The 144,179-nt window shown below is 44.7% G+C and overlaps 2 protein-coding genes across 6 annotated transcripts; one reads left to right on the top strand and one right to left on the bottom strand.

The window, feature by feature from the left end:
• The first annotated feature begins 1,165 nt into the window (after positions 1-1,165).
• AAGAB (alpha and gamma adaptin binding protein) lies at positions 1,166-23,769 on the top strand. The gene is made up of 10 exons (XM_026074820.1): positions 1,166-1,253; positions 8,778-8,968; positions 9,749-9,845; positions 10,574-10,663; positions 13,056-13,139; positions 17,849-17,931; positions 18,666-18,759; positions 20,075-20,179; positions 20,686-20,735; positions 21,276-23,769. The coding sequence occupies exons 1-10, from the start codon at positions 1,181-1,183 to the stop codon at positions 21,351-21,353; spliced, it is 945 nt and encodes a 314-aa protein (XP_025930605.1). The 5' UTR covers positions 1,166-1,180; the 3' UTR covers positions 21,354-23,769.
• A 7,895-nt stretch (positions 23,770-31,664) lies between these two features.
• SMAD3 (SMAD family member 3) lies at positions 31,665-107,158 on the bottom strand. Of its 5 annotated transcripts, none has more exons than XM_026074766.1 (9): positions 106,912-107,158; positions 51,662-51,855; positions 50,647-50,781; positions 49,879-49,953; positions 47,974-48,024; positions 40,677-40,889; positions 39,183-39,320; positions 36,644-36,788; positions 31,665-33,229 (listed from the first exon to the last, which is right to left on the bottom strand). In XM_026074766.1, exons 1-9 carry the CDS (start codon positions 107,115-107,117, stop codon positions 33,106-33,108), a joined length of 1,281 nt encoding a protein of 426 aa, XP_025930551.1. In that variant the 5' UTR covers positions 107,118-107,158; the 3' UTR covers positions 31,665-33,105. The 5 variants fall into 5 exon arrangements, with proteins under 5 accessions (XP_025930551.1, XP_025930559.1, XP_025930590.1 ...); XM_026074774.1 differs by having other exon boundaries at positions 50,677-50,781; XM_026074805.1 differs by lacking the exon at positions 106,912-107,158 and adding an exon at positions 99,757-99,800.
• Positions 107,159-144,179: the final 37,021 nt, after the last annotated feature.

Below are 144,179 nucleotides of genomic sequence, written 5' to 3'. Positions count from 1 at the left end.
TTTGAAAAGTTATTTGAAAACCACAGAGGAAACATGCTATGCAAAAATGTAATAAGCTCAACTGCAACACAACAATTACCACTCAACTATTTTAGGCATTTATACATTTTTTCTGTGATAGTATTTGAGCATAGGATGTTGTAGACAATTTAGAGAGTATTTACTTACTGTGATGAATTACTTTCCTTCAGAAACAAGTTTGCTACTTAGGATACATAAATTAGACATGAAAGAGTAAGAACTACGGATGCTAAAAGAAAACAACCTCCTAGCTTAGCTATACTTAGGAAGATAACACGGTTATGGCAAGAGCAGCATTTAAAAGGCATTCCAGTAAAGTTTTCAACCTGAAAAGTAATACTACTACTGAATTACTCAGGTTTATGTTTTCGAAGCCCCATCCAGACCCAATGACCGAGGAGGCCCCCAGCGCTACCAGGAGCTCAAGAGGGGCCTTCGCCAACACCCGCMGGAGCCTAAGCTCCCTTAGATCAACGGCTAGAGGCTGCCGCGGAAGAAACCCACGGGAAGGATACAAGGAAGCCAAGGCGGGAGCGCAGAAAGCGTTTATTTCGTATTTAGAGGGAAGTACAGCGCCGCGGAAGGCATCCCGCGAGGAGAGCGGCCGCCGGAGCCCCTGCGCAGCGGGGCAGCGCGGGCCGCCTCAGGGCGCCGGGCCGCGACGCCTCGCCTCAGCGCGGGCACGAGGCGGCCCCGAGGCGGCCCCCGCGCCTCCTCCCGCCGCAGCGGCTCCGGGGAAGGGGCAGTGGCCCCCGCTCGGGGCTCTGCCCTCGACCCACCTGCACCAGCGCGGCGGCGGCGGCGGCTGCCGCCGCCTCCTCCCGCGGCGCCGCCGCTGCCCCCGCACCGGCCATGGCGGCTGCCGCCTCGCCGCGCCCCTAGCAACGGGACGCGCCGGCCGGGCCGCACCACCTTCCGCGCGGGGGGGGGGAAGGAAGCAAGGGGTTTAAAGGCGCTTTAAACCAGGGGCCGAGCCCGCTCTTTTCCGCTTCCCTCCCTGCGCCAGAGGCTGCTTCTCTTCGCGATACCCCCGCTCCGCTGCGCCATCACTTGGCCGGCTGTCCCGCCGCCTGATCTCCGTCCCTCCGCCCTCTCCCCCCCCCCCGGAGCCGCGTGGTACAGGCCGGCGGCCGGAAGGGGCGAGGTGGCGGCGGGCGCGATGGCGGCGGCGGGGCCCTACGCGCTGGTGACCAGCTGCGCCGCCGGCTTCGCGGGCGAGGAGCTCGTCAAACGTGAGTGCCCGGGGCTCCGCGCCGCGCCCAGCCCCTGGGCTCGGGGGAGAGGAGAGGAGAGGAGAGGAGGGAGGGGGGGTCCTGCCTCAGGCGCCGCCCTCCAACGCCTCCCCTCGAGGAGGGAGTCCGGGGCCTCCTCGTTTCTTTAAAAGAGACGCTAAAAACCGCTCGGGTTTTGAGGATCTGTAACGGCCCGAGGCCCAGGGGCGGCTGCAGCCGGCGGGGAGAGGGCGGAAGGGGAAGCCCGGAGCGTGGCGGTACCTGCGGGCCGCTCGACACGTCCTGCGCGAGGGAACGAACTGTCCTCGCTTGCAGCCACGCCGGGTGCTTTGAGTTGCCTTGAGACTGAACACAAGTAATAGCTGCAAAACAAAAATCGCCGTGCATTAATGATTTGGTTAGACCTTGGGCTCCGCTGCTGGGGGTTCCGGTCATTGCAGAAATGAAGCTGGTATTTCGCTGGGACAAGCGAGTGGCTCAAACTACCGAGCGGCCACTGAAGGTGGCTCTCTGGATCAGATCCAGGGGCACAGGAATAGAGGCAAGGGAAGGACAGGGAAGCAGACTAAATATCTATCCCTGTGATTTCTTTTTTTTCCCATTTATGAAGTGAACAAAGTCATGGACCTTCAGGGCTGGGATGTTTCTAAAAATCTTTAGTCTGAGCTCATGCTTTACTATGGCATGTTTTGACAYATTTGACTGCTGTCACAATTCAGAAGCACAAGAATGGGAAAGTTAAAAAAAAAACCCTCCCCCTTCTGAACTTGTCGACAAAGCTTTAAATTGCACTTACTCCATTACTGAAGATAAAGCATTCTGTCAGAAGTTTTCTTGGGACCCAGCACCTCTTTTTCTGGCTTGAAAAAGGCAGTGCATAAGATCTGATAATAGGGAAAGCTTTAGTGACACTTCAGTATTTCTGGAGTCAGGGGGATTCCAGGAAGAAGCTGTTGTTTAAATCTTAGTGTTTCTGCTGCTGTGGCTTTTTAGTGCAGCCTTGCTTCTTGAGGAGCTGTCATGAACAGTTTGATATGCGTACTAACATGTGTAACTTAACATTAATAAATGTTAATAATCCCAAATGTCAATGCTTTAATGATGCTACAGTTTGTTGGGCATCTGAGTCAATCTGATGGTTTTGTGGATGATGGAAGTGGGAGGTCTGATCCCCTTCCCATCTGCACAGTTCCAACCATTTTCACCATCTCTGGTGAAAAGCTTCTGGATGCTTCTAGAAAAGGGTCTAATTCACTAATCCAGCAGATATAATTATCTGTGGTTTTCATTTTTCTGGATTTGTGTTTTGCTGTTTCAGTGAGTTAGATCTTATGGAAGAGCCTGATAAAGTATGGAGCTGACCTAAGGGTTTGACTCAGTCAATCTTATAAAACCATGTTTTGTAGCAAGAATGACAGTACAGGTCTACTGTCAAAGGTTGGTCTGTCAAAGCAAGTAGGTTAACCCTGAAGTTATTTAAGGAGATCATAAAGAATAGTAAATTTCTGTAAGAACTTATTCTTGGTTGTTGCTTGCTGGTAAGAAAGGTATAGGAAATGGGAAGGAATTGTACAAGGCTCCAATAGATTATTTTTCTTGGAGAAATACAAGTGAGCAAAAAGCTTGATAGAAATGCTACTTAAAAATCTCAGCTTTAGTAGTACTCACTTGGAAATGGCTAGGCTTCCTCTGTTTTCCAGTACCAAAGTGGAATCTTGCAGGTATCTTTGCATCCTCAGGTTGGGTTGCTTCACAAAAGGTGGCATTTTTCTTGGAAAGATTTTAACATCACATACTGAAAATAAAAGCAATAAGAATTTTAAATTTCTGCTTTGTGTAGCAAGTGAAATTGCATCTGATCTAGGAGTGTAAGCGGAACAAGCAGTTGAAAACCTGTATGGAAGGACAAGGTTGTTGTGGCTGGCTGCAGTTGACCATACTGAAGGATGTTAGTGGGTTGAGGCAAAACACTGGTGGAATATTTGAAACTTGTGCTTTAACAGCCTGAAAATGTTGCACCAGTTTGAAGGCACTATTTGAATATTTTTAGCTAAATGAAATTTCCTTCTGCCAACAAGACCCTTGTGTTAGCACCTCTGAGGCAGTGCAACATTTTATATGCAACATTTATGGTTGAAATATGCTATAAAATGCTGTATTGCTTGAGATCTATATAGCAGTTGTGGGCTTTGAGTCTAACAGAAACATGAAACAAAGACCTCATCTCTCTTACCACTGCTTTTGTCASTGTACTACTCGCTTTCACTACTGATATGTGCTTTTTTTTTTTTCCCCCCCAGCAAACCTGTTCTATATAAGTAGAAGGAAGCTGCCAAGAGTGTTTACTGTTAGGAGATGTATGAGAACTTCTGTGACCTCCCAGAAGTTTCCAGGGTCATTAGAAGGCTTTTTCCACAATGTTTTCATCCTATAGAGTAGTAAATGGATTGAGGATGGGAAGAATACTATGGTACATTTGCTAGATATTTTTATTCTTTCAAGTTGCTGTGGGCTACCCTGACTGCTTTACTGCATTAGATGTTGTAGCAAAATGAATCTAGTATAAAATGCACAGGACAGAACTGACCTTTTCTCTTAGATATGTTTATCACAAATCAAGATCCAAATAAGATACTTTAGTTTTTACAAATGCTGGCTGATAAATAAACAAATTCATAATTGATGTGATCTTTCACTTCTTTGGCATTTTTGATTGTTCACTGCTCCCCTCCTCCTTCCCAGCAAAACATGTAAGTTGAATCTATTTCTGAAATGTTCATTACTCTTCGTGTAATTTGCAGGAGTATTTCTTACCTTGTATTCCACCAGGTGGCTCTCAAGGCACAGAATGCAAGAACTACTCCGCATACCTACCAACTTGGAGGACATGTGATCTCTTAGGGCATAGTAAAGAACTGCATTATGCTCTTAGTATTAAATCTGAAAAACAATAAAAAAAGTGTTCAATACTTTAATCTCTTTGGAAAAAAATATCTGCAACAAAGAGGTGTTCTAATGATTCTAAAAAAACCCATTACTAGTCCAGTGGCAGTAAACATGTAGCAGAAGCACTTAAATATCAGTTGGGTTTTTGAGAAAAGGGAACATTGCAGCAAGAAGAGATGAGAAATCAACATCTGGTTCTTTGATTATTTTTCAGCTCTTTTCAGAAAAGTTATGTTTTTGGCCTCTAGTTCTCCTTTTGAAAGAACACTTGTTGCCTTGCACTTACAAAGTACTAAGCCTCTGTACTACAAAAAGTAAAATCAGTAAAACTGAATAAGTAGATATGTTTATATGAATAAACAGGTAGCTGAAATTCACTTCCCAAAGTGAATGAATTCCAAATTGGTCAGAATTGTGTGATTTATTAAAACAAGGTGCTTGTAAACAAACAAAACCCCACATGATTAATCAGTTTGCTGAGAAACAGGCTTGTGAATGACTGCCTGGAATAAAGTTGGCTTTGGAGGTGGCACAGGTGAACAGTGCCAACATATGCGGGTGGTAACAGTGGGAGGACAGCACTGGCGCAAGCTTGGGCAGTGGGTCTGTTTGGTCCCCAGGCTACAATAAATCACTGTAGCTGAGGAAGCTTCTATTTCTCTGCAAAAGAGCTTTCATGTACAAATGTAGGACACTGAAATGTGCCATGCCTTGACTAGTCTTCAGCCATTCTAAATAAGATTATAAAAGTTCAAATAAAAGTTGTTTCAGCATAATAAAAGCCCAGTATTATTAGTTGCAGTATTTCTTAGAGGAACTTGAACTCTAAGTCAATATTTTTGAATGACACTTGGCAATATTCTTCTGTGGCATGATCTTTTCCATGTATGTTTTTAGTACTCTAATACTGATGATTTGGAGTCTGCTTGCATTCCTGTTGTCCAAACACGCCACTTCTGCTCTCTGAAAAGGCAAGCTAATGAAGTCAGCCCAGTAGGGCTGCCTACTGTTGTGGTCGAAGAATGACTCAGTTGGTTTTCCAAGCTCTTTGGATGGCAAACCACTGACACTTTCAATGGCTGGGAAGCTTAAAATTAAAAATGAGTAACTCACTAGAGATAAGTTTAACAAGCCATCTTTTTGCCGTATCAGTTTTCTGGAAGTTTATTCTGTATCCAACAAAAACTTATTTTGATGAATATTCTCTAAAATGATGCAAGAAACTATTCTGACTGAATTTGTTGCATTAGAATATAAGCCCTCTTGGAAAGAAGCTCCTGGAGTCCCAAGGTGGCATACGTAATCCTTAAAACTAATGCTACTGAGGAATATATCCTGGACAACTCAGTTTACCTGATTGCAGTGTATAGTGTTTCGTAGCCTCTGCTTGTTTACTAAAAAAGACCAAAAACCAATCAGTCTAGTGACTTCTGTGGAAGAGAAGCAGAGTGTTCAAAAGATAGCCAAGTTGCATTTAGTTTTCCTGCCATGAGTAATAAGGCTGTTTTGCAGTAATTTGTTACAAGCACATATGCAGTCTAAGGCATAGCAAGTTTGAATCCTTTCAAAGAGTTCCTGCAGTCCTTTGAGTTTTGCATGCAACAGCCATTTTTCCTGGAAGAGAAATTTCACAGGGAATTGGCAAAATCCCCTGAAGTGAAAAGTAATCAGAAGCAGAGCAAGATGAGAGCGCTTAGAACATAGGAATTGTAGCGTTTAATCAGGAATGGAACATGCACTAATGCTTCTAGCAGTGCAGTACTTTGAGGCCTAAATTTGTCCATGAACTCTTTCAAAGAAAAAAAAAGTCACTTGTGAAGCAGATGTGGTCTCATATCAGCTTTCGAAAGCCTTTTGTAGCAGTTCTTTCCTTTTGTATTCTTGCTATAGTGGCTAGCTTTACTGAAGTGACTTTTAAACAGTTCCTTTCCTCGTCCTTTTTCCTCCCCTTGGTTTTCTTCCTACATCCTTTTGCTGATTTTGTGACTTCAAGTGACTTCTGTGGCAGACTGTCAGGGACACGGTTATACCTCTGAAGTGTCAAACAGAGGGAGAAGCTGACAGAAGTGAGAATTGAGAAATTATTTGCTACTTAAGTAGCAAAATGGAAACAAAAATAAGTCACTTCTAATAAGTTACACTTCAGTTGGCATAAATATAAAGGGGCTCCRGTGAAGTTGCAACTTCTTCTGGCATTGGCTTGCAATTCTGTAACTCAGAACTGATTTAATTTGTTTTTAACTGTCACAACACTTGTTAAGGGGGATTTATGGCATATTCTATGTAGCATTTAAAACCTCCAAACAGAACATCGGGTTTCTAGGCCGGAAAGCTAACACTATGCTTACATTTGATGCTCTAGGCTCTCCATCCTTCACAGAATAGTTCACAGAGTAGCTGGGGTTGGAAGGGACCTCTGGAGGTCACCTGGTCCAACCCCCAATTTCTGGAAAGAAATGGTATCTTTGCGTTTTAAACACACACGGTGAAATTGTCCATTTGTCTATAACCAGTTACCTCTCAGAGTTGCTGGAATTTTGTCAATTATATTACATTTAAGCAGAATAAAAGCTACCTCCATTGGCCATATTATCAATTTAAAATAAACTCCTAGTCTAGTAGCAATTGATGCCTATTAAATATGATCCTAATTGTTTACCAAAGATATCAGACTAATTTAAAACAGTTAATTGCTGTGCTTAGAATGATCATTCTTAAAACTCCTGTTTTACAGCAGGAAAAAAGTAATTTGTCATCTGCCAAAATGCCTTTGTTAGAATTATAGTAGACTATTTGCATTAAAGCTATAGGTTTTGAAAGGAGACATGTTATCCTAAGCTTGGGTTTAAAACTAACTGGAAAGCAAGCCAGGCAGATGGGTGCAGTAGCATTGCTTCATTTCAAGCATCATGTCAGCTTCTGCAAACAAGACAGAGGTATCTGCTGCAAAGTGACCACAGTATCACTATCAAGTGCTGCAGGACAAGCAAAGATCCTTATGTAGAAGTTCTTACAAGATAAGCATGGGAAAACAGCTTTCATGGGCTGCTAAGAACCATGTGTGTTGCTTAAGTATAATTTAAAAAGCAGCATAAGAATGAAAAAGCTTTCAAGGCTACTGATTTTGGTTAGGTGTCTTGGTAGTCTCTTGCGTATTTATATGAACATAAGTTTGTGAGCTAGTGCTCTAAGAGTAGAAAGTTCAGAGTCTAGGTCTGTTTGGTGTTACCTCAAACTCAGCTTTTTTCCCCACCACCATCCCCCTCCATGTGACATGGATGGTTTTATCGCAGAATGGCTTCTGAGTGAAGACCCCAGTTACTCTAAACAGAAGACGAATGCCATCCAAACTTAGAAGAAAACCACATTTGTCAAAGCTTTCTTAAACTGGAAAAAATATACGTAGATTTGTCTGCCTTTAGAGGAAAAAAGCAGATAGAAGATTCCTTTCCAAGTTAGTTTTGTGTTACCAGGGTCAAATTYGGCCTCAGATCCCTGCACCTTCCTCCTCGCTGCTGCATGTAATTATTCCTATTTAGAGCTTTCCTTCTGCTGCCTTGTGTGCTTTAGCTCATTCACCAGTTACATTTTTCAGACTTTGCAGTTAGTTGCAAAAATCATTGAACCTTTTTATGGCAATCTTGGCAAATAAATATTCCTGCCTTTTTTATATGTATAAGATACAGAGCATTTCAAATTCAAGTTCAGATTATTTGGGGAACAGCCTGTTCTGATGTCTCCAGGAGTTGTGTCCAAAAACCTTTAAAGCCTGATCCTTAAAATCTTTGACAAGCCACATTTTATTTCCTTTTTTTTTAAACTCTTCTGATGCAGAAGGAAATTCTAGGGGACTCAGTCAATTTTATATTAAATTTACCTACTATGTTGAAAAATGCCCATGAGTTTGCCCAGCTGGAAGATGGTCTGCCTGTATCAGTGAGGTATATATGGGATGCTTTGCTATTAACTATAATTCAACTCCAGCAGGTGGCTGTCATGCTATGAGAGTGTTCTGCCAAGGTTGTTACAGGCACATGAAGGGTAATGTTTAGAGTTATAATACTAAAGTGCTGTTTTGGATTTTAATTGTTAACACCTACATGGAATTTAATGAGAATTACACCTAAGTTTCAGTACTTGCTCTATTCTCTCATTAGTTATCTTATGGTGTTTTGGTCACAGTTTTTTACATCTGAATAAACATGCAAGTTCTGCTTCTGCTGTAATGAAGTCTCGATATTCTGTCTATACATCCTACTTACAGGTACTGAGTTTGAAGCTAACAYTCTAAAGGCATTTCCAAGAAAAGGCTTGCTTTTTAAAAAGCTTTTGCAAGATATTTTATTTTGAAACCTAGAAATCATCTAAGATAGAATAATAAACTCTAGGAGCAAGCAACAAATCAGTTAAAAAATATCTAGGATAAGGAAACAAATTAGCTTTGAGTTTTTAAAGATCTTAAATACTAATTTTATTATACTAAATAAAGATGGCTCTGCACTGGCAATATACCAAGCTTTTCTAAATGAATTATTTTTCTTGATGCTGGTTTTATCTCATTTATCTTCTTTTATATAGGTATCACTGGAAAAGATGACCTTACTGGGGATGCATCTACAAGTGATGGAGTGAATTTTTACCCCTGGACAATAGATAATAAATATTATTCTGCAGATATTCACCTCTGTGTGGTACCAAGCACATTTCTTGTTACAGGAGAGATTGCTGAATCTGTGCAAGCATTTGTGGTTTACTTTGACAGCACAATAGTAAGACTCTTCTGCTTCCTTATATTGCTTTTTCTGTACCATATAGTTGTCTTATCACAGTGATAACCACAACTTATATTCTCACCACCCTGTGACCCTCATTCCTTTTAGGCTGATCTATTAATTGGTGTTAGATGAATGTTAAATTATGCCTGCTGACAGTGGCAGCAGAGAAGCTTCCTTCCTTCTTGCTATCTTACTCCAGCTAAAAGAGAGGCTTTTCAGGATGCAAATACCCCATTAAGTTTGGCAAATCCTTCCCCAGCCCACCACCTCCAGCTTTACTTCTAGTTGATGCTAGCTCAGAAAAGCTGGTTTAGAATAGCCAAGAGTCAGAGAGAAATGCAAGATTCAGTGCTATCCTTTTACCTGAGATTGTTTTCACTGCTGCCAGCTTAGCAGAATTAATAAATGCTTTAGCAAAAGCCAGAAAGACTTTGAGACAACAAATTTAAAAACTATTCTAAATGATAGGGAACCGTTTTGCACCTCAGGTGAGAAGGGGTATATGCCGCACATTCTGCAAAGGTACCTTTAACCAGGCATCTCAGAATAAACCAGAGCAGAGTGGTTCACCAACCCCCATAACATTCACTTTAGCATGGAAGACGATTGCTGAACACTAAACCTAAAAATGGCTTAAAATGAAATACTAGTGCTTAAGTCTTTCCTAATCTAGGAATTTGCATAATTAATAAACAGGAAGGGAGGGTCCAAGGGAGTAGGATTTGTAAAGTATTTGAGGATGTATTCTAAAGAACTTTCTTCCTCCCCCTTTAGAAATCTGGACTTGATAGTGTCTCTGAATGGCTTCCCCTAACAGAGGAGTGGTTACCAGAAGTCATGATCCTGGTCTGTGACAGAGTATCTGAAAATGGTATGATACCCAAGGGAGTCCCAAGCTGACTTAAAGTTATTCATCTTGTATAATAATTCATTTTTAAATTAGCACAATCATTTCTTAAAGTATCTAGGTGAGAAATGGCTCGAGGTTGAATAGAGAAAAGCCAAGTTACTCAGATGACCAGGAACAGGAATCTTAAGCTAGTTGTTAAAACTGAACCAGGATTTTACATGCTTACTTAAAATGAATTGTGTATCCCATTCTTGGTATATCAATATGCACTGCAAGGTAACTATCAATGCAGTCATATTACTGAATGTGCATGAACTTCTCCAGCAAAGAGGATGACTATTGTTTGTTTAAATACAGTGGAAAGTATGTTTAACTTTTTCAATCATTTGGGCATAAATCTACATGCTTGCTTTGATTCTAGATTGGCATCATACAACACTCTAACATATTTCAGATTCAAGCCCAAAGTAATAGAAATCTTAACTGTGGCACTTCACTTATTTCCCTCCGAGCATCCACTGCAAAGTCAGTCTATTTAGAAACACTGAGGCAAAGGATGAGATTAATTCGGGGCTTTCGGAATCAATTTCAGAGTGAATAGAGGACCCAAGTCAACCAGTCTATGCTCCCCCCCCCCCCACAATCCAGAACAAAAGCAACTTGGAATAAAATTAGCTAAAGATTCAACTGCTGGTATTAGTTTCAAATGTGTATGTTTAGAAGGTATTTTTTTTGTTTCCCAACTGTAGGTGTTAATAGACAGCAAGCTCAAGAATGGTGCATCAAACATGGCTTTGAACTGGTAGAACTTAGCCCTGAGGAACTGCCTGATGAAGATGGTAAGATCAGTACTTCTGTTTTAGTTTTTAGAATGAAAAAGCACACCAAAATATCTTCAACAATTGCAAGGGGCATAACTTTATTTCTGTGCTGTACGATTACTGCATGGAATGCTCCCAGTTGGTGAGGCTTAGGCTAAGCTGTAAAAGGTCAGGAGGAGGAAGTTATTTCCTCCAAGACATTCCATTTGTCTCCTCCCAAATACAGCTGCTGTTTATGTAGTACCTACATAAAAATATCTGCTCCCTCTTCTGGCATTAATCCTAGGACTGTATTGATATATAAAAAGCATTTTTAGGTTGATTTCAAAATTGAATATAAACAGGAACCAAATAAATGCACAAGGGTGGGAAAATTCTTTCTGGCTTTTTTAAATAAAACTTTGAAGACTGTTGTACATACCAAAAGAAGATATACATTAAGTCAAAAGGTTACTGGATAGGCTGAAAAGGGGAGATGGTTAAAAACATTTTAGAAGTGCATGCACTGTTACACAGGAAATAAACCAGTTTCAAAATCACTTGCCTGACCATATGTTTATAACTTGAAAAAACCCATAAAGCAAAGTCAGTAGTGTGATGTTCCACTCTTAAAAAGTGACTATGCACTTCCTGACAGCCTTATCAGCATCAGTCTTATCTCCTTATTTCAAGGATACAAACAAAGTCTTTACATCTTACCCCTACAGGGCCAAAAGTAGATAAGCAGCTCCATTTCCAAGCTTGAGTGGAATTATTCACTAAGTACCTAGCTGTCACTAAAAATAATTTAGTCTAAAGGCCTTCTAAGCTATGACTGAGTCCCCCCCTCTTTAAAGACCTTGATTAAAATTGCATCTTGAGCAGGTAAGAACCCCTCCATGTCTTTTGGATGCATTTCATTTTGGCACATTGTTAGGTGCACAGGAAGACATACATGTACTTATTTATAGAAACTAGAAAAATAGGAAATTAATACCATTTAGACTGAAGTTTTAATTCTGAAGTGGTTTTAAAGGAAACATTAGTAAGGTTAAAGTCAACTTATCTTTCTATTGAATAGTTCTAAAGGAAAAGCTGTTTACCATGCAAATAATGTATAGGAAGTATGGGAAGTAATGGGAATATTAATAATCACTCAGGATGCTGCCCTTTGGAGCAGTAACGTACATTTTCTCCTGGACTTTTAACATAATTGATTCACTGTGACTCATGCATCAGAGGATACACATTCCAGTGAGTAACGTGTTTACCCTGTAAATGTGTTCTATGATTTGCTTACAAAAGATAAAACAGATGCAGTAAATACATTGGGCCAAAATGCGTTTAAAAATGATGACATTTCTGGCAGCTCATCACAAATGGACGAGAGCTCTTCCTATGACTACACTATCAGTCAGTAGTTTTGTATACTACAAGTGAGTTCCTAACTGAACACCCTTGACAATGGCTCTGATGCTTCGTCCTCCATGCTGCTGCTGCTTGGTTTTGTATTTGATCTAAGAGGTCACAGGTAGCTTTAAATTTGTTTTTTAAAGTCAGTTTCAGTTACTACACCTGTCCCTGAGTCATCCTACAAGTGTGTGATTTTTAAGCAATCACATTTTCCTATCCAAAGGGTTTTTTTCCCCTATTGCTTTGGGAGACCTGCACAAACATGGGAAGCTGACTAAGCTGAGGAAATGGGAAAACTGACTTTCTATCTACAAAGGGTTGTCAGGTTCATTCAGTAATTAAGTTGAACTCAGAATAATGCTTTCCCTAGTCTTTCGAATTATTTCAATTTATAGGATTGCTGGAACATCTGAAGTTAGATTTTGTGGAAATAGCTTTAGAGTGATCATTTTCAAGTGTTACTCCTTTTTTAACACATCTGAAATGTTTTAGTAGTACAATAGGAATAAGAAATGGTCAACAAGCCATGCATCTATGCCCTGTTCTTTACTTACGAAAGTAAGGAAAAGTAATATTAGCATCTATTTTTATGATGTTTTATGATATACAGAGTTCTGAAAGATTTTGAGATTGAAAGGTAGCTTGCTTGTAACAGTGACTTAAAACTTGTTTGTTACTCTTTAAATTACTTGCATGTTATTTATCAATATAGCAATTCTAAACACTTCTAATGATAAATATAGAACAAAACCTTACTCAGAATTTAGATCTCTCTACAGTCAAGACTGAGCACTCATAGTTCATAATACCTGGAAGCCTAGACCTAAGTAGTAATGTGTTAATATAGATTTGTTTGGCCTATTGTAAAGCAAAGGCAAGAAGTCACTCTTCCCTTATAGGAAAAGTCTTTTATAGCCACTGCTATAAAATAGGACAGCAATTCAGACACACACCTTACTTTCAAATATGTAATGGTTTTGTTTGTTAGGAGTGAAAYGGTCTTTATCTTTTGGTTTAGATGACTTTCCAGAATCCACAGGAGTGAAACGAATTGTACAAGCCTTGAAYGCCAATGTGTGGTCCAACGTAGTCATGAAGAGCGGTATGTAATGTAGGTTTCTTTTGAGAGAAACTTGAATTCTGGAGAATGCTTACAGAATGCTTAGTAGTTTTAGCAAAAGTTTAAATTGAGCAAGTACAGTCCTACTGCCAGTGCATCAACATACAGATAATTAGAGCACCCTTCACGTGAGAACAACCTTTTGCATGGAACAGYTGGCTTCCCAGGCATTGCTTTTATTGTCCCTTGATGCACGGAGAAACTTAGAGGCAGTGGGTGAAGTTTAATCCCACTTCAGTATCTGTTCATGTGCCCTGTGTACTTTTGACTTGCCCCCTACAAATGACCCAAATTAAGTATTCCTCTAACTCTTCAAATTTCAAYGAGAAATGAAAGCTTGTTCAACCAAGACTCTAACAGCAAATAGCCTGTCATTATCAGCCTGGTCTACAAGCTGTAACAAACCTACCTCTTCTACAATGTACTTTACTAAATTGTGCATAATTCCAAATTTGTTAGAGATTTTGAAAGTCTTTTGAAACAGTGATGAGAATTGCAAATGCAGGGACAAGACTCACCAAAGAAATGATCTCAAATTTCTGTTGAAGGACTTAATATTAAACTGCATTGCAAGGACTATCTTCCTACAGAAAATCCCACGTGAGTGGAGACCACATAGTTTTTTAAAATAATACAGAAAAATAGGCAACCCAGTTTCCTGCAAGTACTTGATTATCAGGTAGAGTTAGAATTTTGGAAAAAATCAGTTTAGGATTAGACTCATTAGAAAAGGAAGTGTTGTGGCTAGCTCAGAGTTCTTGTACATGTAGGTTACTGTTTGCTTTCAAACCTTTAATTGCTTTTCTAATTACACAGGCTGTTGCAGGAAATGTAGGAAAATGAAACTCTTGTGAAATGTTTGGCCTTCCATTCCTTATTGCACAAAGTCTTATCCCACTAGCAACCTCYTAATGTCCATCTGCTCCCTGATGTACTTTTTTACTGTGGTGGCTTTTTCCTTCCTGCATCCTTTAACTGCGCAATGTTTTCAAGTGTTGCAAGGTTTTTGCTAGTTCCTTTAACTGCAAGATGGTTCTTGGGATCCAGCAGAACTAAGATGAGAACTACTAAACTGGTAATCTATTTTTTTTTTAATTAGCCTTTTGAGTATTCCTCATCAGAATGAGAGTAAGGAAGGTTCTAATTTAGTATAACCATTGTAGGGAAATAGGTAGCCATTTGAGGTGGTGTCAAGTTATCTCACTAGCGCAAGAACAGTTTTCTTGAGAGCCTATTTCCTGCATTTGACAGATGCCACATTACAGAAGAACAGAACTTAGTCACATGTTCAGTTCTTCATGGGGGGAAATTCCTGTGCATCATTAATGTATTCTGTAAAGGTCAGACTCCCTGAGAATCCAGATTTTGCATCTCCACAGCACAGAAACCACATAGCACTGGTGTATGTTACTACAAACCCCTCAGGAAGTGAACTATATTTGGATGTTGTTGCAATTTGACTCTACTTTCAAAGGGAAATAGTTGAGCTCATTTTAACTAAAATAAAACCTATTACAACCCGAAACACATCTTTTGTTTTTAACTTCCTCCTGATCCTGAAAACTGGCTGCCATGTCAATAAAACTTTAGCTTTTCTACTGAGTTACCTATAATCACTGGCCATTTAGAAACCATGCAGTCATGCTTTCTGTGAAGATCTTTATACAAAGTACAAGTTATTGCCTAATACTAAGGGCTTGTAACACTTAAGCATAGCCATCCAGAAAGCCAGTCTTACAGTACATCTGTTTGTGTGAGAACTTAAGTTATGGACAGAGTGGGAATGATTTTTTTCAAGTATGGGCATTAAATCCATATTATTATAAAGTGCACCACCTTAAAAAAAAAAAACAATTTTTCTGAAGTTGTAACACAGTTTTCCCACACACCTATTAAGAAAATTCCTGACCTTTTAGTTCTTTTAACAGTTAAATATGTTTATTCTTATGCTAAGGCATAAAAAATAGCTATTAAATATAACATGGCTGAATTGTAACCATTTTTACATCATGTAATACCACATGCTTTGTGAACGAGTAAATAAAGCAGTATTGTCTGCTTGATGTATTTTTTTGAGGGGGGGGGRRAAAAAAGYCTGTAACAAAAGAAAAATAAGCAGTCTTACCCGAGAGCCTCCAGAGAGCAATTCCTTCTTGTAGTTGGGATAAAGCTGTGGGTTCTCCAGGTCTCGGAGCTCTCTCTGCTCTGAGAATTAGGTGGTTTCTTCTCCTTGAGCAGAGGAGCACAAGYAGTTCTTCACTTAACCACCCCCCCCACGCACACACACATTCAAAAGCCGGTGCAGTGCTGTTATCCCTAGCTGTCCTGCCGAGATCAAAGCTAGCTGACCTAGGTGGCAAGAGGAGAAACAAGTTACTGTTCTCTGAAAGAGGCTACTTGGCTACTTTCCTGCTTAAATACTTGCTTCAGTGATCCCAGCTGAAGCTGGTTGTCGTGGGTGGGGGCAGTCATTAGCCTGACTCCCTTTCCAAAGAATTAGCCTGATTCGGAGAGACAATTTAAACCTCATTGTTTAAACAAACCACGAGTTTCAACTTTTTAATTCCAATTTTGTTTGAAAGTCAGGATCAGCCCATGTCAGCTGCAGACAGAATATGGAAGAATAATACATAAAGACAGTGTAAAGCATTTTGCTATGAAATGAGCATATATGAATACGTATCTCTAAGCCGTGCTCTGAGCACAGTTTAGTAGAGCTCTGCAACTGTTGTTAAGTGGCACTTGTGAAAATAGATCGACTCCATCATAATGGAGCCACCAACTATTACAATAATTTGAGTGAGCTAATTTTTGGCTTTGATTCTGTAAGAACACTGTGTAAGGCATCACCCACTTCCTGAATTGCACCCAGAAGTTGAAATAACCTTTACATCTAATAAAATGAGTTTATAGGAAGACCTTTTTCAAGGGTGTGACTGCAACCAAGTGCTGTGCCTGCCACCTCCCTAACCACAGATCCAGAAACAAATAGCTGCTTTTCAGAGATCTCGGCTGCAGATTCCAGTGCTTTCGAACTAGGACAACGTTTTCTGCTTGCCTTGGCTGGGGCGATGTGCGTGGGGTGGGGGTGGGGGAATGGAGCCACTGTCGTCGTGCTGTACAGCCCAAACCCTAAGCGCAGATATGAAAGCGGTGCACGATTAGGTCACTTCATCCACCCCTCTGCCAATGTAGGAATGTTCTCTCGCAAGTACGTTCTGCACYGCAATGTCCAGTCGAGCTTCAGATGACTCAGAAATTGGCTAAATGTTGGTCTTCRCTGTTTCTCTAAAGCCAGCTCTTTGCTCAGCCTGCTGAAACTTGTGGAAGCCGCTTTGGGKCTGTGGGTCCCGATGCTTTATGCCTCAATTGCCTGGCAATTTAGATGGCAAACTGCACAGGCTTTCGCATTTCTTGCAACCAAACGTTTTTGAGGAGCTTCGGTTGGCCGGGCTGATTCACTTCTTCCCAAGCCTTTGGCTGGTGAGCTGTTAAAGCAGTAAAACGCTGCAGAACAGAGCCAACCGCAGCAAAAACCCGATAAAACCCAGAGGTTGCTGGGGTGGGGTGGGGGGGCGAGGAGGGGAAGGAGAGGACCGGGCAGGACGCGCACGTTGCCTACATTCGCAGGGCAGGTTCTGGGCAGGAAATGAGTCTCTGTAAGTCTCTAATTGGGCCATGTTTACATGTTTTCTACTAGCTGATGGTTTTAGTTACATGTTCAACTCTCCAAAATGAAATTTTGAAAAACTGCAAGTAAATTTGGACAGTGTATAAAAATTACATCATCTCAACATTTGAGTCTAGAGTTTAGTCATTACTGTAATATTAATTTAGAACAGATTCTTTTTTTTTTTTTTTTTTTTAAGTAAAATTAATCTTTTCTCTGGCACAAGTCATTGTTTCCTGGCTATTTGTAGTTTAACAACATCATTACTTCTTTTTAGTTGACTACAATATTAATATTTTGGGGAAAAATCTTGTGAGTCCCCTGTGTAACTGTGAGCATTTACTGTTCAATGCAAGGCCAGCAGAAAATATGGCTTAGCAAAAAAAAGCTCTTAATATAGCTTGCTACACATATTTTTATTTTAAAGTAAAGTTTTAAAAATACAGTTAATAATAATTTTAAAATACTGTGCAACATCTGTCGTCATAAATAAAAATGATTTTTTTTTTAAATTTTTAATTTTGCATTCACATTTTTTTAGATTGGATTTTAAAATACTGTTAAAATGCACGGTAGGTTAAGGAGTGTGGAAAGCCCAAAGCACCTTGTAGTCTGAAGAGACATTGAATTTGATGGCTGGATACTGTGTTAGACATTTAAAATTTGCTTTTGATATTACTATATTGCTTACCTATTTAGAAGATATGTGTATGAGCAAAGGCACTTGTTGCATTTCCTGTATTTAACCACAGGCAAACTCACACATCTCTTGTGACTCACATCATATCTGTTCCCTGTTGGTTGAGGAATTCAGCAGTAAATATTGTTAATATGCCTTTAAGAGGATTAGAGAATGTGAAAAGTTTCTGCTTACAATGTATTTTCAAGTGCACAGATACAGTTTTATAGGGTGGAATTTGTATCTGTCTTCCCTAAAATATTCTCTGTCGCATCCGGTCAGTTGTAACCCTTTCGGATAATATTGCATCTTCTGTCAAACTAACGGCTGCTTTGTCTTCAGACAGGACCCAGGGCTTYGGCCTCCTCAGTACGTTAGCAGGTGCGAACTGTGGCGTCAGGGCAGAAGAGAGCCCAAATGCAGAAGTAAACAGTAATTCCTATTTCTTGTTCTTTGCTGATGCACCGGTTCTCACGTTGCTCTTTGCTGCTGTCGCACCTGGTGTGGTGGTGTGTTTGGGGGGGGGGGTCCTTCTTTTTTTTGCTCCTTTCTCAGGGGACACTTCACAACCCAGCAGGWTGTGTTTTGAAGGAAATGTTTGTGAAGCCTGAAAAAATTAGTCTGCTTTTTTTCTTGAAAGCCCTGCTGAGACAGTCGTTCACCGGGGCTGTCACCTCGGGGCTGGGAGCTCTCTCCCTCTCAGGTCATTGCCTCAGCGCTCCATCGCTTTACCTGCTGATGTTTGGTGGTGTCCTCAGCGGGGCAAGCTGCTGGGTGCTGCCTGCACCCCCTCCGGCACCGTGTGAAGGCTTTTCCTCAGAAAACCCACTGGCGCCAAGGAGCGATTATAAGAAGCTCCATTCAAGATATTGTTTCTCATTAATATCCAAAAGCTGTATTTTGTGCAAAACAAAAACTATACTTTAAAAGGTTTATTTAAAAAATAACTACAAGCAACCTCTCAGAGAAAAACCCTTCACATGGTAGCTCTGCAGTGTTGCAGAAGCGCATGGGTTTTCAGTGATACACGTGGTACAGGTTTTGCAGTAAGTAACTTTCAATTTAAGATAAAGAGTAGGATTTTAATGTTAAAACAGGAATCACCTGATTTGCTGATGAGGCTTTTTAGATACAGTAATATCTATTTGCTTCCTGACAGTCCAATCCACCGTCAGCAGACACAGAAGCAGCCCATTTAGACAACAGAGAAGATGCAGCTAGCACGAACAACCTGCAGATTGACAACATTGTAGGTAAGCTCGTTCTCCGCTTGGCAGGCATGTTGGGGAGTGTTGTGAGGAAGGAAAGAATTCCCCAAGATGGTACTTGTGGAAAGAGAGCTATTAGCCATATGACTCTCTCCATACCTTTCAATCCTCGGGCTGCAAAGTGAGAAATACCAGAAAGCCTCTATTTATAACAGTACTTCTCTAAAGATAACTGCAGTGATTGATTCCTGCTTTTGGGATGGATAAGTCCCAAGGATAATATCCAGAGTAGGAGTCCAAGTCAAAAAATATCTCTTTGAGGAATTTGAATAACAGATAAGTCATTTCCTCTTTTATTAATAGCCTGTTTGGAACAGAATCTTGATTGGGAAGGTTAATGTACTTCAGTCCTTGATACATCTTCAGTATAGGGCCTTAGATTTCATTTGCAAATTTATGCTTTCCACCAAGAAAAAAATTATTTTATATATTCAGGATAATGCAAATAGAGTTGCACTGTGTTGAGGATGTATGTTGGAGCAGGCACCCCTTGCTGGGATGGTCACAGAAAGCTGCTGGCTTTCGCTGTCTCTCTCTCTCTGTGAAATGTATAGCATAAAGGTGCAGGTGTTGCCACTTCCAGTAGAGGCTAATGCTTTAGTCAGAGGTGTTCCCCTTCTTGGAAAGGGCCCAACTTTGGAAAGGACAGAGCCCCTGGAGTTAAGGTAGAGGTTTGGTCTTGCAGTACTGCCAACAGGAAGCACGCTGATCTGATTTTGTGGAATCATGGATTGTTTMTACCGAGAAACATCAATATAAGAATATAAGTTTTATGATTGCGGATAAAGTTCATTACAACATGATGCCTACAAGCTTATTCAGCAGGAGGCAAATGAAGCACATTCTGCATGGGTCAGTCCTAGGAGGTCCAGGGCTTTTAAGCTAGAGGTCCTTAAATAATTGCACAATTCCAGGAGATGGGGCTTTCTTATAAGTTGTATGTGGAGATCTTCTTAAAGGTTAGGGGTTGTTAGCTGTGGTCTAAGCATAGTCTCATTACTCTTTAATTCTTAGTCTGTGGCTGTTCCTAGACAGATCATTTTATGATGAACAAGAAACCTCTTAAATATTGGATGAATCCAAAAACAGTTTTGCAATGTAATGTATCAAAATTAGGTAACATTATAATGCTGCACTGAGTTGTCTGTCTGAACAAGCGGTAAATTAAAGGTTTCTTTCCCTCATATTATATGTGGGATCTTGTTAAAATACTACCTGTTTTTATCAGAAGATTGGTTTTCAAACCTGCTGACAATCCAGAACAGTCTGCCTTAAATCAATCTAAATGCATTTATTTCAGATCCCATGTTAGATATGGATATTCAAGAGTTAGCCAGCCTAACCACGGGAGAAGGTGACCTGGAGAACTTTGAAAGGCTGTTTTCAAAGCTGAAGGAAATGAAAGGTACCGTACCTGGGAGAGAGGTACTAAACATATCCCCTATTCTAATCGTTCAAAGTCATGACAGCCAGCGTGTCGGTGGGGAAGGCTCTACAAATTCCTGTTTTGCTGTCTGAGCTTTTGTAGAGTAGCTGATCTTTTCATTAGCTTGTTCTTCATCTTGAAAAAGCTCTTGAAAGAAGTAGATATTGCTCTGCTGACTGCTGTCACACTGTGTTAGCCTACCATGTTCTATAAACAAACCTATAACAAGACTTTTTTTTAGCCCTGCAACTGCTTGCCGATCTTGGAGTTTAATGGGCAGTTACAAATGTGTGAGATGAAATCCAGAGTGCTCAGAAGCATTGACTCTGGTTTTCGGGAATTGCAACAGTCCTTGCTAAATAAGTTTCCTTTTTTTACGATCTTACACTAGTTTCTTGGTGGTCCCCAGAACACAGCTGCAATATGCATTTCTCTCTCCGCCCACTTTTGAGGGTGACAACCTGAAGTCATGTTCTTTTCCACAGATAAAGCAGCAACATTGCCTCACGAGCAGAGAAAACTACATGCAGAAAAGGTGAGGTTAGAAATTGGCATTGAAATTATTAAAAAATGGACTCCAGTTTTATGGGGTTTTCCTTTCTGAGAGCAGTTACCTCTCTTTATAGTAGAGCTCATATACTAAGAGTAGTAAGAACAAATCACACAGTCCTAGGAAGACTGTATTGTATCTCCCAAGARCTGATTAACCAAACTGGAACTCTGAAAAACTGGAGAGGGCTTTCCCTTTTCAGTAYTTCAGAAATGAAGGCTCTGCGATCACTGCGGGTGTAAGCCAACTCCCACCTAAGTCAACAGAAAACCTTGATTTTGGCAGAAATTCAGTCAGGCCTTAATTAGCCTAAGTTTTGTATCACATATGCCTCCCATGGTTTCTGAAGCCTTCTAAATTATTGCCTCTCTGTTGTTAAAATTTCTTAGCCTTGGAGAGAGATTAGTGCTTTAGCTACAAACATGGTTACTAGATTTAGCTGCTGCTCGGTTTCTGTTTTTCAGATGGTAAATGCACAGTCTTCTGTCATTTGAGGGGATTTTTTTTCTTTTACCTGGTCTTTAGGTGGCCAAAGCGTTCTGGATGGCAATTGGAGGAGACAGAGACGAAATTGAAGGTCTCTCTTCCGATGAAGAAAACTAAGTTCTTCTGTAGCTGTAAGCAACAGAGCAATCCTAAAAGAGTGATCTTTTCCTGCAGTGAGCGTTTATTGCTAAAAGCCCCATTTAGCTTTAGTTGCTTTCTTTGGTTAAAGGATTCTCTCTATTATTGTATTAAGTAACACATTCCACAACACCTAACGGTTAGAGGTTTTGTTTGCCTGTTCGTTCATTCTGTCTCAGAGAATTTTGGAAGGCAGTGTAGGCAGTTAGAGGAAACAAGAAGTTAGTTTACATTTTTCAAATTAACACTTTTATTGCTTCCTGATTTGAGTTAAAAAAAAGCAAATTTACCACCAGTTATCTTTCTACATATGGCTGGTGGTTGTTAAATGACTACTTAATTCTAAACTCAAGATTTTACATGTAGTCCTGTTTGATGTTTTTATGCAGCTTTATAGCTGACTTACTAGTTAAAACAAACCAGATTTATATGAGCCATGAAGAGAAAGCTGCTGAATTGTACCGTATTGTGAGATGCTATGCCAAGGCTGCAAGGTTCATCCTGCTGAGTGCCAAAGCTATTAAAAATGGCCCATAGGCTTTGAATTCTCTTTGCATGTGTAAGTGTGTGGTCCTTCTCTGAAAAGTCAGGTGTTATGCCACACTCACTGGGTTTCCATTAGAAACTAAACTTGGGATTAAACACAAGACAGATTTTTGCTGCTTTTTCCAGGGGTGAAGTTCCCTGCACAAACCTTCTGTGGTACTTGGCCTTCAAGGCCTAGGAGAACGCACAGACCTTATGCTGATGAATTCTGTCCTAAATACCTAAAGAGAAAAGCTATGATTTCAAACACCCCACACTGTCACCTGGTGCATTTATTACAGACTTATGCTCTTGTTTCCTAATTAGAAGGTACCACAGTACAAGCCTCAAATTGCTGCTTCATGGCATCAAGGGCTAGAAAAAAATGCCTTCATCCTCAGAGTCAGTGTCTTGTCCTCTTACACAGAAACGTTGTCATAGACTCACTAGAGATGTCTACTGCAGTCAGCTGTGASAGAGCAGATACAGTCAGGGGATCAATGGAAAGAGGTGGCCTGCCCCAAATAGCCATCGCTCATTGATATCCTCAGCGGAAGCTACTGTCAGTGGTACAGCCGACAGCATCAGGCCTTCTCGAGTGCTTGTCTGTCTGACTTACCATATGAAACAGTGCATATTTTTCCCAAGAACATTTCCTTATTAATCTGAAAATAGCCAGTGTTAAGCAATCTTATTTTGAAATTAACTTTTCCAGGGTCTGTTTTCTCATGTTGATAAATATAGTGAGTCTTGAGACAGTGGCTTTCCATAAATGAATTAACAGCTTTAAGTTTTGAAAGCTCTTTTCACAGTGGTTTTCACACACGTTCAAGGAACCACCTATCARGGCCACCTCTTCCAAACTGAATGATATAAAACAACTGCCAGACCTTGCCACAACTCTTTCCTTCTGTTCTTCGCTATCTCTTCTCATTGGCTACTTTTTTTTCCCCCAGCACAGAGAGCTGTAACAAAGAACTGAAGGTGGTTTCTTCCAAGTAGGGAACAGTTTTCCATGTTTGCTTCTTGGTAGCTGAATATTTTTTTCCTCTCTAAATATTTGTTGTGCAATACGGACAAATGGCAAAAGTGCAGAGTAAATTAATTGAACACACTGAAAAACATAATGTATTTGAATACTTTATAAAACCAATTCTTTATACATGTGATTTCTTTATACATGTGATATTTTATTTAAATTTAATAAAATTATACAAATTAATTAAATTTAAGCGCTTTGCTGCCTTTCTATAAGGTACCAGCAGCTAAATTTCCATAAATGATGCCTTATCCCAGGAGTCAGGGTTACCAGTATGGGCACATTCACCTTTTTATCCTGCTACAATCACAGCTGTTGGTATAGACAGTGATGAGAACCACAAGTCTTTAAAAGCACAGTGCAAATGTTGCCAGCGCAAGCAAGTATGACTTGATCAGAAGAATAAGGACTCTGGTACAGCAGCAGGTAGGCCAGACAGGCACCATCCTGCGGCAAAGGCATCCATATCGCTTCCATCTCAGACGGGCCAAACATTTGTACAAATATTCTGGGGCAGATCTCACTACCACACTAAGAACTCCTTGAAACATGTTGTTGTAAATTTGTATCTTGTTAGTAGATGCATTGTAGGCTTTAAAAAAAGCATTATTCATCAAAGTAGGAGCTGTGGCTAAAATACAATGGGAAATAGTTTTAATGATCCTTAAAGATTATCATACTGTATTTTTAAATCAAACAGTTTGCTTTGCTGGTGGCTTATTTTTTTTCTGAAGAGAGGCTTTGCTTTTGGCTATAGAATTTCTTAACAAAACAGATGTTACAGAAATGAATAAAGGGGCATTAGTGGAAAAGTGCATCTTTGACTTAGTTTCTCTTGGTATGCCACAGTATTGTTTAATAGCAACAACAAAATCCTGTCTTGGTTTAACACATTATAACAGTTTTGAAACTGTTAGCTTTGCCTGATACTAGGACTCCAATGCTGAACTGGAGGTCTGAACAGCTCTGCAGCCTTGATGTGTGCCACAATTAAGTTACGGCATTCAGGCTAGATGTAGCAGCTTTTCCAAAGTAAAGATGGCCACAAGAATGCCTGTACATACAGTGAATTAATATTAAGACACAATTCTGAAGGAAAACAATACAATGCTTCAGTGAAAATGGGAAATATTAGTTTCTGGCTATAGTTTTTGCAAGAATGCTCAGAGAAGTGATTGCACCTGTGTTGGTAAAGAGCATCTTAAAGGGTTACAACAAACACACCAAAGTCTGCAGAAGCCTTCTAAACTAACAAAACTGATTATAACGCAATGCCAACGTTAGCTGTGGCGCAGCTCCTACCCCTGAGCCTCATGAAAACACACTGCAATGAGTTAACCTTTGGAGGCTCCATCAGTCCACACGTTTCCTGTTTGCCTGCATCTAGTTAGTTTTCCCTCGAGGTCCACGGCTGGTCACGTGGATGGCTGGTAGCAAGAGAGTAACCGAGAGGGGGACGTAATAAAGAACAGAAACAGAGCGTGTGAAAGGCAGCGAAGAAAGCAAACAGTACCGAGACGGCGTCTTCCTATTGCTTCACTCTGGAGGCAGCTGCTGGCCTCCCGAACGCACATGCACCACCCTCAGCAGCGAGCAGAGGAGCGATGCGGTGGCTGGCAGCCAGCTCTTACAGGGGAGCGGGCTGCGCTCCGAAAAGGTTTGCAGGATGCTGTGTCTCCCTGCAACGTCATCTGCAGCCCACTGCGGCTGGTTTAACCCAGTGGCCTTAGATTTGGTTTACCTCTATACTCTAAAAGTTACCCCCTTCCCCCCCACCCCACCCCCAAAATTTGCAGACTAGCTGCTCCGTTGGAAAGTCTGTTCTCCGTATGAACAGAGGGGAAGTTGAATCCCTTTCATCTCTCCACCAGCATTTGCTCGGACAGTTGTACTTTTAATCCGAGGGAGCATTTGTAGAAGTGATTTAAGAGCTTGAGTGCCTTAGAGCAGCATAGTCAGTAGTCAGCTATAAACATGCCTCCATCGTCTTTTGCTTTGGCAGTTTTACTAATCCAGCTTAAAATAAAGGCAAAACATGCTAAAGTTTCCCTGTGCTTCGAAGCCTTTTCACTGCAGTACCTCTGCTTCGCTGACTTGCGGAGAGATGCTTCTGTTACACTGTCTGGTCTCGACTTTGTCACTTACCTGAAACAATCTGCTCTGCTCCTTAAGCCATTGGAGTCCTGTGCTGCTTGTTAGCCAGTTCAGCTTGTAATTCTGAGCAAGCACAGAGGTTTGTGAGCAAACCAACTGTTAGCTCACTATAAATGTAAGAAATTAAGAGTACAATTAAACTGACAAACTCCAAATATGCCATTGTTTATTACTGAATTTCCAGCTCAGACTAAAGTCTACAGAAACATTGTGTCCGATTAATTATTAAAAGGAGAAAAAGCTACTTGTGTGGAGTAACAGTAATGCGTATCTCAGACAAAAGCGATTACTCCCATGGTATCTTGGGCTCATGAACAGTTCGTCCTAGATCTCAGCCATTAGCAGACGACAGCCCAAACCACGAGGGTTACACCCTTCACTTTCCAAGGCAGGTGCCGTGGTGTTAGACTCTGACTGGTTCCCAGTCTTCATCGCTGCCACCACCCGTGAGGCCGTGGCRTTGCCCCTTGCAAAATAAAAAAGAGATGCAGCTCAGCCTGCACCAGAGCGGTTACCTTCGCGAACAGCTGACCCTCCAGTCTGATCTGGGCCCCGGGCCAGGCAGGGGGAGTCTGTGTGACAGCTTTCTACCAGCACCGAGTGCTGCTGTTGGTACCTTCACTCATTCACTCCATCCTGCTTGCTGCCCTGGAGAGCTCGCTTCCTTTCCGAGGCGTCACAGCCTTCCTGTGGATGTAGTTATCCACTGCAGGCAGAAGGGATCTGTGTTAATAAGGCAGCTGTGGACATGAGTGCTGGGGGGGGCTGGCTCCCCAACCCACGAGCCAGCAGGCAGCCAGAGACCCCCCAGCTCGTTCTGTAGTGTCCCAGTTGAACGTGTGACACTGGAGGTGCAACATCAAACGTGAAAAGCCAGCTCAAGACTAGCCTTGGAGCATCTTGGTGCTGGCTTTTAAATGCTTCGTGTTAGCAAGAGAGCCAGCGAGGACTCAGCTGCCTGCGGCAAACACTGCCCAACGCAACGGAGCTTCCTGCAGAGAGAGAAGCCTTGTCCTTTAGCCAGGAGGAAGCGTAGAGAAGGGGCTCAAACCTCAGCACAGAATCAAGCATCTCGCAAGTCTAAAGTCAGAGACCTCCAGCCCCTGCTTCCCTAATTTCAGAATAATTGATCTGCTAGCAGGGCATTCCCAATTATGGTCTGGTATTTAGGCGTTACTGTACAAGCCAGGCTKCAGTTCTGATGACGTTCTCCAGTTACACTTGCAAGAGGACTCTCCTGCCAGGACAGATCAACCGTTCGTTACCCAACGTTTGCCTAAACTGAAGCCTTCATGGAATGTTGATTCATGTTTTTTTGGACAAGGCATTCACATTTTTCTTTTATTATCAAATTTGTATTTCGCTTCAGCTTCTCATTTTCAGTGAAAATGAGAAGTCTGTGATACTGAAATCCATGAAATTAGAAATGATATATTTGGGTGACAGCTAGCAGAACTCGCAGTGCAGGGCTTAAAAGCTCGGAGCTGATTTACTACATCACACTTGCATTTTGGCAACCCCAGTATAAAACCTGGACAAAGCCCTTTTATTACCACATTGTTGGAAAACAAAGTGGAAAAAGTTTTCTCGTAAATCCTCTGTCAGAAACAACAACAACAAAAAACCATTTTACCCCTGAATTTCAGTGAAGCCTTAGGAGGAGCATTAGGAGGTCAGAGAAYTAGATCGAAGCGTGCCTTGGCTTGGTTAGCGCTGCTCGTTGGAGAATGCCCTCTCCCTGACCAGCCGAATGCCAGCATGTAAGCATTTTTTTGTTTCCAAGTATGGCACATGACCTTACTACCTGCCTTCTCTTGAAATAGCTGCTACGCTAAACATTTCTTGGCCCAGGCTCACCCCTAGGTGAGGGTAAGTCCACGGCATCCAGGTTTCTACAGCGTTTTACTGCTGCCTGGGGGGTGCAAAGGATGCCGCTACCGTGTAGCCGCCACCGTTCAAGCTTGGCTGTTGTTAATTCCTGACTACGGCGATTGCTAACGACGCTGTCCTTGAGCGGCAGGGAGGAGCAGCGTCCCTGCTGCATCGACTTGAGAAACCTCCTACACCCAGGGGCAGCAGCCACATATACGGCTTGGGAGATTTGGATGGGAAAACTTTTTCCACTAGGAAGGTCACACAGCCCTGGAACAGGTTCTCTGGGGAGGAAACGGGTGGAATCTCTCTCATTTTTCAAGATGTGGCTGGWCAAAAATCAGGGCTGACCTGGTCCTGTATCAAGCAAGAGGCTGGACTGGAGACCTGCAGTAGTGTCTTCCAAGATTTTTTTTATTTTGTGAAACAGTGGGGCACTTTTAGTTATAATCAACTCTGAGAGAAGTCACTTTTCTCAGTAAGGTAACGCATGGATTAGACGGGTGCCACTGAGCTGGAACAAAACATGCACACTCCCAAGGGAATTTCAGTTCAAAACCATGCTAACTCTAGTATCTTTGGATAGTTACAACACTGGTACTACTTGCATGTCCATGTCAATATGAACTGCTGCTAAAGAACATCTCTCAGCCAAAGCACTATGGCTTGGAGACCACATTTATGCCCGGCCACCTGTGTGCCTGTTTTGGAGAAGTGGACAACTGAGTTGCCAAAACCATGACTTCAGCCCGGGTCTAAAAAGATACAGATCCTCAACATACAGACATCAGTGGTATTTTAGGGTCTGCCTCGTGACAAGACGCTAACTGATGATAAAGCACTGAATATTTCACTGCGGTTCCTAGGCTTCTGATAACGGAGTTTTCCTAATTCACAGCCCTAAGGTGAAAGTACAGCTACGGATCAGTATGGCAAGCAAAGAGCAAACATTTGGCTATGTCTGACTTTTCCAGCAATTTGACAGTAAATCCTTTAAGCCACAATGCTCCTCTTCTACTTACCTTTGAATCCCTTTAGTTAAAAGAACCTGTAAAATTTTTGTTTTCTTTTTTTTTTTTTTAAGGTACCATTTCTGGCCTTAAATTCATGATCAAAACCACAAAAAGAACGATGGTCTTACCTGTAACCGAGCTCTTATGTACATTAGTAGGAACATCCTTAGTTACCTAAAGATACAGCTGGCTCTGCCTTCCCTCTGGTTTCCAAAACTCCAAATGCTTTGAGTTTGTATCTTTAAGTATATTTTTACAATATCCTTATTTGCTCATGAGCCTCAGTTTTCAAATCAAAGTTTATTAAAATGTCAAAAATAGAACTTACAGTTTCACATATATAAGAGGGCATACATAATACAGGCCTTTAGTAACAAAATAGGTGAATAATGCTTAACAAGCTAAAGCATGTAGGTGACATCACCAGTCATTAACATACAATCTCAGGTTAAGAAAATCTAAACGCTAATGTGAACATGCTCATACATATCTAGCAAAGGGGGGATAGTTCAGTCGAGAGGGAAGGAAGGAGGCTGCCTCCCTTGGGACAGGGAACTAGATGCATCTCGGCAGCAAAAACTGGTGCAGATTTCTCTAGCATCCACATACTGGAGGAAACAGAAGATGAACCAAAACTTTTATAGAGAAATATCTTCTTTTCCTTTTAAAGCCTCATTCGGTTGTTCATAAATCTGAAAAAACCTGACGAGCACAATTCAAGGGCCCATCTGGGAACCTGACTTGTTGCTAAAACATAAAACAGCGACTCAGGCAAAGACTGCTGCAGAAGTCCTTATTTTGTTTCATTTGCCAGAGTTGGTTGCTCAGTCCTGAGGTGAGTCTCTTGCTCTCACATCAGTAACTTCCTAATTTCTAGCAATCACCAGAAAGGAACATATGAAAGATTTAAGACTCTGAATCCTTAATTGCCCTTCCTGTTAAAAATTAAATATTTGATTCATCTGAGTATTCAGAAAGACAACATAAATACAAAAGCATGTACATAATAAAAAAAACATATATTGAATTTCTTAACCATACCGCTCAATCAACTACTATATAGTGACTAATTATTTCTCATTCTAGCTTACCAGCTTATTTRTGATACTCCGGTTCCTCCTACCTATCCAGTACCTTAGAGAACTAGGAGAGCTCACAGATGTTTTGTGGTACGGCTGAAGTCCTTCACTGAGCTGCGTTCTTCTTGTTCCTTCCTTGTGCTTTTTCCATTAGTAAGYGGCACAAGGCATGGATGGCAACACTTGCTGCTTGAGATGGAGATCTGAATGTTCTTCTCCCTGTAAAGCAGTCCTCCGCACGCTTCCCAGTGCGTTGGTCCTTAAGGGAAGGGGAAACTAAATTGCTCAGCTCCTTCTCAAAGGTCACCCCTCCCTCACCTTTCCGTGGCAAAGAGGAGCAGCCGGAGCTTTGAGGAAATTTGATACGATCAGGTTTCTCCATCTTTGAACATATGCATGCTGATTCCTGGTAATTAAATCAGAGCGGATAGCACTGGATTACTTCTAAGACAAGCTTAACACAGAATACACACTGCAATTCAGTTCAATACATTAATAATAACAATAATAAAAAAATCACCACAGTCATTTAAAACCACAAGGCCATCAGTATCATCTGCCAGCAGCCAGGCCCTTGTGTACGGCTACACCGACTAAAAAGAGTCAAAGTTCCTGCTAGTGACTCTCTACTTGTAACAAAAATGTATGAAATCCTGACAAAACTAGCTAAGACTACCACTAAATGAGAAGATATTCCAGTACAGACACGTAATCTAAGCCAGGGTGTGGTTGATTGCATACATTTGTGCTACATATCGAAGCTACTTTAATAAAGTTTTAGAAAAAAAGGTAAAAACAAGAAGCAGCCACGTGCAGCTTTGGGGCACTGCTGCCTGCAATAACCCGCAGCCAAACGCCACCTCTTCCCCGCGTCGGCGTCCGCACGAGGAGCTCGACTGCGCACGCTGCGGCTCCGCCGGGGAACGGGCTTTGCTCCGCACAGTCCGCTCAGCTGGAACGGGCCTTGGATCAGACCCCTGCCCTGGTCTTTATCTTCCCRTTTGCTGCACGGTACAGGACTTTCCATTTGACTTCATAAGGTAGCTTCAGAAACCAAAAAACTTTTATGAATTAGTCAAAAGGCAAACAGGGGGGAGGAGAGGAAATTAATAGTTTAGTGGGGATAATCTTCTCCTCTCTATTTTATCTAACCACCGCTAGRCAGGCTCACATCTTCCATCTGAAGTCATTTTACTTAAGGGATGATGAGGTGAGATTAACCAAAGTTTACACGCCTCATCTGAGCCCTGTTTTCCAAGAGGCATGGATYAATGAAGGTTAGCGATTTACCATCCTTCACCTACTAGGGCAGACAAATGTGGGTCAAAGAGAAGTCCAGATCCAATCTGTGACTGGGCTGAGGAGGCGATTCTGTGTGCAAACTTTGTATTAAAGCTGGGGTTTATTCCAGCTTGCAACCTCAGGGGCCGGCAGGGCTCCTGCGCACACCAGCGAGGGCAATGAACGCTCTGACACTGGAATTTAAGGTGACGTTTTTGTTGCTAATGCACAAGGCACCACCGAGTCCAACTTCCTCCAAGATCATGGAGATAATGAAAACAGCCCAGTAAAATAAGCAAATACGACTTAAAGACGCTCAGGGAGGAAACCTGGGGCCGTTTTTACACAGCAGTTTTTTCTCTCTCACTAAAACAGCAAGTCAAATACTTTCACAAAAGTCGGAAGTGACTTTTGTTTGCAACTGAGTTTGAACCCTACAAATGAAAGTATATGCCGAACCAATCCACAATGACAGTCAGACCTACTTTTTAAGTGGCTAGAAAATACTGTTTTATACAGACGCTCTTCTTGCACAAGTCCATGCAATCAGAGATTTAACTAAAACCAGACACATTGCAAAAACTAAGAAAATCCTAGAAAACCTCCAGTGCTATAACGCAAGCCTTGACGCACAGTGAAAACTCCAGTCAAAATCCCGCAGGAGGATATTCAGAAGTGCCTGTATCATTCAGGAGCACAATTGCCAAAGTCTTCCTCAGAATTTACATTTCATTTATAAAATGTCAGCTCTCATTTCCAGAAGAAGACTCTCCTCTAAAGCATCCCTTTCTTTGCTTGGTGAGACACACGCTGGCAACGAGCCTTCTGCACCGGCTCTGGAGGGCGAACCCAGCGGCACGGCCGCCCTCCAACCTCTTTCGGCGGAGCCAACGCAGCAGGGCAAACCGCGGAGCACCGTTCCGGCGCCCCCGAGCAAGGGGTCTCTCTCTCTCTCTTGCCGATGTCTCAGGTCCACGAGCGTCGTTTCTGCAAACCGAGGAGCCGGGCTGAGGAACGGCGTGCTGCCAAAGGAACAAGCACATCGGAAAAGCCTCGCTAGACAGACAGGCAGGTACGTGGAAATTCCTGATAAGTGTTTGAAACGATACTACAAGTCGGTACCCCGTTATGGGAGCCGGGCTCTGAACCCGCAAACCTCTGAACCTGGCACGCAGGAAAACTTCCACTGAACTCAGTGGGGCCGCTCGCGTTTGCGTCTAGGAGCATAAAAGGTTGCAGGACTGAAGCCTTAGCACAAACCATTGCAAAGTCCATCATGGTCTGTCCTTCCCAGAGCCAGATCTAGCTTGTGTGTTTGTCTTTTATATATTAAAAAAAAAAAAAAAAAAGATTTCCATAGGAAATTCTGATTATTGTTTTCTCCCCTTCCCCTTCTAATATTTTGGCACAAATGCACATGATGTTTAACACAGATATAGAGAAACAGATAACTGGATAGCACTGACACAGTTATGAGACTTATTTGGCAAATCTGAACCACAAAAACAAGTGCTAGGGGTTTTTTCCAGTTGTGGAAGTTGTTTGTCATGACAGTTGCTGCAGGGAAAAAAAATATTAAACAGTCTGGAGCATGTATATTTAAAATGAACATTTTATAATACATGTAAATACACTCTCCCAATTTCTCCAGGCAAAAACACATCTCAGAGCATTTTAATCAGCTGAAATAAGTTTTCTAACAGAGGTTTTGTGTCTGAGATGTCCTGGTTCATGAGCAGTCGTACGTGACAGCATGGGATGATCTACTCAACTGCGCTTTCTGAGAACGGCAGCAAGGGCCCGGTCGCTTCCGTCCCCAGAGCAGACCTGGACACTGAATTCACTAAGCCCCTAAGACGTAACGAGTGGCAAATACCATTCAACATATTGAGAAAATAGAACACAAACTTTCTGTAGTTAATGCAAACAGACTGCACAATAACGAAGGCTTAACTTATCCAGCAAGAGCTCCCCACGCCACGGCATCCCTCTGCGAGCAGCGCTAGTCAGAGTCGCCGCAGCAGTATCAGGGGGAGCCGTAACTTTGGCCTTCTGCTTCGTGCAAATCCAGTCTGAGACAATCGACCAGCTGCATCTCTCGGGCACGAAGCAAGACTCTGCCACCTTGCTAGTTGTCCAGCGTGGGAAATTCATTCCTTTTGGGAACATTACTGGGGGGAATTAGTTTTTGTGTGTGCTTCAAACGCTTCCTTTCTCCCCCGCAAGCTGCTGCAATCCCGGAGAGGCCAGAGGTGCGCATCAGACGGAGACAGCATCGCACGCGCAAGAGTCGTCTCGACGTCCCAGGGTATCTGGCTTTTTGGAGATGCTGCGTGACAGGCGACCGGAGCTCTCCAAGGCAAACGGGGGGTCTCCCTGGGGCCAGCCGGTGCCAGCGGCTCCTGCGTGCTCGGAGCAGCATGCAGCGAAAGCCTGGACAGGCACAACGGGCCTGGAGGCAGAGCGCTGGCTTCCCTCCGCGGAAACGAAGTCCTGTTTTTCACCACGATCAACTTCAGCTTCAAATTCTAACCGCAATGGCCCACGGCATTGTAACCAAAGTGCTAACAGTTTCAGTGAAGTGGCTTAAATGGGCATTTAGTTTAAAAACAAAAAACAAAACAAAGAAACCCCGATCTTTTAGCAGATTTTTTYTCCTCATCACTTCAGTAACTGGGAATTTGTTTATTATGCATTTTGCTAAGGGTTAAACCAATTCCATTTTCCAGAGTCTTTGTCCCCCACCACCACCCCCAGGAGATATTTCCTTAGGAGACACTGGAGCAACGAATACTGGGGGAGCCCATTTGTGTAAGGACCTTGTCTAGCCATTGCAAAGGGCCATTAAGATGCAGTTCAATCCAGCAGGGAGTACTGGTCACAGTCTGCCGCCTGCAAGAAAGAGCGGGGGGGGGGGGGTGAGAGAGAGGGGGGAAAAAGAAAAAAAGTGACTTACAAAACTTTACAAATGTGAAGAGGTTTTACAGCTACTGAAGCATTCCTTCCTGCTTAGACAATAGTCTTGCATGTTAGGCCAAAGGAATGTCTCTCCCTTCTACAACATGCTTTTGGCCAATGTTGCCAACTTCTTAAAAAAAAMCCAAAAAACAAAAAAAACAACAAGAACCCCCCCCCAAACTACCTTTTCTCATGACATCTCTTATGATCTCAATGGAGATATTCACTGTATAACCTATTTACTGCTTAGATTTCTGAAAACAGGCAGCATCTGCTCCCCTGAAGAGAAAGGAAGGTGTTTCTCTAAGTGGCACTTTTGGGTATATTCTGCAGACCTTTCCTCTCCTAATTAGGTAGAAACGTAGGCAGTTTCCCAAATACATTAAATTTCTCTATGTATAAAATCGGGGCACTCTCCCTTCACCATAGACTTAGGTTCTAGCAGACCATGGAAGAGAGGGTGATCACCACTCAGCCGTCTATATCCCTTGYGCAGCCCTGCTGAGCCCTGCTCCCTTTGCTTAGCATCTCGTCCGCACAGAGGAGAGCCTGCGGGGAKGCGCCGGCAGGCCGGACCCTCCCGGCACCCCAGGGCCCCCTTCCCTCCCGGGATGCCACCGTGCATGTCCATCCGGCACCGTGCCGCTGGGCAAGGGCACTTGCGTGGAAGCAGTTTTGCGTTTCATCGGCTGTATAAAAACAAGCAGAACTGCTGCAGAGCCTTAAAAGCGGCAAAACTTCTGAGAGCAGCAGAAACCCGGTGTTAATCCATGCATTTTAAAATCCCTCCGGAGCGGGGAAGTCCTGGCGAGTGGCTGCACAGCACACTTCTGCTTTCCACCGCCGTGATGCACCTTCGCCCTCTGCCATCTGCCGCTCTGCTGCTTTCCTCGAGGCCGGACCCCAACGTGGGGCACACGGAGCCCCTCTGGGCAGCAGAGCAGGGAGATGGGGAGGAAGGGACGGGACGTGAGGCTGAGGAAGAGGGCACGGGACCCCCTCTCCTCCGCAGGAGCCTTGCTGCAGGCAGAGAGGCAGGGACAGCTGTTGTGGAGGAGGAGGATTACGAAGGGAGAGAAACAGCCTGGAAACAGCCTTGTTTTGCACCCTCCTTTCCCACAGAAGCTTGTCCTTGGGATCGCTGCTTGTGAGAGGGCGACCGCAAAGCCTGCGGGGCTGGGGAGAAATCGCTGCTGAAAGGGGCAGACTCCGCGCGGAGGGGCTGCCTGGCGAGGGGACCGCCGCTCCGTCCCCCCCGGCAGCGGGAGGCCTGGGGCGCTCGCCTGGCCGCGGGCTGCGACCCGTCCCGTCCCCGAATCCCAATCTGTTCTCCTTTGATCTTAAAAGGGCAGCAGCTCCCTGCAGAAGCTGCTCCCACCCATTCGCCGGAGCTGGAGGCGGCCACGCGGTGCCGCGGCGCGGGCGTCCCGGCAGTCCACGCTGCGGGAGAGGGTGTCTCCTGAGCTCTCCGGGCAGGAGGGCCGCAGCACCTCTCGCTTGCTCCGGCAGCCCGAGCGAAGCATGCAAACCCCTCTGGTCCTGGAAAAAACTACCCGGCTTCTCTTAAGTTAACACAGGGCGTTTGAACCGCTGCCCGAAACCAGGTTAATGCCCAGCAGCTCAAGCGCTGTCCGAGGGGGCTGCTGCGCTTCTGCCCCCTGCGAATCTCCCACGGCAAACGTCACGATGCCTTCCCGCTACAACAGCCGGCACCACCGCAGCCTTTCAGGAAAGCAAACCCGCAAAAGCTTTTCGTGACTCCGGTTTGCTTTTGCTCTGGCTCGAGGGAGGAGAACCTCCGTGCGACGGGCCGCTCACGCAGTCGGCTTCCCCCCCCTTCCCTCCCCAAAGCCCTGGCACGCAAAAGCACGAAGCGTCCCCCCAGCTCGCGCGCTCCAACGGCCGAGCGGCCGACCAGCCACCGCTGCAGCGGCGCTGTGGATGGGGCTCCCGCAGTAACGTTTCCGTAGATGAATCAGTTCAACAAATAAACGTGCTCTGACCAAGGCGATCAGATGTAGTATTTTGTGGCAAGGAAACGAAGGAGCGGGAGAGCTTCGGTGCGGTCAGCRCGAGCGTAGGGTTTCACTGACTGCAATACTCTAATGAGATAGTTGACTTTCCGTAAGTCACGCTCATCTGGATTTCATTAGGAACCGTGGCCGCGTGCCAGGGCTGAAACGCTCTGGCCCGGGTGCAGGACAATTTCAAAACAAAATGGACTCCAAACATCTGGAGAAATGAAGAAAGCGGGAGAGCACCGCGCAGGGCCCGGGCTCCAGCTGATGCTCCGGCATCTCCCCGTCTGCGGCAGGAGCTGTGCGAAGGGCTATCGCGCAGACGGCCTTGCTGCTCCGCCAGGCAGCGACCGCCCCACGGTTTTCAATTAAGGCCACGGATTTAAAGGGGAAAACAGTCGAGTATTTCCAATCCACTTCTGGCTTAAATCCTTCACAGCTTTTTCTCTCGTAAAACACCGCTCATTTTCTAACGAATTTCTTCTCCCCTACTTGTGCTACCAAACGCTCTCTTTTCCCCCCCGTTGTTACTCAGGGACTTGTGCTTGTTAATGCAACGGAGCGGCAGCAGTACGAGCTGGGGAGCACTCGGTCGCCCTGCTCTCTCCGCTGTCCCTGCGCTGTCAGAACAAACACGTCGCTCCCAAGCACCAGCCCCTATTTGCCTCTTCTTTTTTACGTTCAACGTTCACTTGCAAAAACAGTGACCAGCGTCTCCCACTACCTCCAGTCACATTTAAACAACTATCCTAGAGCAGACACTAAGAAAAGGATGAGGAATTTAATTATAATTTTGCAACCACCATTAACTATTCTTTCAAAAGTAAATTTTCAAATCCATCTGCTTTTATTTCAATCCTATTAGTCCCTGATAAAAGAAACATCAAACCCAACCATAATCTGCTAGGAAACACTCACACTGACCCTGCCTTGAAAATGATGTAGCCATGAGACACTCAAATTTAAATCTAATTTTAAGGAAAAAAAAATGTAATTGCTCCTATGCAGTTTATTTGGATTAATCTTCTGTGCTTCAGGTAAAAAAGCTCTCTGTCTGTACACCACTGGGACCAAATGCACAGAGCCTTCCAGATACATCACATAATGCATGTTTTATGCAAACAGAATGGGAAAAATAAGATATGAGCGCTACACATTCTCAACAAATACAACCTATCTGCATTATTAAAAAGAGCACTCTGCTAATTCCCCCATCTTGAAAGCTGAATAAAGCAGCTTTGCAGTACCCTCCCAGTGTCCTAGGCTGTGAAATACATGAGTGGAAATAGTAAGCACAAACATGCTTCAAGTTTAATTCAAAAGGCCTGACCTGTATTCTGCTCCCCATCCCTTGACAAAGCTCATTCGAATCGTGCACATCCTGGTGAGCTGATACACCGCTTCGAAACCCTGATTTACAGACTGAGCCAAGAGAGCGGCAAATTCCTGGTTGTTAAAAATCTTCAAGTTACACCCTGTGAAAAAAGAACAAGACAAAAACAAGGCATTAGCTTAACTAGATTAAGAAATCACATTTCTTTCTGAGAATGGAAAGAAACTCAATGCTGCTTTCCCATGTCCCTAAACCATGTGATACTATACACAGATTGCTTAAACACAGCATTGCAGAAAAGGAATTAAAATTGCCACATTTCCATATGCTGAAAAGGAAAAAACCATGTTACAGGACACAGAATGATGAATGCTAGTGCTCCCAGAGCAGATCGCTATTTACAAGACCAGACTTAGGATCCCCATGCGGAACCTCTTTCTACCTCCATTACAATCATTTCCCTCATATTAAAATTTAAAAGTCTTACTATAACCATAATGCTCAACAGTGGCAATTGCTACAGAGCCTGAAATAAAGGAATGCACAAACTGAAAACAAGAACTCACTGGCGCTGGGTTTACGTGGTGTCCGTCAGCAGAAGTAATGGAGAAGTTATGAAGTGACACTGCATCTGGCCAGCCAGTAACCAGTTACTAGGGCTAAAAAGGCTGGTAGCAGAGCTGTTCCTGCTGTAATCCTCATTTGACTATGATGTGACAAAAGAATTTTCCATTAAAACTGAGGTTTTCCCCCAGTGTTTAGTACCAGCTGAAAGACTGAGAAAAACTCATTCAGCTGTTTTTAGGCTGTAAAGGTGAAATATAATCACTTTCCTAGGGGGTAAAATAAACAAACAAATATATAACTCTAAAAAAGAAAAGAAAAAAAAAAGCGTTGCTACGCTTGCTTTCTCCCAGATAACCAGAAACCAGTTCAGCTCTGAAACTTGGCACAGAACTAGCACTCATTTGGGATTACATATGGGCCAAGTCTGAAAAACAACCATTTGGACTGTGATGAGTTGTATTTTTTTAAGAAATTACTTCTGAGCATACTCTGCTGGGCTGGAGCATACTGTCATCTGTTTTGGGTCGAACCGCATATAGCAAAGCGTAACCGCAAGCAACAGCTCAGCAGCTGCAGAATCAGCTACCCATTTTTGTGACCATAAAAGAGCACAGCCCAAGAGTCCTGTATCTTGCAGAAAGTTTCAAGGGAATGTGTGTCAACCACATGGCAATCTAAGGTGGGAAAACAGGAAGGATAAGAGCATCAGGGCCAGGCTGAGCACACAGAAAGAGCTATGGCAAGAAAAGCAAACAACTTGATCAGGACCAGGCTGCCAAGCTGTTTAGACTTCCAGGATTGGACGGGAACAGGTCTCTCCATGGCTGTGCATGAGAGGAGAGGAAAAACTAGCTCCTGCAAAACATGGGAATGAAGAAACTGCTTCAAAACCAGCAAAGATTTGAAGATGAATCTGAAAAGGCAGCTAAAGACTGTGGCAAAGTGGGGAGAGCTGCAGTCCAAGAAATGTGCCTTAGATGAATCTACAGCGGAAATGTGGGTTGTTTATGTCTTCAGATGTTGACTCCAGCTGGGGTGGACTCCTGTGATGTGGCTGGAGAATTAAGTCATGTTTGCAGCATTGGCAGCTGCTTCCTAAGCATCTGAGAAAGGAAACCCATTTAGATGGGCCAGAACTTGAAGTGCAGTTCTCCCCTCTAAAGAAGGACAATCTTTATTCAAATATTTCTAAATAAGAGTACTTGGTTTTTAAATATATACCTACTTTCAGCTGTAAAACATTAGCTTTCATAAGCCTACCTGAATTCCCCTTTGAAGGGCATCCTCTCATACTAGCTCTTGCATGTATCCAACATAAAAGTATTTTTTTTTCCTAGACAGATGCAATAAATTTCTTTGTAACCTTTCAGCATACTTTAGACATATGTGTGCTGTAACCAGGACAACACGGTTGCTGAAAATGTGATTTCTCTAGAATAAAACTCATTCACAAAAGGGGAAAAAAAAGTGTTACTACACAGCAGAAAAAAGTACCAATTTGAAACTATTATAGGTAAATCTAAATAAAGAAAAATTTCTTACATATTTTCTTTTACTTAAAGGTACGAACACAATTATGAACACAATTACCAAGTAATTATTACTTGGTCTACAATAATGGACTGATAAAACGCTGCATGGAACAAGTGGCAGATTCTGCTCTCGGTTCTGCTCAGATCCTGACATACTGTTTCTTCCTATTTCCATGAATACAGGGCAAACAATTGTTGGAGCATATGTAGTAGCCTCCTTTATCAGTACCTTTATCCTTTATGCTAGAAAACAGGTCCTGCTCAAGCTGACAAGTTGCTTTATTTGCATAAAATAGGGTACAAGTTTCTGATTATTCTCAGGAGCAGAGGTCAGCAAATCCATGCCTACCTTGAAGAACAGCTCCCTGTCCATAGCAGGGCCCTGTTTTTCAAAGGGGAAGACTGTGCAGGATCACAGATAGAACATGCTCCCTTACCTGGTGGAATCTTGCAAACTGTTGCTGGGTGCCAGCCGTAGCGTTGGTTGCAGTTGGGAGACTGGACAAAAATGGCACTGTCACTAAGGCACTCAGCAAACACCTCCCCGCCAATGTAGTAGAGTCTCACTCCTCTTCCTAGAAAACACATGGCATAGTTGAGTTTAAAACTTGCATCTGCCAGAAGAAGAGTTGGTAGAGATGTAAACAACCTTYGCATCAGAGAGATCTCAAAAAGCAGCTAAGCTATGACTGACGGAAACTGAAAACCACCTCTTTCAGCCCACTGGACACTCCTACTATGGAGCGTTGCATTTGGTCTGTGAGAAAGCTAGGCTGAGGAAAGCAGAAGGACCAGTTTATAAAGTCAGAAATGCATTCTTCAGCTACCCAGGAGACCGGACTGCACAAACTTACCACCTCACAGACTGCTAATTCCAAACACAGGCACCTCTGATATTTTCCATATGAACCTTCTATCAGTTAACATATGGTTTTCAGCCTTCTCTGAAAGCCATCACAGCTGGATACAACTGTTTATTTATTTACTTACTTACTGATTTGGAATTAAATTATGCAACATTTTCAAACAACTGCCTTTTGCTTGAGATTACATGTGTATACAAGGACAAACATACATATCCCATACAAGTTCATACAAATTGTTAAAACCTCCGTTAATAAGGAAACAAATTTCAGGAATTCATCTTTGTTACTCAAATAAACGTCTGCTGTGGTCTTACATTGCTATTTACAAATCCTGCATTCTTTCTTCCATGGAGCATAAGGAACCTGCTGAATTTGAGGACTGATTTCAGATTCTTGTCTTTTTTTTTTTTTTGGCATTAGAAACCATTTTAGTAACAAATAGGGAAAGATTCTCCCATAAAAAAGTTCAGCTGCCTAGGAGAGGGCATAAAGGGGAACAAAATCAGGACAAAAGTCAGGTTGGTTTTTGATAGGAGTTAACAGAAAACACAGCAAAGCATATGCACTTTTGCCTCTCATTAAAATTACATAAATCTGGGATATTCTATTTAGCACCAGTTTAACTGAGAACAAAATTGAGTCCTGGCTTGCAGTATAAGGAGGAGAAGTGGGAACTGAGGTGAAAAATCAATCAGCTAAGTTTCTGTGATGAGAACAGTCAGTTAGAAAATAAAATAGTGCAGGAGGGAAAAGGAACACACAAGACTTCCACTCACAACCATCCAAATTAAGTCCTGAAAAGTGCATGTAAAAGTTTAAATTCTGTCTATCGCCATTACATGGAGCAATTTTAGTGTTCCTAAGCGTCTTCTTTGTTCTACCTTTATGAAAAAATATAGTGGTCCTTTATGAAAGATCAGCCTGCTACACCACCACAGATACTCAAATATCGGAGCTGTAAAACCAACCAAGCTGTACGCCTGTTAGCTAACTGAAAAGCTCAACATGCAGAACTTCACCTTCCACCTTGAAAGCCACTGACTACCACAAAGAGATAGAAATTACCAATGTGTCGCCTTGTGAGTTCCACTGCTGCATTTCTGTTCACGTTAGACAGCAAACCGAGGCAGAAGCGCTCAGAATTCGATGGGTCGGTGAAACCATCCACGGTCATCGAGGGCTGGGAAGCGTGGAACGTCTCTCCCACTCGCTGGTTGAGTTCATAGTAGGATATCGAGCACCAGAAAGCTGGCTCGCAGTAGGTAACAGGCTGCAAATCTGCACAAAATGAGAAGCAAAATGAATCACAGGCCCTCAGGAGGGCAAGGAGGGGAGGTGGAGACTAAAAAGAGACTATTTTGAAATACTGTTCTGCTTCATTCCTTGGGGTCACTTTAACCACCAAGCTTTAATTACTTGACAGATTTTAATGGACTGCAGCTAGAAAGTTTTATCACCCCCGAAGCTTCTGGCATATGGAACAATCACAAATAGTCAAGATATTAGTCACTTAGTAGAGTGGGGTGTCCACTTAACTATCTTCATACTCAGAGAAAATTTTAAAAATAAACTTAGCTTTTCAATGAAATTTTTAGGTAGCCAGTACCTTAAAAAGAGAAAAGAAAAAGAGAGAGAAGGAAGAAATCAAGAATCGCAGAAATAGCAGGCCATAAACCTGTTTTAACAACACAGGTCTCCAGAATGCTAATTCTAGGCAGTTACCCCAAAGTAGCCAGCAATTCAACTTTGGCTCTGACTGTCTCTGTCACATCTCTCTAGCATCGATGAAACCAGTAGTTATTTGCAATACAAACCATATTACACAATGGTGGCATCCAAGTAATTTAAATATTAGATCTCTTCTTCCAGTCCACTTGATCTTAAGTTTCTAAAAGAAAATTCTTTTCCCCAGTAGATGATGACATATCTCTTTTGTTGGGGTTACGGTTTGACTCTGCCTGTGGACCCAAGTGAAACTAGTTTCATGAGCAGGTTGAGGTTGAGGCAGTCTCAGGAAGACGATACTTCATATGCATGAAAGGTGGGACAGTCAAGAGGTTTTAAATGATTTGTTTAACTGTTCCCACTGAAACCAATGAGAGTTTTACTACTGATTTCAGAGGAGGAAGATTCATGTCAGATATTCTTGAAAATGCTGCATTAGATGGTGCCCACTCCTCTTGTAGGCCAGTAATCTGCTGAGCAGAGGAAATGAAAAGCAGACTAAGCTAACTGGTAAGTGCTCTGTTCCCCAGATTCAATACAAGTAATAAAAGCAAAAGAACAATTGCCCCCACCAAATTATCACCTAGTCTCCCATTCAAAGGGTGGCTTCCTAAAAACACAGCTGAGCAGCTTCCCATTCTGGCCACAGAGCTAACATCAAGCAGCAAAAAACATTGCCTTTTCCACAGGCTTCCACAACTACTGCTCCTTCAAAGCTTAGACCAAGCTGGGGCTTAACAGATCAGCTCCAAAAAATCAAAGACAGGTTTTTACCTTCCCAGCCTCCTCTCACACCAAAGAAGGCCCCTACAGAGGTTTTAGAGTCATTTCTGACCTGGTACCTGCTGTTACTCTGTAACCTTTATCAATGGTTGTCCATGAAAATTTAGCCAAATAGGGAAAGCAATTAGCTTTCCTAGGGCCTGATAGCTGTATCCTCTTCAAGCCCCCCCACAGCAGAAAAATGCAGCCTTTGCACTGCTGCAGCTGGACAATCTCTGCATATGCCTGAGGCAGGAAGATGATCTGTTACAGGTGTCCACAGACGCACCTGTAGCTGTGAGCGTAGCTGGTCGCATATCTCAAAGAAATAAACAGGACACCGTGGACCAACTACTTCCACCAGAATCCTGTGGTCCGACACCAACAGGACAGAACTGAACCCTCTTCTACAACCCTCAAACTACGATGTTTCGAGTAKCCCACTGCTCTGGGATAAATCTACCGATTATAGGATTAGTGTGTCCAAATCCTTTCGCTTCTACTCAGTTCATTGCCTTCCCCTCTTTTCAGTTCCACAGAAAACCTTTTGTGGAAGTCAGGGTCAGTGATAAAAGGAGAGTCACCTTTCATTTCCCAAACTCACCGAAAAAGCAAGCATGAGCAGCTGATTGCTAAGCCTGCAGCCTAGCTCCAGCCACAACCCATGCTGATTTCTCCTCCATTACTGGGCAGTATAAGAGTTCCCAAAGTAGCTAATAATCAGAGAAAACCTTTGGTTTCYACCTCGTTACAAGCTCCGTTGACAGCAAAAAATAATTGAATGAAAGTGCATCTGGGGAGCTCTGAAGATCTGCTGAGGGTTACAGAGGCCATGAATTTTGGTGGAGCTTGTACCCATTCCCAGCTTCTTTCACAGATAGGCTCTATCTTCCCTTAATTACATCATCTGAAAGAAAAACACTCTCTCACAAGCTAAGCCTGATGTTTCTGCTCTCCTCCACACATTACACCCACAAAAGAAGTGCATCTTCCTGCTATGGAAGAGGATGTAATCCTCCAAGCATGAGCTAGCAGATGGCAGCTCAGTAGAACGGGGTGCCTACACCAATCTAAGGGATCTGATAAGCATAACTGTTGTTTCTTCATATTTTAAACAACTTTACAGCCTAAAGCAAGCCCCCCTCCCAATATACAGAGGTGATACTGAACATGTCCAGGAGTCACACAAGTTCACTTTATGCTTCTTCTCTATCATATTACATATTTGGTTGTCCTGCTAGAAACTGCCACCACAGGTACGCTCCAATTCCAGCCTCGTTTTATCAATCAGCAGCTGTGGCCTGCAGCAGTAACCTGTATAACTGATTCTGGGCTTCAGATGACTCCAGCGTGTTTTGCACAGAGGCACAGCAAATACCAGCACTAATCAGTCTGTTTAGGTGTGTCCACCTGCTTAAGAAAACAGAGACTGTTCCACATGACTGTGCTCTTACCCCACAGCAAGCACATTTCTAATTGATAGACTGCTCAGTTCCAGAAAAAGCAAATCAGCTTTGATCCTTTTTAGTAATGGCCTCAGGTTGGTGCTATTCAAGTTATAAAAGCACTGAAGCCTGTGTTGCTCTCTACGGTTTTGTAGTCCTTTCCTTCAGCAACCACCTCCGCTTGGTTGTGACTCAAGGAAACTGTGGATACCTCACTGAAGGGTGTATGGAAATTTCATTCCCAGCTTAATTTGCAACTTGAGGAAAGACACAAACCAACAAATCTTACTGTAGAGAAAAACTTGTCTCTAAAAAATGCAGCTGAGCTTTTAATGATGCTGCTTTCTCCTGTGATTTGTGGTCTCAGGCTTAGGCTTAAGCCATCGTGGAATGGGTGTGTCACCTCTTGTGTTAGATGTGTCCTCAACATTCATTTTGAATTTTATGGATTTACTGCTTGGAGAAAAAGTAAGACAGTGTAGTTCTGTCAAAACCAAAGTACCCAGAGGGCCGACGTAATCAACTCAAACATAATGCATTAAAATCAAGTAAATCCTGCCTGAATCTTCCCCACAATTCTGCCAAAGCACTTCAACCTTGTCTCACTCTAGCTTTGCTTTTACAAGTCCTGATTTTCTCTCACGCCACAGGCTCCTTATCATGCCAAATGCATGGGAGTTGTGCAATATCAGTAAGTGTCCCTTGAATATTGGCATGCTGACCATATTGCTTCTTCCCTACAAGATAAAAGTACTATCTGTTCAGCTGCAGAGGAGAAAAATTGCTGAGTGTTTTGCACATGCTACAGCATGTGCTCTAAGCATAAGAGTAGTTGTTACCCTACTTTTAGTTCATGCTTTTGATACACAGCGTACATTAGCAGTTTAATATTTGTTATACAACTGTGTTAGTTACAGCCTCATTAATTCCAACTCCTTCCTCGGAAACTAAAAAAACAAATAGGTGTGCATACTCCCTTCCCCTCTCTACTTTAGAAGGGCTGTCTCTTCACCGCTTTGGAAAACAGGGCTTCACCACGGCAGGTAACTGAGGCTTAGGGACTTGACCACAGGGCATGTGCTGATTTCTCCTGCAGCCTTTGCGTGCAGTCTGGTGCAGCGCAAACCTTGACAACGGGTTTCCTGTGCACCAAGGGGCTGCCTCGCTCCGCAGCAACAATACACAAAATACACACGCAGCCTCGAGCCTGGCCCCCGGCCAGCGTAAACTCCCTGACTTCATTCCCAGTGTCCACATAATGCTGGCAACCGTGCCTTCATTTTTGCTTGTTTTCTGTATTTTTTCCAGTTCAAATTTAAGTAATGCAGAAGAGCTCACTAGATATTTATAACTTCCATTTAAAGCTTATGCCTGACAACTAAAAGTTTGGACCAAAACTAGAATGCTTCCAAATCAAACACACAAGCTGAAAGGAGGGAAAAAAAAAAAAGCTAGTCCCAATCTGTTACCTTGCAGCACATTTTGTGTCTGTGAATAGAAAGATGAACTGAAATTCCCTGGGTTCCTTCATCCCATACTAGTGTCTTACAGCTTTATACTGAAATACTTATATTACAGCTCAAAAAAACCTTGTGTCTGTTGTCCTAATCAGTTTGCCTCATGCTAGTTTATTAGCTTTGCAATTTTTGGGAATATGGCCATGGGATATAAGTCCAAAGTTCAGCTTACACAAAGTAAACTGTCTTAAAAGCGCCAGGTAGTTATGTTTAAACAAGCTGAGGGTTGCAATCCTGTGACATTATTTTCTTAATGGCACAACTGCAAAAAACCTGCATTCCACTGCTGAGAGCTTGCTAAAAGTTTTCCGGATTGTGGAGTGTTGTGTTTTTAAAATTTCTGTTCAATTTTCTTAACAAAACATACCAAAAAAGCCTGATAAGACCTCTGCAGATGAAAGTACAGCCCTGGACACTGAAGTGGTCTGTTTATCTATAGAAGTAACTGGCCCAGCATAAGCAGCAGCACTGCAGGCCAGCAGCCACGAACAGGTCTTCCCTCTAACTGGAGGGGGAACCTGCACAGCAGAGAAAAAGTTCTTCTCTCACAGCCTACGCAACCCCTTTCTGGCCTTCGGAGACTGTCGGACTGGAAGACTGATGAGCTGCTTGTGTTTTCAACTATGCGGCTATAAGCAGCTCCTTACTTTGGCTATGCTGCGCACACAGCACAGATGACAAATTTTTCATTGGACAGCTGTTAGAGTTGTTCATATATGTGACATTTCATTTAGTTTACAGGTTCCTTACGTGCAAAAATTTACAATAAAATGTTTAAAAGAGAGGTTCTCACTTTGTGGAAGTTCTTACCTAAGGGCAATAAATATGTGGTTTGTAAAACTTGAAAGGTATCCTTTAATGCTGATAAGTAAAAATATTTTTCTGATGCCTGCTCCCTAGACTACAAAGAGATTCCTTGTGGTTAACAAGTTTCGCCTGATCCTCTTTAGTATTTGTCACTGTACAGCACATCAGACATCTTACAGACCCATCAGCCGAGCAGCATGTGTTAATAGCCAGTGTCCTTGTTGGAGTGGTATGCATTGGGGCCTCTTTCCTAGAAACTCTTTTTTTCCTTACTTAAGGCAGATACCACAGACAACTTGCCAGGTTGGTTTTGTTGCATGTAACTGGCTTTATTTTTAGGTTGACACAAAGTGCTAGAAATTCTCAAATCCCAAGCAGCACACTTGAGCATAATGGATTCAAAAAAAGAAGAAGAAAAGAAATCCCCTTCAACGGCTCCAAGATATCTATGAGTCAGCCAATGACTGACAAATTTTGGAGCAATGTCAAAGTACCCTCTGACAGGGCTAAAAGCATATGTAAGCTCTATGGCTCTTCAAGAGTAATCTCAAGTGGCCTGTGTCTGCTGGCTTAATGAACGTTTAGAGAACTGATCCTGCAGTTAGCCAGAGCTATGAGTGTTTTTTTTATGATTGGCTGTTGAGAGCAATTTCAAACAGGGTGAGAGCAAAAAACCGGTGAAGTTCAGGCCTTTCTTGTCCATAGGCACGAAAATAAAGGGCAGAGCTATTTGAAAAGATAACAGAGGTTCAGAGACAGCCACAAAACCTATAATAGTATCTCAAAGGCAAGTGCCCTTTTCAACAGCTACTACTACTTTGGCTTCCCTCTTATTTACTGTCTACAGCTTATGTGGTACAGCCACGATGTCAGAGGGTTAGTGCAACAGTTAGGCCTGACTACGTTCCTGGTGCCCAGGATAGAGTTAGGTAGGGGAAGAGAACTCAGTATTGCACCATAGCTTGAATTGGATTGAAGAAAACTGTCTGGTCAGACGGAGAAATCCCACAGTGCATCCATGGTCTGTGTCTCACCTACCGTATGGCTTCAGGCTCCCTGGAGCGTAAGACCACGCGTGCACCTCGCAAACACCTCTGAGGCTCTGATAAGTGATCGCCTGTGACATCTGCCTCTCTCCACACGCTAGCATTTCTGCCCTCTCTTACCTAACTCTCTCCATTTATTTGGACTCTCTGACCACACAGCACCCAACTAGCCTCCTCCACCTTGCTCTGCTCAGTCCATGCTCAGTTTCTTGCTATAGTAACTTCTAAACACGGGCAATCAGCCGTTCCAGCGGGCTAGGGCACTGGGCTATCCCGATGCAGTCTAGGGCAAGTCACTTGGGCAGACTTACTCCATGGTCTGACCCCAACCCAGCACCCACGGTTTTGTTAGGACTCCTCAGCCACCTCCACACAAATGCTCAAGGCCATGCCTAGCTGCGCTTTGTAACAGCACTACTTGCTCTGCTGGGGATGCAGGTCAGCTCCCGAGCTAGGTTCACCTCAGGGTGCAATGCATTTGCTGCCCTTCAGCCAAGCGGACAGTTGCCTCAGCAGATTAAGCAYTTCAGGCAAATCTATTTTTCTGAACCTTAGCTCCCCATCCACAATACAGAGATAGCAGCATTTGCCCTATATGGATGTGACACCAAGTTAATAAACATAAAAAACTATAAGGTACTCTGGTATATCATAATAGAGACCAATAAGCACTACAAATTTTAAAGTAACTTTCTAGATCACAGAATTTAATTTCAAACATATGTCCTTAAAAAAAACCAAAAAAACAAAAAAACAAGAACAGAAGACCTCCAGCAAAACTTGAAAACTCATCTAATCAAACCAGTGCATTTCTGTTGCAATCCTTCACTCATTCTTTCTGGTATTTGTCTGCCACCATTTCTTTTTTTTATTTAACTCTGTGATGTAAGCTCAGACTTATTTCATATAGAATTACTATGAGCCACAGGGATTAGCAGAAAGAAGCATCAACTGGGGTCACAACCTCATCAAAAGTGCACAACYTCAAGAAATAACATCATCATTAAAATGTCACTATCTTGACTGTAATTGCACTCAGTTCTCAGGATCACATGCTTACCGAGATTATTGTGTGCTGGAGACATAGGATTTGGTGATAAGTTTGGAGAACCTGAAAACCAAGACATTATAATTGTTAGTATGGTAACTGCACAATGAAAAATACACACAATCATCAGTGCTGCCCAGGCTTGTTGGAAGGGTATCCCGTTTTCTCAGCTAAACCTCATTTTGTGAAACCAGCAGCTTCTTTGATGTTGATTACTATTTACATGAGCTTACAATCACTGTTACTTACTATATCAACTTGCTAAGTCTGCAATACTGCTGAACATCTTCATAACGCAGCCACGTAGTCTTAACCCACCAAATTTCAAAACTAGGCATGCAGATGTCTGTTTTACTTTCACATGCAGTTACCAAAACTACAAGTTCTATGATGACAGTTACACCCAAACCCAGTTAGCTGGACATTTAAGAGCTCAATTTTGCATTGCCAGGCACAAAACACACTCACGCATAACAGTGCAAAACAAGTTTAACACGCTACTGCTTGGTGTCAGGACAACGGAATATTGGCTCAAGCTATGCAGGTTTGAGCAAACAATTGTCAGAATTTTTTCCCCAGTCATTTCAGTTTGGCCCACATATTTTGTGCGTATATTTACAGCATCTGCACCCAGAAGTCCAGAGCAAGTTTCACAGTCTCTGGATACCACACGTATGCAGAAAGGTGGCAGAGACCATCTTTCTTTCTTCCTGCACTGAGTTCAGCTGGCGTCTTTAAAATTTGTTTTTCTATAAAGTGGGAAGTCCATGACATCTGAAGGAATGTAAGAAAGGCAGAGGGAATACATGTAGGATTTGAACATAAATTGGGTATTTATAGCATTGTCTAGGCCAATCCCATTCCAGTACTCTTTCCCCAAAAGCCCTATATACATTCCAAATGCTAACCACATTACCAATAATTGTATGCACTAAAATGGATTGTGTCAATAGGCTTATGTTTGATGTAGACAAACAAACCCACACTGCCTTCTTCCATCTGTACCACTGCGGTGAAAGACTGTAAATCAGTCATCCCTCTTTTAGAATCGCACATACGCTCTACGGCTAAAGACATGCACAGAAACCAAGACATTTGTGTGCAGTATTTGCATTAATTAGGTTCTGCATGTCTGCATTTATTTAAGTGATATGTATTTACATATCCCTCTTGTAAAGCATCAACCCTACTAACAAGAAACGTGTTTTTGCTTTTCAAGCAAAAGTTCTAGAAATTAAGAGTTGGATTCAGCAATTCCTACTCAGAAGCAGTGACACCATTCAGATCAACAGGAGGTCTTAATAGACAGTTACTCCCAGAAAGATCAGACCTGCATGTTTAATTTTAAAGTGTCAACACAGCTTAGCATGAACACTGAGACTGGTGCCTCTAAATCTAATATAAAACAACTTGTTTTCTTGGCAGCGAGTGAGAACCTCTGCTTTTAACGTTCACTGGGATATACCCACTAACTGATAAAGCCCCTTAAAACCAATCTGCTAGTGGTCATTTCAAATATACTTAAACTGTCCATTTCAAAAGTAAACCACCAAATGATCAGAAAAATGCCTCTGTAGAATGTGCAAACTACATACACAATTTTCATATACATACAGATGGATGGTCACAATACAAGGCAAACTATCATCCTTAGATGAATCTCTACTGTTTCAGGCTGCTGCTTAGTAGTATCTAATGATGGATGTTGGGGAGAACAGGATCATGGTGTACCTTTCACCAGCAGCTATAAAGCATGCAGTGCTATGTTCTACATGAGATGTCTGACTGCATTTGCACTCCTACAGGGATAAAATACCTCAAATCACCATCTGACCTTCAGTGCTCCAAAGAAAAAACTTTAAAAGTCTCTCTGATATGACCTAGAAAACTGCACTGAATGACAAAAAGATGACTTACCTGCATCCATGCTGGGGTTCATCTGGTGGTCACTTGTTTCTCCATCCTCACTCAAATAGCCTGGAGGAGGTGTCTCTAGAACCATAAAGAGTCAAACTGTCACTGCAACTATCTGCAAAGTCTGGATCGTAGACACTAGAAATATTTAGTTTGTTATTCACAGTAAACCAAAAAAATTGCATTAATTTTCTCCCTCAAGCTGCTGACAGTAGGAGCTGGCACAATCGGGATGATGGGCATATCATATCTGTGAATAACAGAGGAGGGGGGAAAAAGATCTCGGAATTTTCAGGCTGATAAAATTTTATGCCATGTAGGCAGTTTTCTGTCCAGATTCTTTTCCTTCTCTGGTGTGCAGCTGCATAGCTTGCCCATGCAAATAAGGTGTAAACTGCTTGTAAAAGAGATACATAACTGCAAGAGCTCAATTTCAATGGAAATTTACACAGTTGTACTCAAATTCCAATGACTGAATTTCATTCAAATCTAAACTTGTTACGGGAACATTTGGTTTTAGAATTCACAGTAAATTCTGGGTATGTACTACTGAGGGGAAGAGGTGAATTTAAAGCAAACAAAACAAAACTATAAACAGCACTGCTGTGTGTCTACATTTACAGCTTTTATCTATTTTGGTATGGGTTCCCACTCCTTAGCTTCATAGCAATGATGGAGACAAAGACTTTCCACTTCTGCTGCTTGGCATACATGCACACAATTCACTGTGCAGTATGTCCCTTTTCCCTCCATTTGCTGGATGGAAGATACCTGGAATGTAGTTGATCTGTGGCTCGATACCTGCTGGGAAGTTAGTGTTCTCTGGAATAGAATGACTATAATCGTCTAACGGCGGGAACTCAGCTGGAATCTCCGTGTGCCGAGGCACCAGCACCGGAGGTAACACTGCACAAATGGAAAGGAAAAAAAACACAGAGAACAGCAACATTAACATCTTTAAAATAAAATGACGGAAACGCTAGGAAATGAAGAGAAACCAGTTTAGAGTAACACCCTTAATACATGCAAGAGCAAAGTCCTTAATCAAGGGACACAATTTGATATTTTCTTCTGAAATAACAACAGCAGCTAAAGATGCTATTCTTAACATATCTCAGCTGGGGATGGGGGTATTTGCTTATCTGAACACACCTAGTCTGTGTGTTTGCATCTTCTAGGCCAAATTAACAGATCTGTTTTGAAAACCATTTAAGAGAAGTTATACCAGGAGATTCAAAAGGAAGAAACATCCCATTAAATGTAACTGCAAGTTAGGTCTAGCATGAACATCCAGACTGGTTCTGCAGATTTGTACTGGCATACAGCAGAACTATCTGCAGGTACAGATGAAAGTCTCTTTCAGAGGCAGGAGGACAACTTCAGAACAGGAAGCTCAAATGCGCTGGGAGCTATTCGCAGAAATACTTCAACTTAACAGTAAGTTTAGCATTAATTTAATATCAACAATTAGGGAGACCTAGAACACTGCCAAAGTCTGTACTTTTATCTGCTATGTATGTGAGTTTGTTTGTATGCACACAACGCCACATTAGGAACCTGGCAATAACACAACCTCGGATCTTATTGATTTTTCAATGGTATTTCCCCCCACAGTGCAGATTCATAAGTTATTCTGCTGCATATAGTAAGAGACTGTCATCAATAATAGATTCGCTTTGGTTTTAAAACCCCAATCCTGCTGCTTTATTCCATTCTGAAACCCACTCATAAACTCCTTATGCTGGCACCGAGCAGCCAATGTGTCCACGCATCGGGTCTGCAGTACCTGGGGTTTCCACTCTTTGGTAATGATAGGGATTCACACAGACTTCATCCTTCTTCATGTTAAAGGCATACTCGCACATCTCCATGGCACGCAGCTCATGGTGGCTATGAAGGTCTGGCCACCGCCACAGGCGGCAGTAGATCACATGGGGAAGACCTTTTCGGTGAGATACTTGCAGCCGGCCATCTAACGATCTGCATTCAGGAGACAAAGATGATAATAATAATGCAGGTTGGCATTAATATGCACGCAGTAGTGACCACATCCCATCACACGCTACACAGAACAACCTAATGTGAAGACGGCAGGCTCCAGTGGGAGGCTCAAAGCACCGGCTGCCCAGCCAAAAGGCTGCTAGTCAACAAGACCCTCCGATGCAACGTGACAGCAAGCAGGCATTCAGGTCCGAGCTGTCAGGCCAGGAAGCAAGTCTTTGAAAACTGAAAAATGTTTATTTTATAAGCAGCCTTGGTGTGGGTATATTAATTTTCTGAAAAGAGGTTAATTTGGAGGCAGTAGGAAAGCTACACCAAGTCCGAATGCATCAATTCATCTGTATTTGGGAAGCATCTATATGTGCACTGATGAGGATGCCACTCGCACGGCTCAAAACATTTTCTGCAGTGTGTGTAAAGGGATTACATCTAAACCCATGTGCTAATAAAACAGGACTTTTAAAATACAAAAAGATGTTAACTTCTATTTTGATATAATCATCCCAAACCCATGTAGGGACCCTTTCTTTAAATAGTGTTCAAAAAAGTTAAAAACAAGCAAATTTTCCAGTTTCGTTTTCCATATTGCAGTTTGAAACCAAAAAAGACTTTTTCAGCATTGCTTGCTTTTGGTTTTACATCTGTTCTAGCCCGCGTCTCCTCCAACCTATAAAAACAAAAACTCATTTTGTACCGAATCCTGTCTTGCCTCAGAATAGCCTGTTCCTAGCAGACCCTCCTGGGAAGCAAGACAAATGGTTCAAACCCTCTCCAGCAGAGAACAGAATCGGAGCAGGGCCTCTTCCATYCTCACTGAGGGCTCCAGTTCCTGAGTTACTGAAGGAGAACTGCCCCCAAGCAATTTCTTCAAAGTCTACCCCTTTGCTTCCCTTGCTTTTCTTAATGACTGAAATGAAACATTTCAGGGGTCTGGTGAAATGAAATATATATATTTTTTAATTTGTCAAAGAAAAGAAAAAAAGAAAACTCAAATTTTGCTCAGAATTATTTTCCTTGGTTCTTTGTGTTGGCAGCCAATCTAGAAAAACCAAACCAAACCAAACCATGCAAGCAATTATTCAAATATTCCTAGCGCTAGTCTTGGAGGCCCTAAGAGACTTTTCCCAAAAGCTGCTCTGGCAGAGCTTGGCAACCTGCACACCTCTTGCAAACACTGTTACAACAAAGAGGACGGCAAAGGCAACCGATACAAGCCATTACTGACAAGCACTTGATTTAGGGGAGCAGGAAAACAGCCCCATGTCAAATAACTGTACAYGTAAAGCATATAAGGAATTTCTGCCATCACCAAGGGACCTGTTGGTACAGGTTACAAAAAACATCTAAAAGCTGCAAGCGTATTACAGCCCTGAAATATGCGTGACACCCACAGTTATTATTTATAGTATGCACGTATTTCTTTATATTTTGCCTCTGTTATTTATGGGTCACACATTCTCTACATGCAAAAACAGAGCTCTGGTGCATCCCACACTTCAGACTTTTCTGCAAAGGGGTGAGCAAACAGTTGAGTATCTGGCATGTTTTCAAGGGTGTTCCCATGCCAAGCTCCTTCTTGGGACAATAAAGCAGGAACCAGGCTTGAAAGACTCGCAAGGAGGACACAAGCRCCTGAAGTTGTTCTTCTGCAGTAGGCGGGAGCCTTGGTAGTGACTTTGATGGAGCCGAGACAGGACTTATCTGACTCCTATACTTGTCAGTGTGGACAAACCTAAAAAATATATACCAAAAGTATGAAATAATTTTCATACTGAGGCTTATTTACTAAACTTAACAAAAAGAGGCTAGGCCTGAATATTTAAACAAGGAACAAAACAAGACTGCTTTTCTGTTCCCCTTTCAAACATCTTTGCCCACTTTGAAGGACATACTGCATCTAGGTGAGGGAACAGGAGAAAAGAGACGATTCAGAGAGATTATTCCAAGCATCCATTTATCTTGGTGGGAAACTATGTCTCTTCCTTCATCTCCGKCAAACGCGGCTGCGCATGTAAAGCATCCCCACTCTGCTTTGTGGGATTAAACAGCGAAGGCGGTGAAGAACTCTTCTTTTCGGTGTTGATGCTCAGCGTTGATCGCTCGAGTGGGCGATCCAGACTCTCACTGCCAGAGAGTGTTCTAGGGCACCTTTCACAACTAGCACATACCCCGGGTTTGCAGGATAAGAATGAGAAAATATTGTGATCCACAGACCTGTTTTACTAAGGGAAACATGATGAGCTGTAGTTATCACCGCCTGTGAGTGTGAGAGCATGTAGGCTACGAAGCCACGCAAGACAAGAAAGTAAAAACAAAGCCAGAACACAGCGAGATTGCCGAGCTGATACCAGTTAGCAACGGTTTGAAGCAAAGAACTGAAATCAGCAATGATTCAGAAAAATTAAGTACTGATATGACAAGACAGAAAAACCCTCCGAGAAGCAGCAGAGAGGAGGAAGACAGCAGCTCGGCAGCGTCGAGGACGAGACCTTTGAGGGCAACAGCGAGCCCGACGCTTCCCACCCGGCTGAGGACCCTTGGCCAGCAGCCCGCCTGGGCGCGGGTGGGCACTGGAGAGCACCCTGGTGCCYGCCGGCACGGTCGCCCCGCCACCGCTGTGGGCATTAGCAATAAAGATAACGACTGCACGCTCATAACCCGCAGGTATGATACGTCTCGGAAGACCCCACATTTGGCAAAAGATGCCCAAGAAGTCAGCCAAAGGCTTGAGGGTTTTGGTGACATGATCAAGAGGTATCCAGGGAAGGGTTACTCCATAGCTAGGGCCAGCTATAATCAGAGATTAAAAAAAAAATACTGACTGAGAAAAGAGAGACCAAGACTCCAAAAATACCGTCACGTAATTTAATTGCATGAAGCCTAAGGCACAGTCAGGACACCGTCACAGCAGCCATAAGAAACAAAAAATACCTTAGGCTGACCACCTTCAGGACTGATCCATAGGTTTACGTTGCTATAAGCCATTTACTAGAGATGGGAAAGTTTAACACAAGAAATTGCTACTCCAAACTGTCCAGACTATTGCTGCTCAAAGAACAAGGGACAAGAATGACTTTTAATAGCAAAAACAGAGAAGGGGAAAAAAGAATGACAAAACCACTGAAATAAATATTTTTAACAACCCACTGCGACTGCCTGAAAAAGAGTGAGAAGTAAGCAGGAGAACATTACATTGCATAACAGGAATTTGACTTCTAGGCCTTATTATGGTTGTGTTTTTTAAACCCTGATTTAATTTGTAAGATCCTGAATCAGGAAAGGGGAAAAAAAAAAAAAAAAACCTACTTAAGAAAAATGAGCCCTTGCTACTCATTTTTTTCACTGAGCATCTTTGCAGCTATCTTTCTTCCAGACAGTTATTCAACCTCTTCCTTCCCCTCATTCTCTTTCTTTAAAAGTAAAAGAAAAGTTGAAGTCGGTTGAATGCAATAGTACAAATTATGCAGAGGGATAAGCAATAAGATACCAGAGGGATTCTTGTCAGCGTTGGAAATCTTAAAATGTACTCGGTCAGAAATTCATTTCCACTACGTTCTCTCTCCTTGCTGTTCACACATACACACTCCTGTTTGCAAAGCCCATCAGTTTTATATCCTGCCTTTAACCTTCCACGAGAGCAAACGCCTCAGCGCTCTTTAAAAACAAACAACGCCCCAAACCCCCCAAACCTAAGTACTCACCTGCACGGTAAACAACAGCATGCGCAAAAAAGGGCAAAGGAAAAGAGAAAAATGATCAGGAAGAGAAAAACTTTTAAGTTATGCATTTCCAAGAGGTTTTTTTATTAAAAAACACGAGCAGAAGCTGTTTTTTAAATCCATGACAAATAACTTGCCAGTGTGCTCTAAAATGCTCTATTACTAAGAATTATGGCCACAGGCTGTGATTTTCTGTTAAGCACAAAACATGATAAGTAGTTCCTTACTGGCCTTGCATCTGGTCTACACCAGGAAAGTAAGCATTTATTCACGTAGCAAAATCTGGCTTTTGTGTGCAGAAAACTGAAATATCCACAGGGCTTCACTGAAAAGTTGGATAAAATCTCAACTTTCCCTGAATACTGGCCAAATGAACAACACTGAATAAAAAAAAGACCCATGCAGCACATTAGTAATTCAAAAGCTGATCCATTGCCATCCCTTTCCCCTCAATTTGCTGAGCATCACTAAATTTTCCAATTTCTGGTACAGTTTTGACAGTGCTATCATTCTAGAAATAGGAGCGACTGAGTCCAACCGAAGCTTGCAAGGCATGTTATCACAGTCATAGAGGAACCTAATCATTAATATTTCTACTTTAGCACTTAAATATATAGACGATCAAAAGAATTAACAAACACCTCTTTAATCTGCAACACATCTCTATGGAGAGGGTAAGTTTTTACTATACTCAAAGCAATGAAGTTAAACGACTCTCCCAAAGCAAAACAAAAAATTGAGTCAGAGCCAACACTAGGAAAAAGGAGTTCATTACCCCCTTAATGCTATCAAAGACCACAGCTATTTTGTGCTGGCAAGTCTCTCTTTCATCTGCACTGTTTATCCTTCCCACCGTGGCTCTCCTTTGGATTTAGGAGAAACATCTCCTCTGCGCTTGTAGACGGTGGCTAACTTTGGACGTCTCTAACCGTCTCGGCGAGTCGCTAACAGCGGCAGAAGCAGCGCAGCCAAGGCACGAGGAGGAAGCAACGGGCAAAGCGTGGGAACCCGTGCCCAGGCATCGATACCCTTTGGGTGGACCGCTGCAYGTGTACTTACAGGTAAGCACAGGATCGCAGCCAGTGGGTGGCACAGCTCCATGCAGCTGCTGGCCATGAAGTCTTGAACAGAGACTGCTACAATCTACAGGCTGCAGCATCGGGCACAGATTTTAAAGGTACAGGGCAAATCCCGTTTCTTCTGATGCTGCATTATTCTTCTCCTCAAGTCTCATGTGTTCGGGGTTTGCAAAGTGGCTGACAATACAGAAATTATCAATATGTCTTGTGTGTGCTTCTTACTGCCTATTTACATCTCAGTCTTTACTACAGTTTTGCAGACTTCCCCTTCCCCCACTGAAAAGCTGCAGAAATACAGCACAGAGAGTTGATGTCAGGATCAGATTATGACAGCATGAGTCATTTATTAAGATTCCAGTAATGCTAAGCTCTTTAGCAGGTGCCTTGAGACCATATTTTTCAGAGTCTAATTTCAGATTCAGACATAAGTACATTTTATTGGTTTACCATAAACTGTCTGTCCATTGTTGCTTCTTTAAAGTCTCCCTCTACTTGCCCTGCACTCTGCAGCGCTCTGCTCCRAGCCGTGCCCACTCCGACTCCATGCTGGCCTCCACCTAACAGCTTATTTTCATCTAGATTTCTTTAAAGCTATGGATGGATCTTGTTTTGCTGTGTAATATCATGCTATAACTACTTTTTCCTCTGTACTTTTCACTAATCTCTCTGTTGTGCACTCCATCTGCTTATGCCACAGCTATTGGATATTGCGGACCGGCTATCAAATGCAGCTCCTTTTATTCTGTTTTTAGCCGTTTTCTTATTATATGCCCCTACATCTCTCTTCCACCTCCTCCTTTTTTTGCTAGCCCGTAGCACAGATGGCCCAACTGTGCCTTTCCTTCACTCCTCCTTACCCCCAGGAATGCCATAATACATCTTAATGGTTAATTAAGGCTTAACTTATCATGAACTCAGTTCTGAACTCCCTAATATACATCCCGATATTTCTGCCGTCTTCACTTGTCCAGTTGCACTTGGACGTGCAGAGCGGATGGCAGTTCTCAAAAAAGACGCATACTTCTACTACTGCATTTTAAAAGGAAGGAAATGAATTCCCAAGAAACACACAGAACTGAAGACACACCATTTCTAATAACTGCAGCAGAAATCACACAGTTAAAACAGGACCGTGTGCTGCTGATGGTACCCCTCCACCTTCCCATCTGGGGAAACCCACTGCTGTCAGCAAAGCAAGCTAACAAAAAAACCTATCCATCCTGGCTATTATTCCAAGAGGTAAATAGAGCAAGCTTCATTTTGGTAAGAATGTGGTAATTTACTACTAATAATTTGTCATGAACAGAAATTGAAGAATAAGGGATGGAAGTGGAATCCAAGGCAAAAAATGTTTCTGAAGGTATCATTTCCAAGCCTTTTTCCATCTTTTGTGGAGCAAATGTGACTTCCAGCATGGCTTTTATAACCCCTCTAAACTTTAAATCCATTTTTTCTAAGCAGCACTGGTCCTTTTATTTATTTCAGCTCAGTTTATTTGCCCAAATCTGTGTCAGACTCATCTAAATTTATTTGCGCTGGAGTCTTAAGGGGCCTGGGGGAGGAAGAAACAGACACAGTAAGAAGCTCAGCCTCTCCAAAGGAGCGTGCCTTTTTGGAAAGCCATTTATCATACGAGCTCGTCATTACTTCCCAGAATCCTGCGTCTAACTGCAATCACGAAATCCAGAAAGCAGCACACTCATCCAAGCCGAACTAGCAGCTTCCTCTCTTGGAGGAGATTCCAGGCATACTGATGGGTCTATGTATTTGTATGTGAAGAGGAGTTTCATAAGGAGAAAATGGATGGATGGAAATGCCAAAGAGATTCAGAGTATCTTCCACAATACACAGCGCATTCAAAACAGAAGTATTTCAAGAAAGACTGAATAACTGGGGCACATGGTTCTCCTATCAATCAGTCAAAAAAAAAAAATGCTGTAGAAGTCAGTTACTCTGTTAGCTTTCACGATGCTTATACTGATTTACATTTAATACCTAGCCTCAAAAATGCATCTTCTTGATACTCTAAGGAAAAAATCTTCATAGTTTCACTGAAATCAGGAGAGCTTTGAAAATTAACACCAGCTGTGGATATAGCCCAAAGAAAACCAGAGCAAGAGAACCAAGGAATGAATATGCTTCCTAAATGCTGAGGGAGGACAGAAACCAAGGCATTGCACAGAGTTTAGATGGAAGTCTCACGGCAAGAATTTTTACCCCAAATATATTGGCTGCTAACACCAGCAAGAATGATTATCATCATCAGTGTTGAAAAATGACAGTTTTAAGACTTTGGACTCTCCCTCACAACATATACAATTGCCAGTGCCTTCAACAGAAACTTCATATAAATACCAAGAGTCGGAACTGACTTCTCACATAAATGTTTGTGCATTCTATCAAGTTGGGATATGGCCAACACTTCTTATGGAAACATTTCTGGTGGTCCTGAGCAAAGAACGTGTTTACTTTATAGCAGATATAACTAAAAATATGCTGTGCTGCAGCCTCCAATTATCTTGTTTGGAATAGTTTGAGGCTACTTGAGGTTCATTGCTGTTATTTTCTTTATTATATAGTGAAAACGTTGCTGCTTTTCCTGTAATTTGAAAAGCAGCTATTTCAAGGTTTGACATCTGTGTGTACCTCCCCCGCCTGGATAACAAGATCGAGGGTGAAATTTTCCAGAATGCCCATCTCCCATTTGCAAAAGCAGCTCAGGTTCTTAAGACATAGATGGATGATTTCTTTTAAGGTCTTCCATTAATTTCACTTGCTCTACRTTATACTGCTGCTTCAACAGCAACTGCAGTATGTAATTATTTGCACAACCAGCACTCATTAACAGCACACCACAAATAAGGGGACTCGGTCCCACGAACGTCCATACTTCCACTGAGCCCCTCCGAATCCCTCCCCAGCGACRTCCTTCGGGATCTGCCCAAACGCAGAGTTACACGTGTGCTCAGAGAGCTCCCGGTGAGGACCTGCCCTTTATTAAAGCTGAACAACTTTAAACAAAATGCAGCTTGCTTACAAAAGCTTTAGCCTGGGTTACTTAGTCTTCAGTGTCTCCCATTCTCCCCGTTCTCCCAAATAATTAAGCACCTCTCTTTTCCAACCGAGCTTTCCCAGCCTCCGACCCACTCTGGCATCCCGCAAGTTGTTAATGAATCAGTTTGCTATGAATCATTTCCCATGTGTAGACTGCGTGTTTCATCACAGGGTAGGTTCTCACAGACTTTCCTCTCCGGTCTCATAAAGCCGATGACAAAGAGCTGCCTCCGCTACGAAAACAAGCCGCGCAGTTTCCACCAGGCGCGAACGAAGGTGCGCGCAGCGCGAGCGCGAGGCTGGGCAGCGAGGTGAAAAGGGTAGTGGAAGAGGGCTGTGTTAATTTTACAACTCTGACTTCCTTAATTATGAGTCACCGGCAAGGCAGGAGAAATCCAGCTTAAAATGTAAACCTAGAAAAGTGTGATGTCTTAGGGGAACGCTGCAGATTTAAGATGGAACGCCTCATTAAAAGCCCACAGAAGTTAATATTTTACGGTTTCTTATGTCTGTAATTACTAGTGAAATCGGAGATGCAGCCTCTGCAAGAGTTCCTGCGTGTTTGGGGGGGGAACGACTTTGTAAACTTCTCCCTCTCATAATCAGGTTTTACAGCACGTCTGAGGAGGGTGGGGGAAGAGAGGAGGGGGTGTTAGGGACTCTCGGTTGCTAGTTTTACTTCGAGGGCCTCTGTTTCTGTACGAGCGGAGAGGGTTATTTGTACCAGATCAGGGGAGAACGCTTCAGCTGAAACACTTTTTTCCACCAAAAACTCTTAACAGCAAAAAAAAGGAAGCTGTGTATGTAGCCTACCTGAAAGCTTCCTTTCTTCTAGTAAATCTGCAGATCAGCTAAAAGGGGTTTTTCGTGCTCCCTGCAGCCTAACAGCACAGCAGACCTGACACTCACATGCAGCAAGGGCAAGTGGCTCCTGCAGCCATCCGCTCCRGCCAGGATAATTACCCTGCTCATGGAAGCCCAATTCTGCTTTCCTAAATTACAGATTACATCAAAAATACTTACTTTTTCCCCTCAAAAATACTTTGAGGGGGGAAAAAAAAAAAGGAGAGAGAAAAAAGCTCAGTATTTTCCCCCTGCTGCAAAGCATAAGGAATTCCCTTGCACAACAAAATCAGATCTTTGCATATCATTCCTTTCTCTAGTCCGGGATGAAGCATTTTCTTGATGGGATACTGAGATCTGCAGCACTCCCTGTTTGACGAAAAGCAGCACACAGATGTCTTCCTTCTGTCCTTCACCGTCCCCTGCCCTAAACTGCACCAGCTCTGCCCTGGTGCTACGGCTGGGTGCAGGGATGCACGATTTCAATGCCTAACTCTGACTAATGCAGGATGTGTGGGAGAGCAGCGCAGGGGCATGAATAACAGCTCTATAAAACACATATCAGTATCACGCTAGAGTCATTCTTATCATCCAAACAGGATCTCAAGCATGTGCGTGCACAGCACCTTTCCTGTCAAGGCTTTATCGTTGCTATTGCTTGCATGGAAATCCAGCTGGTATCACATGAAAAGGAGCAGGAAAAAGCAAGTAGCCAGAAAAGCTCAAATCAACATAAACAAACATCTTATTTTCATGTAAATGTCAGTAGTAATAAAAACTTGAGGTAAGAAGTGATTAAAGAACAGCCCAGAAAAAAAACAACACCAAAACAAGTTACCCTTCAACCACCACAGGAGACAGAACTGTTCCTAAATAAGATGTTTTTCAAAAGTTTTCCATGAGGCGTCCATAAAGATCAGCTGAAAATGTCAACTGCATCAAAAGTCACATTTAAGTAACAGAGAGACATTTTCAGTAGCTTTCCTGTCGTCATCTGCCCCTTCCCTCTCTTCAAACTAAAAAGAATATGAAATAACCAAAGTCCTGGGAACCTCACTGGGCAAATGCTGAAACCCGAATCCTAACCCAGATCTAGAGCTTGCCAAGGAGAGGAAGAACAAGGAAGGAAGCAGACTTGCAGGTAAATATTAGTTTGTACTTGAAAAAGCCAAAGCACATTTTAAAGCCACTTTCGATTTCCGTGCCAACTTCGTGTTGCCCTCGGCGCAACGCCGGGAGGGCAGGGTGACGCAGGGGAACGAGCGCCGCTGCCCGGGCGGCCGGGCCGGAGCGACAGCAACGCTGCCAGCTGTATCAGCAAACTGTAAAAACAATCAGCCCGACTCCAGAAACAAGAGGTTTTTCTTCTTCGTTTTCTCTCCGGCCCCTCTTGCCGGGTGCCATTAACGCCGGCCACACGGCAACCCAGCCGCATCGCTGCCCGTAGTCGTGGCAGACCCACCGCAGGGGCGAGCAAAGCTCTTTTGGAGCACAACTCTCCTCTTTGTTCCCATACCGTAACCACAGAGACCTCTCTTCTCCAGGTCTCACGTCACCTTGCTTTCTGGCAGCCTTCAGGGGTATTGGCCGGAGTGTTAATGCTAGATAAAGACTTGAAGCTCTTTTACACACAGGAAAAAGCCCTTGTGGTCTACGGCAGTAGACCACTTTCCCTCTGCTGTGACCTGAAAGGGGAATCCACAGAAGACAAAACAACTTTCAGTTCTTCAAATCCTAAAGTGTTTTCAGAACTATACAGGCGTACGAATAGATCGGTCCATCTTTGTGATGCGGTCAAGAGAGAAACACTAAAATGCTGCTTAACGGCTCACATCAAGACTACGGAGCCCTTTCATGTTCAAGGCGAAGACCCCCACCACTCGCTCCAAATCAAAGCTTGAGGGAAACGTGAGAGGCAAACCATAATAATTACTCAAGACCAAATGCAGACAGGAGACCCAGGAACACCACCCAGCTTCTCTAAAACAACATGATGAGACATATAAAGGTAACAGTCAATTATGGCCTTCTTTTTATGTCTCTCCTTCGGCAGCATAATGCACTTGCTAGGTCTCTGGTTCAGAGTGACTCAGAGAACTGAGTGCCTTCTAGTGAATCATCCACACATTTTTAAGCACCCTCCAGGCTTTGTTGGATGGGAGATGTCTCACTACCTACACCTTCCCTAAATACTTACTGGGCCGTCCAAGACATAAGTGAGAGTGTGAGAGAGCACGTGTGCAACAGAGTGGGCAATGCCCTCCGAACACCTGAGAGGTACAAAGAGGAACACAAGCGACACAGATCTACCACCTGCCCACTCCCGCACCAAGTGAATATGGACCTCAGCTGTACAGAGATAGGGGAACAATGGGGCAAGTCACAAATATTTGATTTCACAAGTCAAGACAGTTTTCTTTCCCCTCCCCTCGTGACTAAGCCTTTGGTCCGCACACCCACTCCATCCTCAAAAAACAACTCCATGAAACAAACTTGATTGCTCTAAAATACACACGGGCAATGACCAATCGCACCTCCTCCTCCCAGCACGAAGTCTATTTACTAAGAGTCTGCAGCAACTGTCTGCTCTGTATGTAACAGGCTCCAACTCCCTCTCTCAATGAGACATTAAACACTAGCAAGTCCAACTCCTCTCCATTTGTCTTATCCCATTCCCAAACCTCGGACAACATTGTTCGCCCAGATAAACTTTCTGAAATTGCTCTTAGCGGCTTCCAGGGAAATGGTGCTCCAGTGGGCCAGGGGACCAGAGGCAACCCAAAAGCAGTGTTCAGAAGAAGGGCAGGACATGAGAGCAGTGGGCTTTGCTGCTCATGGAGAAGCCTGGCAGCGCTCCAGGCCTCACTGCATCCTGCCATCCCACCAAGCTCATTAGCTTTGGCCGTGTGCCGTGCCTTACCTTGAATGCACCACTGCTGCGCTGCTGAGCACGGCTGCTCTTGGCAAGGACACTGCCTGCAACTGGAGGCAGAAGACCCAGACCTCATCCCCAACCTGCCATGGACCTGCAGCATACCAGCGACACGCAGAGTCCTCTGACCCTCTCTGCACTGCCATTACCCCATGGCTGAAACGGCAAGAATCCCTCTTCAACTCTGTAACAGGCTTTGGGATTGTCAGACAAAAAAATAAAAGCATTCCTGCTGAAAGCTACCTAAGACTGCTAACCAGATCAGACCAAGCAAAACCTCTGCACCTGTTGAGCTCTTGAGGGCTCTATTGCAAAACTTTGCTATACGAGGAATCTATGGTGAGGACAGATTTTTAAAACAGATAAAGAATTCCTCTCTATCAGGAAGACTGCATATCTGCCTGTTTGGATGTAAATCTCATTGTCATAAAAACTATTATAAGCCCAGCATAGAAAAGATCACAATGTTTGAGCTGGTTACAGGTTGGGCTGGGAGATGTTAAACTTTCCTCTAGTAAACTATCCACCTCCTGCAACCGCTATTCCACACCACCACCAGGAGCCTCCCAAATCATTTGCTCTCTACTCAGTTCACTACTTGTGCCTTGGTACATTTTCCTGCACAATATTTAAGATAAAAACAAAGATCTACYCCTGCTTTCTTTTTCTATCAGCTAAAACAACTTGCCTACCCCTATGTCATCCCATCTAATCTCTTCCTTCTCTCTGACACATCAGATTARTATCTTGTTCCTCCAACCCATCAAAAAACACAGCTGCTAAAATTATCATTCTGACCCATCAATCACACTCTTCTCTTAATTTATCTGGTATTTTCTGTGAGGTATTAAGTTCGAGCATCCCAGAGCCTTGTCCTCARGACACTCCAGCACTCTTCCTATCCCACATCTGAGAGCTCATCCTAAATGCAACTCCTACCCCACCCCAGATCCTTCACCTGGCCGGACACCCAYTGCACACTCCCATGCTGTTCCTCCTTCACTGCCCACCCCAGCCCCTGCTCCTGCTTTCAGCATCACACTGGAATATGGAAAAACCTTCCAACCCTAATCAACTGGATGACCCTTCACTGTCTCATTTCTTTGRAAATGCCAGTTAAAGCGCATGTGCCGTACACTATCAGCAGGATGCAAGCAGAGAAAAAGGTTTTCAGGGAGGAGGTGTACAAAAATATGAAAGTAATTAATATAGTCAGTGGTTACAGTTTTCTCTGGATATTCCCATGAGTACTGTCTTGCATCTTTTAGCCTGCCAGCTATTCAGTACAGGGACAGTCTGTATTTTTTCCCCTTTCTAAAGCAATAAGCACATTCTTGGCAGCTAAATTATTAATAAGGAACAAATGGTAATTGATTTATAGATGAGCCTGAAAGAGAGGATTTGTCTTCTTTCAGTCATCTAAGTCATCATGCCCACACTGCTTTGTGCTGGTTCTGTCCCTGCCAAAATCTCAGTCTCCCACCCAGACCAGTAATGCAGTATATCCAGCTCCCAATTATCTGTGTTTACACGACCTCTTTACCTCTGTTGTATCTGACCACCGACCAGATATTGCAAAAGAGAAACAAAGTGTTTATTGTTCTTTCTGTCTCTCTTTCTTCTCAGCCRGCAAGAAAAAGCTTAACTGGATTAGCTTTTAGGATTTTATTTTTATCCATTGTGTGCCTGTGAAAAAAAAATACTCAAGGAAAAGATGAGTTTTGCATTGAGGCTCTGAATCTGCTGAGCTTAGAGAATTAGCTCTCTCGCTGCTGGTGGAAAGTTCCACAATTCAGGCCCAGCTCTTCAAATGAGAAGTGATCAGTCCTCCTCCTCCGAGCACTGCTTGCTCAGATTTCAGTTCCAGYGCTTGCAACAGCAGCCTTGGTTCCTGCCTCGCTGCAGGAACGGAGGATTGCTGGGTAGGTCCTTCCCCAGGTAGGAACATGGGCTGGTTTGCAGGACGAGTTTGGGGCGCAGCCCCCGAGAGCGGCCACTCCAGATTCCTGTGTTTATTAYAATCAGCGGCACCATGCGCACATTGCTTTCACAACGCTTGCCGCAAGTTGTTTGGCACACAGAACCGATCGGCAGGCGGCTTGCCACAAGCTCAACCTTTTTAAGGCGGGACCCATGGTTTTATTGAAAGCAAGACAAAGTCTGCTTCTATAAACATCATGGATATGACACGTAAAATGCGGCGGTACTGCTTAACTGCTGGCTGAACTCCAAACAACGGGAACACGTACAGGAGGCAAAAACAGACCTTCAAAGGCTTGGAGTCAAATACGCTGTCACTGAATATTTTGTCATGGAAGCAAGAGCCTAAAAACGTAACGCGAGCAGATAACGCACTGAGACAGGCCGGCGCACATCCTGTCTTTACTCTGTAAACACCCCGGCGCGTATTGGCACTATTGTACAAATCAGGCCACCCGTACAAAAAGCAGCCCGGTAGCTTGCAGTAAAACGCGGCCTCCATCCCTGAGCTGCTGAGCTCCTTGTCCCAGCCATCCCGCTCTGCACCGGAGGAGCGAGGGGCTTCCTGGGAGCACGGGGCCGTTCCGCCATGCCGCCTGGGGAGGAGGCGTGCGAGGAGGAAACTCTGTTACCAGGCATTTTTTGGATAAAGCCAGTACCTGTAGGGCACCGCTTGCTGCCCGCAGCGGGATACCCGGCCTCGAGAAGTGCCCGGTCATTGCAGCGTGGCTCCTTGAAGTCRGTAGCGGCAATTTTAAGTCTCCTAGAAAGCTTCCCTCTCTTCCCTGCAAGCGAAGGGCGGCTGYGCTCTCCTTCCTCTCTGCAGCATGTCCTACTCGCTAATCAAGGAAAAGACACAAGTGCTCCAGGTAGTTAGAGAAAGTTACATTCTGTATTTCTTGTTCCCATTTGCAGAATTTGGGCCTGAAGAGGAAAATATTTTATTTTGCATAAGTGAGAGAATGGTAACAGCCGTACCAGGCTGAAAGGAAGTACAGCACTGGGGGCAGAGCCTTGCACCAGAGGAAAGAAAGGTTCATTGCTTGTTCTAGATCGTGTAACTTGCCTACATCTGGGTGAATTAGGCCCAAGTTCTTCAAAACCTTCAGACTCCTTTTAGGCATTTTATTCTTACCATAATCACCCCTTTTGGCCTTTACACTCATCTCTGAAACGCATGATAGGTCCCTCTCGCAGGAGCATGCACGGGAACTGGAAACACCTTGCAGAAGTTAGATCMCGCAAGGATGGAAGCCAAACGGTACAGGAATTCAATGCAGCCATGTATAACAGTCCCTGAAACAAAAAGTCAAACCAGTCCCTGGGTGTAACACCACACACGATCGTGCAGACAGTCTCGTCTTTCATCAGCACCTACGACGTGCCCAGAGCTACGCAGAGCGAAATTCCACAGGGTAAAGGATATTCGGAACACCAAACAGGAGCAGGTTTCCGAASCCTGCAAGGGTAGTTAGCTCTCAGGAAGGGGACGCGCCGAAGCGGTATGCCCTCATTTGCACATGCAACGCATTCGGTGAATTCACGGCAGACATCGAGATCGCCGACTTTTGAGGCTACTGATTGTTTTATGGTAGCACCACTAAACCCCAATCAAGTTTATCAAGGCTAATACACAACCAGTGTAAGAGAGAGAGCCCCTGGCCCAAGGAGAACGCGATTTCCATTTCCAACAGGACGCAGCAGGGAAATGAGAGACAGACAGACGGGAGGGAGCAGGTTTCCCAGGAGCTGATACCGTATGCCCGAAGCGCCAAGTGGCTTGATGGGGAGAAGAAATGAATGACATCACCACCACATCCTTCTTCCAGCAACTAACTCGATTTTGCTTTCAAAACATACATAATAAAATCCAGGTAGGCAAATCTAGGAARTGTTTTGTTTCTTTTTACAGGCGGGAGAAGAAAAAAAGAGAAGAAGACATGCACAAAACTAAAATCATACACGTTGTTCAAAAGCAGAGAGTAGYAACAGGAAGAGGGGGCTGTGGGGAAGTTTGTACATCAGCAGAGCAAAGAGCACCATCCCTTTTGGCTTTCCTCTGCAGATCACCCTTAATAAATTCTCATGTCTCTCTTCGGGATTTTTTTTTTKKTTTTYTWAATCTTTCTTTTACTATTGTTGCTATTTTTAGGGAACACAAGATTTGTCTCCAGTTTTGAAGCTTCAACAGAACCACACACTCCCACGTACAAGAAATTCACTATATGATACTTTAAAAAAATAAAAAAAATAAAAAATTGTTCCATTCCTAAAAGCGCTGGCTGCTCAGACACCTACTACTTAGTAGCTTTGGTACAACACGAAAGCAGCACAGRCTGCTGCAGCAGGCACTAAGGCCACGGAGCATTCCTGGATGCACACGACAGAGAAGACAAAAACGTAACTTATACACGACTTGCCCCCAGAAGCCACCGATGGCTACGCGGTATGCCTGCATACCACACCAGCGCCCATTTGCTTATACAAACCTCGGCACGTTTGCCGTGTGGGAGGAGCGGCAGGGCTGCATGCGGCTCTGCGGGCAGGACCAGGACCAGCACCTGAGCTCGCAGCAGCGCTGCAAACACACAGTGCCTTTAYGCACGGGTAAGTGTTGAGCTGTAAAGCATTTATTTCTCAGCAGACAGCAATACTATGGAAATGGTGCGTAAAGGCTGTCCTGGACTTTCCTGAGTCAAATCAAAATAATAATAATAAAAAAAGGAGGGAGCTGGAGAAAGGCCAAAGTGCATACCAGCAGTAGGGAAGTCCTTACGTGACCACGGCCGTGGCTGGTGCYACGATCCTGACTCATAAGCTAAGGTGCATCCGGTGGCCGCGTCAGGTGTGGGACGGGCAGAAGCGCTCCCTCCTAACGGCTTCTTAATTGTTTTCTGCCGACCGTGACACACTCTCCGGAGGGCTGTGAAGCCCCAAGCCTGGAGGGCAGGGCACCGTTCGTCACCGCCGGGCGCAGAGCRCACCAGCCACCTGCATCCTGTCTGCAGCGCTGCCGTCCTCACCTGCTCGTGTGTTTAGAAAGCTGTAAGCGTGGTCCCCAGCGAACGATTTATCATCACCTAAGTTGGCACTCCAGAAGTGCCCCATCAATGTTACATTTAACTGTTTACTAGACTTTGTTCATCAACTCCGTTAATTAAGTCTGTTCTTAAATCTAAGCGCACACTTAAAGCGCGCCACAGAAGGGAGATGGATGGATCAAGCATTTAAATGCTTTGCTCAGTTTGGATGCAAGAGACTTTAAAACACTGCTGTACTCTCAGACAATGAAGTATTCAAAAAAAATGCAGGAGGCCTTCAACATATTCTTCTGTGAGCACCCATTATTTCAACCCCAACAGGCAACACTGTCTAATATACCTGAAGGCAACAGCCACGCACGTGGGTTTCAAGACAGTATTCACCCCCACTCTACGCTAAACTCCTAGCTGAATAAAAGCCAACATATTTAATATTCTGCTTCCTGCTGTAAAGATTTGACARTCGCAGTCCTGGTTCGTGAGATGAYGAAAATCACCCTGGAATATCACGTGTCACTTCCTTCTCTCTGCATGCAAACCTGGRATAAGCAACCGGGGGCCGGAACAGCTCGCCTTTTACCTAACGCAGCTGTCACGCACAATAAATTAAGAAGGTGGGCCTTTGCTCAAAGCAACTTCTCATTTAAAGCTCTATATCAATCGAATCCCTTCAGAACAAATTCATTTGACTATATTTAATTTTACTTTGTGACTGATAATAGCACAAGTGTATTGCATCATCTTCACGAGAACAGTAATGCCTTTTAAGTTTCTTTTTAGTAGCTGCCTCAGACATGCCTTAGATAATTTTATTGGCCAACTGAGGACTAATGCAAGACACATTCTATGAATAAATGCATTTCCAGAGACTCAGTCTCTGAAGGTGATTTTGCAAATGGCCAATGAGAAGTGCTTGCTTTGAAGTGTTCTTGGAATCAGTTACATTTGCTTAAACCACTGATGAAATTCTACCAAAAAAGGTTTAGAGAAATGTTACTTCAGGCTTGGTTTATCTTCCCTATAAATACAAGCTACTGCATTAAAAACAGAACTTTCTCCTATGAAGTATGCACTTTCACAGCTTCTGAGCATTTAACTGAGGTGCTTAAAGTCAACATTTCATTTTCTTTCTTGGAACAGTTGAGGAAAAGAAAAGAAAAAACAAAAAGCCAAGCTTCACTGAACGGAGAAGGTAACTTCAAAAGCCTCTCCCCCAGAACTAAGTGATGAAGTGACACCAGCGTGTGTGAAAGGCCAGTTCTGTTACTCACTCTGCCGCAGGGTTAACGTTGCTCCAGTCTGCTGTGCTCTGCACAGGGTTTCTTAGCCAGCAGGTCTCCCGCGTTTCCTTYGCCCAGAAGGCTCACTCTCCCGTCAGTGCCTCGTCACACTTGGGGCCAAATCCTACAACCTTACGTCGGCCAGAGGACCCTTCGGCTTTGTACTGCTCCACACCACGTGCAGCCACCACGCGAAGCAGATGAAATGCTCAGCCCAATCCTGTGCTTCCGCACAGCTCAACCAGAYGAGGACGCAGAGCAAGTGCAGGAAGCTAGTTAATGCCTCCTTCACCGGGGATATCCCAGTGAGGATCAGCCAACCCTACAGCAACTCCCTCCCAGTGGYGTAAGGGAGGCACCTGGGCACATGGAGCTGGAAGTCTCTGGTCCCCAGGCCAGGACAGCTCTGGAAGCATTTTGGCAGCCAGCCCCAGCCCGCACGGGGCTGCAGCACCGGCCCCAGGACCACGACTCCTCGGTGCCTGGGGCAGCCAGTGCAATAGTAGCTGTGCAGCTTTGCYGTTGGATGAGCACGGATTTCTGCTTTGATGGTGTAAATCATTACAAAAAGTCTACRGTAAGAGAAAATGAGGCTTGCTGTGCTCTATAGGAGTTGTTGGGTGCTCAACAAACCCCTAGACCAGGCCGCTTGTTCTCATGCCTCAACAGACTTAATCTGATTGTACACCTATTTAAGCAGTCCTGGCCCAAGCTTCCCACACTCATCTGTGCTCAGATTTCAGCTTGAATAAAGAAATCCCAAAGTGTACTCAGCCCAAAATTCAACATAGCAGACTGCAGGAAATGCACAAGGTTATTTCTATTATATCGTTCTAAAAATGACCTGCCCGATATTTTGGGGAGAGTGTAGAGGAATGGAGGCTGCTGCACAAAAGCATCTATTAAACTTCTTCCTTTAAGATTATCTTGTTCTACTTTGTATTTGTCATTATGTTAAAGCACTTTGACTTACATTTTACACAATGTTTACAAGATGTGTGGACAAATTCAGCAACAYACGTTTTTTCAGCTTCATTATTGGTTCCCCCCCCCCCCCCAAAAAAAAAAAAAAAGAGTTATTCTATACATAGGGCTTCTTTCACAGTAAAAACGCCAGGACTTTCCATGCACATTACCGCTTAAGAACAACATTCCTGGCAGGTCTTAATGTATCTGGAGTGACCGCATTAACCTCCCAGCATTGCTTCAAGTCCCGTCTGAGAAGGACATGTAACTGAGAAGAACACCAAGGGAAGCCATTAAAGAAAACGGGCTGAAGGAGCTCACAGAGAGGGCAAATCAAAAGCACCTTACTTTAAGTCAGCAGACATTGCAAAGAAAGCACACAGTGGTCCTGCCAGCTTGCTCCCGGTGGAACGTTTTGTTTTACAACAAGGCTGTTTTCTCCTCAGGATCAGAGCGAGCAGTTCGGGAATCCTCCAGGCACCCTTCCTGAAAAGTGGCAGCACTGCACAAGCRGCCTTCGAGAGGGAGGGCAGATCTGAAACATCTCCTGAAGGAAACGGCGCCTGGGCCCCGTCCAGGCGGCATTGCAGGACTGGTGCAAGAGCGCTGCTGGTACCCACCTTTGATGGCATTATTCCCCGGGGCACATGCCTTTGCTTCTCTCATTTTGTGTGATTTTCCTAACTCTATGCTTTTATAGGCGAGTTTTGCAGTAAGTTTGAGGGAAATGACATCACCAGTCCTCAGTTCAATCAGCTTAACACAGAAAGCTGCCTTCAAAGAAGCTTTTAAAAAGCATACATTTTCAGTGGTTCTTTAGTATTTTAAAAACACTAGCGCGTCCAAGCTTATAAAGTCATATAAAGAACTTCCAGTTCAAACATCTGAGCACTGATACATATTCATCCTCTGCTAATTAACCACAGGCTGATTTCTTACAGTATTATTATTATTTTTTTTTTTTAAAAAGACATGGCTCTCCAAAATCTACCTTCCCGAACACAGCAATAACAAGGCTTCATAAAACCTAAACTCATAGCTATGTTCATTGCTGCATTGAAAAAAAATTCCCATTAAATCACTGTTTTGGCTTCTGTCAAGAGCACGAAAGGTAATGGGCTCTGATCATCTCAAAATTTCCACTTACAAAGGCGGAAATATTTCTCAAGAAGCTGATAACAACTATTTYTTTCCTCTCGCTAGATTCATTAGGCCGAGATTGCTGTGATACAGCAGAGGCAGAATTAAAACTCAAAACATCCTGGTGGCCAGCCACAGATTCCTGTTTTTCCATATGGAGCAGCAATGGGCTGGAGCAGCGTATGCCGAAGAGCGTGCAGGAGCTGTGGCCCCAGTACCGGGCCCGGCGGGTGCTGGGGCGGGAGGGAGGGAGGCCACCGCCGCCCTGTGCCGCCGGCAGCAGCAGCGCAAGAGCAACGTGGCAGCGCGTCATAGTTTGTCCCCAGAAAAAGAAACTAAGCTCCAAGGGAGTAGGCAGTTCCCTGAATTGAACCCATCGAGCCCTCTAATATAAAATTTAGAAGCGGAAAAAGGCAAAAAGAAACAGAGACAGGAAGGCGAGAAGCACAATGGGCTGTTCCCAAGGASGCGATAATGCAATTGTGCCAGCACAAAAGGACGGAGGGAGAACGAAGGCCATCTATCAACGCCGGGAAAGCGGGCTCTACAGAAGRCGCGACTGGCAACGAATGAGTTATACCGACGAGCAGACCGGCGGCACCTTGCACAGCGAGCTCGCAGCAAGGAAGGCTGGCCTGCYTGCACACTTCTTGCTGCGCACCGGGAAGGAGGTCACCCACCTTGCTACTGGCACGCGCGCGCGCACACAGGCTCTGCAGGAAACGCGTTTCGTCTTTGAACTGCTGCTTGGCACACTCACCTGTGTTATTTACAGCTAGAACCTCAATTTTGGGGGGGAATAATTAGTGCACTTTTAAAGCCAGTAATAAACAACTGGCACTTAAGCCATAGCGAGCACTGACTGTGAGCTTTACATAGGTGCTGTAAGAAYGTGGTGGATAGGGACTCCAGAAAACCACGGTTACAGAGCAGGGCCTTCCGGGCAGAGCGACTCAAAGGGGCAAATCAGCCTCCAGTCTGGCTGTGCAATTTCAGGAGATACCCTAACACTTCATGCTGTTCATTCGCRCGTTGCACAGACACCTTCCCCCACCCAGGACCCTCCCCAACAGAGCTCCCCTAATGAAAAGCTGGTCTGTTCAGGCACAGACCATGTGTTATGGTGTGAACAACTGTAGCACAAATCCAAAAGCACTAACGGGTACACTACAGAGAATCTATGCCAGCATTATACACGAGCTCTTCCTTCTTTACTTTCAATAAGCAATTTAGAAACCTAGAATGTGTCACTATGCCTGAGGTTAATTGTGCAACTGTGAGAAAATTTTTACTCACAAAAAGAGAAGCAGAATTAAAACTCGCAGGCTCAATTCTGATTTTATTTCCCTGTCTCCACAAAGAGCTGCATTAACATGAGAGAGACTAACTGGAGGAAGTACAGTAATCAGTGCTAGCCATGCGTTAGGCCAAGGGAGAGCTGCTGTGGCACCGAGCACCTGTGCAAGAGCCCGTCTGCAACCGCAGGGGCTACYGGGCTCCACTCGACTGCTGTCTAACTGCAGGTTCTGTGCAATACTTGTCTTTTTTTCAGGTCAATGTTTAATATTCTCTCAAGGGAAGATCTGCTGCATGCTAYGTAGAGAGATAACACACTTTAAAAATAGCCGTTGTTGGGTTTTGTTTGTTCAATTTACATTGTGAAGTGCTTTTTGATAGCATTTCATTGTAGACTATAAGGCTGAAACAAGATGAGTGAGTATGTGGGGTGACCGACAGAGTGATTTTACCATTAGCTGAACTGGTACTAACAGGTGGCACGATACCAAAATACCAAAGTGTATGTTCTTTGCTGATGAAAAATGCACGCTTCCCAATGATGATCCCCAAAGAGCACAAAGTAAAAGCAACTTACATTGCCAAAAAAAATAAGCCTTGCTAAAAATGGATGCTTTGACCTTGTCAAACTTGTGGGCAGCATGTACTCACCATTCCTTGTGGGAACTGCATTCCTGAAGAAAAAGCTCTCCTTCGTGTGGGATGTTACTGGTTAAAACAATGTATGAAGACATCTTTTATTCTCCCTTGTTCTTTCCACCAACAATTCTTACCCATGTTTTGTTTCTGTTTCTGCAATCAAATCCTTTTGCTCTTAACAATGATCTATTACCAACACACAGGCTTTGTTATATATATGCTGGTAGGCAAGCACAAAAACATATTTCAAGTTGGCAGTAATCCCATACAATTCAGTGACTTTCTTTTCCCCAGCAAGGTATTTCTCAAACTTATTTCTGCTGACAAAGCACACGCGCGCACATGCACACGTTGCAGCTTTGCGTGTGGTAGAACATCTCATCGTTGTACAGCGCTGTTTTGCTCTGGTCTGATTTTGCACAGGTCTAACTCCTGGAGGAAACCCCTCAGAACGGGAAACCTCAACTTCTTTGTCTTTTGTTTTTGCCAAGCTAGGCCTGAAATCCTTCTTTGGCACAAAGTGAATTAAAAAGCGTGATTTTTGTAATCACATTTTTAGCAAAAGCCTTACTGGTGATGCAGTTGTATCAGTAAGAGACTGTTTTTTTACCATTATAAGTTATTTAATGCTTATAACTGATACAAAATTCTACTTGCATTCTGTCCAGCTCTCCTGAAGAATATTATTCCTAAGGCATGCTACTCAACAGTAAAACTCAGCTTATTTTGTGAATCGTGTGATTTTTAACCTCCTTGATTAAATTCTTAATGCTGGCTGGATTGCTTCATTGCCCAGAGGCAAGAATTACGCAGGACAAATTCCCTAACAGATTTGCACTGAACGTTCTTGCTTCCATTAATCCCTTTTTCGGCAGGGACTAAGGCCTAGAGCTACCAATAGTGCAATCAGTGCCAGATATCCAGCTTCTCTCTCCCAACTTGCTGTGTAAGAGCCTCTCGTCTCCTGCCAATTTTATAAGGCCCTTTCTCTCATTCTCCTTTCTGATACAGGAAAAAGAGATACAGAGCAAGGGCTCTGCTGGAGCTCCCTGCTCTGCAGGGAGTAAGCGCTCTCCCTGGTTCCTTCACCACCCCAGCACGGAGCACGGCTGCATACTGCCTTAGTGGTAACCAGCCTGCAGAGACATTAAGAGACGCCGTGACAGCGGGCCGCTGCTCGAGGAAGAATGCGCCCCAGTCTGACAGAGCGGCTGCACAATCTCGGCAAATTCCTCAAACCGGAGCGGGATCCTCCTTTTCCAGCTCTGCCATCCTGCATCACCTTTTGCTTTCCTGTTGTGGTCTTAGCCATCTGTACAAGACAAAAAGCCATCTGCAAAAGCCAGATCTCCATGACCAGGAGATGTACAGTCAATATGCTTCAGGCTGCACATTCCTCTGCTGAAACTTGCAGAAGATTTAGCAGCAAGTCAGGATACATGACCCAGGGTCCCTTGTGCTGTGACAGGCTCTCTCATGAGACAGTTATACAAAATAATTCAGCAGAATTGAGTGAAGTCACTGAGAGACCATTTGTTTCGTCAATACAATTTTAAAAATATTTACATGATTGCAAAATATAACTCATTCACTGCACTTATTTGCCTTAAAAGCAAGGCAAATCCAACGTTTACTTACTGCTCCTTTCCTTCTACTAACCTGCTCGTGACTCTTGGGCAAGTAAAGTTTTGATTGCATTTTGCTGAAAATTCAGACTAGTTTCTTTTCTTTAGCATCTAAGTAATTTAGAAGCTCCAGTTGAAAATCCTGCTTCTTTGTCCTCATGGACTCTGCGAGGTATCTAATGCTCTTCTGACTGCTTGCATCCCTCCTGGCACATATTGACCCATTATGGCTCCATATAGGATCAAGGGATACTTTGCACCAGAACAATCCTAACCTAGTTTCCTTAGGAACTAGTTCAGCTTTTATGCCTGCCTTTTCTATGAACTACATTGTCTGCTCCTTCCTGTGCCTATGTGAGGCAGCGATCCATTTTGCTACCCTCCTAGAAGAGGCAGGAAAGGAGAGACGGGACACAGGAGGCAACTTTTGCCGTGTCTGACCTGTGTTCACAGCTCAAAATGTGCTTCTCTGTCCCCTCTGGGGGAAAGGGGGCCACAACTCAGACAGAAGCACCCCATGGCTGCACTACCACTGACCACAGACTGCTCTGCCTTACCCAACTGGCAGGATTCCAGCTCTCTCCATGCTCTCAGTTCGGTGAATTCAAGCAGAACTACTGTCAAATAAGAAGCTAGGCTTGCTCAGGGCTTTGTTTGCCCTAAGAAAGCAAAGCTCTGAGAAAGGGTAAGTGGAGAAGATGACAGTATCTGCTGCCCTGCAGAGCTCAGAAGTCCCCAAGAAAGGGCACTCGAGCGCTACGCCAGGCACATTTCAGACAGCCGTGTTGGTAGGCGACTTGCTTTCCTTCCTGGCTGTGGTCACGCAGCGGTCAAGGGTTACGAAGAGTCACACTTTGCTGCTTGCCTGCTACTGCAGCATCTGTCTTCCCCTGCAGCACAGGGGCAAAACCTGAGGGCCGCACCGATTATCTTTACTCAATAATAAAGGATGCTGCAGCGCAGCCCTTACGCAGTATTCTGTCACCGAGTACAGTCACTGCTGTGCTTGCTCACGATGCTGAAATTCTACAAGGTGTCTTCAAGAGCTTGCGAGGTTTCCCTCCTTACATCATTACATGACAGAGTGCTTATGAGAGTCTGAAAAAGAAAACTGCATTTTATATTTAATTATGCAACTATATGGTCCCCATTACCATAGCATCTAAGTGCCTGATACACTTTGGTGTACTTGTCTCAGCGCCCAAAACAATTATTTGCTCCATTTCAAAGAAAGGAAACTGAGGCAAAGGGAGGCTAAGTGATTTGAATGAAGTTACGGGGGAACAGGAGTGCAAGTCTACCAATTCCCTGTTGTGCACATTTAACGTCCCTTCTACCCTTTCCATCTCATGTGTATGTGTACTTTCATTGCAGAAACCAACTGCAACAAGAAAAAAAATAAACTTTCTCTAAAGTCTCACAGTGGCAAGATAGGAAATTTTTCGCAATAATTTACAACAGTAATGAGTAACATTTACTATTTATATTTACCATTCTAATACAGACCTTTTTAATAGCTTCCCTATTTGTTACAATCCTCCTGTCTAAACATTTTTAAAAGTGTGCATGTGTGGAGGGGGGGAAGTGCACGCACACCCTCCTTTCTTTCCTGTTATTTATAGATTCAGTCATCCCTGCTGTATCAAGGCAGGGCCCAGGAAGGACAGACCCATGCAACCCCAATAAGCAACTCCCTCGTTCCTTTTAGGAGAGTTAGGACTTCATCCAAACCTCAGGAAGTGTTTGTGAAATGTAGATGAGCTTTGGATCAGGTCAGTCATGTCTGTGTATATACTTGCTTAGCATAACTTAAAAAGCTTCTCATAGTCCAGGGCTTACATGTCATTTCTATGTTGCTTCAGCAGTGAATTCTGTGAATTGCCCCTTACCAGCCAGCCTCGCTGGGGCTCTTTCAAGTCACTGTTAAAATGAAGTGCTGAACCCCCACTGCAAATTGTATTGTCTGTTATGTATTTAAAAAAAAAAAAAAAAAAAAAAAGGACTGGCTCTTGTGGGAATTCTCCTTGCTTGGTCTGCGGAGGAGGTCTCAGGAGTTACTCAAAGGAGATGAGCTTCAGTGGAGTTTCTCCAAAAAAGTAAATACAAAACCAAACCTCCGTACCCAAGTTGCAGACTTCACACTCCACCAAAAAGCCCTCCCCCTCCCACTAACAAACAGCAAGATTTACCCTCTAGGGAAACAATAAATGCACATGTGAAGTACACACACAGTGAAACCACAGCAGTTTGACAACCCACCCCAAATGATGTTACCGAAGCTGAGGAGCAAACGTTCGCAGGTCTGCGGAGCCAACATTAAAGCAGACAAACTAAGAGGACCCCCCCCACACACACATCTCTCTTCTACCTTTTCACCCCACCGGAGCAGGCTTCCTTGCTCAAAGGCTGAATGCACAGTGCCTCAAGCAGGACCAAGCACTCGCTGCAGACCTCAGTCTTCGAGTGCACCCGCGGCAGACATCCAGCTGGCAGCCGGGGAGGCTCCGCGCCGCGCTTTCTCTCACCGCTGCTTCCCCAGCGAAAGCGGGGATCTTCTGGGGACTTCCCTCCTCTCAGACTAGTTAATCTCCCCGACCGCAAGATCGGGGTCCACAAGGGCAGCTACAAGCTACTTCTGCACACCCTACTACTCATTTGCAAAGTTCAACCCAGGCCACAAGCACTTCTACATCTTTTGGGCTGCTCTGTTGGTTTTTTCCTTTGGTCAGCCAGGGCACACCAGGCTGTGTACGTGGCTTGCTGGCCTTTCTCTATACAAGCATCGGGCTGTAACAGAGTGACTCTTAAGAGCATCACTGAGAAACCCCCTACCAATTCTGGTGCAAACCAAAATAGCCACTGAGCGYGGCAGGGAATACCAAAAGCAGAAGACATCTTGCCAACGGCTTAAACCAGATCTGTAGCAAGCAGCAGATCATATCGCAAGTTAACAGCAGGCCAACACATTCCAGCATAACACCTACTCGTGTTAGCTCTGCRGGTCCAACACATGGTACCCTGAAAGAGAGGTGGGAAAAAGAAAGAAAAAAGAAAAAACGATGTGATCAGGAAGCAGAGGGGAATGGAAGCACACAGGCTGCTCCTGCCAGCAGCGAAGGGGGATGCCGCCCTGAGCTTCCGGCAAACTGCAGTAAGGAATGGAGATCAGAGATGGGCTCGCTGGTTATGGTGGAGAGGGACAAATCCAGCCAAGAGAAAACTGATGGACAAGAGCATCAAGAGGAATTAGAAGAAGGGTGACAGAGGAAGGTGCAGAGAGCTCCAGAGGCAGGTGGAGTGAAGGAGCGACGGGGACACGAGGCTCTTGGCCCGGTGACAGAAGGAAGGGTTGACGGAGCCCTGCTCCTGGCACGGGGCTCGGGCTCCAGTGGAGACCTCAACTCYGGGCTCAGGGGAGAGTGCAACGGAGAACTGAGGGCAAGCTCCTACCATTAGTTCAGACAGACTCATCCTCATTACACTGATACCAATCTGAAGTTATGGCACGAAAGTTAGTCTCTCCAGTGGAATAACAGTTCTACCAGCACGCTGCGAACAAGGTGGCTGGCATGCACCTCTTCCACAGGCTGCCAAGGCTCAAGCGAACATGAAAAATCTGATTAAAAATCCCTCTTGAAGCCAAAAGTGAAACTGTTTCAACACCTGTGAGAAAGGCAACACTCATTAACTCAAGAATTTCCCAGCTTGTTAAGTGTTACATTTCTTGACAGAGTTTCGAGAGCAGGGCCCCAAAATACCAACACCTGTAACAAAACCCGACACCAACAAAAACCACCAGAAAAGCCCCCCTACACGCACACCAAAACCAAGATATCAGTAACAGCCCCCAAAAAGTCAGGGCAATACAGAAACTTCTCTACCAGCAGAAGAGTTTAAACTGATTTTAATAAGAAACATGTACTAAGTTAAGTGATTTACAACTTAAGGTCTAGAGGAAGAACAGAGCAGTAATCCCAATGGAAATACATTTTGCTTATATATCTTCTCTGGGAAAAAAATGACTAAGATATTTAAGGAGATTCTCCTTTTAGTACGTAAGAATTACACAGGGAAAAACTTTGAGTTTAAATAGGGTGCCACYGACCTTCCTCTTCCTCCTCCGTTACAGACTCTCTAAAAATTGGATAATCTCACAGAGAAACTGTGTTGCAATTCCTAGGCGCTCGAGGGTCAGATAAAGTTCAGTCTTCCCTTTGAACTTTCTTGCCTCTGYGGCTACAGTCAAATCCTTAGTGTTATTTTAACATCGTTTTTATACTTCAATTTCCTTTCTGTGGCTTTGCATTATTAACATCACTGACGTTAGAAGCGATACGCAGCCCCCTTTTCATCTTTCAGAAAGCATGGAAATATYCGTGGATTTTTTCCCCCCTCTCATTAATTAAAAACTTGCCTCAGCAATCGTCTTCAGCTACCGCACACGGCCTTTGCCGCGCAGAAGTCCAAGCGGAGTTCCCGTTTCCTTCGGCGGGAGCGGGATTTGCGTAAGCCACGCTCCGGGGAAGGGCTCTGCGGTCCACCGGCACAACTAGCCGACGCTCACGTTCACCCAGGGCGTTTTGAATTGGCTCCTTTCGTGTTCGAGTCTCAGCGCTTGATGCGCAGCAATTAAAAACAAGCAAAGTGAACAAGAAGAGGGCTTCAAACCTTGCACGAGTGTCAGCGTTAAGGCCAGAAGCAAAGCAGTGACAGACTGGACTAYGGAAAACACTGCAGTGCTCTGCACCAAGCCAACATCATCGGCATCCGCCTAACCCACCGGGCGGCCGCCTGGGAGCTGTCACAGTGACGTAGCTTGTTTTGACCCTGCTTCTTCCCCTCCGGGCAAGGCCCGTTACTGGATTCGACATCCTCAGATCCACCTGGGGACTCTTTTGGGGATCCGACACCAAGCTGAGACAGGAGCTACAGCTGCAAAGTCTGGCCGGTAAAGAGGAGCGGAAAAACGAGGGATCCAGAAGGCCAATTCCCAGGAAGCCTCACCGCGGCCCAGGCACTGAGATTAACCTCAACCAAATGCAAAACAGTGACTTTTTTTTTTTCTTATTAAGCAATAATAGCAAATGAGCAAAAGGTGAATAAAATGTTGAAATTTCCAAGTAAAAATAAAATTCCAAACTAGTTCTATGCCTAACTTGTTCTTTTTACATTTATAATCCTGTCCTTATTCCATATATATGCACCAAAGTAACCTGAAAACTCAGGTCAGCAAAGCCCAAGTTCAAGAGGGGCTGCTGAGCATTCAGAACTTGGGAAAAATCAAGGTGCTCAGTCAGAGACACCTTTATAAGCCTAGAAATACAACTTCTCCAGAATCTTAGATTCCAGAACGGACCCCCCCCCACACACACATATAAATCTAGTTAAGATCCTATAAGCTTTTCTGCAGAAGCCACTACTTGCCATAGAGAAAGCAGAAATGACTCATCTAACTCTGAAGCCCTGAAAAAAAGTCACTTAACAGAAACAAGTTAGCAAGGACAGTYTGATGACAGTTTTTCTGTGATGACAAGCTCCTAAAAGATATGCAAGTACAATAAATATTTCCAAGCTAGATAGCTGGCATCAAGYTGAGAGCGCCAAAGGCTTAAAGATGTCACATAACATAAATGCAGCTCTGTTTAACGTTGCAGCTCCTGAAGCAATGAAACCCTAGGCTTTCTTTTTTTTTCTCCCCTCTCTCTCTCTCCCTTTTTTGATATGCCAAATCCATGACCAACACAAGAAACTTCTCTTGCTCCGCTGTGACTAACATTTATCATTTGTATATAAAGTAGCCATTATTCAAGCAAACGCAAATTCAGCAAGTGCTTTAAAAATCACCCACCCCCTAGCAAGAACCGCAAACCAAACAGCCGCCCACGCCCCGGCTGGAGCAGGCCTCTGCATTCCTGCGCGCTGAATAACAGCGGCCTCTTTGAGTCCCCGCTGCCTTTTCTTACCGCTCCTCAAAGCCTTCAGCGAGACCTTCATATACTGCAGGATCAAGGCTGGAATGGCAGCGGGTGACAGCTCGTGCATTCGGTTTAACTCCTTTCTAAGTGTAGATTAAAAGCGTGATGCCCCTGAAGTCTTTTTCTCCTCTTTTTTTAAACTTAAGCCAGAATATTAACAAGACTTCTAAATAAACTCAGGATAAAAACTACATAAATGCAGGCTTGACTGAAATGGTTTTGGTAATAGGAGCAGAGCTTTCCCACTGCACTTTTCACAAATGTGACACTGCCAGGCTCCGGGACTTTCAAAAGCCTCTTTAAAAAGAAAGAAAAGAAAAAGGAAAGGAAATGAAATAAAGTATAAGAAAGCAAGTCCCTCATCTGTGGCCCAGCTCTGTCTCAGCATCAGCAAAAGCAAGAGGCAGTCTGTGATACAACCCTTGGGTGATTCTGCTCCAAAATGCTGCCAAACCCGTACACAGGTCCTCACGAAATCRCCAGGTGAGCAAAGCATGAAACCAGGCCGGTGGAATAGCAAATAACCTACCCAGAACTCACTCCTTCATTCGGAAGGAAAAAGGCACATTACTCTGCAGGGTATGTAAAGCCCAGGCAGGCCAGCTTGGGGCTGACATACCCTGGAGAAACGTCTATCTGCCATGCCAGGCTGGGCTCCCCTGTTTGTGCACGAGGGACCATCAACTGCATCCAAGGCCTTGCAGCGGGGAAGGAGAGCCCAGATTTCCTTGCAAAACACACCGCCGCTCTCACCGATTTGCCTCTCTCCCCTGCCCCCAGCGAGGCCTCACCGCACTGCTGGATTTTATATGGCTCCGGGGAAGGGGGCAGCACGCTCAGCTGCTCGGGGCTAAAAGCRGAGAAGTATCCTGCATAAGGAATAGCCTCCCTGCAAGGAGAGCTCACCAGCTCACGGCCTCCAGCAGCTGCAGACCCAATTTTGGGCTGTGGAACCACAGAAAGCAAAGGCCCCCCAGGAGCAGTCCCCTCAGTAAAACCAGAAATATTTCCACAGCAACACAYCAGGCCACAGATAAATCCCCAAGAAGAAACAGACAAATTGCTTATGTTTAAAGCCCCTTCTTTACCTAACATCAAATTCAGAGTCAGTTCTCAACTTCCATTTGCTCTAGTCTGCTGCAAGCCAGCAAAATGATGGGTGAACATTTTGCCATGATGTGGGCTATCGATGGTGAAAGAAGTTTCATGTCAGTGTTTCGTAAATGTTGATATTCTGCACAACGCTCACCCTCCGCAATTCTCAAGGTTAAGGAGAGAACACCTGCTAGTTAAGCTTTCTGCCCACAGCAGCAATTCACAGATTAGGTATCTGTTCTGCAGAAACTGGGCTTGAAAATCATTAACAGGAAGCCTGATATGTTTGTTGATCTTAAGTACATTATTTTCCGTTTGTCCCCTGTTAAGGTAACATTTCTATGCCAGGGAACGGTCATGGAGCGAAGCAGCACAGTCCCACCACGGCGGTGCTGCAAGCCGAGCGCCTGCTGCTCGCTAGGCCGGGCAGCGAGTCCGGTCCTTTGGGCTGGCTGCTCTGCTCACTGTGCTCCTTTCTGGCCTTACCTTTATCCCCTCTTTAGAACTCTTCCACACACACAAAAAACAAAACAAAACAAACAAAMAAACAAACCTAGAAACAGATTAAAAAATGGGATTGGTGAGTAAGTTTTTTGCTGTAGAAGGCAAGTCAATCATTTTATCCTGTGTGTCATACCAAATCACAGGAACTTTTTTTCCCTYCCCTCCGCCCTTTTGCTGCTAGCTTTGCCAAGATCTTTACAGGACGGCCTGGAAACTCCTATGATACATCACATGCCAGCTATAATCCAAGGCAGGTACCCAAGCTGGCGAGCCAATACGATAATCCTGTATTGCTAAATCCGTTGTTTCCCTGAAAACCCTTGAATCACATTCAGTGCTCTGTTGGCCAAGCAAACCGGATGCTACTCTCCRCAAAACCTGTCACCACCACTCCCAAGACAGCGGGAAATTGCTTGAGAGAAACAAAGATTCCCCTAGGCTTTTCGGATGAGAGTGCTTGGCGTGATCTCCATCCTCCCCTCACCTTCATGTGCCCATACGTGAATAACCCAGGAAAAAAGGATAAGTCATTAAAAAAAATAAAATAAAAATCTTTGTTACTGTAAATCCCAAGAAGTGATGCCCATAGAGAATTAGACTTCAAGTTTCAAAGCAACAAGTTATTTGGGGAAGGGGGAAGGAGCTTTATGGTGTAACTGGATAGAACTAAGAAATCTTGATAGGTTAATTTAATGCAATGATTCCAAGTAACTTCTCTTTCCCCTTATTGATCAGCTGCTAGCTAGCACTTACCCCCATGCAGTGGTATCAAAGCAATCAATAGCTCTCCAAGCAATGTCAGCTGCTAGCTAATTTACACTTCCATACCTGCCATCTGCTATTCAACCCATTGTAACACAAGCCATCAGCCCCGGACCTTTAACTAGCACGGTCAAAACAAAACTACTGAAAGACAGAAATTTTATCCACGTTCCCTACGGGTGAAGGAATACACTTAATCCAATTATGGTTTCATCAGTCTTGGTTTTCCAAGTTTTGTTCACACAGCCAGGAAATTGTGTTACAGTATCCGTTTATTTAAATTTAGTGAGCAGCCCTGACTTTCAGAGAGAAATGAAAGATACATAGTGTTATTTTAGATAGATCAATTAAAACCTGAGATTTCTAAATAAAATAAAAAAGCTTCATGATCCTCATCTGCATGACCTCCAGAATGCTTTCCATCCTTTTCAAACAACCACTTTATCAAGCCTCTATGGAAGAAAAGAGATGCCTACCTTACAATAAAAGCAAGTGTGACTCAGAGGGACTTCTTAATTCTTTCTTAACAGAAAGCAATCATAATTTTTTAATTTTTTAAAATGCATGGTGCTGGTCTGCCATTAGAAATACTTCAAAAAAAATTGTGCATATTATTTCCCTTTGAAACTGTTGCTGGTAAAGTACAGGGCAATGAAAAACTACGACAGAAACATGCAGAACYAACCAAACGCTTATACCTAGCAGTTCAAGCAGCTAATAAATATGGAATGATAGAATTTACTCATTGAGAACCATAWAAAAACATGCACAGTTTCTATAGCGCAGGATGCAAATCCCAGATTCGATCAGAAAAGAAGTGAAGAGATCAAAGATTTAACAAACTGCATGACAAATGTTCAGCTATGAGACTCACTACAAACAGAATCAGCATGATAATGCTGAACTCTGTAGCCTGGATTATACCCATAATGGGAACAATGGGACATATGGGCACAAGTAATATTTCTCTTTCTTTAAAACTGTCTATTGTTTAAGAACAAAGCAAACCACATCCAAATACATCTGGCATCAACATCTAATGTTTTGCAAGCTGATCCTGCTTGCAAAAACCAAAAAAAATCCTGTACATCTGAGCATCCCATAAATTTTACTGCAGCACACGAGGAGTCTGGACATTTTCTSGAGGAGGAAGTTAACACACACACTGTGCTGCCCACCCCGGGCTGCTCAACCAACAGCCCAACTGGCTCCATCCCAGCGGCCTCCTTCTCTTTCATGCAGCCGGGGACAAACTTCCTCTAGGAAAGATGGTGGCTGGAAACGGCCTATTGCTGCTACAAAGGCAATTCATCCCGTCCGTGTCCTGTCCCCTGCTTAGACCTGTAGAGCGCCTGGGAAAGCGGGCAGCTGGGAGCTGGCTGAACACCACCCAGGAATGCAATGGCAGACCGCTTTTGAACCACATCTTTTCCCTGCGGGGAGCAGGCTGCCGGCAGGAAGCGGGCTCACGTGCTGTACAGAGAATTAATAGCCAGGATTATGCTCCCACAAAGCACTGGAGCTACCACAAGAACGGCTGCATGCGTACACCAGTAAGTTCAGAGCTTCAGAAAACAGAGCGCTTCCTCTTTGTACATGTACTGCACAGTGGATGTGCAAAAATTTTTTCTGAGGAAACCTGAACAGAAACATGACCACCCTAAAAGTCCCCCAGAGAAATGAGAGAAGACTATGTGCGCATCACATTCCTAGGAAGGGACCTTGACAGTTCCCCTTACTACTGAGAGAAACTCCAGGGCCCGCTTAGCAGAAGAAGTTGGGCACCAATTACCATTTGTACGTGCTAGTATCCTGGGCAGAAACAAGCCCAAAAGCACSCAAGCAATCTCCCTTCTTCCCAGGCTGCATGTGAATGCTTGGTTCCTGGGCTGCAACTCTTGCCCAGGTATTGACTCTAGCTGAAGAAATGAAGTGGAAATTAATCACACTGCCATTTTTGAACAGCTTTCCTAGAGCTAATGTGTTTCCAGGCTTCCCCAGGCACATCATCTCTTTTCCATCCAAAAAAGGTGTTCAGGGAAGCYTGAACATTTTCTGCTTCTTCAGGACTTCCAGCCCTACTGAAGACTGGTCAAAGCTGCAGGCTGGGGTAGATCTGGAAACTCCAGCTATGCYCACTACACACACACAAACGAACTGCAAAGGTGCCCGCAGCAAGTCTGACACTTTAAGAGGCATCTCAACTACTACACTTTTTGCAGAGTTGATTTGCACACAACGAAGATGTCTGGGCAGCCCACATACAACGGGGCTAACACCTTGCAGAAGCTGCAAGTTTACTGTGCACATACAATACTGCAGATGCACATGCATTTCTGCCTGAGAAATCCTCAGCAGAAATACAACAGCCTTAAGCTTTCTCTAGAGACGCATGCATGACAACAGATACCTTCCAACAGTAAATATAATCACCCTTGACAATTTACACCATAACATTTAGTAATCCTATTTCTACAGTAATAATGCCTGAAGTTCAGCCACGGGACTTCCAGAGAGCGATGAACCTCATACCTTCAAAGTTTAGTGTGCCAGGCAACAGATCTACTGTTCCTTTACTTTAATTCCCATAAAGTGCCAAAGTTTATTTTGCACAGGAGTAAAACCAAGAACGAAGCACAGGATTTGCCCCACAAAATGGCAATCATCTTTCTTTGCACAGCTGGAGTAATAAGGGTATCTCAAAAACCTTTTTCTTTAACCAAACTGGTAACACTAGAAAGGGACCTTTTAGATTTTATAAAAGCTAAAGAAAGAACAGGCACAGGCAACTTCTTCCAGACCTCAGAACCCTTCAGGTGACTGATAAATTACTCATCCTTTTGCTCACAGCAAAACAACCCCCTTCCCCTCCGCCCAAGTCTCTAAGCTTTGCAAGGGCATGAGCCCATCAGTTGGTCAAAATGCATATTCCTGGTTATTCCCTGGAATTACTGCCATTTTTCCAGGTGTAGGAAGCTCAGTGCACCAGTCTCAGGGCACCACCATTCCGGCAACCTACTGTTTGACTAATCTTTAGCAACCCGGGATTCCTAAGACACCCGAAGATGAGTCTGCCCTCACAAGTGCCAGTTTGGGCAAGTATTTAAATACATCTTTCAGTCTTACTGCGATGAGCACTGCACAGGCACTACATGGCCCTTGCGAAGTAGCTGACTGCCAGGCAGATGTCTTCTGCTGGTTTTAACCACCTGGGGTGAACGAAAATTCCTCGTATCTCCTTAGAGCATGTGCTCCTGACTGAGACTACAAACTAGTTTGCTTTGCTAAGCACTTGTGAAGCATATTTCAAATAATTATAATCCTGAGGTCTTCTCTAACATTACCACAATGTATATTTATTAAGTTAAAAGCACGCGCGCTCCTACCAAACAGTTACTTAACAGTCATTACAACTTGTCCAAGCAAGTCTTATATGCTGTGTAATCATATTCTTCTCCTCAGGGCAGAAATGCTTAAGCATAGCTTGAAACAACATGATTCGGTTTTGTCCTGAGCTTACCCATGAAAGAAATACCTGAAGTATTCTTACTGTAAGCTTTTCCCACACTCCTCCCGAAACTGTAAAATCTTACTAACATCTTAAATTAAAACAAATGTAGATTGGAAAGAATTTAGGAGATCTTCACTCTCTCTTTTTTCACAGAATTATTAAAATGAGACTCAAACCCAAACCGTGACTTGCCTCATCTATGCTTGTGAGCATCGGTTCACCGCCCTGCACTGCTATACTCCAGCACAGGCCACGCAGATGGTGGAATTTTTTTTTTTTTTTTTTAAAAGATTAAGCCATTTGAGATACCTTCCTAGCCAATTTNTGGGCTCCTGTGGTTGGAGTGGGGAGTTCTGCTGTAGGAAAAGCCCTTAGTGAGTTCTGCTTGGATGGTGGATTTTTTTTTTTTTTTTTTTTTTTAAAAGATTAAGCCATTTGAGATACCTTCCTAGCCAATTTGCCCCCCTTCACACCATAGTCCATACTATTCAAAACTAAGCAGAATCAGAAGTACTAAAAATAATCCCAGGACTTCTCCAGGTGGAATGAACCCTGAGTCGGGCGCCAGGCCCGCAGCAGGCTGCCTTCCCTCCCACTGGCTCGGCACAGGAATCCATGAAGTTTTGTTTCCACCGAGTCAGAAGYGTCAGGCCGTGGGGACAACCATGCTCCAACACGCTCCCTCCCATCCCTCGCGAATCACGAGGCAAACCACAGACTTAAATTCAGACCAAGTCAGCAATATATTATGCTACTTAAGCACCTTTACCCTCTCGGAGCCAGYAGACCCGAAACCTGCCCTTGTGGGGAAAATTGGTCTTCAGAAAGGTTCTCTGAAGGACTGCACAAGCTGCAAGGGGACAAAAAAGGCATGAGGCAAAATTTAACGTCATCTTGAGGGCAGGGAGGCTTCCAGAGGCAGGTCCAGGGTAAATCTTATCTCCAGTGAAAAAAATTACAAGACTGCAGCAGAACTGAAGGAGAAGAACACACCTTTAGGCAATCTAATTTTACAGCCTTCTCAAATTTAGTTTTGTTCTTTTATTAGAGAAGAAATTTGGTTGATAAAAGGTAACTTTCTAGACTTAGTGTATAGACTTTTGTAAGGCATTTGGCTGCGTACAGCCTAGTAAGAACAGACCACAGAAATATTCTAGGGCTAAAGAAAAATGTCTTTAAAAAAATCAACTTTGTTTTAAGACAATGACTGAGTGATGATTGAATTACAGCAGCGTAAGAATACATTTATTGGGGCAGGCGGGAAACAAGTAACTCCAGCCTAACTAAGAAAGGTATAACGAACCAAGGCTGTAAGCTGGCATTAGACCAATTGCAACTGAAATATGGTACGCTTTTTTTTTTTTTTTTAAATAAATGAGGATACTACTAGCTGTTGGAAAAAATTGAGAACGTAGCGGAATATGTCTTGGCACCGTCAAATGAAGACAGGATGCGTTTCTGGAAGATATGCTTGTACCATGTCAAGTTACTAATTTCAACAGGGAGGTGAAAACTCTACCCACAAGTGTGATTTACAAGAGCACGGCTTAGGGGATATCAGACTAGGTGATCTTGTTGCCATRAAGATGCAAAGAAATTCTGAGAAGCACAGTAGACCCTGCACAAAGCAAGCTGCAGACTCATGCTGTCATGGAAAGAAATAGGACTACGCCTTTTAATGATAATCTACCATTAAAGTAAAACAGAGGTGTAACACGAAACTACATCCTTACTCAATCCCAGAATGCTCGTTTTTTGTTTTATATTCGTGTGCCAGCAGAGATGTGGTTTTTAGAAATAAGTAACTACACTACGAGATGTTCCATTTTCTTTAAAAACCCAGAGAAAAATATTAAATATATATTTAGTAAGCAGACTGCAGTCACTGCGAACTTAAATCACACCACGAGCAATCTCCTCCAAAATACTGTTAGAGTCCAAAGTAGTAGCAACCACACTGTTAAACAGATCTACTATGAAATGTCAAAAATATAATTACACAAATATCACTGCAGGCGAAACAGCTCCCTCAGAAATACATGCATCTGACAAGCACCACAGGCAATACCACAGCCATGCATGAGCAGCTGCAGATTTTAGGGAAGAAATGATATAGTTAGGCTTAGACGTGTGATTAGTTCCACTGACTTTTATGAGGCTCAGTCTGGCAAGACTCTTCCGAACATGCCTGTCTTCAAGCACGTGCAAGTTCGGTGGGACTGTTATTACTCATCACAGGCATTTGCAGGGTAAAAGGGCTTCCCACATGGACACACGTCTGACCATGGGAAGCTCACTGCAAGACTGAGGTCATGGAAATCTCAATTTAAAGGAAGCAAATCTTAAGGGAGAAGAAGGGGGGGGGGGAGCACCCCCTCTCCCCCAGGACAACTTCAGTGTTCAAGCATGCTTAGGGATGAGTCTTCCCCACTCACACCCTTCCCCCCATATAAAAAATAAAAGACAAAAATAAACCACGGAGGGAAGGAAGAAAAGAACTCACAAGATTTTATGCTTATTTTAGTCCTATTGCAACAGCCACTTTAGTTAGCTTTTATCTGCTTTTGTGGTGTTTCCTAGCCCTTGCCTGTAAAAGCCAAGTACTCTATATTCACACAGCTAAGGGTTTTATATGGCAGGCAGTGTCCTTTGTAACTAATGGAAATTAGAGACAGGTGCYGATTGCAGAATGGACAGTAATTGCTATGCACAGGAAGGCTGGGAAGCAGAAATACCACAGTGCCCGAAACCTCGCTGCAAAGATGCTGCAAGCTTCTGCCCCCAGGCAGTTACTAGACCAGTCCGTGAGAAAATAAGTTCTGGTGATGACTATGGTTCACACACACATTGTAATAAACACTTCCAGATTTCATGTCTCACAGCATACTATTACTGTTATTCATCATGCACTAAGAGATGACAAAAAGCAAAGTATAATAGACAAAAGAATAGAAAACTCCACAGCTCCTGCCCCAGAAACCTTAGACTGGTTTTTGCATAGTGTCCCTCCAGGGTGCAAGTCAAGGCTCTTTTTCCACCCTGCCTTTCCAACAGAATAAATGAACAAGTTTCTCTCCCCCCAATCAGGCAAATATCACAAGCTGTTCAACTCAACAGTTTGAACAGTCAAAGTCTGAATAGTTTGCAAGTAATAAAAAACAGTGACAAAGTCCTCTGAAGACTCTCACCTTGCCAATTATTGCACTGAAAGTTACTACAAATATGACAAAATTAATCAGTAATGATAAGCAAACCCCATGGTTTCCACAGTAAGCTTTCTACTTATTTTCAGTTTAGAGATAACAGCACTTTATTAGGTGTTCATCTATCACTAAGTACTGCTAGTGCAGTGGAGAGGAAGAGAGCAAGATGCCAGAGTGCAAAAGGGTTTAGCCGAAACAATCTCGTGAAGAGCTTCAACTCATGCAGAAAGACAAAGAAAGTAACGCTATGGTGGTTAAATAGAGGTGCATTTGAATACCACCGCCTGATGGTAGCAATATATTAAAATTAAACAGGGTGCCTATGAAGCAACTAAAAATAAACAAATAAATATAACATCTTCATTCAGTATGCTACAATTTCTGTCAATGACAGTTACACGTCTGTGTTCTGAGATATTCTTGTCCCTGACAAAATGCACAGCAGTAATCTAGCTAACTTGCAATGAATAAAAGAGTCCCATAAAGTTATAATCCTCCACAGCTGCATTATCAGGCAAATCTAGGTAGCTGATTAGGCAATCGCCAGGTGATGTTACCTCTTGTACAATTACCTTATCTATATGTTAACAAATGCTCAAATTGCAAGGAGTTAGTTAAGAATACGGGAAAATATTTTCAGAGGTGGCTCATTTACTTGTTGCCTGAAGGCCACATGTGGACTCGCCCGCTGTAGGGATGAACACCACATCCCTGCAGGGTCAGGCAACACCCGGGCTGCTGTGTAGCCACATTTTGCTTTCCCCTAACATCTTGTTCCAGCATGCAAAACCCTTTCAACCCTCATAAAAAGTGCTAGACTGCAGATAGCTCAAGAGCTCAATTTCTTCATTAGAGGATATGGCCACTAACAGGCTACTTACCTTACACAATGATACATCATTTAGTCTTTCCTTTGAAGGGGACATCAAAAGGTGTAAGGGAGTCTGCATCTTCAGTGCTAGGCACTTAAGAGGCATCTTGTCAGGTTAGTTACCAAATGGCCAACTGCAAAGGTTTTGCATGTGGTTAGACCCCTGTTCACCAAGGGATCATCACTAGGTGCCTATTTGCTATTAAAGCCACAAAATTGTACTGAACAGCCCCCGGGTAGCGACAGCAACTAGAAACTACCAGCCCCTGCACAGGATGCGAGAAAACAAAACATTTTTTCACAGTCGCATTCTTCAAAGTCAAGCAGTTTCCCCAGTGAATAATATTCCTACAGCAGTTAGTAGCTAACAAGAAGTACATTTGGAGAAGTGGAAATAGTAAACATAAAATTATGTTACTGATGTATCATTATCATCACATGTAGAGATACGTCTGGCAACATAAAAGCACACTAAAACGGGATAATTTGTAGTTATCATTTCTATTAAAATGAACTTGGCTTCCAAGCAATGTTAATGAGACGCAGAAGCATAGCCCGAGATGTCTACTCTGTCCAAATTTGCTTCACCATTTGCTGGCATATTAAGAAAATATTTGGAGTTAAAGTACAAGACAAAAGTTACTGACAAATAAAATTGGAGGTTATCGCTAGCACAACTTTCACCAACATAATGCAGCTTTATTACAACAAGCTGGCTTGGATGCCTCTGCTAGCCAACGGGATGCATTCACACTTTTTTCAACCTGTGAAAAATGCTCCTAAAGTTTTCCAAAGAAAATACTCCATTAGAAGTCTCACCCACGTAGGCTGCTGCAGAATGCACACAAACATAGTTTCTGTATCCACCTCTTGCTGAAACCATGAAAACTACCGCGGTAGATAGGAGCAAATGTAAATTTTAAACACTTCACTTACTTACTCCTCCTCCACCCTTCAGTGCCAGGAGGTAACACCAGAAAACAAAACCAGAGAAAAGTTAGCTTAGGAGCAAGCCTGTACACTGTATTCCCAGCTGGTTGCTAACTTCAGACTAAGAAGCCAGCCTCGGTCCCCAAGAGAGCCAACAAAATAAACTGTGTATCAGTTTTTGTGAGCCAAACGACATGTTTGTGCTATTCTACAGAGGATAAGGACCTTTGAGCAACAACCTCACTACCGTAAACATAACAAAACAACACAACAAAATCCTGCATGCCGGCATTGGATCCAACTCGACGTGAGATGGGATTTTTAACCAACAAGAACAAGTTACTGAATCACTGTTAGGAAAGTTATAGCCTGTGTTTTGAAATAATCCTCATCTTCTAAAAATAAGTCTTCAATGATTTAGCTTATAACAGTACATTCTATATGCAGTTACACTGGACCAGCTTTCAGCTAGCTTTTGACAACATCCAACCCTCAAATGAACCTAAAAATATATTCTTCATAGTTACAAGTAGCACAGCAACTGCAAACCACAGTTAAGGATGAAATACAACATGATTGATAAAATCAAGATGTGATCCTAAAGCAAAAGCGTGACAGAGTCTCGTAGGCTTCCCCAGTTATTCTCTCTGTCAGTGATGTAAATTCAGAGCTGCTCTACAAGTACAAAAGTGACAAAGAGGATGAAAAAACATCTGACTTACTGAACAAAAACAAAAACCCACTCAGACTTCAAAAACAAGAACACCTATGCCTGATTATTTCACATATGGTCACATTAAGTAACACCTTTTGCTTTCATACCAAAAACCACTTTCTTTCATTTCCTCACCCTCCAAGTCTTTAACTTTCCCTGATGTTGAAGATTCTCAGCCACAGCACAAGGAAGAAAAATAATATTTAACCAAAAAAATCTCCCCAACCCCTAAAACAAACAAACAAACAAACAAAACAAACAAAACCCCCTCGCACATGGGAGAACGCAAGTCAGAATGGCACAGGCCATAAAGCCGTAAATTAACAAGGAGTCTAGGTGCTCAGCCGCATCTCATGCACCAGTTGTAGCGGAGCCAGGCAGCATCGTGGTCCCTTCGTTAGGAGGGATGGAGGAATTTTACGTCCAGGAGCACCAAGGACTCAACCCAGGTGGAATTCCCTCTTCCTGGAACTACGCCCTTGAAGTGACTCTAATACCCGAACAGCATTAGAGCTGACTGGAAAAGCAGTATCCCATGATTTCATCTATATATGCACATGTATATTGTAAACAAGGATTTTTCATATTTTGTTCAAATGTTAAAAGAGCATTAAGTTTTTTTTATGGAGTCACAATACTTTCAAAAAATAACTCTTTCCATAAGAAGGCTTAACCAAAATTCCACTTTCTACCTGAAGCATTTCAGCTAGTTCTAGTGGACACATGTTAATATCTAATATATAAAGAATTGTCCTAAGACTTCTAATGACCTTGCCCCAGTCCTCAACTTTGTACTTTTCCCCTGCTCTACCGAAGTGCACAAACTGTCAAAATGCCGGTATCCAATGGCTTCAAGTGCAAGCAGATCTTTCATCCCCGTCAGACAAACTGGAAACACACAAACTTTGAATGTAAGCACTCAAAATCTGGATTAATAACGTACAAGCAGTGCTCATTAGTTCTACGTCCCACCTTTCTTCYTTCTTTTTCTTCTGGAATAGCTGGCCTGCCAGTACAGCAGAGACTCTAAGATGCCATCCTAAAAATAGAAAACAAGAAAAGAAAAAAAAAAGGGGGGGGGGGAGAGGAGAACAGGAACTGAGAGAATAAGCAGAGTGAGAAGCTCTGTAATATAAAACTGTCTCCAGCTTCAAAGTCACCAGCCAATCATAATCCAATAAATGCTTTTTTTTTCTTCTCTAAAATCAGAACACTCAAATGTCTATTTTTATTCCCGTTTAGAAGCAGCTATCTTGACAGCGCCTTCGAACCAGTAGAGCCTGGCATGCAAAGCAGTAACTTACAAAACTCAATTTCAAACCACAATTTCCAAGGCCTTGACTTGCTTACATGGGTTCACTTGTGCCTGGCACACCAATATTTCACAGCAGAGACACCATTAACACAAAACTGAAAACTAAACAAAAAACTGAGAGGATGTTTACATGACARTATTCTTTTAACCCAGAACACTATTTAGGAGTATTGCTGCTCGCTTCATGTTATACACCAGCCCAGGTATCTAAATGGCAGGACAGTTCTTCTGATAACCTAAGATATGTATTCTCCAGGTGCAATGACCCACAACTTTAGTAAGTGCAGATAAGTTTGAATTCAGGCTTGTTCTTATGGCCATCAGAAATATCAGTAAAAACTGCTATGGCACCTTCAAGTTAAAGAAGATCTAGACAGTAAGGATCTCTACTCATCCTAAGCCTGGAAAATATGCAAATATATCAAATATTAAACAAAATACCATTTCTCAAGCATCCAAGAAGCTACGTCTTCYGCACTTTCATGCTTTCCTGGTATARAGATCTTTATGAAGCCACACTTTAATAAATCAAAACACACAGCCCTGATGAGACAGTCACAAGTGGTTTTAAAAACCACCTCAGCAAAGATATTTGTAGAAGGTCATGGTTGGTCTTGCCTGTTACCTGCTCTTCCCGTTGTTTTTAAACAAGAGTCTCTGCCCTGTTGTGCCCACCTGTATTTTAAGAAAGTGGTGAGCTGAGCTTTCCTCATCCCTTCGGAAGTTGCTGGAGGTAGAGCTGGCCTACAAGCCTCTCAGTCACTTTTCCTGTTCAGGATCAGATGTTTTAAGCTATTTGGATAGAGCTAAGACTACGCTCAGTGACAATGGAAAGCCCTCATAACAGATGGATTCGGCTAGAGAGGGAACCACTGCTCCTCRTGCATTAGACTGTCCAGCAAACCTGTTTGCCTCAAGCTCTGGACTACACCTCCTCAATCCCGAGTTTCCACGTACCAAAACCAGATAGTTCCGTCCTCTTGCAAGTCAGACTGGCCAGTCAAGTTTCCAGGCTTCCTCAGCTGTGGCAGGGTTGCCGAAACACGCTCTTACACCAAAAGGTTCTCACAAGCAACCATGTGCAGAACGCTGCTTCTTGCTCTCCTAAGGGTGTCCCAGGAGGTGCCAATTCACACGTGGTGCTTTGGTAGAAACAACCATCTGTAAGGCCACAAATGCCTCTTCCACATGCCCTTGGAGCAGCAGCTTTCTAAAGGACCTTGTCGGCTTATCCCCAGAAGGACAACRCCAGCAGAGACACAAGGTTCCCACCAGCGAGTGAGGGGCTGCCCTACCTCTGCCCCACCTTTGCCCCCAGCACCTCAGGGACCTCAGTCACGTTCTCAGGGCTTCAGTATCTCCATCAGCAAAATGGCATAAAAATCCTTCTGCTGTAAAGGACCTGGAGACCTGTGGTATAAAATTAGAGGATATAAATGTTCCCCCTTCAACAGGGTGTGGGCCTGAAAAGCCATTTTGAAAAGGTCTTTAAAAGGACTCAATAAATATTAGACAGTAAAATTTTTTTTTTTTTTTTAATGGGAGTAGGTAACAGCACCCGAGCTTAACTGTTGCCTTTCATATCCAGTAACCATTTATAACACATAAGACTAATCAGGAGGTTGTTTTGCTCTCAAGAAATCTAAACAGCCATGATCTAAAGCATTGCTTCATGGTCTTTGATTTTAGCCATGGCAAGAATTTAAATTCGACTTGCTTCAATACCTTTGAAAAGGACATTTATTTCAAGCTTGTAAATGATTTAAAAGAAAGAGAGAAAACTTTATTAATTATGYTGTTTCCAGCCAGATGGCCAGCTATTAGTTTTCAGTCGTCTCTTTGGGAACAATTCACCGGAAGTCTTCAGATGCAAAGGAGTTTTAAAGCAAATAGATGTTCATGATTGCCCAGCACTCTCAGTGGCTGCCAAAATGTGCAGTGAAAGACAGGACTATAGGTATAAAAATGTTAATTATTTCCAACCCATGCTGTTGTGGGTCAACAGTACACTCGCTTGACAAACATGCACTTCTTTTATTTAATATTTTGTATTTGGATGGCATTATACTTACATACAGTTATATAATATTACCTTAAATGAAAACACGAGGCTACACGTATAGTGTTTCTCCTGGACTTGTGCTAACAGACTTTAAACTTAAGCTCAGTAGCAGACCACTGTGGTATGATGTGTATCAACCAGTCAAAATATTCCATGTGTACAGGAGGTACCAGCACAGAGATGAATAGATAAATATTATGCAAAGGCAGTTAAGGTTTACCACGAAACATCTATGGAATTCTAATATTCTCACTGACGTAGCACCTACATATTTTCAAAGAAAGTTTCCAGAAAAAAATTATGACAGCTTCCTTAGTATGCAAGAGACGATGAACAGCAACAGAAAGCTTTTTAAAGCAGCAAGTTACTGAGTTTTTCAACTGAGTCCTTCTCTCAAGATTGTAAGAGCTTTTTACTACTGTATTAAATTCTCCGACATCTTTGTGAGTTAAGTACTATATTTGCTAGATAGTTAGAGCGAGGTACAGACAGGTTAAATATTTAGCTCAATGTTACACTGTGGTGTGGAACAAAACCTGATGTTTTCAGTCTTCTCTAATCACAGTGTACATTTATTAGGCAATAATCCACAACACAAACCTATCTTAACTCAATTATTATTGGAAAAAGCGAAGATGTGATTGCAACCCTATACACAAACTTGCAGCCTATAGTTCTACCAAACAAACAAAACTAGATTTGGGAAAAAGCTTCAGTGATCAGCTGTCTACCTACACACAAGTTATTTATGGCATCTAATTTAGAGCAAAGCTCAAAACAGTTTGCAGACTGCCAGCAGACTTTTACTGGAGACAAAGATCAGCTATGAAGTAATGTTACCTTTGCTAGTCAGACTGTGATTATCTACCTTTTTTACAAATTTACATCTAGTCGTTTTGCAAAGCTTGTTTTTAATGCAATCATTTCAAAAAGGCTTGTTTCCACGTTCCACTGTTTTAACAGTTTTCTTCTGCGAAGACCCCACTGGCCATAAAAAAAGCCCCACAATTTTGAAAAGAAAGAGACAACATTAAACAGGCCAAAAAAGGGAGCCTGAAGATTCAACTTACAGTGATTCAACTTACAGAGAAGCTTACGTTCAGTAAGCCAGGTAAGTGGTTCTTACCCAGTTTAGACCCAAGAAGCAGATATTGAGAAAGACTAGCCAAATGTATGCAAGTTCCAGCACTCCAAGGCCACGAAACTCTTACAAGGGAATTAATCTGGGGTCTCCAGAATTCACAGAGGTTTAGCTTTGATGTTCCAATGCCTACAACTGCTGTAGGCCTTTCTTCCAAAAAGCTGCTGACCATGGGGGAAGAAAGAAAGGACAGATGTTATTAGCTGACCTTGTGCTCTTGTGACTTCAAGGTCTGTAATTGTGGGTGAGCTTCATCCAGGTCACGGAAGAGGAAACCCCTACTCCTTCCTATATTTGTACGGCTGTGTAGCAGGGGAGGTGGGAAGGGTGCTTAGGGAAAAACACATTATAAGTGCTTTACTATCACTATGCAAGCTGGTTAAAAATGGTGAAGGGGAGGGGGGAAACAAAAACCAAAAACATCCCCACTCCACCGTGATAAGAGCCAAATACCACCTTCTGTACAGGTACAGGATCAGGACCCACTGTCAGTGCCAAAGCCACCGTCAGTGGCATCCAAGCTACAAAATGTGGACCTCTGCCAAGCCACATCGGTGCCYGTCAGAAAACCCTCAATGAAACAAGAGTGAGAATTCCTCCAAAAATGAAATGCTTTGCAGAAAAGTATCATTTTCAACAAACTTCCAGCTAAATCCTGCCTGGCCTCCTGCCAGATTTCCAGCCCAGCATTGAGRAGTTCAGGCTTCACGGGAACATACCGTGCTGTAGCCGTGCARGCTACCCTGCATGGAGCCCTTGGGTCTCATGGGGTCTGCTGGGCAGGCTTCAGGACCTGCCAAAAAAGCCCCAAGAGCCCTGGATTTGAAAGAGAAAACTTGATAATATTCAACCTACAAACACCTCTATCCTCCATGTTCAGTTCACTGCTTATTTGCGCTGGCCTGAACCTCTTTTCACTTGCATGYAAGTCAGAAGTAAATTTACTGAAATCCATGTAATTACACCAATGCAAAAAATGAGTGGGAAAAGACTCGGACTCCAGCTGCTTAGCAGCCTTTTGTTAGGCAGAGAGTACTTTTTAAACACTATATAATTTTTCAGACACTGTTAGACATTTGTGTGCTGCAAATTGACTATGCATCTGACTCAAGGGGAACAACAATTTGTTCAACAAATAAAAGAAGAAAAGGACCTTTCTGTACAGTTCCACATGTGTAGAAACCACAGACTTTGTATCTCTATGAAGAAAACCACATCTGGTCTTTCCGAGTACAAAAAAATTAAAGGTGCTTGTAGCTGGGTCTTTGTCTTCCCACACAGAAACACTTAAAATCCAGTTACAGAGGAAAAGGAAATTTTGGAAAAAGTACTCTCTAGCTGTTAAGTAGATAAAGCAATAACAACAACTGCACATTCAACACAAAAACAAACAAGCAATCTCATGTTCCACAGATGTCTGTACTATGCCTAATTTTTTTGTGAATATTAACTGTTTTACATCTGTTAAGTGAATCAGAGTAAGTGAATTTTTTCTTTTATATAGAAGCAACTAGAACAGGAAGGACAACTTTTTTTTCTCTTTTATTGTGAAAATGTAGAGTCAGTATCAGCATCCATCATTCAACTATTGCTGGCTGCAGCTTCACCACAAAGGAGGAAATTTCTGTTTTGACTTCCCTTTTTAGAAAGATTGTGTTATGGTTAATGAAAGTCACCAATTCAAAAATAATCTCCAATTTTTCCTACGACGCAATTTGTAAGCAAAAGTTTAATGAAGTTTTCAGATCAGGTAACTACAAATTATGAAGTAAACTAAGGACGCTTGACCTATATTTCAGCCCCGTAACTGTCCTTCCTGAGGGCCCCAGGCAGACGGACCGCATGGCATGCGCACACAGACCCCAGTCACATCCCACGTCTACATGAAACACGCAACTTGTTTGCCCTCGTAACCTCAGCGCTGAACACCAAGTGGACTGTAAAGATGTTTCTAGTGACAAATGAAAGTTATCAAGATCATCTATTTCCCTTTCCTGGACTTGCACAAGTTACATTTCTAACAGGTAGGTTTTGCCGGATTTTTAAGAAGCGTGTTCTTTCATGAGGCTCACCAATGAGATTTATAATTTTATCCTCTCTCTCACATCAGCGTCAGCTCCTAATAATTTAAAAATGAGACTAAGTAGATCCCTCACRGAATAGCATGATTCTAAATTAAGCAGGTTAAAGAACCAAGCTCACAAGGAACAACTGCCATTTCCTCCCCGTGCTTCCTGGTGTCCTTTCCCCAGCGCTGCTCCTACTCACTGACGTCTGCTGCTTTGAAAACGTGTTCTTGATCTAAATAAGGCCAATATCAGCAACCATTGCTCAGGCTGAGTAATGCCTGTTCATGCGGAGCCTCTCCACCAGAGAGGAAGGACCGATGGTTCGATACTTAGGGCACTTGCTGGAGGCACACAATCCCACAGATTTCCTGTCCTACTCATTCTGAGCTGCCTAGAGTCTATCTGCACCACACACAAGTTTGGATATCAGAAACAACTAAGTTCTGCTTCTTAGCTGACAAAGAAAATATCCTATCCTGGAGCTCACACAATTTCTGCATGTTCCTCTACAAAGCAGGATGTGACTATTTCCCACCTGTCTGGGCTTGTCTGAAGATATTTTTTTGTTGTTTGCTTTTAAGGGTTATCTCCTACCATGCATAAGTGGTTTATTCATGCTCACAATTGTGGCCTATATTTCTGGAGGATTAAGCTCCAAGACAGAGACTCCGTCTTCTTCTTCTCTTTCTACAGAGCCACAGCACCAGCAGCATCAAACTTTCCTGTTAGCCTAAGGGCAAGTCCCACCATTCTGACAGTGATGGGAAAGAGATGTGCGAGTAAATGAGGATCAGGTCTAAAAGACTTCAAAACATCTTTAAAAGCAGCATTAACTGCTACAATTGACACATTATTGTCTCTTCAGTCACAGAGAAAGTCGTGCTACCAGGGACAAGTAGGAGAGCCCAATTATTAACAACTTCCTCGTCTTTACGTTTGGACTCAAGTCACATGTAACAAAACGTAATTAGCAAGCGTTTGCTAAGCTTGGTGGAGTCAGCCTACTAGGACTGGAGGGTCTGGACAAGAACCTCTGCCCCGTCTTTATTCCCCTCGCTCCTGTCTGCTCTCTTCACTGCCAGTCCACACAATCAGCTTTGGACTGGAAAAAGCTTTTTACATAGCACATCAAGGCAGACAAGGAGAAAAGTTAATTAGGACCATTCATAAGCCTTGCTGAAAGAGTGCTGCATCCCATCCCTGAAAATTTAATTGCACTCAATAGAGGAAAACTAAGAAAAAAAATCCAGAAAAAGATAATTTAGGGAAAAAAATCTGATTTCAATTTAATTCAAGCACTGTTTGGCCCTATTTATTTCATAAAGTACTTCATGCAGGATAATGGCATTATTTTGCATCTAGCAGCATTAGAAGCTCCTAATAAATTAACAAGTGAAAATTAATGGCTGTTCAGTCCATTAAATCTTGTTAATTTTATTTCTGTTGCAATAATATAGTGATCACAAGTTTACATTATTAAACCAATATTTATTAGAAGAGTTCATTTTAATTGGATCCCTGATGTGATAATCCTGTACAGTGTGCATTTCTTGATTTCATCAATTTTTTGTATTTATTTCTCATTATATTTAAACGACTGCAATGTTCAGGGTCTTTTCCTAATACTACAAAAGTTAAGCATCCATTTTAAGCACTTTATTTCACAAAGATTCAACACTTACTACACAATGCGAATCTTATGAGTCCTTTCAGAAACTATTTTAAATATTGTAGTCTCTTGAAAAAAGGRAGAAGGAAAAAAAAGCAGAGATATGAATATTTGAAAACATCTCAAAAAAATGATAAAATACATTTTTTCCTTAGCCCATTCATGTCCTATATGAACATAACCCTGCTGTCTTTCAAGTCAAGAGGAGTTTAATCACTGGTTTTAATGTGAAATATGATCTGGTCCATAATTCCCAGAGAAAAGAGGCAAAAAAAAAAAAATCACCCTCCCCCCAAAATAATATTGGCAAGTTCTTGACAAGTATTGCCTGCTGAGAGAGACATTACAAATTTGTGAAGACGTCCTACCAAGGGCTGGATCAGACATGCTACTGCTTTGAGCCAAGGAAGCTGTTATGCTCAGCAGCTCGCGACAGCACTTTCTGCCCTGAACCCCCTTTTCCCCAGCTCCTTCATCTCTGCCAAGGTCACTGGATGCGTTGCCGCTCCCTGAATTGTTGCATYAACATTATCTGGGTTAATTTAATGGCTGAGGTTTGTTTTACAAAGCTGCATGGTGTGGGCTAGAAATCAACTACACACGCTACTGCCCAGGCAGATCTAAGGGACAGTGACCCTGGTGCAAGGGAGGGCAGGGGAGGGCGGAGGGGCTGCGGGGAGCGGTAACCTCCGAGCAGGATGCGGCGCTGCCCCAAGACAGGATCGGACCCTTCAGGAGCAGACAGGGAGGAGGAAGGAAAGAAAGGTACTGATGGACAAGAGGGACTGCAGGCAGAAAACACCCATGACAAGAGCCCCGTGTCCCTTTAATTAGCATATTTTCATCTGTAGGCCTGATCTGCAAAGTCATATTAACACCACAAAAGCTAGTTATGACCAGATTTGTAAAGCTTTGCCTACCCTGCTAAACCAGCTCGCGTGGGTACAGCTAGCAGCACAGTTGTGGCTATAAAACCCTGTCCATAAAGCCAGGTCAGTGCACAGGTTAGCACACACAGCTTTGCAGCAGTAACATTACCAGCAACAGCGAGCTAACAAGTATAATGGCAGCTAGCCTATGCCTGCACGCAGGGACCGTACCGTAATCATCTCCTATGTACCACTCTTAGACCTATCTAATCTTAAGTGTGGACACACTCAAGCAAGTCTAAGCAATATTGAGGCTTCTCCCCTACAGGGACAAGCTAAATTGAAAACAAGACAGTTTAAAATTGGCGCAAACCAATACAAATTTGTGTGCGGACACACAAAACTATGACTGGCTCTTTGCTTTTGTTACTGAAACTGGAGGTTTACCATCTTGCAGGCTGCCTCTGCTACTTACGATATTTGTCATTTTCGTATTTTCTTGGTATTAAAAGGATCCTAAGAACACGGTCAATTCCTGTAAAGATTGCATGGTCAGTGATCAACACAACAGAAGCTATGCTCATACCCAAGATCTTCCTAAAATCGCTTATGTATTATTCCTGGCTTTCCCCACCAAAGTATAAACCATATAATGGACACCTTGCTTAGCTTCCTTCAAAAAGCAAATGTGCCATGTTTCCAGTTCAGCTGGTASCTTCTATTCTTACCAGATGAGTTCCACAAGAAATAACGTCCACCACTCTTCAAAACTATTTTCTTAATTAAAGAAAACCCCCCCACCACTTAAAAGATTATTCCTTACATAGAAGTATCTTGACTCCCCTAAAACCACTGGTGATAAAAAAATAAATAAATAAATAAAATAAAAAATACAGTAATAGGTTCGAACAAGAAGTATGCATATGAAAATACACTACTAAATGTCATGAGATTTACATCTTAATATGCGTAGTACCACTAAGGCACTTGAAACAAAGCATGTGCTATCTTCTCCCATATCAGCAAGACTATATATAGTGCACAGCTTCCAGAAATTAGTAAATGCTCACATGTTCCTGACTCCTACAGTTCAGAGCGCCATATATATTATATAACATATATAACAGATCAGCCTAAAACATCTTATTTCTGGGACAAAATATCAACACTTTATCAGGTGCACGATATCGGCTCACTCCAAATCATACTCCCAAGGATGAAGTCCACAGGGATACATTCATTTTCTGCAGGTAGGTAGTAACGTTAGCTATAGACTTTGCTGCCATCAGATGCCACACTCRCCATACTCCCTGGCCTCAGAAGCAAATAGAGCCATCCAAAATTAAAAAAAAATCTGATAGCAACTGGTAGCAGTTGGAGATTTAGGCTTGCTCACAGAGCAAAGCAGAGAGGCCCTAAAATTGAACACCTGGCTGCGCTGGGGTATGTGCTAATGACACACAGTCCCCAGCTTGTTTGGAAGGTGATAAAAACACCCATCCTGAAACCCGAGCTTTCAAGATTGGTGCAGCTGCTAGAAAGGATATATTTTAATGGATGGACAAAAAGAATGCGTGTTTTCAACTGTATCATCCAGTGTGGTATGAAAAAATGTATTACTGTCATAAGACACGGGTTACTAAACGGACTAGGTCAGCTCACATCATCAAAGCCTACCAGCTTAGTGCAAGTAGGTTTAAAGGCAGAGATTTGCTTGTGGTTACTAATGCCCAGACCTCCTTTCTGTGCACAGGCAAAAGGCACATACCGTCTTCTCTGACCTACTAAATGACTTCCTATCCATGGATTTCTGTGTAGTGAAAGTACTGGTCCAGAAGAACAAACTACACTTCACCTCCCTTGATCTCAAGTGAGAGTTCACTTTGAGATTCCTTTCCATATCGTGGAAAGTTCCCTTTCAGAGAAAGATGGACTTTGACAGCAGGAACCAAGAGAAGAAGGGAAATTCCTCTAAATAAGCCCTTCTCTCAGGCCCAGGCAACTATAGGGTGGTCTGAGACCGGTTGGTTTTCCAGGTCGAAATGACCTCCTGCTCCACCAGAATCAATGAGAAGGAAAATTCTTGCCAGCACCAGAGCGTCACGCTGAAATCTTCCAAGGTTTCCCCAGCCTTTTGCTGGCTGCCATAGGTTCTTTGAACAGAAAACCTGGGGCCTGAATGTCTGTCGGTCACGTTATCTTACAAACAGAGCACTTGGAAAGTAACACACTCAACCCCACTTGATCACTACAGGAATTTGAAGTTCCAGCTCATTTGCTGTGTAGCCCTTATTCCCAAGAGCAATGTTTCTGAAAAGCTCAAGCACTTTTATATATGAAATGTTGCTTCGTCTCATGGATACAATAGCTAATTTTGGACTAACCCTACTTCTGCTGGGCCAGAGTCATCCCTGGCATAGTTCCACTGTAATTCAGTCTACTGATGTATTACAGACAATGCACAACATGATCTAATCCTTAATGATGGTTTTTTTTCCCCTTTGTCCYGTCAATGTACTTATTTGCCTAAATAGCAAAACAAGGTACGCAGAATTATTTTAAAAGAAAATACAAAAGCCATGCTAAAATTGTCTTGCAAACACTAATTTCAAGTGACATAATCAGATTCACAAATGCATGAGGACAAACAGCGCAGTCCAGTGGAGAAGACACTGCACTTAGTCACAAGGCCTGGTTACAATTACAGCTCTGCCATTGGCTTCGAGACCAGCTGTTTCACATTTCCACTCCATTCCCCAATCCCAGATACCTAGACTTTAACCTCATACTACATTGCTGCAGAGAGTCCAGCACAGGCTAACTTAACTACTGTTTTAAGGATCTCTGTAATATCTATATAAAATAACAGTAAAAGTACATATGAAGTGTCATATTTAAGAACTAGTACCAAGGCACAAGGAACTACCATCAAAATATGCTGACACTTCCCCAGTACCAAAGATTAAGATCTGAAGGTTTAGGCTCTGTGTCATAAGTGAACATGAAATGTTTTAGTTTTTGTACTGATTTCCTTTAACAGAGCAACGTCTGGGAGAAACCGGCATTCACTTCTGCACAGCAGACAATAGCCAGAAAAAATCTCTGGAGGTGATAATATTTATGACTTGTGACATCTGCTTGTGTTGTTACTTATCTTCAAGCTTTAAAATTATTTCTCTAAATTAAGGCTTCCTACTCCACCTGTCTCTTTGCTTCCTTTGAATCATAAAATATCAAAACTTGCGTCCCTTRTGCTAAAACACCTTGTTGCTAGTAAAGTAAACATCAGGGGGCCTCTCACTCTGCTCCCTAACAGGTCAGCAGCAGCAAGTCTTTGCTGAGACCTGAAGCACAATACACAAGTCATTTCGACTGTAGGACTCCTCAAGTCTTTTTTTTTTTTCTTCTTCTTTAAAAAGGCAAATATTTCAGGGAAGTGATTTAAATAGGGCATTGTCTATGAGGAAAGCACACTGCTTACCAAGAACTTCAAAACAGAGGTTTAAGGGCATTTGTACCAGGTGGTAGCTTCACAGGTTTTGAGCTCTAATTCAACTACGAGGAGCCAGAATAACTCTAACAAAGGCAGAGTCGTCAGTCTGGACTACTGGCCAAAATCTTAAGCATGGTCACTCGGTACCGAAAAGATAAGGAGACTTTTTTTCTTTAGAAGTATAGTTGTTGGRGAAAAAAAATTAGGAGTTCCAAACAGCCACATTTCTGAGCTACGTGCTTCACTTTTTCATGCAACAGATGCTGCTTTGTATTAGCTACCGCATATTAAATCATTCTGACAACCAAGAAAGCATACATTTGTTTGGGCGAGAGAGAGGCATGAATACACATACACACAGAGATATCTTCTCACACAGAAGCATACAATTATGCAGCATTCAAATATTTGGGATGAACTTTGGCCTTTGTTTAAAAAAAAAAAAAAAAAAACACCCCCCCCCCCCAAAACAACGATCAGTAACAGAACCGGCAGTCATCTGGCTGAGCTCACAAAAGTCAACAAATCCGCCGCAATAAAGCACTGCTTGGGGCCAGTTATTTGAAAGTTACTCGAGATTTTTTTTTCTTAGATACGATACTTCGTGTGTCATAAGGATGCATGCTATGGATTGATCTCGGCATCAAGGCTGAGAATAAAATCTGTGTTAAAACAAAAATTAAAAAAAAACCCACACAACTTGTTACATCCATCCTTACGCGATTTTTTGTTTTTTCGTTTTTTTTTTTTTTTTTTTTTTTGCCCTGCAAGTAATGCCCTTCAGCGGTGCCACTCGCACTCCCCATTTAACAAGTAATCTGAAAACCAACGGGCAGCAGGGCTCCAAACCACATCTTCAGAGCAGGAGCGGGCCGGCTCGCAGGAGTAAGGCAAGCAACCCAAACAAAACCATCCTCCTGACTGGAAAAAAAAAAATGCAAAAAAAAAAAAAGGAAAAAGCAAAAGAAACCCTCGGTGCAGCGGTCCTAGAGAACACGCTGCAACTTCTGGCAACGCGAGCGCCCACGACGCGCGTGGGGCAACGCGCGGCGCTCCCAACTTTGCGTTTTGTTTTCCTGCGAGACTCGGCCGGAGACGTTTCCCCCCCCCTGCGCTCCCCCTCCGACTTTCCTCCTCTCTCGTTACGAGGCAGTAATTCAATTCTGCAGCCAGCTTTTATAGCTATATATAGCGGCAGGGCAGCGCGCAAACCCCGCCGCCCCCCGAGCCGGCCCCGGCCCCGGCCCCACCACCGACCTGGGGATGGTGATGCACTTGGTGTTGATGTTCTGCGTGGTGATCGCCTTCTCCAGCTCGTCCAGCTGCCCCGTCTTCTTCAGCTTCTTCACCAGGCTCTTCACCGCCTTCTCGCACCATTTCTCCTCCTGCCCGTTCTGCTCCCCTTTCTTCCAGCCCAGCAGCCGCTTGACGATGGGAGGAGTGAACGGCAGGATGGAGGACATGCTGCCCGGCCCGGCGCGGCCGCTCCGGCCCCGCCGCTGCCTCCGCGAGAGCCCGGCGCCTCCGCGCCGCCCCGCGGGCACCACCAGGCCCGGCCCCGGGCGGCGCTGGCCCGGCGCGGCGCGGCCCGCCGCTACGCTGCGCTGCTCTGCGCTGCGCTGCCGGCGCGGCCCGGCGGTGCCTCAGCGCCTCGGGGCCTCGGCACCAAACTTTGCCCGGACTTCGCCGCGTTTCCCCGGCGGCGGCGGCAGCGGCGGCTCCCTCCTCCCCCTGCTGCCCCGCTCTGCGTGCGCGCAGCGGCGCCCACTCCGGCTCATTCCCAGTCTGCCTTTCATGCAAATTGCCTGCTGGCCGCCCCAGCCCGGCTTCCACCCCCTCCTTCCCTCCCAAACACGCTCCCTCACGCCGCCGACGGAGGGAGGCAGGGCAGGGCGGGGAGGCGGCCGGCCCGCCGGCAACTCCGCTCCCCCTCCCCGCCGCCTCCGCCCCCCCGGCGGCGGCGGCGGCAGCAGCAGCCCCAGCGCCGCACGCGCTGATACTGCTTTTCTTTCTCTTTTTTTTTTCCTCTTTCTTTCTTCCCGCGCGGGAAAAATTGGGGGGGGGGGAGCGCTCCCCCCCCCCTCCAGCGGCCGCGCGCTCGCGGCCTTCCCGCGCGCGGCGAGGCGGGAAGCTCCCCTCAGCGCCGCCGCCTCCCCTCAGCGCGGGGCGGCCGCCTCCCCCCACACCGAGGGGCTCCCCTCGTCCCCCCCACACGGGGAGCCCCCTCGAGGGGGGAAGGAGGGTAGGCAGGCACCCCAAAACTCAGCTGGAGAACGGGTGAAATCCCACCGAAAGGAGGGCAGCAAAGATAAACACAAGTGACACAGTCCTGCGGGGCCAGGGGAAGGGGTAGCRCGCCCTCGAGGCCGGCAGGGATGGACAAGGCCCCGGCGGGCGGCTGTTTTTTCTCTGCGAAAAAGGTGTGTTTTCACACGGAGATGGCTGATCACAACTCAGTCAAAGCAGCCAGGCAGAGTCAACGATCTGCAGTTTGTTTCAACCCATTTAATTTACTATTCCATTCCCTCATCCTCCCACCCCGAGGGCCCGGTACCCGATTAATTTTTGCCCTGTATCAGGCACAAATTACACTCCTGAGCTGTTTACTACCAGCCCTGGTCAGAAATTCTCAGACGGAACATTTTTGTCAGAGAACAGCAGTTTGTTCAGATCTCTCTGTTTTGTAGAGATGGTTCAGTTTTGACTAAGGCAGGACAGGATCCAGGTAACTTTCCAGTTCCTCACTTGTCATCGCTGGACAAAGTGGGCTTTCACCCCCCCCCCCAAATCTCTAGCATCCTCCCCTTCACGCTGAAAGGCCCTGAAGACCATGAAAATACAAACTGTCGTTCCTAAAGCGCTCCAGCCCTCAGATATACCACCCTGGCACGGCGTGAGCAGGGTGCACGGGCAGCCCGGCGAGGAGCTCGGAGGCCACCTGCAGAGTCACCGGTGTCTCCTTCCTTTAGGTTTCCTCAACCCCAGCTGCTCCACAGCCAGCCAAGAACCAGAGAGCAAAAGCTTTGGGGGGCCCTAGCTCCCAAATTTTGACATTTGAAGCTGAGGCAGGCTTCCCGGCTTCCTCGCGCCTCCGCAGCCTCCCAGACGGGCTGACGGTGAACCCGAGGTTGGGAAGCCTCCGGGGCTGCTCACCCGCTCCCAGACGTGCAGGTTCTTGCCAATCCGCATTCCCCTGCTCCCGGTTCCAGCGCAGCCCGGTAGGGAGACTCCTCGAAAGCCGGCAATCCAAACGCTTTTCCATGCCTGTGGATTTGAAACAGCCAGCCGCACAAATTGCCTTGCGGCAAGTTATGAACCTATAGGTTCAGACAGTGTCTGAAGCTCAGAGGCAACTGGCTTGGCTTTCACAGAGATTTAAACAAACAGTATTTTTTATTCCATATTGACAATACCAAAATTTGAAATATCAATATTGGGCACAAAATCAAATAACCTTTTTTTTTTCTTCTTTAAACGTTCTCATACTACTCCCCAACATGCATTCCCCGAGTGTCTTGAATTTTGGAGGCTCACCACTAAAATTTTGGAACGTTGCCCTGACCCAGTTTTTGGCTGCCTAAATTGAGAAGCCTGAAGTACAGAGATGTTGAGCCCCTGTAGATGATCCCAATTTMATTTGAGCAAATAGTTGCTCATCACCTCTAAAACCAACACAAAAATTCTCAACAACTAATTACTCTAAAACCAAAATGCCCAAATTACTGATTACTACTAGTGTCATTGACTTGCTGCATACTTGTTTTCTGGAAAGGCCTAGTTCCTGATACTTGATGATTAGTTAAGAAACGCAGCTTTCATTAACAAAAAAAGTTTTGTCACAACTTTGGAGAATAACCTGAGTATGTGAATGAAATGAAACACAGAAGTTACATACATTTTTAATATATAAATAAATACTATCTATAGTTTTAAGTGTGGGGAAGTTTAAAATCATCTTTTTCTATTTTCCTAGGTCTTGGCCCAGCACATTTTGCAAGGTAAAGAAGCCCCAGGGTAAGACTATGCATGTCTTAGAGCTGTCAACACTGCATCAGGGTAACATCAGTGCAGMTTTCTGTTGGGGACTATATCCATTTCTTTACCACTGTTCAGACTAGAAAAGCATGGGGACTGTTCCATACTTTTTTTTCAGCCAGAAAAATTAAAATGCTCAAATCTCATCTCTAAACTCAGAACTCATGCTGTAATCTTAGGTCAGCAAGGCTTCCAGGATTTTCTGTGCATATTCATTGGCTAAACTTCACTCTTCGCTACTATACTCATATCACAGGTGATCAACTGGGTAAATTTGAATAAGGGGAAGGAGAGGAAGAGCTGATGCTTATATAGTGAGTTAGTGGCAAAGAGGTAAGTAGATTTACCCRTTTAGCTAAACACTAATGCAATACTTGCTTACAGTATCATAAATGAGGAGGAGGCCAGCTAAATCCCTGATCTACATTCTGGGCCACAGCAGCACTGTGAGCACTAGAACTAAAAATGAATAAACATTTGGTCTCAAGAATTAATTTTCAAGATCAGGGACATTACACTTTATGGAACAATTTGTGTGACTGCTGGGGTTACCTGTCAGAAAAAAAACATTCTATGAAAATATGCCTTTCTGAACCCATAGACAGTAATCCTTTATTTCAGAGAGTTTTGGACACTCTCATAATGGAAAAATTAACAGACAGGAAAAAGACAGGACCGTCCCAATTTTACATGGTCTGGATCTGTTCTCTGGTTTACAAAATGTCTGATGTCTTGGAAGCCACCTCTAGGCAGGATAAGGTTACGTGTTCATTTGTGATATAAATTTTTCTTTATTTTTCAAAAATCATTATCTTTGCATGTTTATTACATAGTACAGGTTCAGGGATTTCACTCATTGCATTTTGCTCTTACTGAAAAAGGAAGATGTATAGTCTGCAACAATGTGAAAAAAAACAAACCCCCCATAGGTCATGTATTTGAGATTACCTGAAGAAAAAGAACATATGCTTCATGGCTCTCTCGCATTTCTTAACCTTTTACTACTACATGAACATCTTAACAATTACTGAAAAATAATCTGTACATACCTTGTTCATTCACAGGATCCATCAGTGAATAGGAACAGAATTTAAACTTTACTTTGAAGAAGACAAAAATTGGGCTTTGACTCAGAAACAATATAAAATTAGCGTAAGAAACAAGGTGGTGTCCCCTGGAGCTCACACACACAAGCGTATGTACCTTTATTAGAAAAACTTTTAACAGCTTCTGAGATTGAAGGATAGGTTCTGTGCTTCACTCCATGTTCCCTCTATATCATTCAAGGAGTGAAAAGGGAATAAGGGAGTYTGAAGCAGACTCGAGGCAGTTCCAGTGGCTCGCACACTGCTCTCCCCGAAACCCCTTTTGCAGAGGCGTGTTGGAACAGGCAGGCTGGAGGAAGCGTGACCAGAGCAAACTRTATTCTGGCTACGCTCAGAGACGGTTCTTCGGGGAGCCTGTTGCCTGCTGAAACAGCTCCCAGGCTGTTTTAATATGTAATTGTGGCTAGTTTGAAAATCAGGGAGTGGTTGAGAACCAGCTTTTAATGTACTGCCCCCATCTCTCACTCAGCTACTGAAATATTAAGTATAATTTCCTATATGGGCATTATCTGCTTGTGGAAGGGAATTTTACTATGTGACTGAAGAGGACAATTGAGAAGCAGGTGGATAACCTGTAAAATTTGCAGCAGATATGGATTTACTAGAGCAGCTAAGAGGGCCGTAGCCTCCTCATCTCCATTTGTTCCATATTATGCAAGTAGCAGCTGTACGGAAGGGTAAGATAGGCAGCTGAGAAAATGAGGAGAAAGTTTAAAAGTAGGTTATATTCACATGTTAACTTGTAAATAAGGACTGTGACATTTAACTTTCAATCTATGTCACATATAATATGCATAAACAAGGGAAGGTGTGGGAGCTTTCCTTGGTTAATATATATATATATGTAGATTATATATATATATATATATATGTAGAACAGCACATACAGGCAAGCAAACCTATCTTAATCACTCAGAACAAACCTACAGAAAAAGAACTTTTGGGGTGAGTCACAAAAAAAAGCAAGGGCATTCTAAGTTAATGTCTTCAGAGTTAACGTCAAAGCTGTGAAACACACAGCTCAGACTACAGTGATGATTATTCTCTACATATGAGAAGACATACACATATCCAATAAAAAGTTGCTTTGCTGAAAATTCACAATACTTAATACATACAAGTTAATTCCCCTGCACATTCCAGGATGAAAATCATGCTACTGCCTCTGGCTGAAGGTCTGTTTAAACGAGTGTCCTGCCTTTGACCATGGCTGGTAACTCTTGCTTAGGGAAAAGAGTCCAGRGTGAGCCTTCTTCTAATATATTCTCTTTGCTTTTCATAAGTGTTTTGGGACTTCCTGACCTGGAGTTTACCCCCCCAATAGGGCAGTCCTGCCCTCCCAGAATCTGTCTAATCTGTTTCTGATTTATATGTACTGTTAGTCCCCACTAGGCCCCTCTCTCATTTGGGACACAGAATGGATCCATTCTAAAGATGACCTGAAGCTGTCCAACAAATATATATTGCCTGTAAGATCCCATCGTTATTTATTATACAAACTGGAAGGTACTTTGTGAACACGATAGGAGATTACAGGAGGAGAAAGGGCAGTGTCATGGTCAGGGCAGATAGATGCTTTCCCGGGAAACTGGAGTTTGCCCCTTTCCGTCACAATGCTCCTGTATGATACTAGGCAGCTTACTTAACCCCGAACCTTGCACRTTCATTGTGTGCGCCTCATTCTTCTGCATGTCTGATTGCTCCCCTGAGCTCTGATCTGCAGAGTTTTTATATTCCTTAGCACACTTCTTATTCCTGCAGTGTGTATGAGGTGGGAGTCCTTTGGAAAAAGTATGTGACCATGGGAGTAAAAACAGTGTGCTAAGGAATATACRCAAGGTCTTCACAAAGACTCCACAAGCAATCTGAATTCTGGTTTTCCCTAGTAATTGAATGCTTGACTTTGAAATCTTAAGATAGCTCTTATGATATATCTTTACATAGTTTGCACGTGTCCAGTAAGTGACAGCAGTCAATAGTATGGAGGATAGTTCCCTGGTGAGGAGTTTTCTTTCTTCACAGACAGTAAAGCATATTGCTATGTGCACCTCAGCAGCTTGCTCTGAGCAGCTCGTAGAGGACAGGAGAGGTGCAAACAGGGGCACAAAGGCCTCCTGGGGCTGAGCCCAGGTTGAACCACTAGCACTTTGTTACGGCCTGATCTAATCTTTACAAATGTGCTAACAACCTCAAATTAACATACTTTCAATTAACCTTGAGATAAAAAGCATCTACTAGTATAGACATCCACCGGGCCCTACAGATATCCTGACAGCACAGAGTGSGGTATTTTCAACACCTTGGTCTGCAAGGAGGTAGCAATCTCACCACTTGCGAACACTCAGTGCTGCTGAGACTTTTTGCATACGAATAGGGGCTGTCAGGCTGTCCCTTAGTGACAGAGTGCATGCACCCAACACACAAACACTTACCTGGTCAGAATCTCACAGCCTGAAGCTTCCTATCTTTTAAAGCGCATCGGGTACTTCAAATCAGGTCGAAATTCTCAGTTAAATGGAAGTTGCTCCTTGTAAGACATTACCCTCCTCTGGTTACTAAGGGTCCGTGAGAAATAACGGATAGTCTCTTGCAGTGCAAAGAGCAACAGCAAAAAAGCTGCACCCAGAAAAAAGAAAGGACTAGGCCAGGCCCCAAAGCCCCAAGTACAGAGGCTCGTTACAGGTAACACAAAAACTGCAGCTCCCAGCCACAAACATTTTATTTGAGATTCTTTTCCTGTGTCCATATATGACTGACTGTCCCTTCTGAATTCCTTGCTGCGTGTACACCCTTTTCTTTGCCAGGGCACATCTGTTAAAGTCTTCATTTTGGCTTTTGAAGTGGGCATTTTGTATCCAGCTGAACTTTAAAAAAGATCCTGAGCAAAAGCTTTTAACAAGTAAATATAAATATATTATTTTTATGAATAGGCCCCTGTTTTCACATGTTCCATTTGCAATGGCCTCTTGTCCACAACTGCTGGCATGTCAAAGCCTCTATGGGAAGAATACACTTTCTGGAGGAGCACACTTTTCCTTCTTGTAGATGAGGGGGGGTCTCAAGGAACATTTTAACTGAAAAATTCACCCATATGGTGGGGGCAAAGCCCACTAGTGTGCTGCATTTGTAGGTACCAGAAACAGCCCCGGGCCAGTGTGCTGGAACTGAACACTTCTCCACTACAGAATAAYCCTGATCTAGATCCAAACTGTGCAGCTCAGACAGCATCTGCGCGCTRTAGCGTTTGTGCTGAACCTGGGCACAGCTCGAGTCCACTTACAACACATGTGTGCATACACACACGCATGCAAACGCACACCAAAAMCCAGTTGCTTTGGATCTCAGCCCTGCCCCACCAAAGTCAAGTGGRAGTTTTTTAATTTCAATTACTATAGAGTTTAGCCAGTGTTTTTATGTCATGGCTCCCCTACATTAAAATCAGCAATTAAAGGCTGCTTACTTTTTCATTTTTGAGGTTTACTYAATTAAGAACTACCATTGCTCTCTCTTTTATTTTAGTTCTTTTGACCTGAAATGCAGCTGAGGCCTYGTGAGGGGCTGTCATTCTATTCTGAATCCAGAATCCTCTTTCATGCAGTATCAGTAAGGAGTGGCATGGAATTATTTACCCATGAATAATATGTTAATATTTATACATAGCTTGCTTAGATAAGAAAAAACAACTTGAAGATGTATGGGAGAAGCTGTGTATGGCCACGCTTCGTTGACTAACTTCTCAAGCTCCATGCAGAATCCCAAGTGTTGATTTTTGCCTCCTGACAGTTTAATGTATAACTGAAGAAAGTTCTTTTATCAGGAGCAAAAGTTAGGCCACTGCTATCTGCCCRCTCTTCTCTTCTGCTGGGGATTTCACTACATTTTAGGGGGAGCACAGTCACATTAATATTGGAATTGTCCAACACAGCTAAACTGGAGAGAGTTCATGACTTGTGCATACACACACAAAACCCTTAGGATTTCATTTTTTGCCAGTCCTCTTTGGGGTGCTCACTACTGCAAAATGAAACTTTGCTTTCTCATAAACCTGAAGTCCTTCCTACTTAGGAGAAAAAGCATAGCTATAGGAATCGCACAAAAGGGGAAAGAGAATTGCGAAGGAAGCGCCCCTGCTCTGTGTGTGAGGAGGGATGTTTATTCCTTATTTATTTGTTTGGGGGAAATAAAGGCCTYTGTGCGAAGGCCCTTTGCTAGTGAGGCTGAAACACTCTCAAGGTTCTGCTAAAGTATTGCCAAGTCTGTTAGGAGAGGGGACAGCAACCCRTGCAGACCGTTGCAAACTAAAACCAAAACCAAATCAAATTCAATTTATACACACAGTACAGTGCTTCATACGGATGCTAAAGGCAGAGCTACCAACCCAAGCATTCAAAACTCCTGAGTCAAGACACCAGCATGTAATGAAATTGTCTTAAAATTGCAACAAATAATAATAATGCTACTGGTTCCTTTTTTTTGTTTTCTGGTTTTTATGTCTTGAGACCTCACGTTTCCTACCTTTTCTCTGCCCACAGGAGAGATGAAATTAAATAAAGGCTGAGGTTCTGATGCAATTATATGTTTGCAGGAGCCAAGGGCTCTAAAACAGCATCACCTGGGTGAGGTTTGCAATAACCTTGTGGGAGTTAGGAACACCRCAAGGGAAATCAGAGCCATGGAGAAAATGGAATTAATAATTAATTCACTTGAGATATTTAACAAATTAAGGAATACTCAGACATTGCTTCATTGTAACACTTTGGGATCCTACAGTATTTATTTATATCTTTTAGGAAGAGCTAACTAGCAAAATTTGTATCTGTATCAAGGTTTTAAATCACAGCTCAAAGATGCCTATTTAGTTTTGATACAAGTTTTTGGGATGTTTTTCTGTGACAATACCACATCACTCGTTATAAGGCTTTTTGTAAGGTATCAGAGGGCATTTTTTTGAATAGTGACACTTTTTCTGCACCGTGGAGCTGGGAGCAGCGTTCCTGAAAATAAGACGCTTCAGTACTCAGAAAGTTCCTGTGAAGTTAATGGAAGCCACTTTGGGCACCTGAGTACAGATTTGGTGGAGATTTTCAAAGGCACAAGTGATTTTGATGACCTTAATACTAATTTTTGGCCTTGAAAAATCTCTTTCATAGCTTAACCTCAGACACCCCTTCCTGACAATTTTGTGCTCTGCTCATCTAGCAGCATTTATACATGTCCCTTATAGACATACCTATTCTAAGGTCACTGACACAAGTGCTGTGGGGAAAAGAGAGGTAAGGAAGCTGGAGAGAGATTCAGTTACCTAACATTTATTTGAGTTAGTCATGCAGAACTGGATCAGTGCAGCTGATATGGAAAGATGATTAAACTAAACCCTGCATATATATTCCCATGTGATCACCCTCATTATTTCTGCTATCAAGGTTGATCTCACAAGTAACTTTTATTTAGAATCAGCCATACTTCTTTTCCCCGCCTACCCCAAAGGCACTGGAGATGTTTGCAGCTCCCCACTTAGAGAAAGTCAAATGTAACTTACGCCTACTGAGCAGCACAAAGAAGGAGCTGGATAAAAGAGAACTGGCTTCTTTATGTTAGGGGGCCTGATCCAAAACCTAATACAAGAAATCAGGGTTTGTAAAGAGCTTGAAGGTCCCTGGGTTAAAAAAGGCAGAGTGCCGTAACTCACTTATTAAATGCCCATAGATTCCTTGTTTTGTCATATACTTTCACATTAAAAAAATGCTTATTCCCTTCAGCATCACTTGTAATACTACACAAATAATACTACATAAATCAGATTTGTTATGGCCTAAGCCCAGAACACAACACTTGACCTATTCTGATGAACTTTAGCCATGGAGAGAAACTGCTAAAAGTAAAAATAAATTTTTTTTTTCATAACAGAGGGTATAGAAAATATTAATTACAGTCACTCTAGGTGAAAATTCTACTATGCACTATATTTACAGGATATTGAATGCATTGTTAGATAAAACATGTATTTAGAAAATGGGCCCTTATCTGCACGCTGGTCCAAAGGGGCTGACCTGCGGGCTGACCTTTGCTTCATTGAAGCTGACTCAGTAAACGAGGAGTAGTTAACTTGTCTCCGGTATTATCACTCTTTCTGGCCAGATGCTATAATGACAAACCAGAGGTACAAAGGTTCACAAGACTCTGTTTCCAAAGAGACACACTATTCCGAAGGGAAAAGAAGCCAGAGTTAGAAACTACATGTGAAATGAAATGGTACAAAGATGGTCCTTTTCGACTCTGATTTCTTTTTTTAATTATTTTTCTTTTTTTTTAATAAATTGCACCAGATTTGTTCTTCACATGATTCCTAGTTAAAGGATTCTATTAAAAGCTTAACCAAACTTGCCAAAAGAGGTAAATTTGAAATTGGTCAGCTCATTTTTGCTTTCTTCTGACAATTCTGAGAGTCAGAAGTTTTCTTCAAAGATTATCCATTTCTAACCCGCGCATCTCCTGGATCTAAAGCCTGGCATCGCATGGCAGGCTGCTCTTTCGCTGCCTAGTTGACAATAGTTCCTAATGGTTATTAAAATGGGATGGGGGGACGAGGGGAAGGAGTTTATAACGGTACTGTGCATGTGGAAGAAGGAGATCCAATAGAGGTGTCATCTCTTCATCATCAGTTTATGCTTCTATGGGAGGGGAATCCTAACAAGGACCCTTGGTACTGGGGTTATGAGAGCTCTGCATCAGCAGCTGGACACAAAGTTGCCACGGTGCAAGGCAGCATCTGACTGGATTTAGGTTAGCTGTGAATTTGGCCCTTGTTCTGCATTTGGTACTGAGTAAGTGGAGTGACTGTGCTACATAGCAATTTACTTTGAGATTCTGGGCCCTTTATTTTATGAAATTTTGGCTTCATTTTATAAAATACCTCTAAGGCAAGAACGGAAACTAAGCAAGTTGTAAAATAATTCTCTGATCAGCCACTCAAAGCCCCATGAGATCTCTTATTTTGACAGCAAATCTCCCCACGATACATGCAAACTCAATTCTCACTTTTGCACTGTCATGTCAAACCTTGCATCCATCGCACTCTCACAGTCTGTGTTAGGCCCTTGTGGATTTTGGTACTATCTGAGGTATGTGAAACTATGTTCTTTCTCCTGCTGTTTGAACACAGAGAGGCCTCAAGTGGGGGAGAAATTTGGAGGCAGCCACCCAGATGCTGCTGCCTCAATGTGGGAGACAGAGTCTTTTGTCTCTGCTGTCACTAAAGCTACAGAACAATTTATCTGATTTGTGCATGGAGCAACATTATGCGTCTTTTCATTGTGTGTGAGCATTTCTTCTTGTTTAAAATGCTACCCTTAATGGAGCAGTTAGTCCTTAAAGCTACAGCATTTCATTTTTCTTCAATGTAATTAAATTTGGAAGACACAGAAGTCAACAGTTTGCAAGTACGGAGGATAAGACTTCCTGTTGCTACTTGTATAGCTCAACAGATTATGTACAGTACTTTTTGCACAAATACAGTAAGACCTGCATACCTTACCATCTATTCATCTACATCAGATATAACTCCCTTCTCAGGCTAACTAATTAATGAATGTTGCCTGAGTCATTAACACACCAGAACTGATGAACACTGGACAGTTAAGAAATAATCTTAAGGAGTCCAAAGTCGACTGTGAACTGTCTCATTCCCACCCATGCATTCTGACCCCCAAAAAAGAAAAAAAGAAAAAGAAAAAAGACAATTGTTCAAATTATAATGGAATGAGGATGGAGGCATAAAACCAATTGAAAGAGAAAAGTCACGATGAGTAGATTGGTAAATTTTAAATTCTGAAAGGGGAGAAGGCCAGGACCGAGAAGCAGTTGAGCCCTGAACTAAGTAAAGTGTCTGTGGTGAGGAGGGAGGGAAGTACAAGGGAAAGGAAAGGACGGGCAGGCCAATGCAGAGCCTGCGGTGAGTCACAACGGRGGACCACCTCAGGCAGGAATGGAGGATAAGGTCACCGTGGCAGAGGAGATGATCAAAGTCACCAGAACTAACTGGCAGAAAAGCTGGTGGAGCAGGGCAGGAGATGCTTMTGAGGGAAAAAACAGAATCATGTACAGATACAGAAAGACATGCAAAGACATGCAAAGATGTTCTGTGAGGAGGCCTTGAGGTTTTCCAGCCCTAACCTTTGCAAGGGAGCTTCACTGGACTGGGAAAAAGGGGAAGATGGTCTGAGATAGACTGACAGGAGAGCTGGAAAACAGGAGGTCAACAAAACAGGCAGAATAACCTCAAGGTCTTTGTACATAAACAGAAAGGTGGATGGCAGGGCTGCAAAGAAAAGGACCTGGAAAGGCAAAGGTGAAGCTGAGGAGGGGTTGGATTTCCTTGTATTTAAGAGATTTTTATGGCCAATGCTTTGCTAATTTTGTGTAGTGCCAAAGACAATAGAAACTGCAGAAAAAAATCAGATCTGTGGTGGTGGAGGAGCTAGAGAAACACTCAATTGTATATTTTACAGGAAGTCAGGGAGATCAAAGACATTTCAAAATGGTTTTGTTTTTAAATGATACCCTGGCTTTATTTTGTTTAGATTGAGCTGGGGGCCTCTCTGGAGAGGATAAAAGGAGAACAGTAATGTTTAACAAAGACATTTCCCCTCTCCTTAATAGTCAAGGGAACTTGACATCCCAGGCGAGCAAAAGCTCCATTATATGTACTGTCACAAGAAAGGAAGCTATGTTATCCCTGGAAGAAAAGAGAGATGTCGTATCTTCTACAAAAGGGATAAAGTGCTGCAGAAATTCAGTGCTGCTAATAGGCTGTTATGACAGTGTGCAATTTCATTTTCAGCGAACAATGCATGTCAAAGGCCTGAATGCTACCGCCGTTAACAAGGATATTATAGAAAACAAGCGTTGCAGAACCTACGCTCTCTGGTAACATATCCTTCCAAACATTCTTTTTATTTTAAGAGTTAAATTAGATTTTTACTTATAGCTGTTTCCAGCTCAACATGAAGAGATGATTTGGCAGTAATGAAAGTGGCAAAGTCTAGCCTGTAATGAATTAAGCTAGAATAATAACAGTAGACTTTGGAAAGAGAACTGTAAGATCTTCTGGAAAAGGGAACGTCTCTTATGACTTCTGGAGCAGGCCTTGGGCTCAAATTTTGCAAATAAATGAAGCGTATGCTTAAATCTGTCCTGGTTCTTCAAAACACTGAAGCATTTGTATATATTTTTTTCTGAATGAGAATGGAGTTGAGTCAATACTTAAACATGTATTTGTTAACGTGTAGTCAATCCTGTGCCTCAGTTTCATGCTTTAAGTAGTATGTGGGCAGCAGTATGAAGCTAAAATTTTAACTTCCATTTAAAACAGGATATTAAAGATTAGAAATGAGAGGATACAAGAGGAAGAAGGAGTTCTCCACAGGAGGCACATATGCCGTCCCTGCGTTGGAATGAGGAACAAACAACAGGCTGTTTCCCATTTCTGGAGCCACAGCTGATGTTAACATTGTAATTATAGAAGCCCCCGCCAGAGTTACTACAGTTAAGGTGGTGCCCCCCCCCCTTTCCATGAGAGACCTTATATACAGCTTTTTATTACATGGCCATAAATATTTGCCTCGGGCTGAAACTTGGCATCTACACTTGTCAGTCCTTCAGCAGTTACAAAGACTTTTCCCTCCTCCCTAGTCCTGAAAATTCTGCAAATGTTTTAATGCAGAATATCTACAATTTATAAAGTTTCCTTTCTGGTATTCCTGTGTTATTTCAAAACAGCTTCTTATCTTTGAGTGAACTGTGACTTCATCCTGCTCATTAGTCCAAGCGAAAGCTATACATTTTAGTTAAACATCTTCAGTGTACAGAAGCATGACATATGAATCCTTTACTGTACGAATTATGGCCTGTCAGGCAGCTTTTAAATACATGTATATTTGTATTTTCTCTTCTGCTGTATCCTGCTTTTGAGGAGCTCAGAGCGAGCCATAAGCTGTGTGTGCTCTCCTAGCACCATCTTTATCAGCACAGACCCAGCTTTTTATCTGCCTGCTCAAGCAGTCAGCTAAAAGATCTGTATTTTCACCAATGCACCCAGTCTGCTCTTTTTCTACTTACCACTCATGCGTGACTCTCCATTTAACCTAACAGCTTTGGGGAGGTAGGAGACATCTACAGCCTGATGTCTTTTCCCGCTGGCAGGACTCTTCATCCCACCCTCAGCCGAGTGACAAACCCATTTGCCCTTGGCTACGCTGCCGCCGAGGGCAGCGATCGGGGCGGGAAGCGGGGACCGTACGTCGCAAGGCTCGACTTTGCAGYGGGGAGAGGCGAGGCCGGGGTGGGGGAACGTGGGTTGCCCCTCCGCCGGCACCGCGTGCGCTCCTGACGCCGGGATGGGAGCGAGGCTGTGAAACCCCATCGCCCCTTCTCTAGCCGCAGTTGTGGTTGCGTTGATGAGTTTTCGTTCCTTTTTTTGGCATATGCCCCTACTTTAGTTTCACCCTAGTTCATGGGGATAAAGCCCTGCTTCGGCTCCCCACCCTCATCCCATGGCGGCGTGAAGAAGCGCTCAGAGGCGGTGAGTCAGGCGCCCGCAGCCAGCTGCCTGCTGGGTTTGTGGTCTCTGCTGGCAGAGCGCAAGGAACCTTCATTTCACTAACCTTGACACAGGGCTCCCAGTGTTCTCCATTTGACTGAGGTTGCCCTCAGCCAGTCCTTTTGTTTTTAAACACTAAGGCCTCTCTGGTTTCGGGATTCCCCGTAAATTCTGACAGCAGCTGTTGCCGATCACCTGGGGAGAACACCCACTTTCCTCCGCTGACTGGCGGAGGCCGGGGCGAGGAGGCTTCAGCTAGAGCTGCAGATGCAGCCGGCGTGCCCGAACGCAGCGAGAGGGCAGAGCGCGGGGCAGAGCGCCAGGGGGGAGAATTCCCCCGCTGCAGGAAAGAGACAGTTTTGTCCAGTGAGTCAGGAGCACGCACCTGCACGGCTGAGCTCGGGCTAAGGAGCACCCTTTGCTATTGAAAAGGGCGTTTTTTTGGAGACAAGTGCTTCAAAGATGTCCTACCTGCTCAGTGAGTTGGCAAGTGGCAGCTCCTTCAGACCATGCCGCGCATCAGCTGAAGGGAGGTGGTATGAAATATGGCAGCACTGCAAAGCCCACAGAAACAGAGATACTTAAAAAAAAAAAAACCACCTTCTGAATACTTAACCTGTTCATTTTCTCTCTGAATTAAAGAAACATATCTGCTTTGAACCGGGAGGTAAAGAAATTACAAAGCCTGTAGTAGTGCTGCGCTGAAGGAGCAACTAACCTGGTTTGCTCTGGTGTAACAGAGAGCAGAGAGTTATCGAGGTGTTGAGGACTCATGTGCTGTTAGGTCTCCTAAAACAGTATTCACCAGATCAGTTCAGAAACATGCCTGGGATCTAAACACTAGCCCAGGATAACTTTGTGGAGCAAGCAGATAGAGTCTTTAGCCTGACAGTCCCTTGAAAATGTGCAATATTCACTAATCCCATAGCTGCAGGCTTGATTTTAAGGAGCAGAATAGCAGATTGGGCCTCTAAAACACACAGTTATATATATAACATCTCTTAGAGGCCCTGTCATAGCCTTGTCATGCTTTCTTCCCCTCGTCTCCTCTCTCTCTCTGAGCCAAGTGGATGTCGAGGTGGAAATTCCCAGGTGCCTGCACCGGTTGTCTGGCAGCGGTGCTTCGGCCCGGGGCTCCCTGAAGGCTTGGGAGATCCCGTGCGCGCGCAGTAAGCCCGATGATACTTTCGGAAAGCGTTGGGCGTACTGTGCGCGTGATGCACAGGCAGAGCGTGCATGTGCCTGGAGTTTCCAGACCTTCTGCTGCTGATGAAAGGTCTCCCGGGGAGAGTCCCCACCTTGCCTTCCACGCCGCTAACCGAGAGCCTGAGGAGCCTGCCGCAACGCGGCAGCGCTTAGCTGGAGGGGCTTTACGGCTCATGCTGTCCAGCTGCGCTCGTCCCAGGGACCAGGCAGGCCAAATGGGCCAGATTCTCATTGCAACGGGACCTTTCAACGACTTCAGACTCTTAGACAAGTCAGGAAGTCCAAATGAAGCCCGTGGTCTAACTTGGGGTTTACGCTGGGACTAGGGAGATCACAATCATCTGGTACACACGGTAGTTTATCGCTTCTGAAACAACACCTTACTATATCAGTCCCCCCCTTTGTCATCAGAGAAAAACTCACACTTTCCTAACTGAAAGTTCAGTCTAAATATAAACGTCACTGAAAACCCAGCGAGACCTTTGGTTTTCTAGTTTCACTCTCCTAAGCTGTGGGGAAGATTATGCAACAGGAACACTAGGGTGAATCATCTTCTGGCATTGCAGTAAATTAGGAAATGTTTGCTGCGATGTTGTATGGGTTTCTGCTGTCTATTTGTGGTCTATTTTTTCTTTTCCAGTGGACTTTAGTGTTTTCAAATTTCAAACGTTTGTCTGTTGCCCTAGTCTGAGTTAGGAAAAAGCTTATCAGTAGTTGTTGTAACTCAGCTTTGGAGAGGAGGGTAATGGAGGGAGCTGCTGTAAGGAGACGATGCTAAAGACATGCTGAATGTCCTTGTTCAGCGCTTCTTTCTGTGGGAAATTTTCACAGTTCTTTGAATCATTTGCTTTGTTTCTCTGCTGTAACTCCTACCAACATACCAAGCCATTAGGCACCGCCGCATTAAGAGGGTCAAGGAGATTTTCATCAAATATTTGTTCTTGAAGTACAAAGCTTGGCAAGATCACAGAGGCAACTCTAAGACAGTCTGAATATATCAGAGGAAGGAAAAACATTGAATGTAAGAAAAATCATGTGTCAGGCTCATCTCTCCCTTTCCTTCCAGCTTGTTTTGTTTTAAAATTGAGATGGTTCGAAAAAAATGTATACTTGCCTTGTAGGCAGCTGAATTCACACTGTCAGTCTTCTCTCTCCAAATTTAAGGGTAGAAATCATTTTTTGGAAGCAAACTGGAAGGTTAAGAAAAATATTAATATTGTGAGATTCAAAGTAAAACCATAAGAGCTGGAAACACTACAAAGGACATTTACCGGACACTTGGTTAAGGTGTGCGATGCAATAAATACCTTCTCCTTAAAAATGTGAGTCTTAATTGCAATTTCATTTCTGGTTATTCCCTGTACAACTGTATATTTTTAAACCAAAGGATTAGGAGGTGGAAAGTCCTGCAGACATCTAAAGCTAGATCAGAAGTTCCACAAATGAGCCCCCTTGCAGTTAACAAGCACAGTCCTGACTTAGGATATTTCCAAGCTACACAATACGTCATGCTTGATATAAACTTAAATTCTAGGCAAATAAAAAGGGGCATGAGCTTATTCGTTTGCTCTATATAGCACTTCATGTTCATTTCTTCCAAATAAGAAAATATGAACTTATTTTGCCATGGAAATCAAATAAGGCATCAAAGTCCAATTTCCTAAAGACAGTATCTATCAGTTTGAAGCAGACATTTTTATGACTAGCTATGTTAACAAATCCAAACTAAGTATCCAATCTGTCAAGGAGAAAAATAAGTTTAGAATGAAAGTAAGTATTGCTCGTTAAACTTTAATGTCAAGGCATTTAAAAGAAGAAAACCATCCGTTATAATGTTGGTGGAAACTGCGTTGTCAGATTCTCTAGAGAGGATTTTTATCATGATGTTTAAATATATTATATTAAGGGATGGTGGTTGCTCTGTTCTCTGAATGGAAGACTTTTCAGAAGAAAAGTTTATGAGCATTATATATCCTCTTGTGAAAATTTCCTTAACAGCACAGCAATTAAAAACAACTGCCAGGCACTAATGATACCTGTCCCAAAGCACGTGCGTGGAGGAAGATTTGGGACGAAGCTTCTTTCATGTCAGTGTTAGGCACAGCTGTATGAGATGCAACAGTACAGCCAGTGCAAAGCTGAACTGAACAGCGTGTACTAACCTCAGGAGGAGAGTACGGAGTAACCTTGGATGGATTATTTTGGGTTTTGGGACGTACAGGATCAAGGAGCTGTGTGATTAGTATCTGCCACTGGAAAGAGAGCCATTGCTTTAGGCCTTGGTGATGATTTGGACCCATGATGATAAATCCTGAAGCTGAAGACCATTTGCTCACTTATCACATCCGGATTTTGCGTCCCAGTTGATCTCTGGTTAATCCAGGTTCATACTGTCAAAGTGTGTCACCAGCAGTCTGTTAAACCGTAAATAGGTCACCGTGATACTTTTTAAGGCAAACAAGTGCCCCCCCCCCACCGCCCCCTTTTTTAGGCCTGAGACTGGTTTCAGAAGGAGTCTTCTGGATAAGCCAAATAGATGCCCTGTACTGGAATTCTCTCCCTTGCCATAGCTCCATCCACTGTGTAAAAAGTTTAATTAACGCGTGCCCTCTTCTCTGAACTCCCTTACCTTTTTACAAGACAGAGCTTGTTCTGCACTTCCTTTACTACCCCTAGCTTCGGCGATCACGTCACATGGGTCCCCAACTCAAATCACCCCGCTTTTGCAAAATAAGAACTTTCCCCTTTAAGCTCTATTTATTTTTGAACAATACATGGGAGTGGTTCAGGTTTATTTTTATAAACTGCTTCTACATCCAGAAATCCACTGTAAGAAATGAATGGAAGGAGCTCTAAATCCTTTGCCTAGCTTTCTGGGTGGCAATCTCAGCACAGCCCCGGCAGGGGAGGACGCTCTGCACGTGGTGCTGGCCCTAGTGACCAGTGTCGAGAGCTCACCCCTATCTTCAGTCATCGCTACCTTGCAGTGCAAGAGCGTGCAAACCCTTTGAACCAGAGATTACCACCTCTGCAGTCTTTAATGATTTAAAACCTTTAATATCACTGTCTCGTCTCACTTTCTTTAGTTGCAAAATAGCATGAGGTCACTGCAGTCTTCCTGAGTAAAACACAGGTATTACAGTTAATGCTATAGGGTTATAGGTCTGCCTGCTGTTAAGGCTTGCTGAAGTCTTTGCCAAGCTTTCATCACTTGGGTTGAAACTTTTCATGTCAAGGGCCTGCCATGGTCTGATTTGCTTTGGGGTTTTGTTTGCTTTTTTGGTTTAAATTTCAACTGAACCCATTCAGCCATTTCTGAAATGAGGCCAGAGAAAAACAGGTTAGGTTATTTTGCCTGTTTTACAATAAATCTGTTGACCCTTCCTTTGAGACACATCCCTATTCTTCAGAACACAAACCTGAAGTGTGGCAAGGGAAAGGGAGGAGTCCCTTAGGAACGGCTGCTGGAGCAGGAGATACATCTAGAAGGGGAGTGGGGAGAAAGACTAGAACTGGAAAGGCGTAGGAGTTGTGGGGACTCTATCTGGTGAGCCGTCTGTGTAGTCATACTGTGGCCCCCATTTATTACAAATTATATAATCACTTCCCTGTTTTCTCCTCAGTTTCTATTAGCATGCAGGCAAGGCACTTTCTGGGGACGAATTAGGGCTGTAGGGTGCTGGAGGCTATCGTCTGATGGGGCCTCCTCTGCTTGCTGCAGAAGGTGGGAAGTGCACAGTGAATGAAGGAGGAATTTGGGCAGATAACCAGGTAAGGCAGCTGATAACTCCCCTGGAGAAGTGTCTGTAAAAGCCCTGCCTCTGCCACAGAATTGCTGTGCAGTATTAGGCAAGTCACTTAAATAAAATATTCCCAGATGGTCACTAAATGTACGTTCCTCATTAGCCGAGTTCCTGACTCCCAACTGCTTCTGAAGACAGCCAGAGCCATGCTTTGGGAAGCTGCAGCACTGCATGAGACTAAGACCTCAGACACATCACGTCCAAACCCAGAACTGGTGAATACTTTTGAACTTGATTTCTCTCTGCCTCAAATGTCGCCTATAAACCAAGCATAATACCACCCCCTCATCTCACAGGGGAACGGTGAAAAATAAATTCACTAATGCTTGTCATCAGTGCCCTAAGAGAGCTCATAAGGAAATGAATAATTCTGTCTTCATAGCAGGGTTTGAATAGTGTGCAGTAAATAAGGCATGAGGCCACACATTGCACAACAAGGAAGAACAAGAGGTTGAATAATGGTTCACGAAGCAAGTTTGTACATGGAAAGAGACAGGAGTCCTAGGAGGAAAATCATACACAGTCATACAGTAAAAGATAACGTCGTAACACAAGGGCGCGTGCATGTTCAAATACACTCAGTGAACATCCTTCCTTCTTAATGGCACTTCTTATCTTTTGACTACTGATTTTGTCAGTTGAATACTAAAATAAGCCTTCCTGTAAAAGAGAAGCATGGTTCAAGTCAGAGATGGTAGATATCTCGGGTGCACTGAAAAGAGTGAGGGGTCACTTTGGAGTGGAAAAGATATCTTGCCTTCCTGTCTCTGCCCACAAGAGTTCAGGGTGTCAGGGTTCCCTGCCCACGTCTCTCTGAATGATTGTCTCGAGGGTTTCCTGTTCCCAGAGCTGCCACACACCCGGGCAGAGGCCACCGCATGCGTTCGGCCTCGGGCCACCTTCTCTCGCCTGCCAGCAGCGAGGTCCTGGTGAGCCTCTGAAGGCTGCGGTGCTGCTGCATCACAGCCCGGGCTAAGCCCCTGCTGGAGCACACGTGGGAGCATTGGAGGAGCACCAGGCGGACGACACAACTGCCCCAGCAGACCTGGGAAATAGCGTGCACCGACCTTTCCATCACAGCCCCCCGTGGTGGTGGCTTTGCAGCGCAGTGCTGGGGCCTTCCTTTGCCCCGTGGCCCAGCACACCGGGGACAGAGGCATGGGGTCATGGACGGGAGAGGAATCGGTGCCTCCGCACTCAGCACAGCCCTGCTGGAAAGGATGCCCTTCAGCCACAGGCTAAGGCTAGAGCCCTTTCTCTGCTGTGTCATCCAGCCCCGAGTAACATAACACTGCAAATCAGACCTGTGCCAGACATATGAATAATTTACAGAGAGGCAAGAACCACAACTTCTCAATCAGCAAACTAGTGACACAGGTTGGAGTTTATTAGCGGTGCATGTGCTTTTTTCTGTGTGAGATTTGAGTAGCTCTGTTCCACCTCCATCAACAACAGCCTTGATCATGCTCATGGTAAATGGCAAAACTCCCACTCACTGCAGTGGGAGCAGTATTGGAGCACTAGCTTTTTTTCCAGCTGGGCTATACAGAGACTTTTTTTGTAAGGCTTTAGGAATATGCAGGCTTATGTGTCAGCCCACAAGCAGACTGCTTGTGGGCCTGCAGGGACCCACTGCAAGGTTTTGGACCTTGCCACTGAAGCAGAGAGTGATGCCTCTTTTAGAGCACCATTCCCTGCAACACCACTATGCTAAGTTCTTTCCGCAACTCCCATGTTTTTGAATGGATTTTAAAGTGCTCATCATCTACCCGAACTGGACTTCTGGTACTAGTAAGCTAAATAAAATAGAAGGGCTGAAAAAATGTTGTAGATCTCAACTGTTACAGGTCACATACCTGGTAACACAAGGGCTGTCTAAGGTCTGGGATTTGCCAATAGACCAGGCATGTGCAAGTGGCTGCAAACATCCCCATGCCTACTTTGGAGACTCTGGTCCCCAAGGAATATGCTTTCCTGCCCCACGCTCTAGAGATGTATGTGGCAACTCCTAGCCACTTAAATAAAATATCTTGAATGTGGAAATAAATAACTTATAAAACAAGGGACCTTAAACCAGGGAGACCTGTCAGCCTTGAATCTATCTCAAGTTTCCCTTCTGTAGATGCTGTAGTAATCTCCAGCTGATGAAGCTGAAGGCCAAGGGAATCAGAGAGATGGGTGATCCTTGTGCATGGCCTCCACACAGCTGCACAGTTAGCTTTTCCCTTCTTCAAAAGGGCTTCATCAAGGCTGATAAACCTAAAATTAGACTTACCAGCTCAGGGAGGAGTGTGAACATATCTCCCCGTCTCTCCTCTGTCTCGTGGCTGCATCTTTATTCAGCCAGTGGTGGCTGGAAACCAGAATTCTTGCGTATTTAGGTGCTCTGTGGGGAGAGCACCGACAGACAGGAGGGGAACATAATAAACATGTGTTGGTTTGTGCTGTGCTCAAGTCCAGCTTTCCACTGACTCCTCCAGGTTTTGGATCAGGCCCTAGATGGGAAAGAGGGTAGTGGGAGACAGCCTTATTAGCACAGAAGCGTCGTTATACTTACAATGAATGCCAGTAAATGATAATTTCCTGTCCTTTACAGCTCTCTATGTGTCTCCTCTGCCGGCAAATCCCTCGGGGAAGGGAGTGTCTCTTATTCTGTGTTTGTTTAGTGCCTAGTACAATGAGACTCTCTTCCAGTTGGGGCCACTTGATGCTACCACAATACAAATAATAATGATTCTAATAATAAAATGCAGACTTCAATGGGATGTGGGTCAAGCTGCTTAGCAGCATTGGCCTTTCTTGCTGACTTGCTTCCTCCCACTTCCTCGCTTCCTCCTCCGGCAGAAGAACACTTCTACATCACCAATTCCCAAAGGTGGCTATCCTCACTGTTGTTTGGCTCTGCAGGAAGTACCATTGCTTAAGCGACTTGGCCTTCATTTTTTTTCCCCACTGACGTGTTGCAGAAATTCTCTTTCCACACCCTTCACTCCCCAGTAACATCTGCCTGCTAAGATGATCCTCATGAGAACAGCAGCACGGTTTGCACACCGTGCATGGACACTGCATTTGGCTATGACTTTCTTCAGCCCTGAAGGCAGTGAGGAACTGGAGATAACGCCAAGGAATACAAGTTGGCAGGAGGTCTGCAGGGCCTGCCCCACCTCTGGCTGTCTGGTGGGGTTTCTAGGCAGAAGATGGCAGGGTTAGGAGACCCCAGGATTTGCTTCTCATTGTGCCTAATCTCCCTGCCTGTTCTGCATCGTCTAGTGCAGCCAACTTGTCCTGGGAGCCCAGCCAGCTCATTCAGAGCTAGCTCTTCTATTTCTGTACAACAGGGCATATCGAGCATAGATGTGTGCCTAGGCCATGGACAAACATTGTCTTCTAGGTCTAGCTGGACCCAGTGGGAGGAATCACTGCTATCATCTCCTCCAGGCTGTGCATCACCCTGTCTGGCTGGAGGTACCACTCCATCTGATCTGCTGGTGGATATGCTTGTATGGAGGCTTCCCAATTCACTGCAGACAAAATGAGCAGGTTAGGCTTAAACAGTCTGAAATAGCACATCTTTGCTGGAAGTGATCGGGGGAGAACATCTGCTGTGAGAGAGCAGTAACTCCCCTGCATATAAGGCTGAGCAGCAGGGGTAGACGAGGGCTGGGGTAACTTCACTCCACACAGCACTTTATGGATGCGGTGGCAGCCAGTTTAAATTTGTGACTAGGGCTGGTTTCAATTTTGCTTTTCATAGAACATTTCATTGACAAAAAACGGCTCTTGGCTAAAATACTTCTTTGTTTTGGTTGGAATTTTCCAAGTTTTTGGACAAAAATGCACATGAAGGTTTTGATTTTCTGTCACTTAATCTACCTTCTCGATTGGAAAACTGGAAGCTGAGTGAAAAAATGGAGAACCAAATATCTGTGAGGCCTTGATAAAAAGACATAATAATCAAGCAACAAAATCTGTGAAAATTTTTGAACTGAACAACCATTTTTTGTAAAGAATATATATAACATTTTCCAACCAGCTTTACCAGTGACCTGTAATTAAAGAAGAGTCCAAGCCACAAAGTTCAGAACCAGACTTTCCCAGAATTTATGGGTGTCCCTGTCTGGGTTGGGTTCAGCCCACTACAAAGCATGCCAAGTGTGAAGCTGAGATCCAGCTCCCACCTCTCTGGAGGCCGGACGGAGATGGTTTGGAGCCATCTCTTCATATAGAGTATGAGCCCTGGCTGGCGGCGCGTGAGCATCCCTGTCTGGCTCAGAGGACCTGGCTCGTGTCCACCCTGTCCGAGCCCTTGGGTACAGAAAGCGGGACAGGCCATGACGGGAACATGGCAAGCCCTTTGCTAGGTCGAGCTGCATTTTTGGGATGTGACTCTCTGCTCCATTCCCACGCAGAAATGCACTAACGCGCCGGGGCCAGCTCAACGGGGAGCTTTCCCTTCCCGTTTTGTTGCACTGGCTGGGCAGCTCCGGGGAAGCCAATCGCCCTCACGTGGGTTACTTTGCCCGAAATGCAGCAACAGCCGTGAGCCCCACAGTCACATTCCCTCACCTTCTGATCTGGCCCAGGTTCCTGGCACCTAGGGTCTTTGCTACCTCCACATGCTGGTTGCACACGCAATAGCTGTGTCAGATGGGGAAGGACACAACCTACCTCAGAGGGCAGCAGGGACAGGCTCTGTCAACGCTGCCCAGGCTGTCACCTGTCAGAGGTGTTTGTACAGCTCTTGGGAGCATGCTGCCCATGCTCCCACTGGAATACAGTTAATGAATCACAACTACACATCACAATGCTTTGGAAATTCAAGGCAACCACCAAAAAAATCGAGAATGTCAGTAAACAAAGAAGGTAAGGACAGAAAGCAAGAGGAAGGGAATTGCACAGATTTTGTTCAAGCAACAGAAGCAGTTGTTTCAAGCCACAAACTGCAAGATGACCCAAAGGGATTCCTCACTCACCTCCACGTGGTGGTAGGAGAGGTAGTTAGCTCTGCGAGGCTGCGTCCAGGGCACTGGATGAGGGTCTGAGATCATACATTTGGGGCAGTGAGGAAACATCTGCAACACCCTCAAGGCATGTATTTCCCTACTAGATATTATGGGACAGGTTTTCAAGCAAGTGCCACATCTTGGATGCTGACCTCTTTGGAAAATCTGGCCCACTTGTTGGTGCCAAGTTCCTGAAACACTGGCCCTGAGCAGTTTTGAAAATATGGCCACACCTGTCCTCGTTTTGCATCGCTATCAGCTTCAGAAAATCTTTAGATTGGCGTGATTTCAGCATTGTTTTTAATTCCTTCTGCCAGGTGCTGTTTGTGGAAACATGCTGTCCTCGCCACAGCGCATTATGTCTTAGAACAACTTAATCTCATGTTTTGGACCCAAACCAATGTACTATTCCTACAGGCTAATAAAAATGCTTATTTTATTTTATTGTTGTTAATATGCTGGGGTGGTTTGAAAGGAATTCCAGGGCCTGATGAAAGCAGGCTACCTGTCTTGCTCCTTGTTGAGACTGGTAGGGGCAGATTGCCAGGAACAGCTGTTTCTTAATTGCACAGACACTTATCTTGTTCTGACACCATATGCAAACATTAATGTTTTTCTGCAAATACAAATTTGGAGATTGACTGGTTGAGTTTGCGAAAGCCGCAGGTATTTTTCTGCGCTCAGAAGAGGTGGATGGAGGGGGGAAGTCTTGGGGACACATGTGAGCACAGAGACGACGAGGCATTTTCAAACATGGGTGACAAAGGACAGAAGCCAAAGCCCAAGCAATGTCTATCAGTCGTTTGCATGCAGGGAAGGGGGGGAAGAGGGCAGCATGCCAACTTTGCTGCCTATAGGAGGGCAATGAGGAAACTACCTTAAAAAAAGGGAGGTTGACTCCAGTCAGACTACATGCTGCCTTCACCGAACTCAGCGTATGGGAGATGTTCGGCTCAGCAGACAGAATGGGGCATTATAGTTGCCAGAAGAGTGTTTCTAGGAAAGGCCTCAAAATATTAAAAAGCAAATTGGCCAACACAGCGATGGTGGCCCTGGGATCCGTCCTGGCCTGGAGGAGCAGCAATTGTTGAGCGCGTGACACACATCCGTCGGTCACAGCCACAAAGCCTAATCGCAGGTGGAAAACCACTGCTGAGCCGCGCTGGAGCTGCCCCAGTGCAACGGCCATGCTATTCGTACGCGATGGGTAAAACTGATTCACTAATTTTAGAAGAGCAGTTTTGCAAGGTCAGGAGCTTTTTAGATATGTGGGGCTTAGAGTTTCTGGCAGGAGGGTTTCAGCACTAGTAAACGGCTGCTTGCCTGCCAATTCTAGCCGAGGAGCCGTTCTTCCACGATTTAAACCTTAATTTATGCAAGCAGGCCTCTATTTCACTCCTTGATTTCGCACTCACTGCTCTAAAAGTCCAGCTGCTCTTCATATAGGAACAGGTCAATGAACTAGAATTGATAATTAAGGTTAAAAAATTAATCTGATGCATTCAGGAGTATGGAATGAAATTGGATTCATTTTATGTGAAACTATTCAGACAGGATGTTTTAAGTCTGCTATGAGAGGGAATAAACAGATCAGCTTTCCAGAACTGATTCTTCTCTTGCTTTTACCAAACCACTGTTAGTGTCCGTCCAGTCTGCCCTGACTTGCACCAGACGGGTTAGGAACGTGCTCTCCAGGGTGGCCAGAAGTGGTACCACTGAAGGGCTGTTGTGTCACATCTATTTTGTAGTGATGGCACCAGGACTAAGTAGTTTCTAATCAGGTTGGTTAGTGACATCTGTGCATGACAGTGATCTGTCATTTTAGACCTTTTCACAAAAATCTGCCCCTTGGTTGAGGCGGGGGTTTATCTTGGAAACAGTGAGCACACCAGCTAGGATCGCTAAGGATGCATGAACTCTCTAGGCCTGGTTTTTCCCTTGTCTACACCAGCTAATCACTAACTTCAGCAGACTCTTTCTTTTCTTAGACCAGTTCAAGTAAGAGCAGAATCAGGCCTTATGTTTTTAAGATAGCTAAGCTAACTCGTTAGTTTGAAAATCAAATGCTGGTGGCTCTCTTAAACCGAGCAGCACAGGCCCAGCTTCCTCGCCCACGCGATGGTCCCTAATGGCTTTTGGGGGTTCCTCCTGAGCTGCCCTGGCTTAGACTGCCCCTGGGGACTTGCTGTCATTTACACCAGTGTAAGTCACTGGTGAGTCGAGCCTTGCAGATGCCTATGTCAAGGCAGCACCAGTTTCTGCAAATTCTATCCAAGCGACCTGCCGCCCACGCCTGCGCCAATACCGATCTCTAATTTTCCACCCAAGGAAACCCGTTTGTGTGTTTGGGCGGGAGCGTTTCTCAAGATTCCCAGCGCTGGGTGGCTTTCAGCAAAGCGTTTTATTTTTGGTGCTGATCCCTAAAGCCAAAACCCCGCTCCTCCCTTTGCTCCGACCGCCAGCGCTGGGAGGCTGCTGTAAACAGTGTCTGACAAAGGCCCAGATAGGGAGGACACACTGGGAACCCAGCTGCTGCTGCAAGGAGGGGCTGCAGAAACTGGTATGATACATCGCCGTTGGTGTTACTATGATTTATAATTAAGGTTTCCCTGGTGAAGACATGAGATCACCGGGAGAGGGGACCTTGAAATATCTCTGTCTCTTGTTCAAGACATGACATTTAAGATTGCCCCCACTAAAGGAGGGTCCTTGAACAGAAAACAGCAGCTGGAATAGTCAGTGTTGGTCATCATCTGTCTGTCTACCTCTCTCATCCTCAATCCCATGAGAAATCCTATGGAATTTAGCAGGCTAAAACAATGGCTTCCAGAAAGATTAAATTGAGTCATTACTCTAAAAAACTCCCTACAGTGTATGACAGTGAGCTTTCTAAAGCTTCTTTTCAAAAATCTGTGGCAAGTTAATCCTTTTCTCTTGTGAATCATTTCATTTAAAGTAAACTAATGCCAGTTAGTTCCACTAATGCCATTTAATGTAAACTAACACTTTCTCTTGCACAGGCTTGCTGCTTAGGAGTTTGGTTTTTCACCACTTTTGTGCACATGCTAAAGCCATACATGTACTCTTGTCATCAAGCCAAGAAGGACTTTTGCTACCATAGCTTATGGTGTTCTCATATAAGGAAAAACATTTATTTCACCAGCACATACTCTTTCTGCAACAGGACGTTTTGCTGGTACTAAGCACTGGAAGCCATTGCTAGTGAGGACAAGACCTCTGTCAGTCTGGGGCTTACTTTGATGCCAAAAGTATAACACCAGCAGTGGGAGAAAGGTGYTGTAAGCTGGTGCGGTGAGTTCCCTTGCTGCCCAGGAGCAATCGCTACCCCGGCTGATAAAGCTGCCCCTGGGGCAGGCAGCATGGGCTTTTTGGGGACAAGGAGGCCCAGCTTCGCCTTGCAGGAGAGGCTGAACAGCCTCRGGGCCAGGGCTTGGTGTTCACCAAGTGTATGAACACACGTCTCTCCTTCTCAGTGAGCTCAAGGGATGGAGATGGGCCCTGTTAAACCAAGGCGTCACATTCTTCTTCCAGACCCTCATTCGTGATACGCAAAGCTGCCTGGCATCTTCACTTGAGTTATTTCCATCCTTCTGTCTTCTGAGTTGTGCTGGAATCTCTTGCTTTTTCCTTCTTACTTTTAAATAAACAAACCTCTTGCACAGCACATGCACACTTCACTAGCAGAATTTACAACTTCCTAATTTTTCCTAAAAGGAAGAGTGAGGCATCACAGTGAGACCAGAACAGGGATGAACAAGCGCTTGCGGTGCAAATGACACAGAAAGGAAAGCCGTCCAGGAAGGGAACGAGCACATGCCGCARAAGGGAATCCCACTCGTATCTGAGCCACATTTAGGCTCCAGTTCAGTAACATAAGTAAATGTGCTTATTTGTATCTGAAAAGTGCTTGAAGTTAAGCATATGCTGAAGTGCTTTGCTGACACAGTGCCCTGGATGACATAAAGGAGCAGCACTTGGCCTTATTCCTACGTGCAAACTCATTTGGCAGGTGCCTCGGAGCTCGCTGTCTGCCGAGGACGCTGCTGGCCTTCCACCGATGGGCGACCTGCCTCGAGAACGGGCTCGTTGCTTGCCCTGGAGCTGCATTTTGGGATCCCRAGGAAGAGGAGCAGCCTCTCGCCCCTGCAGCCTTCCTGGGGGCGCTGGGCCTCGCAGCAGACGCTTCTGAAAGGCTCCGTTGTCCAGCTGGCACAARCACCAAAGCCCAGCGACTCACCCAAAAGCATGGTGCCTTTTCCGGCCCCAGATTTCCAGCACTTGTAAAAGCTGACATGCAAAGTTCAGGTGGTTTTAACCCGCACGCGTGTACGCTGTGATGGAAAAATACCTGGGCACTGGCTGTGCAGCAGCTTCGGTGAGGTGGTGTCATCTTGCTCATTCCTTCCAGTCTKGGCAAGGTGTAAATCTTCAGGTGCAACCCAAGTTCTTAAGGGCTYGTGTTGGAAAGCATCTAACTATGCTTAGAAGCCCTTAGCCAGGGCCAGGAGCCAGCGTCAGAGCATCTCTGGTGATGCCAGCAAAGCCTCTGTTTACCTGGCTGCGTGACATATTTAAAAGGAATATTATTGTTTTGTCAGTCAAATACTGGGGCTCCATTGAGGAATATTTTCCGTCTGAAGGGGAAAAAAGTCTCTGTGAGTTCCAGCCAGTCTGCTCAGACGGAGGGGAGCGATCCAAGGTGCCGGGTTTCCACATGCGCAGACTTCCCTCCTGAGTATCCTGGAAGTCGCATTAATAACCCCAGGTGCTGAAACGGCTCTTTGCCACACGTGTGCCCGGCGGATGAGGATAACACGGGCAGGGCAAGGAGAGGATGTGAAAACAGCTCTTCTGCTGTATTCACCCTTTCCTATGCGGGACCCTTTTTTTATTCTGGCAGAGCAGTAAAAGTGCCCATCTTTTTCATGCATTCCCAGCATTGCACAGACAGGGTCTATACAGCTTACTGGAATAGCCTTGCCCAAAAGTTTTTCATTAACATTTTACCGTGAAAAAATATACACACCAGCCACATAAGCATGTGGTTTCAATCCATTAAAACACTGATTCATAAAGTGTTTAGCAAACATTCTCTTCTGCATCTGCAAACAATAGCTACTTCCAGACTTTCACTGGCCCCGGATCGCCGCTGCTAAACGCATTAACCTCGCCGAGCAGAAGAAGGTGAAGAGCCTTCATCAGCGACAGCTCTGCCTTTCGCCTGCCTCCTAGCCGGCAGTGGCGGTGCCCCCCGGCAAGTCGGCCGGGCCGAGAGCTAACCCGCTATCCCGATGGCCTCATAAAACGGAAAAGTCACGATTTTCTTCGTGACGTCGTTTGGCAGCCCCAAACTCGGCTCGTCCTGGGCTGGGAACGGCTGAGGGCTGTTCCAGCTGGCGCCAGCGGCCCTGGGGCTCCACGAGCTCTTAAAAGGGGCCTCGTTCCAGCCGAGCTGATTCGAAAGATGAAATGGAATAAAATAAGAATTGCGGGGGGTGGGATGGGGGGGGACCTGAAACAGAAGCACCCAGTGGGGGGGGGGGGTGAGAAAGGCAAAAGCAGGAGTGTCCCAAACTTCTGTGCCAGCGATGGACCAGCAGCGCTCCTATTCCTGAGCCGCGCTCTCGTAGTCGGTGACACATAGAAGTGCTTTAACGTGACTGTGACTCCTGCCGAAGACCAAGACACCACCTCTGGCAAAGGAAGGTCTCGAGCTCCCCGTTTTGGAGGGCCGGAGGCAATCCGGGGGCAATATCCCCTCTCACTTCTCCATTCTCACCGGCAGCTCCAGGCCTTACCGACGGCCACCGCTGGAGAGGGGACACCGCGCCGGAGGGCTCCTCGGTCTGAACCGCTATGTCCATCCCGGCCGATGTTCCCTTCTCTCTCGGCTGCGTGACACCGCACTGTCCCCGCCGACACGGGGCCCCGCTCCGGCTGCCGAGGGCCACCTGGACCGCGGCTGGCCGGGATCTGGTCCGGTGGGATTCCCGGCTGGTGGCATCACCACCGCCTGTGCGGGGTGACAGAGCTTGGCCACCATCCCCGAGCCAGGCTAGGTTTTATCCTTGGTGGTGGAGATGTCTCACCAGCAGGACCCCTAACTGAACCTGCTCCTGGAAGCAGGGGGATCGGGGTGGCCCGGAGCCCGGAGCCAGCAGCTGCAGCAGGGCGGACCCGAGGACGGAGACGGTGCTACAGAGGCACCAAAACGAGCTGGGGCTGGGCGAAGGCAGCGCTCCCACCGACGGGAAGGCCAGCGAGATGACGGCCTGTCTTGGACACCCAAGAGCCTGCGGAGGAGCGCGCAGGCGGTGGCGGCGATGGCTCGGCTGCCCAGGGAACCGCTTGTGCTGGCTTGCGTCTGCTTGTTGCAGCCTCTGCCACGAAAACCAGGGGGCAGAAACGTGTGGAGGGTGTGGGGAGATGGGGCAGAGCTACCGCGCTCGCTCGACCTTCTCCCGGGCGCCCTGCCGAGGCCCGTCCCCTCGGAGCGTGCGCGCCAGAACGGATTTCACTCGCTCCTCCGAGGAGGCAGAATTAGTCACAGGTGGTTCTTTTCAAAAATACATATGGGCCGAGTCTGGGAACATATGGTCTGATGGCATATTAATAACAGACACGCGAGGTTCCCTGTTAGTCACACGGCAGCGAAGCAGATTGCGGGAAAGACACCTTTAATGAAGACTGCCGAATGCGCCGAGCCCATGAATCACCCCTAACCAGGTCACCCTGCTCCCTCAGCCTTGCCTGACAAAATTAGCCATTTATGGGCATGCCGAGATAGGTTTCTCCTCCTGTTTGGATGCCAGGTATGTAGCTGCASGCATTTGCCCCCGTTACTCCAAACTGAAGCGCGTTTTTGTGGGAGGCAGATAGCGAAGGCCATTGCACGTCCCGAGAAGCAGGTCTGGTCGCTCCCGTTCCCTAGAGGTGTCCCTATCGCTGAGCCCTGCGTGCGTGACGAGCCTGGGCAAGGCCAGCCCGCAGCCAGCCCGGGCATCACCTGGCAGGCGACACGTCCCCACGCAAGCCGCCGCGCCGGCTCAGCCCGGCTGACCGCGCTCGCATGCGTCTCCCCCGGGGTTAACAGCCCGGTAGGAGCAGCGGGTTCTAAGTGGGATATTTGAGGATTGTAAAGCAGATATGTGGTTTCTCGGGGCCTGAACCCGATCCACGGCAGAGTCACAACACAGACTTCGATGGCTACCAATCGCTGCAAAAATCTGTGCGCAGATCTCCGTTCTGCGGCGGCAGAGCTGGGATTACACCGCGCTGGTGCTGGGACGGCTCCGGATTTGCGCCAGCGCGCCTTGGCCCCGAGCCATCCGTCGGCCCCAGCCTCCTACGGAGACGATGCGCTGAATGCCGGCGCTCGGCCTTGCTGCCCGGACGAGGGGCCGGTCACGACAGACACGGGCAAAGGAGGGCTCACGCTAACCTTAGAGCCTGGCTTTCGAAAGAGCCCGCCCGTGCGAAGCCTGCAGCCCCAACGCCTTTCGTCGGGGACGCGCAGCGAGCAGCACATCCCGGAGATGCGGGTCAAAAGGCCCATGCGCAGACAGGGAGTAGCTGCAGACCAAGCCAAGGGACCTGGACAGACCTTCTCATCTTGGCCAGCGTTGTGCCACCCTTATCAGCCCTGCTTTTTATCAGATTAACCGACCCCCTTCCCCCTTTCTTAGTCACCTCTTCCTTTTCTTTCTTCCCCTTTTCTACCCAGCTGCATTTCCTCTGGGGGAAGGCGTGATGACTTTGTAAGTATTTTTCCTTGACTTTCTCTGTTCTTAATTGCAAATTATAAATGGAAGTACACCGCAGCCCAACCCAGCTCTCACGGTGACACAAGTGACTAAGTGGGGAAGGAAGGACTGGAGAGGCAGCCCAGGGCGCGGGACCGAAGTCGGCCCTCGGCCGCTCCGGTGCAAATCGCTGACGTTAGAGGAGCTGCAAGGAGGATCCGTGATTAAAACCCGCTCCACTGAGCCTCCCCGCCTTGCCCTGGCAAAAGAGCAGCCTGTAGTCCTGACCTACAGGACCGTGAGAAAACAGAGCGGTTCCTTAAGGGGTCACAGCCCTGCACGCATTGCTCTTCTCGCCCGCCGGCTCTGGCGTGCAACGGTGGATTTTCTAACTCAGTGGTGAGCGTGCTCTTATCTCCTTGAGCCCTGGGAAAAGATCAAACATGCTGCAGCTGGGAGTGGTGCTGCGTAATCCAAACAAAGCGGCGGCCGGAATGAAGATGCAGCAGCCAGCTCAGCCCTTGCGCCTAGCAAACCGGATCCGGCCTCTCGTTCAGCGGGATAAACACTCGGCACATCCCAGGCGGCCCCATGAAGCCCTCGGTCCCAGCTCCCGTGCGGAAGGAGCGGGTCCCCCTGCAAGCGCAGGGAACAGGTTTACCCGGGACTGCAGCGCGCTGGGACAGGACGCAGGTCACGCCGGGGCTGTGCTGGGCCTGCCTGCAGCGCCCACGTTCACACCTGCAGCGTTCATCACCTAGAGATGCTTCTTGCAACACGTGCCAAGGATCGCACTGGTGCCAGTAAAATCACTCTATTTCTGGTGTTGAAAGTGTCCTRAAGTTGCATTTGCCAATTTATAGTCTGGATTTATCCGCTCTAGATTGGAGAGAGAGAGGATGCCGACTGCAGAGGATGCAGGGAACATCACAGACTTTATTTGGCCCTGGGCTAATAGCAGCAGCTTGTTTCAGGTCGCAACATACAGCAGGAAGAAAGCGCAAAATAGCAGCGAAGAGCCCCAACGACTTTGAGCGCACACTGAACCAGCAAGGAAAGGGAACGCTCCCAGGGCCGCAGCTCCGGAAACCGCAGCAGAGGCGAGGGAGGGAGGTAACCCCGAGCCTGTTTTCCTCTGCGGCCAGCGGTGGGTAGCCAAGCTTTGAACCGGGGCGCTGCCCTGCTCTGCCTTAGTGTTAGACCGATACCCAGCCTCCGGCTCAAGACATAATCACCCGCGTCAGAATAATGTGCCTACGCGGCTAATTGGATTTTTCTAAAATTGTACATGATTGCAAATCACAGCAGCTTGGAACATGCCTAAAAAGAAATGAAATCCCCAGAACCGTCTAACGTCAGATGCTGGGGTCTTTCTCCTCAGGTGACTCCTGTGCTACGGGGAGGCTGGCGGCTGCTCCGGGCTCCCCGGGGAGAAACGCGCGGCAGTCGCGCTCGTTTGATTCGTGCCGAGGGGAGCTCGGCGTGCTCAGGGTGAAAATCCAGCTGGAGAAAATAAACGCCTAATCTCTTGCAACACGCAGTAAAACCAAGGTGCATGGAAGATTGGCTTTTATCGCGCGTTTGCCACAGCTGAATTTTCTAGGTAAGGCTGTTCCTTCTCTGCTGGGCCTTAAATTTGCCTGGGTTTGCCTGCATGAAAGCACTGAGGAAAGCTGAGGCGAATGAGCGAAGGTGTGAAATCAATATACATGAACTCAGTGGCTGTGCGCCCCAAGGCTGAGGCTTTAGCTTGCTGCGCTTCTTACACTCAATGAGCTGAGACCCCGCTATTTTAATCTGGGTGCCCGGGTCGGACCCCGACGAAGCGGTACCCACGGCGGGACGAGGCGCTGAGCATCCCTCCGCGACGAGCCTTGCGGAGACGTGCGGCGTTCAGCCCAGGGAGGTGCGCGCACGCCAGAGGAAACGCTCCCAAAGACTCAGGAGGTTTTGGCAGAATATTGTAATTTGACATCATTCTCCTCCAGTGAAAAGACACTACACGTGTGTTCACACGCATGCTCTGAGCCAGGTCCTCAGCTGGAATAAAGCAGCACGGCTTCAATGATTTTTAAAGGACGGTTATCTTCCTTAGGGCTCTGGCCTCTTGCCCTCTAATTCATGTCTTTCACTTCCATAAGCAGCCCTGATCTTTTGGTAAACGCTGTGTTTGCTACAGGGAACCGTGAGCCGGACGGCGATGGTTAGGAAGGAGTCGGCAGAACAGGTCCCCGACAACTTCTGCTCCCCGAGCAGCCTCTGAACCGGCAGACGGGAAGGCAGAAACTGCACGAACTCGGCGAAGCGACGCGACGCGAACCAGCACCGCCGGTGCTCGCAAACCGCCCCGCCGCTCCCCGGCCTCCGTGCGCCCCGACGGCCCTCGCCGGGGCCGAACCCCGCTGCGCCCCTCGACGCCGCGGCCGCCGCGCCGGTCCGGCTCCGGGAGCCCCGGCGGCGGAGGCCTTCTCGGAGTACGGGCTCTCTCTTGTGGCTGCCTGTGCGCAGCACACGGCGCCGCGCGGCCCCTCCATCCCGCTCGCCGAGGAGCCCACCCGGCGGGCGGGCGGCCGCCTTGGGCCTTGCCCTCCGGCCGAGCTCCCGGCCCGGAGCCGCACGCGGCCTCCCCAAGCCCAAGGCCTGGCGCGTCGACGCCTCGCCGTCGGCTCCGTTCCTCCTCGTCCCGAGCCCCGCCGCGAGGCCGCCCGGCGCCCTACGGGGAGCTCCTCCAGCTTTTTGGGGGGGCTCGTCGCCCTCCGGGCCTTGGGCCAAGCCTGGCGCGTCCCTGACCCCCCCACCCTGGAGAACGCTCCTCGCGGGGAGCACTGTCCCCGCGGCCCTGTCCATCGCGGGAAGGCAGAGGGGCCCCAACGCGCCTGCAGGCGCCGTCCGCGGGCCCCCCCCGGCGCCACGCAGCAAGGTTGGGGCGCAGCCCCGCTCGCTGCACCTCGCCTCCCTCCCCGGGACGCCGCGGCGCGGTGTGGGGCGCGCGGGGGGACGAAAGCGGAGCAGCCCGGCTCGGCTGCGTCCCGCAGGCGTTCGGTGCGGAGGAGCGGTGCCTGGCCGGACCCTGGGGGCTCGGACACCCCCGTCCTCCCCGGGCGGCCGCAGCGCTCCCGGCGGGTCCCTGTGGCTAATGAGGGTCAGTATTTGCTCACAGCAGTCCCGGCTCCCGCTGCGGTGGGCGACGGCAGGAGTGACGCACTATGGCTGGGGTCTCCCGTACTTTCCCGTTCTCGGCTATTTTCGTGTTCTGCTGGGCTGTCGACTCCGATCACAGGCAGGGGATTACGGCATTGAAGAGACCTGGGGAAGACAACGCTACCCTGCCGCCTCTGGCACTGGGGGCCACGGGGAAAAGGGTCACATCCGATTGCCAAGCAGGCCTGGTATCTCCAGGTGTCTGCGTCAGTCTCTAATTTTCACAACCCAGAAAATAAAAAAGGCTTAATAACACAGCGTGAGCGGCTGACGGGTACAACGGCCTACCGTCTACAGCTGCCTTTGCCATTTCGCAGACAGATCTATGGAAAACCACGCAGAGCCGCTTTCGTTAGCTCAGCCTCTCCCACCTGCAGGCGCTCGCCTCCCGGCACGTCTCCAGCAGCAAGCGAATGCCCTTCATTAAGTACTTTTGTTCGGGTCGCTCTCTGCACGCGCGGTGGGAAATCACCCCGTGCGAGCTGACAACAAGCAGCGCCCGAGAGGTCTCTGACCTAACCGACACCTCTGCGTTCTGAGAAGAGGCCGGTTAGAGCTGCAAGCTGTGGCTGTGACCCAGAGAGGAGCCGGCGGCTCTACCCTGCAAGCGCTCAGACAGCGCATTAACAACCCTGAGTGACAGCGCTCGCAGGAACGGATACGCAAAGCTAATAGATACGTTCAGACATGGGAAGGTGTCCATATGTTTTGGTGATTGCATTGCTCTCCCTTATTGCACCACATATGCTGTGCTTTTTGCACCTAATAGATTTCTAAATTGGCTCTTTCTATCTGAGTGGTCCCCTTAAGTGTTTCCATAACACATCTTTTATGACTAATAAGGCTTCCATTTACTTAACCTGCACTGTAATCAGTGTGGGACACATTTCTGTACAAGCTCCAGCTCAGTCCCCCTCCGATGCCCCGCGTCCGGGCTGCCCCAGCCCTGCCAGCTTCGTCCCCGGGGAAGGGCCACTGCCGCTGAGCAGCACAAATCGCTGGGGCTTTCCCTGGGGTCTCCCTCTCAGGGACACGTTCAAGGCTCTTTTCCACTTCCCCTTTTAGAAGGGGGGAGCAGAGGTTGCTCCTTCCTTTTACGACAAGACTGGAGGAAGAAGCAAGCAGATTAGCCGTCCGTTGTGTTGTTCTCCAGGCCTATAAACATGCCCCCGTTAGAGGGGAGGACAGCCGGAGGGACCCCTCTCCGGTGGGGTTTTTAGTGCGCTGATCTGAGGGGATAAAAGGGGCTGTCGAGAAATGAATAACAACAAACCAGGAATGGCAGCACCTTTCAGGGCCGGGACCTGCTGACCCCTGAGCTGAAGACTGGAGCTGAGTTAATTAAATACAAAATAAACAGTCCTTCCTTAAGTTCCGGGCTGGTTGCATTCACGGAGAAAGCTGGGCTCGCTCTGCATCGCACCAGGCAAGAGGAGAGGCAGGTGGGTGTCCCCGCGGCGGGACGCTCCACGCCGTGGTCACAGCAGTGCTGGGTCGAACCCAGGGGTTCGTTCTCGGGAGTCCCCAGGCGCTCTGCGTGGCTAAGGGCTGCCTTCTCGCGTTGCCTTATGGCGTTTATATGCTCTCRGCATATGCTCATTTATTCGGTTGGGGTGTAAAATACCATCGTTGCAGAGTTATGTAAAGCGAGCGTGTAAGTAAATGTGAGCTGCAAAGTCTAGCGCAGCTCAAGCGCGGCCGGTCAGATCTGCGCCATCAATACTTCACGGTTTACAATCCTCCGTAGGCCTACAGGACACGCAGTGGCTCTTTTTCTGCTTTTAATTATCAGGAAGCAACTGGAACAGAAT

The sequence above is a fragment of the Apteryx rowi genome, unplaced genomic scaffold (genome assembly GCF_003343035.1).
Source record: "Apteryx rowi isolate R43461 unplaced genomic scaffold, aptRow1 scaffold_11, whole genome shotgun sequence".
In the NCBI taxonomy this organism is placed as follows: domain Eukaryota; kingdom Metazoa; phylum Chordata; class Aves; order Apterygiformes; family Apterygidae; genus Apteryx; species Apteryx rowi.
This window is presented reverse-complemented; position numbering and strand designations above follow the sequence as displayed.

Excerpts from the sequence above, each read along its gene's own strand:
- SMAD3 (XM_026074766.1), bottom strand. The coding sequence starts at position 107,117 with ATGTCCTCCATCCTGCCGTTCACTCCTCCCATCGTCAAGCGGCTGCTG. Across the intron at positions 50,782-51,661 it reads CCAAAGAGTGGAAACCCCAG|TGTTACCTCCGGTGCTGGTG; the intron begins GTACTGCAGACC and ends CCATTTGTGCAG. Across the intron at positions 48,025-49,878 it reads GAACCCCAGCATGGATGCAG|GTTCTCCAAACTTATCACCA; the intron begins GTAAGTCATCTT and ends CTTGGTTTTCAG.